The sequence below is a fragment of the Heloderma suspectum genome, chromosome 1, assembly GCF_057233095.1.
Source record: "Heloderma suspectum isolate Gila_16-S chromosome 1, 16-S_ref, whole genome shotgun sequence".
NCBI classification, from domain to species: domain Eukaryota; kingdom Metazoa; phylum Chordata; class Lepidosauria; order Squamata; family Helodermatidae; genus Heloderma; species Heloderma suspectum.
In genome coordinates this window covers 438,936,271-439,057,770 of record NC_139458.1, presented here as the reverse complement: position 1 = coordinate 439,057,770, position 121,500 = coordinate 438,936,271, and the positions used below count along the sequence as shown (strand labels likewise).

The following is a 121,500-nucleotide window of genomic DNA, read 5'->3' as shown; positions in this document are numbered from 1 at the left end:
GTTTTTGTTTTGCTCTCTTAGATTTTTGAAAGGGATTTTATATTTCTGCAAACCTCAGGTTTTCCCAGTCATACATATACTTCCCTGTAGTTTCTTGGTGGCCCCATTTTGACTGTAATCATGTTGGCACTCAACCAGTAGAGTTAGCTATTGGAGGGAGTGATAGTAGTCAAATGGTGAATGAACCGTTACTATGGGAAATGCATCTCCTACCCAATACTTGTGACTCCCCTGGACTCCAACAGAATATTTTGTTCACCCCACTTGTCCTGCCTGCCTTCATGCTCCCATGAGAAGGGAAAAGAAGAGTCAAGGGGAGAAAGATCTAGAGAGAAGCGCCTTGACACTGCTAATTCCTCCCTGAACTCCAGCAAAGTGACCTGCATAGCTTGGTATTGCTGCACGTCTGATATAATGCCTTTCTTCAGTTGCTGAGTCTGCCACAGGTTTTAATAATCAAATATATATATTTTCCTGTGGAAAGTCAATGAAACATCAAACCATGTGTTATGCTTAAGTAAATGCCTCGATGGATCATAACTGCTCTATGCTCCTGCTAGTCTGGCTTGCTGTTCTGCATTAGAAATTTTAATAAAAATATAAATTAAAGAGGTGTATTTCATTGACAATGACCTTGTACTGCATACAGGGGAGAGTTATAATATATATAATATATAATATAATATAATATAATATAATATAATATAATATAATAGTATTATATAATTACCATTATAATAAGTTATAATGACCTGGCTTCACAGCTCGACTTCCTTATTGTTAAATTGAGGTTTCATAGAATAGTAGTAGAATCATAGAATAGTAGGGTTGGAAGGGGCCTACAAGGCCATCGAGTCCCACCGCCTGCTCAGTGCAGGAATCCAAGTCAGAGCATCCCTGACAGATGGCTGTCCAGCCTCGTCTTGAACGCCTCCAGTGTGGGAGAGCCCACCACCTCCCTAGGGAATGGGTTCCATTGTCGTATTGCTCTAACAGGCAGGACGTTTTCCCTGATATTCAGCCAGAATCTGTCTTCCCATAACTTGAGCCCATTCTTCTGTATCCTACACTCTGGGATGATCGAGAAGAGATCCTGGCCTTCCTGTCTGTGACAACCTTTCAAGGACTTGAAGAGCGCTATCATATCTCTCCTCAGTCTTCTCTTCTCAAGGCTAAACTTGCCCAGTTCTTTCAGTCTCTCCTCATAGGGCATCCTTCTTAAAGTGTGGTGCCCAGAACTGGACACAGTACTCCAGATGAGGCCTAACTAGTGCTGAGTGGAGGGGAACTAGTACTTCCTGGGATTTGGAAGCTATGCTTCTAATAATGCAGCCCAAAAGAGCATTTGCCTTTTTTGCAGCCACATCATGTTGGCTCATATTCAGCTTGTGATTGACAACAATTCCAAGATCCTTCTCGCTTGTAGTGTTGTTGAGCCACGTATCCCCCATCTTGGAACTGTGCATTTGGTTTATTTTTCCTAGGTGCAGAACTTGGCATTTCTCCCTATTCAATGTCATTCTGTTGTTTTCTGCCCAGCGCTCCAGTCTATCAAGATCACCTTGAATTTTGTTTCTGTCTTCCAAAGTATTAGCTATCCTGCCCAATTTTGTGTCATCTGCAAATCTGATCAGCATTCCCTGCACCTCCTCCTCCAAGTCATTAATAAAAATGACTGAGCCCTGCAATACCCCACTCATTACCTCTCCCCAGTTGGAGAAGGTCCCATTGATAAGCACTCTTTGAGTTGATTCTGTAGCCAACTGTGGATCCACCGGATCGTTGTTTCATTTAGCCCACTTTGAGCTAGTTTGCTCATCAGGATATCATGGGGCACTTTGTCGAAAGCTTTGCTGAAGGAGGTATATGATGTCTACAGCATTCCCACGGTCTACAAGGGAGGTGACTTGATCAAAAAATGAGATCACATTTGTCTGGCAGGATTTGTTCTTGACAAATCCATGTTGGCTTCGAGTAATCGCAGCATTGTTTTCAAGGTGCTTCCAGATGGATTGCTTTATCATCTGCTCCAGAATTTTCCCAGGGATTGATGCCAGACGGACTGGTCTGTACTTCCCAGTTTCCTCCTTTTGACCCTTTTTGAAGATAGGGACATTAGCCCTTCTCCAGTCATCTGGCACTTCCCCCGTCCTCCGTGATTTCTCAAAGAGAATAGACAGTGGTTCTGAGAGTTCTTCTGCCAGTTCCTTTATTACTCTAGGATGCAGTTCATCTGGCCCTGGAGATTTGAACTCATTCAAAGTAATAGGTGTTCCTTGACCATATGCCTATCGATCTCAAGCTGCAATCCTGCCCCTTCAGCCTGTACTTGGCCTTTGCCAGGGGGATCATAGACCCTCTTTTGGGAGAAGACTGAGCCAAAGTAGGAATTCAGCTCTTCTGCCTTTTCTTTGTCATCTGTTATCATTTTGCCATCCTTATTTAATAGCTGAACCACCATTTCTTTCCTCTGTCTTTTACTATGCACGTAGCTGAAGAAAGCGTTTCAAGTTGGTATTATTTCCTTACCTACTCAATCCCCTTTAATTTTAACACTTCAAACTAAAATAAATATACCTCCCTCCACTTCCCAGAGGAATGTACCCCCCCACCCAGCTAGATCCCAATTGCCCCTAATCCCACCCCTCTGAAAGCAAGTCCTTATTTAACCTCCCGAAGAAAACGAAGCCTTGCTTACCTGAACTCACATGTGTCCCTGCGTCACAAGGAACACACAAACAACCCCAGAGGGGTGCTGAGCACACAGCAGGTTCATGTACTGTGCTTCCGAAAAGTGGGAAAACAGCTACTTCTGAAGTGGGGGGAAATTAGGGATTTTAGAGAATTCCGCCATGGATCCCAGGGAGGCCGAATTCCAGTGAATTCGGCCCCCCGGAATCCGTGGCGGTACAGAGCAACCCGCCCCACCACCCCGCGAAAGCCCCGCAAAACAGAGCCTACCTGGCTGCGGGTCTGGCGGCGGTGGCTCCGGCGGCGGCAGCAGGTCCAGCGGCTCCAGCCACTGCCAGGCTGCGGCCACAAATGGCAGCTGCTACGCCGGCCGCCATTTGCATCCCTGGCAAGCCATGATAGGCTACGTAAGTATCTACATAAGAAAGATAGGCTACGTAAGAAAGTGGATATGCCGTTTCATGTCAAAACTGCATATTATTGCTATTGTGATACAAGTTTCATTGTGGTGTTTGTTCTGGTTTCAATTAGCTATCAAAGAAATGCCCTGCCCACAGAAAGCAACGGGGACAGAAAGAATTCCATTAGAATGTATTTATTCCTTTTTTGTGAGAACAATGGGAAAGTATTACGGCTTATTACGAGTGTGTAACACACTATCTTAATTTCTTGTAGCAATACCTTTATTGGAAGCCACGGGATGAGGATGATGATAGTGATAACAGATAGCCACAGTTGGCCCAATACTAGTTGAGAGAATCACCTATCAAACTTTTTTTGCAAGGGGGTGGGGGTGGGGAAATCCCACCTCTGATCCTCTGAGATGGGACTAAATCCTCCTCCTCACCTCTGTATAGATTCTCAGGACCCTGTACAGCAATTTCAGTTGAATAAGTTGGAGAAGGGTCATTTGGGGCTGGAACCAGTCCGTTGTTCCGTCATCATGCTTCATGCAGGAGTGCCCTAGTGCAGCCGTGACTGCTGCATCACAGCCCATTCCAGAGGGTCCGCTAACCCCGAGGAGCAGCTTTTCTGGGGTGTCAGTGGCTACAGCCGGGAGGGGATGCCCCGCTGAGTGAGGGCATTCTGCTCACAGGTCTTCAGATCCAAGTCAGTGACCAGCACCCATGGTAGAACCAGCCATGGGTCTCAGGGTGGTTTGTAAACCACCCCAGCCAGCCACTCTTGCCGAGTTTGGAAATTAAGACCATCCCGCCAGGCAAGGGTAATTATTTTATTTATTTATTTATTTATTTATTATTAAATTTATTAATCACCCATCTGGCTGGTCACCCAGCCACTCTGGGCGATGTACAACATACAATAAAAACAGTTTAAAACAATAAAATTCTACAATAAAAACATCTTCTAAAATACCCTAACCCACCCCAAATGCCTGCCTGAACAACCACGTTTTTAATGCACGACAGAAGCTCATTAAAGGGGGGTCATGACGGAGTTCCCTAAGGAGGGAGTTCCACAGAGTGGGGGCAGCTCACACTGGCATCATGTGTGGGATCGAAAATAAGCCCCCGTGGCTTTTTTCCCCTCCATGACCATGTGAACCTGCCCAGACTTTTTATCTGCAGGGCTGCGTTGCGAGTAGACTTGCTGGGGGGGGGGGGGGGTTAGATTTTGATTGCTCTTTCTGGAGCTGTTATTAATGGCTCAGTTCAGAAAGCTCAGAACAGCGTTCCAGGAAGTCAGACTGACAAAAGAAACGAAAGTTAAAACCGGGCTAGGCAGGAACAAGTCAACCACAGACCTGTGAACACAAGGAGACTGAAACCACAAACAAGCCTGAGCAGGAAGGTGGAACTGCAGGCATCTCAAAGAGGTGTTTAGGGTCAGTAATCCACTGGATGGGACGAACAAATAGAAGCTGCCCTTGGGTGTTGTTCCTTTGGCGGGGATCTGCCACCTGTGGAGACATTAGGGGGGAAAGAGGCGCCCTCCCCGCAGAAGTCTGCGGCCTAGCAGCGTGAGGCAGCCGAACGTCACGTTCCCAACGGGCAGGGCCTTTCCTCCCCTGCTGCTATATTAGCCCCAGCGGCTGTCCCTGGCACGCAAATCAACTGCATCTGGTCGTTCCAAGTTCTAGTATGATCAGGGAGGGATTGTAAAAGACGCCGTTTGGATCTCCCGGGACACTTCCTCATTATAAACCTGGCATCGTGTCTCCCCTTAGGGCTTTTAATGCTAAAAAGGCCTGAGTGCTTATCAGGTGCATCTTTGGGAACGATTCCTTGGCTGTAACATGGGACTAACGACGACCTACAGTTCAAGGTTACTGTTAGAATGAGACATGTGTCCTCCCAAACTCTGCATGTTTTAAAGACTCCAGGTACGACCTGTGCTTCTGTTGCCTTGCAGGAATCCTGAGTCCTCGTGCGTGTGCCTTTGGATTGCTGAGCAATCCTAGCCTGAGTGATATTTGATTTAGAGGGTTTCCCTCCCTGAGTCAGGTTTTTGGCTTGGACACCTTTGTATACATTATATTTTGATAACATTTGTAGCTTTCAATTGTATAAACACAAGATGCCTCCAGGACAATTTAGTAAAAGCAAACCTTGACCGGAGGCTTTTATTCCTGATAGGGTGCTTCATGCAGGAGTGCCCTAGTGCAGCCGTGACTGCTGCATCACAGCCCATTCCAGAGGGTCCCCAATCCCCGAGGAGCAGCTTTTCTGGGGTGTCAGTGGCTGCAGCCGGGAGGGGAAGCCCCGCTGAGTGAGGGCATTCTGCTCACAGGTCTTCAGATCCAAGTCAGTGACCAACATCCATGGTAGAACCGGCCATGGGTCTCGGGGTGGTTTGTAAACCACCCCAGCCAGCCACACTTCTGGGTTTGGCAGTATGACCATCCCACCTGGCAAGGGTAATTATGCTAGTTAGGCAGCTCACACTAGCATGTGCAGGATCGAAAATAAGCCACTGTGTCTTTTTCCCCCTCCGTGACCATATGATCCTGCCCAGAGACTTTTTATCCGCAGGGCTGGGTTACGAGTAGACTTGCTGGGGGGGTTAGATTTTGACTGCTCTTCCTGGAGTTGTTATTAATGATTCAGTTCAGAAAGCTCAGAACAGCGTTCCAGGAAGTCAGACTGACAAAAGAAACGAAAGTTAAAACTGGGCTAGGCAGGAACAAGTCAACCACGGACCTGTGAAGACGAAGAGACTCAAACCACAAACGAGCCTGAGCAGGAAGGTGTGGTGGTGGGTGGGATGATCTGGCTGGAGGGGGCGAGAGGAGCATCCACCTGTGTGCAAAACATGTAGACAAGGGGTGTCTACATTAGTACAAAACATCATGTTGGAACCAGCCCTTTATATGCCTTAGAAGGTGCTGGAGCTAAGTTAGTGGTTGAATTCATGGTGAAGTAATGATGACTCTCGCCTTAGGTCCTTCCACAAGCTTCTTTGGAAAATAAATGTAGATTAACTCCCCATGCAAAGATGTGACGGAGCAGATCCTTCAAGGCTCTCTTCCAGGTGTTTGTCTCGTAGAAATTACTGCACTTTGCGCATCTATTGCCCTCAGCCATAAATCCTTTAAGACCAGGAAATCGTCTCTTCTCCAATGAGTGTGATGCCTCAGCGAGTAGTATGGCTTGGGGGCCTCTTTCTCCATGTGTCTGTCCAAGCATGCGCCTGAACTAGGATAGTCATAGCTGTGGGAGAGGTCACCGGACTCCTCCAGCCCTCCCTGCAGCACCACATTTGGATCCCCTCACCCCCATGAGCAGAGTGCTCTGCTTAAAAACATCTAGGTCTCCTAGGACATCTCTAAGACAGACATTTTTCTCCCTTTCTTGCAATATTAGAATCCAATGGGGCATCCCATGAAGCTGGTTGGTGGAGGTTCGGGACAGATAAAAGGAAGGCCTCCACACAGCGCATGGACTATGAAATTGATGTCGTGATGGCTTCCAGCTTGGATGGCTTCAAAAGGGGGTTAGATAGATTCCTGGTGGAGATGCCTCTCAACAGCTACTAGTCCTGATGCCTCTATGCTGCCTCCGCTATCAGAAGCAGTTTGCCTATGCGCACCAGTTGCTGGGGAACATGGGCGGGAGGGTGCTGTTGCACTCAGGTCCTGCTTGTGGGTTTCCCGTGGGCAGCTGGTTGGCCACAGTGTGGACAGAATGCTGCGCTAGATGGACCTCTGGTCCGATCCAGCATGGCTCTTCTTATGTTCATATGCCATGATGCCCTGTTTTGGGACAATATATACAGAACCTGTGGCATAGGGATTTCTGTTTAAATCGCCATTGACAAATACATATTGTCACTTCAGGTCCCTTAAGGTGTCCGTTACTACCATGGACGCTTCTTCGCGACAAGAATTGCAATCCCCATTCTGTAGAATTTCTTGATGTACAGTATGGCTCTCCCAACCAAGAGCATTTTGAAGCATTGCTCTTTGAGGATGTGTTAAGAGTTTCCTAGGTCCCCCCGCTTACGATGATAAAGTCAAAGCCTGAACGCATGAGAGTTTCAGAGTTTTACACTGATGGAGAAGGACAGGCCCTTTCCCCAGAACATCCTTTTACCTCCATGAAAGCCAGGTTGATTTCTGTGCCAAGCAGTCCAACATGTGAGTGATAACAACCTTCAGGGTAGGCAAAATAACAAGGGTGCAATGCAATCCTATGAATGTTTAGACAGAGAAAAGTCCTGCAACGACCAGCATTTTTGTTTTCTGTCTAAACATGCATAGGATTGCACCCTAAACCAACGTCAGTTTCCAATTATTGACTACGTTTATTCAAGAACACAGCAGAGAGGAGTTCAGGAACAGTCAGTCGCTTTTGAAGTAAAATGAAGCACAGAAAACACTTGCTAGGACTTGACTTATCAGGAAGCCCAATCCATTACATCCTTTTTGAGGTGCAGTGACCAGAACTGTACATAGGGCTCCAAGTTAGGTTGCTTGGATAAATGAATTAGATTGCTGGCAGTTTTATTTGCGACTCCTTTCCCGACGACCTCCAACATGGAATTTGCCCTTTTCACAGCTGTCACACACTGGCTTGCATTTCCATTGAGCTGTCCACCACAACCCCAAGATCCCTTTCCTGGTCGGTCACAGCCAGCACAGTTCCCATCGGTGTACATGTGAAGTGAGGAATTTTTGCCCCAGTGTGCATCGCTTGGCACTAACGTACAGTGACCCGGTCGGTGTGTATAACAGAAATCTGGGTAGATGGGTTGGGGGAGTGGGTCTTTCCTGATTTAGCCCACCTGGGTATATGATACAGCACTAGCATTGGCTGCAGGGATGCTGCTATGATCTGCAAGGATTCTGTCTCCTTCCCCAGCAGACCAGCTGGGTCGAGTACTGGGTCTGAGTGTTTGGGGGGTCAGTACACCGGTATACCCCCCTGCCCATCGGTGTCCCTGGCTGAGGTGGTCTCGGGGCATGGTGTTGGAAGAACCAAGCTCACCTGTCCTGGAGGATTTCCGTCCCCACATTGGGGCCTATTCAGGAGTGCCTGGTCAGGTCTTCATGGGGCTGTCTCAGTATGTCACCACCCCAACACATCTAGCAGGACACACTCTAAGCACGAGGTTGGCGATCTGGAATTGGGGGGTGGGGTGGGGTCTCTGTAACCCTGTTGTCATGGCCAGACCATTTCCTGATGACGCTGGCACTGATGGAGGCTTTGCCCTCCTGCAGGGTGGCGGCCTGCTAAGCTGGTCCGCACCTAGAGATCTATGGAATACCATGATCTTGTGAATGCTCTGTGGGATTTTCTCTTTCCTTGAATCTATAGCTTCCAAAGTGAGCTGTGATGTTTTTCTGCTGCTGGTCAGTCTGCAGACGTTGCCCTGTAAACCCGTGCAGTCACCAACTGTCACTGCAACTCCAAGGTTCTGTATTGACGATATAGTTCCAGCTTTGCATAACCAGCACTTTCATCTGCCTTAGATTCTCGATAGGCCTGCAAACACAATTCTCTGTGGCAATGGTATGATTCTGTTTTCAGCATCTCAAGTTGGCATGAGATGACTGAGAAGGTTCAGTGCTATCAGAAAACGACGGAGGGAGCAGTTCTATGTCCCCTAGACATTGTCTTTGGGGGGAGGGAGCAACACCCCCTCGCACACGTGCGCACAAAGCAGAACACAGCACTAAAGGGGAAATACATGGGAAGAAATGGCGATTTCAATGGCAAGCACAGAAAATGCTTGGTTTTCCCCATTCTCAGATAACACGGAAAGGGGAGGGGGGAGTTGTGAGATAGCAGCAGGAGAGCAGCGGTGTTGTTCAAAGCTCCCACAAAAAAAACAGTGATTAAAGGAGAACGATCCTGCTAAAAACACAAGATGGGAAGAGAGCCCATATTGCTGTCTTGGAATAATGTTAATTTTCAGTGCAGAAATCTGGGGTTTGCAAATATCATCCCACTTGAAAGGTTCTGCATTTGATTTTAGGGGCACTAACACACAGAGTGGCGTGTTGAGGCCATCTCTGGCCCTATACATGTTAGGGTTACTAATTCCTGGTGTGGAATGAATCAGATCGGTGTAGAACGGTGCCCGACGATTTGCCCCGAGGAGACGAAGGCCCTGGCCCTGGGCAGTTTCTGGTTTCAGAAACGTTCAACTATCCGATTGCAATGTGCATGGTCAGTGCAGGCAGTTCACTTGTACATAGAATCATAGAATAGTAGGGTTGGAAGGGGCCTACAAGGCCATCGAGTCCAACCCCTGCTCAATGCAGGAATCCAAGTCAGAGCATCCCTGACAAATGGCTGTCCAGCCTCGTCTTGAAGGCCTCCAGTGTGGGAGAGCCCACCGCCTCCCCAGGTAATTGGTTCCATTGTCGTATTGCTCTTACAGTCAGGAAGTTTTTCCTGATGTTCAGCCGGAATCTGGCTTCCTGTAACTTGAGCCCATTATTCCGTGTCCTGCACTCTGGGATGATCAAGAAGAGATCCTGGCCTTCTTCTCTGTGACAACCTTTCAAGTACTTGAAGAGCGCTATCCTATCTCCCCTCAGTCTTCTCTTCTCAAGGCTAAACATGCCCAGTTCTTTCAGTCTCTCTTCATAGGGCTTTGTTTCCAGTCCCCTGATCATCTTTGTTGCCAAGATGGCAACATGGCACCAGAGACATTTTCAAACACGGGTGCTAGTCGCAGGAGCACAAGTGGACATGGCTGCCCTCCCCTCGAGTGTCGCGCCTTGCAAAATCAACATCAGTCTGAGACATACTTGTCATTTCCCATGGAAATGGAATACCAGAAGATTCGACCCAAGACTTTTTTGGATGAATGGAATCAGTGGCTCAACTGGGAAGACTTTTGGTCACACACATATACACAGACGGAAACCTGCTCACTGCTGCGCCGCCCTCAGCCCCCGGCCACAGGCAGGGCTGGACCGAGTTTCCCTCCAGCTCTGCAGCCAGAGGTGGAGCTGAGCGTTCCCTCCGGCAGTGGAGGGGGTCAGGACCTGCTGACCAGTGCGCCATGTGCTGAGTGCATGACTGCAGCCTGTCAGTGAAGAACCTTCCGGATCAACTCCAGGCTGATCACTGGACCCCTTGGGCAGGAAGGGGCCTAGGGCCTGGTCCAGATCGGAACTAGACTGCGTGGGGAGGAGGGGCTCCCTCCCTGGCTGCCGGTTGTCCCACTGCATGCAGCACATTAGGAGGCAAAGAGCAGGCCGAGGTGGGCAGTTCTTGGCTAGGAATCAGTGTAGGGTGGAAAGGGTTAAGCCCTCCTCTGCACATGGTGCACTTCTGATCTGGATCAGGACCCTACACAGCTCAAGGCAATGCAGCTCTCCCTCGATGGTGAGTTAGAATTCCCCCCAGGCACTTTGCATTGCTCATAACTGAGTCAGAGTTTTGGCTCCTCCCAGACATGTTGCAGGAGTCATTTGGAACTTTCCCCCCTTCATATGAAAAGCTGAGAATCTGGTTGGGACAGAAATCACTTGTGTGGCCCAGCGTCTAACTGGGTCCACGCCGTGAATGAAAGGAATGAACCAGACATGCAGAATTAAATGGACTTTTAATTGGCCACGGCTTTACTGATTTTGCCTGAATGGGATTGGTGCAGAGGCATAGGGCATGGATCCTCTCACGGGACAGCCCGCCTGCCGTCCAGTCCCCCTTCCTGGCCCACCTGCCAGGAGCACTGGTCGGGGGTGACAGAATCAGGGCCCACCACGTGAACCCCTTTCCTGCCACCCTGGATGTAACGGGCTCACAGCCACCGAGCTGGCCTGGTCACTGAGGTTCATCACATGGGGGCAGAGATCGCATCAGTCCCTGTGCTTCCCCCATCCGGTTCCATTGCAGGATTGCATCCTGCCAGTTGCAGAGCGGAAGGGAAACATGTTCCAGCCAGGGGGGTGAGGGCAGTGCTGCATTGTGCAGGTCTGTGTATACGGCTGGTCCCATCTTGTCATGTTCTGTTTGTTACCTTTTAAGGGCAGGGGGGAGCTGCTCGGCTTTTCTGTTTGGGGCATAGCGAAAGTTCCTCCCTGGTTCAGCTCGCCTGCTGCGGGGCTTGGCGTCCTCTTCTGGGACTTTCCAAGAACCATGTCACTTTAAGAAAGACAGGGAAACATCTCTGTTAAACTTGGATTCCTGCATTGAGCAGGGGGTTGGACTTGATGGCCTTGTAGGCCCCTTCCAACCCAACTATTCTATGATTGTATGAAACACCCCTTCCCTGTCACAACTTTCTACATTTTCCTCCAAGAAGCCGCGCCCTTTCCACCACACTACTTCTCCAGGACTCGCGATGTACTTTTTACGAGCCGCGCTGCTGCCGCCACCCAGACACCACGAGTGGCGGCGGGAGGGCTCACGCTGCCCCTCAAATAAGCTGTGGCCCAACAACCGAAAATAACCGCTCACCGCTGTCCACATGCAGTGGTTTCTTCACGCTGTGGGAGAATTTCATGGGGAGGTCATGGCACTCCTGTTCTGCAGGCTGGAAAAATACCAGGTTTTTTTTGCATTTGGGGATAGCACGGGATAAGCGGGGGAAATGTTGGGAAAATCACTGGGGGATGACTACGTCATGTAATGGACCCACAAACATCTGTGAGTGGCCCATCACTAATGTGTGATAAATTGCAGGTGTGGAGATGCCCTTAATGCCACATCCCCAGGATCCCTTAAGGGGATCCCTGCTGAGGGGGAGCAGGGAGCCCAAACCTGCTCCCCCCCCAAACTGATCCAGCCCAATGCCCACCACGCCCACGCAGTTGTGACGTAAAGCACACTGGAATTCCACAACTCTGCATGGTCTCCTAACTGCCCAGCTCAACTTATTTACAAGGAGGATAGTCTTGCAATGAGGAACGGGACCCCCCCCCTTTGCCAACTGGACAGCAGGCAAAATTCCTGCCCAGCCCTGATAACCAGGACTGTCATCTGTCCACTGCAAGGTCTGCTGCTCCCAGGTGTGAGTGGGTGGGGAAGTCGGCTGCAGCAATGGCCATGCTGCGGCGCAGGCCTCACTGCAGGAGGCCCCTTTCCCCCAACTGTGGCAGGTCTCATGCGGGTCCGCCCTTTTCTGGCCCCCACCCAGCTGAACCAGTCAGGGCTCTGATTGTCTTGGCAGGGGCGGAGGGTGGGGGGGGGGACATCCTGCTGCTGCTGCTGCTGTTATTGTTTTATGCAAAGCTTCCTCTCGAGTAGCATCCTGCCAGTTGCTTTGGTGCTGATTTTGGGTTCGCAGAGAAGAGCTCCGCCAGATCCTCAGGTAAGAGCCTCTTCTGCTGCTGGTCTCTAGTGTTTGGAATTCTGCTTTCCTCCAGTGCTGCCAGATGGCTCTCCCTGGTGAGCGCAGCAGTTTTGCACACGGCTGGCGCCCTCATCCAGTATACCGCGCACTGCAAACTTGCTGTTTCCCTGTGGTAGCACCTGACAAGAAGCAGAGTCTCCGGCTCAAATCCCCACTTAGCCATGAAACTTCTGTGGGTACCACAAACAAATTGTGAGCTGTTGATGTGAGAATTGATGTTGTCTCTGGGCAATTGATATGCAGTTCTTCAGGGCAGTGGATCTCACACCATGGTTCTGGAAAATTTTGATGGGTCCATTTGCACCCGTTCAACAGCTGGAAAGTCTATTGTTATGCAAACTGTTGCTTCTGAATACTTGCACCTGCACAGATGTTAAAAGTCTCTGCTTTCCTGACAGAGGTGCTGTCAGGCTGGAAACTGAGCCGATAGAACCCCAGAGCAGTTCTGATTCTGAGGAGGATCAGCAATCCGTGGGAGAGGAGCCAGCTCATCCCTCACAGGCACAGCAGCTGGCAGAGATTCCTCCTGCTGGCATTCCTGAGATAGATAGTGACCCTGGCAGTGAGAGAGCGCGGGAACGGGGCTTGCTGGATGCTCGACGCCGACGCAGGGAGCAGCGAGCAATGGAGGGTGCGGAAAGGAGGCGTAGCGCCCCTTTGGTGTGCAAACAACGGCCGCCTCCCGTGGACCCAAGGGAAAGAGGGAGGATCTCTCCCTAGCCCATAAGTTCAGGGTCTTCAAGTGATTCTCCTTCAAATGGGGATCAACTGCCTACCAGGAGCATAGGCCACTCTGCTGTTCCTTGCTTAGTCGCTGGTGATTAGCATCTGAAAGAGTCATTAAGTTCTAAAAGGATTAAAGCCTTGAAAAGAATCCTTTCATCTGTGTCTTGAGTTGGCTATTGGAGTGTACCGAAAGAGGCTGCTAGGGCGCTCCTGACAGGTGCCATCTTTTTCAATCAGGATCTTATTTCTTTTAATTGTCCACGTTTCCTTAAAGGTGACCAGGACTTGTGTTGAAACTTTTTCAGATTGTCAGAAGTAGTTGGTAGATTTTGGAGTTCCGTAAAAGGAATCACAGTATTTCAGTAACACAGTCCAAAAGTTCTTTGAGTTGGTGTCAATGCCATGAAATTCTGGATGTTCTCATCCCTGTTGTTATAATATTTTTGTTGCCTTCCTTGTTCAGTGTAACACAAGAATAGTCCACGAGAATCAGTCACATCTTTTCAAGTCTTCTTGCAACTGGCATGTGTGGGTCACTGTCAATGCCAGGGCGGGTCTGGCAGATGCTTGGTTCCTACATAGCGGTACTACACAGAAGTATAACAAATTGCATCGAATAATAACAAACAACTCTGCCCATCTCTGCCCCCTCCCCCAACACCCTTTGTCTGCACCACGAAAATAATAAACCAAAATAGCCCTATATTCAAAAGAACAAAATGCAATTATGGTAGAAAAAGAAACATTGTTACACACATGCCCTACATGAAATCTTATCAGTCAGGTCAAATGATGTACCATATAAGCTGTAAATGATATGGTTATGAAGTGTGCAATATATTTTGTGTTTTTTATTTCGTGTATAAAATCCCAAATGTTTCTAAGTTGGTGAAGAATAAAGGCAAGTAGGGAAAGCTGTAATGGTGTGTATACTTGATAAGATATGCAGGGCTGAATAGCAAATTTTTGCTTCTTCCTTCATCCATGCACATAGAATCATAGAATAGCAGGGTTGGAAGGGGCCTACAAAGCCATCGAGTCCAACCCCCTGCTCAGTGCAGGAATCCAGGTCAGAGCATCCCTGACGGATGGCTGCCAGTCTCGTCTTGAACGCCTCCAGTGTGGGGGAGCCCACCACCTCCCTAGGGAATTGATTCCATTGTCATATTGCTCTAACAGTCAGGAAGTTTTTCCTGATGTTCAGCCGGAATCTGGCTTCCTGTCACTTGAGCCCATGATTCCATGTCCTGCATTCTGGGCTGATGGAGAAGAGATCCTGGCCTTCCTCTCTGGGACAACCTTTCAAGTACTTGAAGAGCGCGATCATCTCTCCCCTCAGTCTTCTCTGCTCAAGGCTAAACAGGCCCAGTTCTTTCAGTCTCTCCTCATAGGGCTTTGTTTCCAGTCCCCTGATCATCTTTGTTGCCCTCCTCTGAACCCTCTCCAGCTTGTCTGCATCCTTCTTAAAGTGCGGTGCCCAGAACTGGACACAGGTCTCCAGATGAGGCCTAACCAGTGCTGAGTAGAGGGGAACTAGTACTTCCCGGGATTTGGAAGCTATGCTTCTATGAATGCAGCCCATATATTTGTCGATTATGAAAACTCAAAATAACCATTAAAAAAAATAATTGACCCAACATGTTGGTATTAAGGTATTGCTAGAAATATGTCTCTTTAGTAGGATCCTTAAAAAAACCCCTTTCATTAATATCAGTCATTTTAGTAAACAGCATACATGCAAAGAAGTTTAGTGAACGTTCTTAATGAGCTCAAAATAAAACGTTCCGATAAAACAATAAAAACAACAGGAAAAATGCTTCTTTTTCATTTGAAAAGAAAATATAAAAATAAAACAATGTTATGGTCTTATTAACATAACATACGAGACTCATATTACAAAACATAGCCAGACACACAAAACATGACACTCAGAATGTAGGTGGCTTATTTTGTTGGTCATGACTTTTCTGGACTGAACTCGTTTCATTAATCCTGAAACAGAAAAGAATGCACTCTAACCTTCCTTGACAGGGTTTACAAGTTAGCAAAGTACATCTTCACAGAAACCACAAGTTACACATCAGATAAGCTGTCTAAAGAGACGACTGTGGCTACTATTTATGCCATTGTTTCTTTAAAAAAGCAACAACCACCCAATATTTGGAAGGGGAAAGTAGGACGTGGTACTACCAGAGTCAAACACATTTAATGCCCAAGTTTTTCTTTCCTGACTTCCTACTGTCTGTCAAGATGAAACAGAGGATTTACCTCGTAACGGTCTTTGCTTTTTGTGCTTACAAAAATGAAACTCAGCTTTACAGAGCCATTAAACCCGAACAAACACATGAAATCCTTTCATAAAAATGGTTTTTCTAGTGATATATTTTCTAGTGTTTTTGATATTTGTTGTTGTTTTGTATGCTATCTGTTTTATGCTTCACGTGAATGGCTTTTATTCTTTATATAATGTACTTTAATAGTTTTTAATTTTTGTGAACTGCACAGAGAGCTTCAGCTATGGGGCAATATAGAAATATAATAAATGAAAATGAAATGAAATTATATCAATTCTAACATTATTTTAAAACATCAAAGTAGTTTTTTAAAATTGAAGACCAGTTTCTTTTTGTCTGTGCTCAGAGGCACTGTTTTGCTTACTTCTTCCCCCCCATCCCCCCTCCCTTCTCTGTTCAACTGCATCTCAGAAAAGAGGAAGAACAATCTGAAACAGGAAATTTCTCCTCAGATTAGTAACTCTTTTCTTTTGCCCAAGACAGAAATAATGCAATTAAATAAAATTCTTTTTGTGACAACATATTAAACCAAAGCTTCGCAGGTAAGCAAGTCCTTGTTTACTAACCCATCTCCCTTACTTCAGTGCTTATTTATCAAACTCTCCTGTTACCTTTTTGACTCCATTTCAATCATCCCCTCCTTGCATCTCAGACAATCACACCTACTGACTTTCCTTCAGGAGATGGGATTTTTACCAGTCTACCGATGCTCGCAAAGATTACTGCAGATGCTGACTGCAGCCAGGGAATCAGAAGACGTTGACTTCTTGGGAGGAGAGCAATGACAAATCTTGATAAACTAGTGAAGAGCAGAGACATCACACTGACAACAAAGGTCCGCATAGTTCAAGCAATGGTCTTCCCTGTAGTAACCTATGGCTGCGAGAGCTGGACCATAAGGAAGGCTGAGCGAAGGAAGATGGATGCTTTTGAACTGTGATGCTGGAGGAAAATTCTGAGAGTGCCTTGGACTGCAAGAAGATCAAACCAGTCCATACTCCAGGAAATAAAGCCAGACTGCTCACTTGAGGGAATGATATTAAAGGCAAAACTGAAGTACTTTGGCCACGTAATGAGAAGACAGGATACCCTGGAGAAGATGCTGATGCTAGGGAAAGTGGAAGGCAAAATAAGAGGGGCTGACCAAGGGCAAGGTGGATGGATGATATTCTGGAGGTGACGGGCTCGACCTTGGGGGAGCTGGGGGTGGTGACGGCCGACAGGAAGCTCTGGCATGGGCTGGTCCATGAAGTCACGAAGAGTCGGAAGCGACTGAACGAATAAACAACAATAAACAAACCGATGCACGACATATTTATGTATCATAATTTGATGAACAGCTGGCACCATTCCATGCAACACATACACACAGTAAACAATAACTTCCCTAGAATTCCTTTACTTTTAACAAATACTTGAGACATTTTTCTGCCTTTCTCATAATATTAGAACCTGGGGTCATCCCAAGAAGCTGACTGGTGGAAGATTCAGGACAGATGAAGGGAATCACTTCTTCACACAGCACAAAGTCAAACTATGGAATTCACTTCCATGAGATGTAGTGATGGCCACCAGTTTGGATGGCTTTAAAAGGGGGTTAGACAAATTCCTGGAGGAGAAGGCTATCGATGGCTACTAGTTCTGATGGCCATGTGCTCCCTCCAGAATCAGAGGCAGAATGTGTATGTACACCAGTTACTGGGGAACATGGGCAGGAGGGTGCTGTTGTGCTTGTGTCCTGCTTGTGGGTTTCCCGTGGGCAGCTGGTTGAACAGAATGTTGGACTAGAGGGACCCTGGATCTGATTCAGCAGGGCTCTTCTGATGTTCTTAGAAACCTATACATTTATTTCCTTGTATTTTAACTATTCTATTCAGTGGACATTAACGTACTTAGTCCAATGTAGTCCTGTGCTGCGTCTGTGTAAAGGGGTGGCTTCCTTTCTAGGCTAATGGAATGATATTCTGTATTAATATTTTGGACAGCTGTTTATCCATTCCCACGTTCATGCCCAGTGCCCAAGGCATGTTGCCCAATGGTATGCTTATTCTTTGTGTTCATGAGGATTATTTGGGCCTTTTCCACAATATGCTTAACCACCTGCCTGTGTTCTGGCATTATGATCCTTCCAAGAAAGGGGTGATGGGATCAGCATACTGGTTAAGGACATAAGAACAGCCATACTGAATCAGACAGCTGTCCATCTAGTACAGCGTTTTGTTCACGCAGCAGCCAACCAGTTGCACACAGGAAACCCACAAACAGGACATGAGGGCAACTGCACCCTCCCACCTATGTTCTCCAGCAACTGGGGGTGGCATATGGCCACCAGGACGAGTAGCCAGAGATAGCCTTATCCGCCATGAATTCATCCAGTCTATATCAAAACAATCCGGATTGATGGACATGACCACATCTTGTTAAGTGGAAACTGCTTCCCCAGGGGTTTTGTAGTGACAGTGGCAATTGCATCTGCTTTTCTTCTCAAGTAGATATCCGACCTTTTGTCTGTTTATCTATTTATATCTCGACTTAGAAGGTCTCAGCTTCTTAATTTTTTCTTAGGGCTTTTCTGTGAATATTTTCAAGTGACTAAGAATTTTGCCCTCACTTGAGCCTATTTTGAAGCAGTTCCTTTTAGTTTCAGAGGTTTAGACTCATATAGGGTCTTGGACTTTAGAAGTCCTCGGCTTTAAATAGCATGCAGTTTTTCAAGTTAAACAGACACTGAATTCACATTTAAATTGAACGCAGCCTCACTGTATGAAGCCCAGCTGTGAGACTTTTTGGCTGGGTTTGCACAACATGCCGACCAGCCATCGGCTTCTGAACCCGGACTGTTCTTATCGGGGTGGGTTGCTTCTCCCAAACCACCCATCCCGAGAACCCACAGGCTGCAGTAGGGTTGCTTTACCCACGGTGGGTCGGTGTGTCATGGGATCCCAGACAGGCCAGCCCACTGAGGGCGAAGTTCATTGGGCAGCGAGCCACTCGGCGAGAGTGCAGAGACCCCTGCTGCTTTGGCCAAGCGGGACCACAACCACCATTCGCCGAGCCGCTGCCCGGGCCCTTTCGCCCTTGCCTGTGACGGCCCCGCCAACGGTGCCCAAGCGGCACCTTGGCGGTCTGCCACCCACACCCTTCGCCCCCCCGATCCCCCTTCCCAGCTCTGATCGGGATCGGATCCCTTTTGAATGTTTTCCCCTGTCCTGTTTTGTGCCAAAACGGAACTAGGAATTTTTTTCACACTTCCTTGTGCCCAGGGAATGTGTGCAACTGGGGCTTTTCTTTGCATTATTTTTCCTTTGGTTTTGCACTGATGTGCACGTGCGCAGCCTCAAAACCGGAGGATACCAGCAGGCCCCCCGCATCCCTGCATGTTGCCCTTGCCAAACATACAGGGGTGCAGTCGCCTGCATCGAGTCCCCATAAAGACCACTCTGTCTGCTTTGCTTTTGACCGCTGTCAGCTGCCCAAGTCAAGGCAGCTTCAGAGATCTCTAAGGGGAGGTGGGAAAGTACCAGGTTTCCTGGGAAGAAGCAGGGAGCCTGACACCCCCCCCCCCATGCCAGCCTGCCCACTTCTTCAGAAGAAACGGGGTGCATTTTTTAAAAAAATTATTCGTGCCAACGTTGCACAAAGTGGGGGCAGGGGGAATGGGTGTCCAGGCGGGAGACCCCTTTAGGCCAGTGCTCCAGCCCAGGGCGAATGGGAAACCCGCAGGTGAGTGGGCGACTTCAACCCCTTTTCCACCACCCTAAGGGGAATTATTATTCTGGCAGGCCTTCCCTTTTTAGAACTCTTGTTCCTTCTTGCTGACTTTTGTATACTGTTTTTAAGCTGTGTTGCTTTTATTGTTGTATTTTTGTTAAATTGTTTTAACTTTGCATGCCGCCTAGAGTATTTGTATATAGATGGGTATAAACGGAATTAATAACAACAGCAACAACAAGCATTTACCTGCAGGTTTCCCATTGGTGCTGGGTGGAGGGATAAACAAACCCCACCGTGCAGGTTGTTTGCCAGTTTGTCTGGCGGTGGGCTAACCGTGCAGGGTGGATTGTTCGCAGAAAACCTCTCCTTGCCTGGCTAGCCACCCATCATGCACTACTGTGCTGTGTGCACAGCCCCACTGAGTACTTTGTTACGGCTGTTATTTCCTTTAGGCAAATAAGCGAACAAGGTGGTTTAGTGAAACGTTTGAGTTTTAAATAAACTCAAAACAGACCCCCCCCCCCGGGTCCTTAAACTGAATTATTGTTATTTATATCTTGGGCCAGACCTACATGGCAACAAATGTGAAATGCTTTCAAGATTAATGCAGATTTTCATGAAATCAGCTGTGATCCGTCAGGAGCAGATGAAGCAAAAAATGTGGAGTAACCACAGTCTTAAAATGCACTTTTCAGAGGTCAAAGGGCACTTAAATCCGCCTTACTTTGTGGTTGGATGGGTGGAGTCCCGCTCGTAGAAGTGGACGTTGGCCACCCCACAGACGCTGCTCCACCAAAGGGAGACCATGCGCCGCCGCTCAGGGAAGTTGAGTGGAAGAGACAAGACATGTTGGGTAGTTTATCCCGCACCTCTCCCCCTCGCACCAGCCAGCTGTGAACCAGCAATCCTGAAGCCCGGGGGCAGACCAAGGGCGGGCAGACAGGAGGCACCTCGGTCCTGCAGGGAGGGAAGGGCTGGAAGGGCCTCCCTCTGCCAGCGCCCTGGAGCCAGCAGCGGTGGCCACTGGCACTGCTGCCTCCACTTCCCCAACTGGCACTGAGCCTCCTCCTCCCCACAGACACACCGGAGACTCACACTCACAGGGGACCATTCTGAAGGGGAGACGTGAATGAATCCGAGGCTGCTGTTTGTGAACAGAAACAGCAAACTGTTGCGTTGCTCTGAAGGGATGACCCAGCGAGGTTCCGTGATTGCGGGGTCTTGTTCCCAGCCCTGTCCAGCCTGCCTTGCTGGGCGGGCCACCCTTCCCCTTCCTGTCTGTGTGTTCATGAGCTTCAGGGGTACCGCAACTGTGGAATAGCTGCTGGCTGCCCTTTCTCCTCTCCTCTCTGTGTATCCTTTATTGTGCACTACATATAAATGGGCTACTCCAATATTGTGAATGAAACAGGGCTACTGATAGTATGGATGGGGAAAGGGGGCTACTTATTGTGAAAGCAGCCCTACTGCAAATGGGGAAAAAGAGGGAGTGGTGGTGGGGCGCAGGAGCCCCACCCCTTAACCGCCTCACTGCCAGGTCACAGCCACGTCACAGAGGCATGCCCAGGATTTAATGTGGAGGGTTGGGGCAGGGGAACCACCTGGGAGCTGCTTTAAGTAAAAAAAATGAAGTAAAAGGTCTTTCAGGAAATACGGCTTTTCAAGACGGATGCAGCTGGTTGGCTGTGGGTTGGCCAAGATGTCATGTGTCCCTAATGACTTTAAGGATAAAAAGAGGAGGGGAGGCATGTGTGCAGGGAAAAGCAAGGAGAAAAGGAAATGGGAAATCCCAGGTGCCTATAGGAAAAGGTTTATTATGGTTCTTTTATGGGGCCAACATAAAAGAACCATGTGTGTGTGTGTTCAGTCGTTCAGTCGTGTCTGACTCTTCGTGACCCCATGGACCAGAGCACGCCAGGCCTTCCTGTCCTCCACTCTCTCCCAGAGCGTGCTCAGTTTCATATTCATTGCATCGGTGATGCTATCTAGCAATCTCATCCTCTCCCGTCCCCTTCTCCTTTTGCCTTCAATCTTTCCCAGCATCAGGGTCTTTTCCAGGGAGTGAGAAAGAACCATAAGAAACCTTTTTCTATAGGCACCTGGGATTTCTCCATTTCCTTTTCTCCTTGTTTTTTCCTAATGACTTTAAGCCACAGCAAAATTGGAGAAAACCTCCTATGTAGACGGGCCCTTGTTTTCTAGACGCTCCAGAGATTCCCCCCTGCCCATATTTGAACCGTTGATCTGGACCATTTTAGAAAGGGTCAGAAACAAGCATACATGCCCTTCGCTATACACCATTTACAGCATTGTTTACTTTAAAGCCAGCGCAGGGACCCTTCCCAGTCTAGTGTTTACATGCTGAACTCCATTAGGTCCCATATTGTTGTAAAAATTAACCTTCTGCCTCTGTCTGCGTAAGTCTGACCAAGTGCCAAACCACTTCCTAGGTTTACTGCCTAGAACAACAGAAAGAAGCCCACGCGCTGCATAGCAGAGAAGCAGGCAGGTTTCTCCTACAGCTTTACTATTCCTGTTTATCGTCATAACTACAGCTTGAACATCTAGAACGTAAACTTTAAATCCTGTGCAGTTTGGCTGTTTGTAGTATTTACAACGTCAGTTACAAATAACCACATTAACCATGAAACAGACAGGTCACTGATGGGGAGCTGACAGTCCAGTTCAGATTCCTGCCATCGGCTCTCTTCTGACCAATTTAGCAGCATTTTTGACTGAAAACGGCTACGGCACACCCTGAAAGATATTGTCATCTTTCCCGACCCAGGCACAAGCCTTAAGAACCATCGTGTGTCCTGTGGACCCAAATACTATTTTCCTCATGTCTACAGTCACTCCATCCTTACCTTCTAAGCGTACGGAAACCACGCCTTCTAAATACCAGAAACGCCCCCCGCCCAATGTAGGAGGAATAGCGTATGGATAATAAACGCAGTTAAGCAGACCTCTTGTCACCTTGACTGGCTCGTACTTCCTGCCTAGATCTGGGTCCGCAGAAATGTGGTTTTTCTGATGCTGAGACGGACTTGGTCATCGTCATGCCACGCTGTTACTGTATAAATGGATGCTCATAGACTTCATTTATTTATTTATTTATTTATTTATTTATTTATTGAATTTATTAATCGCCCATCTGGCTGGTCACCCAGCCACCCTGGGCGATGCACAACACACCATAAAACAATTTAAAACAATAAAATTCTACCATAATTTTTTTTTTTAAATACCCTAACCCACCCCAAATGCCTGCCTGAACAACCACGTTTTTAATGCACGAGGGAAGCTCATTAAAGAGGGGGCATGACGGAGTTCCCTAGGGAAGGAGTTCCACAGAGTGGAGGCCACCACAGAAAAGGCCCTCTCCCTCGTCCCCACCAGTCTAGCTGTCCTGGCTGATGGGACAGAGAGAAGGCCATCCGAGGCTGATCTTGTTAAGCGGCCTGTCTGGTGCTGCTGGAGGCGCTCCTTAAGATAGGTTGGGCCGGAACCATATAGGGTTTTAAAGGTCAAAACCAACACCTTGAATTTGGCCCGGAAAACAACTGGTAACCAGTGCAACTCCTTCAGCACTGGAGTGATGTGATCTCACCGGCGGCTGCCTTTAATCAGGCGAGCCGCCGCGTTCTGTACCAGCTGCAGCTTCCGAACCGTCTTCAAGGGTAACCCCACGTAGAGCGCATTACAGTAGTCTAAACGAGAGGAGACCAGGGCATGTACTACCGATGGGAGCAGATGGTCGGGAAGGAAGGGGCGCAGCCACCGTATCAGATGGAGTTGATACAGCGCTGTCCGGCTCACAGCTGACACCTGAGCCTCCATGGACAGCTGGGAGTCCAAAATGACCCCCAGGCTGCGGACCTGGTCTTTCAAGGGTAGCCGTACCCCATTCAACACCAGGTCAACATCCCCCAGCCTCCTCTTGTCTCCCACCAAAAGTACCTCGGTCTTGTCAGGGTTCAGCTTCAGCTTATTCCTCCCCATCCAGCCACTCACCGTCTCCAGACATTTGGACAGGGATTCTACGGCCAACCTTGGTGAAGATTTGAATGAGAGGTAGAGCTGCGTGTCATCCGCATACTGATGACACTGCACCCCAAACCTCCTGATGATAGCCCCCAGCGGCTTCACATAGATGTTAAATAGCATCGGGGAGAGGATGGAACCCTGTGGCACCCCACAAGTAAGTGGCCACGGGTCCGAATTCTCCCAGTGCTACCCTCTGGTACCTGCCGGAGAGGAAGGACCGGAACCACTGCAATACAGTGTCTCCAATGCCCAACCCCTCCAGGCGGTCCAGGAGGATACCGTGGTCAACGGTATCAAAAGCCGCTGAGAGGTCGAGGAGAACAAGGAAGGAGCATTCACCCCTATCCAGAGCCCTCCTCATATCATCCACCAAGGCAACCAAGGCCATTTCTGTCCCATGCCCAGGCCTGAAGCCCGACTGAACATTGATTAATAGCAAGCAAGTGCATTTAAGACAATTGTAGGAAGAAATTGTTACCATGGTATTTGCTGACAACGGTTACAATAGGAAAAGGGAACAAGACAAAGCACGGTGCACACGTTGCCCGTAGCGCAGAGCTTACTCGGGGGGGGGGGGGGCTCCCATTATCTTCCCTCTTATAGTTTTACACAGGAGCATGATATGTGACCCCACCTTTCAACCCCACCTCTTCATACCTGTTCATATTTAATGGCATAATGTTTTTACTTGTACAGTTCTGTAGAAATTTCCCAGCTTGCCCTTGGTAGGCTTGGCCTGTCTGGGACATGAACCATATTGAGCAAGAATTTTTTTTATTTATTTTTTATTTATTTATTTAAAATATTTCTTGGCCGCCTTTCAGGGCAGAAGCCCTCCCAAGGCAGCTTACAGCAATAAAATACATAAAAACAGTTCAAATATTAAAAGCTAGAAAAATGCCAGGATCTCTTCTCCATCATCCCAGAGTGCAGGACACAGAATAATAGGCTCAAGTGACAGGAAGCCAGATTCCGGCAGAACATCAGGAGAAACTTCCTGACTGTTAGAGCAATGCGACAATGGAACCCATGACCTCGGGAGGTGGTGGGCTCTCCCACGCTGGAGGCGTTCAGGACGAGGCTGGACAGCCATCTGTCAGGGATGCTCTGACTTGGATTCCTGCATTGAGCAGGGGGTTGGACTCGATGGCCTTGTAGGCCATCTTCCAGCCCTACTATTCTATGATTGTATGATTCTATGAATGTAAAAACAAAATAAAAGCCAACAATAAAACCAGCAACAACGACAATGGCAGTAAGAACAGCAATAGCAGTCATATCAAGAGAAGCCCACGGTAAAATAATATGTTTTCAAGGGCTTCTTAAAAGCCTGCAATGGATGGAGCATAGTGGACGTCTGATGGCAACTTGTTCCAAAGGCATGAGGCCACTGCAAAGAAGGCCCTCTCACATGCGATCACCCACATGACTGCTCTCACGGGTGGGCAAATGAGAAGGTCTCTCATACTGAGCATGTTTCTCATTCCCCTTTCCCCTGGGAAACTTCCTGCCAGTAACAAGTCAAAAACAAACATTGGTTCAGACAGCCAATTTAGCTATGCCTCTTTCATATGCCTGAAATCGCCATTAAAACTGTTCTTAAAATTGCCTACTCATCCCACCCAACCTGGAAGTATGTGAATTTCAGGCACTGTGTGAGCTATGAAAAGCAGGGCTTTAGGTATGATACAGTCCACTTTTCTTGCTTTGTGTGTCCCTGATGGACCAAAGCCAATTTCATGAAAATCCAGATATTTCCCGCACACGGTTCTCATTCTGTTTTCATGTAGATCCCGCCTGCCTAGTTCTTCTAGTGTGTCTCTAAGAAAGACATTTTCCTCCCTCTCTCATAATACTAGAACCCAGTGGGGTCATCCCATGAAGCTGATGGTGGGAGATTCAGGACAGATAAAAGGAAGGGCTTCTTCACACAGCAGTGACAGCACGTAGTTAAACTATGGAATTTGCTACCACAAGATGTTGTGACAGCCACTGTGATGTTCCTCCCTGGGGTTATGCCTTCTTCAGCTTCCATCTGTTGAAACTGGGAAGCCCCTCAGGACGTCTGCCTCCACTTTGGTCAGTCGTCCTCACTGACACACAGAGCTTCTGACCCTTTTACTCTCTGGCTTAAAGAGACACCCAATATGCCTAATTGGTTCCCTCTACCCAATACAGGAGAAGCAACAAGGAGACTTATGGCCTTAACGTATGTTTCAAGCAAAGAGCCACAATGAAATGATTGCCAAACAGAGCAGCAGGGAAGTAGTGGCGTCAGTTGTATATTCTGTTAAAGCCAACGTGAAATGCCTGTGCAAATTTCTGTTGTTTTTTTAAGTGTTGAAAAAGTGTTCAAACTGGAACAACTGTCTCGCTTACTGTACCAGTCTATCTCTAACGGTTTTAATACAAATTTAATACGAAGTTGTGAAAACTCAAGATTGGGTATAGCAGCTGATTAAGGAAGTTACTAAATCATAAGTCACACAGACATGGCTGCAAAATTCTTCACAATGGGTACAGCTAGTATTCTGTTAAGGGCAACGTGGGATGCCAGTGCAAATTTCGCAGCTAGTTAGTGAGAGACAGATCTGAGGTCCCTAATAATTGTGCATCTCCTCTTGAATTGGTACTTCCAGACGATGGCCACTTGGGATCCCAGTCAATCCACCATAGTAAGTGGGGCCGAAGATGAGGAGTTGGAGCTGTCGATGGAGGAGGCAAGAGGTAAGGCGTAAGGGGGCCTGGTGTGTTGTTCTCCCGCTAACTGATGGCTCCCTGCTGTTCTGCGCAACAGAGCTGGATCAGCCACTAGCTGCTGGACAGGCAGGGAGCTCTGTCTGTCCTTCCTCCAGGGGCAAGAGGGGATGAACGATGGCTAATGTTGCCCCGTCTTCAAAAAGGGTAAAAATGATGTCAGACTGACTGGTCTGTAGTTCCCAGGCCCCTCCTTTTTACCCTTTTTGCAGATAGGGACAACATTAGCCCTCCTCCAGTCATCTGGCTCTTCCCCCGTCCTCCATGATTTCTCAAAGATAATAGACAGTGGCTCTGAGAACTCTTCTGCCAGTTCCTTTATTACTCTGGGGTGCAGTTCATCTGGCCCTGGAGATGTGAACTCATTCAAAGGAATTCGGTGTTCCTTGACCATATGCCTATCGATCTCAATCTGCAATCCTGCCCCTTCAGCCTGTACTTCGCCTTTGCCGGGGGCTCATAGACCCTCTTTTGGGAGGAGACTGAGCCAAAGTAGGAATTGAGCACTTCTGCCTTTCCTTTGTCATCTATCATTTTGCCATCCTTATTTAATAGCTGAACAACCCTTTCTTTCCTCTGTCTTTTACTATGCACGTCTCTGAAGAAAGCTTTTTTGTTGCTCTTAGCATCCCTCGCTAACCTTAGCTCGTTTTCGGCTTTAGCCTTCCTGACGCCACCCCTGCAATTCTGTGCTACCTGCCTGTACTCTTCCTTTGTTGCTTGGCCTTCCTTCCACTTCCTGTATGTGTCCTTTTTTGTTTTCAAGTCATCTCTAAGCTTGTTGTGAAGCCACACTGGCTTCTTCTGTTGTCTTCCACCTTTTCTCCTTGTTGGAATTGTTTGTAATTATGCCTTGAGAATTTCCTTTTTTAAAAGCTCCCGCCCATCTTGGACTCCTTTCCTTGTTAGAGTTGCTTGCCATGGGACCTTACTTATCATTGTTCTGAGTGTATTAAAATCGGCTTTCCTAAAATACAGGGTACGCGTTTGGCTACACTCGGCTTTTCTTCTTCTTTTAGAACCAAGAACTCAAGTACAACATGGTCACTTTCCCCCAGAGTTCCTGTAACTGCTACTTTACCCACTAAGTCATCTCTGTTGGTTAGGATCAAGTCAAGGATAGCTGATCCTCTAGTTCCTTCCTTGCTGCGAGATGCCATTCAGTGCACCGGACTTAATAACTGGCAACTGAGATTTCTAGAACTGGGGAGCTATAGCTGTTGATTCTTATGTATTTACTACATTTATAGATGACCTTCCTGCCAGTGCACTCAGGGTGGTTTATAACAGCAGGCAAAAAAGAAGCAGAGGGAGAGGGAGGAGGAACAGAAGTAAATGAAGCTACCAATTTTTATCTAAGGCTACATGAGGTTTATAATGACCAGGTGGAAGGCCACTGAAGGAGATGGTTCTGGTCTGGGGGAAGAGAGAGCAAATGGTCCCAGCCAAGCCGATGAGGTCGGCCTTGCTGCCTCCCTTCACCTCTGCCTCTGATGTAGCCAGAACAATAGGGAGAAAACGGGAACCTCAGAAAGGGCCAAATGCAAATCAGGTTTATTTGGCAAGCAATTATGCCTTATAGCCAAAAGGAAATTTACAGCCACAGAGTAAATAAAACATTGTACAATACACAGAACATGCACAAGAGGCGCAGTCCTTAGACCAAACGATTAGCCTCATAGGCTTCCTGAGCTGGGGGTTTTCTCTGTGAACGTGGCTGTCATAAATGTCAAGGCTTGAACTGTGCCAGGAAGCATATATTTGATCATATCCATATCACCATGAGAGGCTACCGACGCTGAACGTTTCTTCAGGTATTTTTCCCTTGGAGTATCATACAATTTACACTGTAACATATAATGTATTGCATTCTCAACCATCTAGCATCCACAGACACAGTAGAGTTGTTTTCTGGGGATTCTCTTGTATGTATCTCCCTTCCAACACGTTGGATTCCATTGTCTGAAAATGCAAGGCAAGCCTCCATAGTTTGTAGGAAGGCCCCTCTCTGTCCTATGGAAGGCTGGAGGCAGATCGACAAAAGCTGCATCGACCTGTTTCTTTGGGGCGCCTGTGTGTTTCCCTCTTGGATGGCTTAAAACAAAGCAGAGATCCATGGCAGATCTCCCATGAGGGACGCCTGCTTGTTCGTCCCCAGTGACGCTGTTTTGATCTGCCCAGTCCTCTGCCTTATACAATAAAAACACGTGCAAAGGATGGAGGAGGCATCCAGCGGACTGATTGGACAGTAATTAACGGGGAGCGATTTGTCCCCCTTCTTAAAGATTGGGACCACAATATTTGTTCCCAGCCCCTGGGAATTCCACCAAAGGAATTCACATAAGTGAAGAGCTTCGCAAATATGGGTGGCCACCACTACAAATAGTTCAGAAACCTCTCTGGAGGGAGCTTGTCTGCTCCAGAGGCCTTTTACCTGTTTAGGGTCAGGCTAGATCTACACTACTGATTTAGGGCGATATTGAAGTGCCCTGATAACTCATGGAGTGCATTATAGAATCATAGAATAGTAGGGCTGGAAGGGGCCTACAAGGCCATCGAGCCCCCCCCCCCCAGTGCAGGAATCCAAGTCAGAGCATCCCTGACAGGTGGCTGTCCAGCCTCGTCTTGAATGCCTCCAGCATGGGAGAGCCCACCGCCTCCCTAGGTAATGGGTTCCATTGTCATATTGTTCTAACAGTCAGGAAGTTTTTCCTGATGTTCAGCCGGAATCTGGCTTCCCATAACTTGAGCCCATTCTTCCGTGTCCTGCACTCTGGGATGATGGAAAAGAGATCCTGGCCTTCCTCTCCGGGACAATCTTTCAAGGACTTGAAGAGCGCTACCATATCTCCCCTCAGTCTTCTCTTCTCAAGGCTAAACAGGCCCAGTTCTTTCAGTCTCTTCTCATAGGGCTTTGTTTCCAGTCCCTGATCATCTTTGTTGCCCTCCTCTGAACCCCCTCCAGCTTGTCTGCATCCTTCTTAAAGTGAGGTGCCCAGAACTGGACACAGTACTCCAGATGTGGCCTAACCAGTGTTGAGTAGAGGGGAACTAGTACTTCCCGGGATTTGGAAGCTATGCTTCTATTAATGCAGCCCAAAAGAGCATTTGCCTTTTTTGCAGCCACATCACATTGTTGGCTCATATTCAGCTTGTGATTGACAACAATCCCAAGATCCTTCTCGCTTGTAGTGTTGTTGAGCCACATATTCCCCATCTTGTAACTGTGCATTTGGTTTATTTTTCCTAGGTGCAGAACTTGGCATTTATCCCTATTAAATGTCATTCTGTTGTTTTCTGCCCAGCGCTCCAGTCTATCAATATCACTCTGAATTTTGTTTCTGCCTTCCAGGGTATTAGCTATCCTGCCCAATTCTGTGTCATCTGCAAATCTGATCAGCATTCCCTGCACCTCCTCCTCCAAGTCATTAATAATAATGTGGAAGAGCACTGGGCCCAGGACTGAGCCCTGCGATACTCCGCTCATTACCTCTCCCCAGCTTGAGAAGGTCCCATTGAGAAGCACTCTTGGAGTCCGATTCTGTAGCCAACTGTGGATCCACCGGATCGTTGTTTCATCTAGCCCACTTCGAGCTAGTTTGCATATCAGGAGATCACGGGGCACTTTGTCGAAAGCTTTGCTGAAGTCGAGGTATATGATGTCCACAGTATTCCCACAGTCCACAAGGGAGGTTACCTGATCAAAAACTGAGATCAGATTAGTCTAGCAGGATTTGTTCTTGACAAATCCATGTTGGCTTCGAGTAATCACGGCGTTGTTGCCAAGGTGCTTCCAGATGGATTGCTTTATGATTTGCTCCAGAATTTTCCCAGAGATTGATGTCAGACGGACTGGTCTGTAGTTCCCAAGTTCCTCCTTTTTACCCTTTTTGAAGATAGGAACAACATTAGCCCTCCTCCAGTCATCTGGCACTTCACCCGTCCTCCATGATTTCTCAAAGAGAATAGACAGCGGTTCTGAGAGTTCTTCTGCCAGTTTCTTTATTACTCTAGGGTGCAGTTCATCTGGCTCTGGAGATTTGAAGTCATTCAAAGGAATTAGGTGTTCCTCGACCATATGCCTATCCACCTCAAGCTGCAATCCTGCCCCTTCAGACTGTACTTTGCCTCTGCTGGTGGGGTCATAGACCCTCTTTGGGAGAAGACGGAGCCAAAGTGGACTCCTTTTCTCATTAGAGTCGCTTGCCATGGAACCTTACTTATCATTGTTCTGAGTTTATTAAAATCAGTGGGTTTGGCTACACTCTGCTTTTGGGTCCTTTAGAACCATGAACTCAAGTATAACACGGTCACTTTCCCCCAGAGTTCCTGTAACTGCTACTTTACCCACTAAGTCATCTCTGATGGTTAGGATCAAGTCAAGGATAGCTGATCCTCTAGTTCCTACCTCTACTTTCTGCAGGAGGAAGTTATCCGCCACACAAGTCAGGAATTTTCTGGAGGGGTGGTGTTTTGCAGAATTTGTCTCCCAACAAATATCAGGGAAATTGAAGTCCCCCATTACTACTACTACATTATGCTTCCTTGAAACATTGCCTATTTGCTTTTCAAAAGTTTCATCCTCGTCTTCTCCTTGATTGGGTGGCCGGTAGGAAACTTCAGCCACCAGGTTCCTTTTATTCTTTGCTCCATTTATTTTGATCCAGATGCTCTCGATGGGGCTACCAAGCTCATCCTCCTGTATTTCTGTGCAGAGATAAGTATTTTTAACATATAGTGCAACCCCACCTCCCTTTCTCTTCCTCCTGTTCTTTTTGAACAAGTTATATCCTTCAATTGCTGTATTCCAGTCCTAAAAGTCATCTCACCAAGTCTCAGTTATAGCTTTTGTTGTTGTTGTTGTTCAGTCATGTCCGACTCTTCGTGACCCCATGGACCATAGCACGCCAGGCCTTCCTGTCCTGCGCTCTCTCCCGGAGCGTGCTCAAGTTCATATTCATCAGTTATAGGTATCAAGTCATAATTTCCCTCTGGGAAAGAGGGGAGGACAGGAAGGCCTGGCGTGCTATGGTCCATGGCGTCACGAAGAGTCAGACACGACTTAACGACTGAACAACAACAACAACAGTTAAGAGTTCAAGTTCATTCTGTTTGTTCCCTATACTCTGGGTATTAGTATATATACATCGAAGACCATGTGCTTCATGGTCTGGCTTTCTTCCTACATGTTTGTGAAGACTATGATTGGACAGCGTACCTGGTGAGTCCACGGGTCTTCGCGACATACTTGGGTTTCGATCCCACGCAGCAAGGAGTCTCCCACTCCTCCTCCTCTTCTCTTCTTGTTGCTGTAGGCCTTGGTTTCATTGCCTCTGCTTGGCTGACCTTCAGCCTCTTGCTTGCTCTCATGCAGGTTCCCCTGTAATTCTTCCTCTGCAGCCTGTCCTCCGTTCTCATCCTCAAGTAGGAGTGGCAGAGAATTCCGCCACGGACTCCAATGAGGCCGGATTCTAAGAATCTGCCCCCCTGGAGTCCGTGGCGGAATGGACCACTCACCTCCACCACCCCGTGAAGTTCGCACCAGCCAGATCCTACCTGCCGCCGGCTGGGTCCGGGTCTGTCCACTGACTCCGCTGCCATCCGTTGCTGGTCTGTGGATGCAAATGGCATCTGGCGTAGCGGATGCCATTTGCATCCCTGCTCTTTGTCGTGATAGGCTATGTAAATCTTTACGTAGCTTATCACGGCAAAGAGGAGGGAAGCAAATGGCGACTGCTATGCCAGACGCCATTTGCGTCCGCAGACTGGCAGCGGACAGAAGTCCAGCAGTGGATGGACCCGGCTGGTGGCTCCGCGGACTCACCGCGGAGCTGAGCTGGCCGCGGAGGATTCCGTGGGGAGGAATGGATTGCCTCCCTCCCATGCACCCCCAGGCGGACTCAGGTGAGTGGGGTTCATACACCCCTATCCTCAAGTACCTGGAAACAGTTCCCTAGTTCCACTGCCTCCCCTGGTGCAGAGTGTCTTCTAGTTCTTCTGCTCCTAATTGTCACCCTTTTCCAAGGAGTATCCTCACCTTCATTTTTCCTCACCTCAGCCGTTTCCTCTTCTGCCTCATCTTGCTGTTGCTGTTCTAGGTTCTGGTCTTGCCTTTGCTGCTGTTGTTCCACCGTTCTGTCCAAGAACGCTTCATGTTCTCTTATTCCCCGGAGGGTTGACAGTCGCCGCTCCAGTCCTCTTACTTTTTCTTCCAGCAGCGTGATCAACTTGCACTCGTTGCAGGTGTAGGCCATGTTGTTCTCCGGCAAGAGAACAATCATGGCACCCACCTTGCAGGTCACCACCACTGGAGAGTCTTGTCCTTCCAGAGCCTCTTTTCCCTTTTTGTGTCTAGCTTCCTGGTTGTTCTAGAGTAGCCTGTGCCTGGTCCTCTACTCACTGCAGGTTAAAAACAGAGTCCCACTGGTATGGAAGTATGTGTAACAAGGTAATAATTTTTTTAAAAGTTACACATTCGATGTGCCACTTCTGTAGTGTTATTTCCTGCTTTGTATTCCACATTATACAAAATACCACCACAACTGTCCTTGTGTGTCCGACGAGGTATAAATGCACAAAATGGGTATAGCGTTACCATGATGGGATGCTAATGATACGACACAAGGTGAAAGGGCTTCGCTTCAGTGATGGGCACTGGAGGCCATGCATCTGTTTCCTTGATGCCAGGTAGCAGAATCAGGGGCAAAGTTCTCACCCGTAGACCCTTGGCCAGCATTGAAATTCAGCGGGTGTTTGACGTGTATTTCCCAGGTCTTGGTCATGATATCGGCCTCCAAGCCATGCTGAGTTTCCGTGAGCATGCAGGCCACCAGTTGCCAACATTTCATTGAGCCATAACTGGGTGCACCCTGTTCTAAATTGGTGCGCAGAGGATCAAACAGTCCTTGAGGTAACCTCATCCCAAGTTGGCTAGGGCTCTATATGCCAATAACAAGCCTTGAACGTGGCCTGGAGGCATATTGGCAGCCAGTGCAGTCCTTTCAACAGTGGGGCTCCATGCTGTTGAAAAAATGCTCCCCGTCTACAGCCTCAGAGCTGCATTCTGCGACAGCTGCAGCTTCCAGACCCACCCAAAGGGAAGCCCCACACAGAGTGCATTGCAGCAGTCCAGCCATGAGGTTACCGATGCTTGGACTACTCTGGTCAAGCTATCCCGGTCCAGGAAAGGCTGTAGCTGCTGTACCAGCTGATGTTGGTAAAAGGTGCTCCCAGCCACTGAGGTCACCTGGGCCCCAAGTGACAAGGATAGGCCATGCACCTGGTCCTTCAGAGGGAGTGCAACCCCATCCGGGAAACACAACTGACCTATATCCTATATCCTCTATTCCAGTGACTTGGGGCAGAAGGTGATATGGCAGGAGGAGGGGGTTGGGACGTCATAGTAGAATGGGTCACAGGTGTTTGTACACTGTTCCCCTTCTACCGCCCTCCTCTAGCTCTCATGTACTTGGTAGCGCTTCCACTGTGCCCTCTTGTCTTGCTGTGCTGCTATTTAATGCCAGATCGGTCTGCAATAAGACCGCACTCATTCATGATTTAATCATGGATGAGAGGGCTGACCTGGTGTGTATTGCTGAGACTTGGGTGGGTGAGCTGGGTGGAGTCAACCTGACTCAGCTCTGCCCACCTGGGTACTCAGTGCAGCACCAACATAGGTTGAGAGGGCTGGTGAGGGGTGTTGCTGTGGTTCATAGGACCTCCATCTCTATCTCCAGGAGACCACTCCACCTTGGAGCAGGCCTTCAGGGGCTGCACCTGGTGTTGGGCCATAGAGACAGATTGGGGATGCTGCTGGTGTACTGCCCACCCTGCTGCCCAGCATCCTCCCTGACTGAGCTGGTGGAGGCAGTCGCAAGTGTGGTATTGGAGGAACCCAAGATGGTGGTTCTGGGTGACTTCAGCTTCCCTGCTGAGGCTGTCCCCGCCTCCCGGAGTTCCAGCTCAGGACTTCATGGCCTCCATGACAACCATGGGGCTGTCTTAATATGTAATTGGCCCAACACATGAAGCAGGGCACACCCTTGATTTGGTTTTTGCTCCAACTTGTGAGATGGGTAGTCTTGAAGATTAGGGGGCTCCAAGTAACCCCATTGTCATGGTCAGACCATTTCCTGGTGAGATTTGAACTTATGGCATTACTCTCCTCCCACGAGGGTGGGGGACCTATTCGGATGGTCCGCCCCAGGAGACTGATGGAATCCAATGGATTTCTGAATGCCCTTGGGGATTTTCCAGTGGAGAGAGCTGGTGATTCAGCCAAGGCCCTAGACTCACTGTGGAACAGTGAGATGCGGAGGGCCATCGACTTGATTGCACCTGAGTGCCCTCTCCGGCACTGTGGGGCCTGTTCTGCTCCCTGGTATACTGGGGAGCTGCGGACAATGAAACAGGCTGAACATGGGCTAGAGCACAAATGGCGCAATACTTGAAGTGAAGATGACCAAGCATGCTCTAGAGTGCATAATCGTGTCTACTGCGTGGCAGCGTGGGCAGCAAGGAAGGTTTATTTTGCTGCCTCCGTTGTGTCAAGTAGCAGTCCAGCGGAGCTCTTCCAGGTGGTCCAGCAGTTGTTAACATCCTCCCCAGTAAATGGGGCCCTGGCCCTGTCGAGGACCCGCTGCGACCTTTTTGCATTGCACTTGGAGGGCAACATCGCTTGTCTCTGCAGCGACCTTGATGCTGTTGTTAGTGCAGTACCAGCCGAGGTGTCTGATGCCACCATCTGCCTGACTTTGTGGGATCAGTTCCAGTTGTTACAGCCTGATGATGTGGACAAGATGCTTGCAATAATGCGACCAACCACGTGCCCTCTTGATCCCTGTCCCTCCTGGCTAATAAAAGCTAGCCAAGGGAGTATGACTAGGTAGGTCCAGGGAGTGATAAATGCTTCCCTACGGGAAGGGGTGGTCCCTGCTGTCCTTAAGGAGGCAGTAGTGCGGCCACTCCTGAAGAAGCCCCCTCTGGACCCGATATTAGACAACTACTGCCCAGTGGCAAATACCTCTTTTCTAGGGAAGGTACTTGAGAGGGTCGTGGCGGACCAACTGCAGGCACTCTTGGAGGATACTGATTATCTAGACCCATTTCAATCTGGGTTTCGTCCTGGTTATGGGACTGAATCAGCCTTGGTTGCCCTGATGGATGACCTTTATTGAGAGAGGGACAGGGAGAGTGCAACCCTGTTAATTCTGCTCAATCTCTCATCGGCTTTTGATACCATCGACCATGGCATCCTCCTGGATCGACTCTGTGGGATGGGTAGGGATGTCAGAGAATTCCGCCACGGATCTCGGTGAGGCCGAATGCCAGTGCATTCAGCCCCCTGAACTCCGTGGCGGAATGGCTTGCCTCCCCGCCCCCCCGTGGATCCCCCCCGGGACGAGACTTACCTGAGGCGGATCTTCTGGGTGGCGGCAGCGGCGGCTTCGGTGGCGGCAGCTGCGGCGGCTGGTCTTCTGACTGGCTGCCATCGCCGCCGCCATTTGCAGTGTTGTAAAAAAAATAAAAAATAAAAATGACATGATAGGCTACGTAAAGATTTACGTAGCCTATCATGGCTGGGTTTAAAAAAAAAACAAAAACCGTGTACACAAATGGCGGCGGCTACGGCCACTGCCATTTGCGTTCCTTATTTTTGGCCGTCTTAATCTATGTAAATATTTACGTAGACTATGACGGCGAAAATAAAGGGGAACGCAAATAGCGTAGCGGGCGCTATTTGCGTTCCTTTTTGAATCACTGTTTTAGCCTACATAAATATTTACGTAGGACAGCCCCACATAGAGCGCATTGCAGTAATCCAGTCTTGAGGTTACTAATGCCTGTACCACCGTGGTCAAGCTATCCCTGTCCAGGAGAGGCCACAGCTGGCAGACCAGCCGAAGCTGGTAAAAGGCACTCTGAGCTGCCGTGACCACTTGGGCCTCCAGCGCGACTATACCTCGGCCCCTTGGCAATTGAGCTGTGGGGTGCCGCAGGGTACCATTTGTCCCCAATGTTGTTTAACATGACATCTATATGAAGCTGCTGGGAGCGGTCATTAGGGGATTTGGAGCTAAATGCCATCAGTATGCTGATGACACACAGCTCTCTCCTTGTGACATCTGAAACATGAGAGGCTGTGCAGATCCTGAATCAGTGCCTAGACTCAGTAATGGGCTGGATGAGGGCCAATAAACTGAAGCTGAATCCTGGCAAGACAGAAGCCCTGTGGGTGAGTGGTTCCCAGGTCCGGATGGGGTTGCACTGCCTCTGAAAGGTCAGGTCCGTAGTCTGGGGGTACTCCTAGATCCATCACTGTTGCTGGAGGCCCAAGTGGTCACGGCAGCTCAGAGTGCCTTTTACCATCTTCGGCTGGTCTGCCAGCTACGGCCTCTCCTGGACAGGAATAGCTTGACCACAGTGGTACAGGCATTAGTAACCACAAGACTGGATTACTGCAATGCGCTCTATGTGGGGCTGCCCTTAAGGCTGGTCCGGAAGCTGGAGCTAGTGCAGAACCCAGAAGCTTGGCTGTGGTCGGGAGCTGCCCCTTTTCAGCGTGCAACTCCTCTGCTGAGGGAACTGCACTGGCTGCCTGTTCGCTACCGAACACACAGACCCGTGGCCCTGAAACTTGCCATGATTCAGCCTCACTTTATTGGCCCTCATCCAGCCCACCACTGGGTCCCGGCACTGGTCCAGAGCCTGCACAGCCACAGCTGATTCGATGTTATAGTGAAAAAGAGCTGAGCAGCAGTGCTCCTAATGACAGCGTGGGGACAAATGTCCATTGTTGCTGAGATCGTGCTAATTGTTTATGAATCTGGCAAGGTGCTGAGGAAGACCGCACATCTGAAACACCAGCCAAGCGAAGGAGAAAGGAAGACAGGTACCAAGCTTTTGAATCTGAGGAGAAAGAGAAGCTGAAGACGTGTAAGTATGAAGGGGAAGGCAGCACCAGCCTCCCCTAGGCAGTAAGGATAAGAGGGAGGGGGGAGACCTATTCTCCCCCCCTCCACACTATATACAACTGTAGGGGTGTGGGATGTCTTATAAATAAATGCACAAAAGGAACAAATCATCTTTCTGCCAGAAATGGCCCCCCAAAGATGTTCAATTGATAACAATGAAAACCACATGAAAGTAGTTTGGGAGGGGCTCGAGAGACGGCTGGGAGCAGAAGGACGCCCTCCTTGCCACGTCCTGTGTTCCGCCTCAACATGTTAGGCTGCATGTCTATCCAGTCAGCTCCACTTGCATCCAGTCCGCGTGTGTAAGTCCGTCTCCAGCTTTATGGATGATACAAGTTCTCCGAGAGACGCCTCCCCCCGTGTAGGCTGCCCTGGCCCCTACGTGCTGAGGGGGAGGCCTCGCTTGCCACACCATGCCTATGACGTTCGTTCGGCCGTGGTGTGAGGAGGCCTTCCCAGCTGTGGCGCCCACCATGTGGGATCATCGCCCCATTGAGATCAGGCCGGCTCAGGGTGTGGAGTGTTTCTGCCGAGAAATCACGACACAGCGGTGTGCCCGGCCGTTTCCCCGGCTGCTAGCATTGCCAGCCACCCCGGTGGCTTTAATGAGATGTTATTGTTTTATCACTGTTCTAGTGTTTTACTGTATTCTATCATGATTTTATTTTGTAAACCACTTCGGGATTTTTAAAAAAATGAAAAGCAGTGTAAACTTTCTCTAGAATAAATGAATAATAAACCTGAATAAATTCAGGGGGTCAAGTACTTGGCTGTAAAAGGTTGAATGGCAGGTTGGACCAGATTGACTGAGGGAACAGAGATGCTACGGATAACATTAAAAGGCAACACAAGGGCGACCTGGTCAGTTCCTCACAGAGGGAGGACTGAAGCAGTTCTAAATGAGACTGGGGCGCAATATTACAAGCACTGATTGATTTGACTTGATTTGTACCCCGCCTTGCTGCCAAAACATGGCACTCAAGGCGGCTAGGAGCACAATGCCTAGTTGGGGCAGGGCCTCTTTCGGCACCCCCAGCCTTTGGGACTTGCTCCTGGACAGCTGGCGTGCAGCTGGTGCTGTGAAGAAAAAGCCACGGGCTGCCATGCGCGTTCTTCATGCACCAGGCGCACACTCTCACGCTTTCTTCCATAACCACTGGTGTGTTGGATTTCACTATGCTGAATCCTGCTGCAGCTACCAGATTTCATGACAACATAAACACTGCAGGTCCCTACAACCCCTCTTGCAATGACTTGAGCTTCCACAGTAATTGCTTCTCTCAGCTCAACATTGCCAAGACCGGGCTCTGCTTACATGCTCTGACCGATATCCTGTCCTGCTCCCAAGATATTTCAGTGGCAAATTCTGCCTGTCTGTGACTTTGTTCTTTAGATGAAAGGCTGGAATCCAAGGCAAGGAAGGTTCTCAACACAACGTATGGTAAATTGTTTAAAGTTTTGTCCCAGGGCACGATGCCAGACGGAATTACCTATCTCAGGTGAGTCTCCTACCTGATTTCTTCTCAAGTATGTCTTCATTTCCTCATCTTGCCCACAGAAGCTGAAAGCTATACATGTGCCCCGGTGGAATCCTCCTGCGTGGGAGAGGTTCCATATTGGTGCTTGGACTGTCACTACTCAGGAATGGAAGAATTGCCAAGTCCTGTTGGACTGGATCAGACTATAGTGGCCAATATCAGATACCTGAATGAGAGCTTGGGGAAATCTGGACAGAGGCAGGCATGGGACAGCCGAGCTTTAAGAAGGGTGGTTCTCATTTTAGTAGCTTGAACGCTGATATGCCGAAGCAGAAGGTCTGCAGAGCCTTCTAGGCCCAATCCACATGCAAACGGAATGAGAAGCGCTTTCTGGTTTTATCCAAACCATCATGGAAGCGCCATCAGCCGCACGCGAGGCAAGGGAAGCGCAGTATGCGCCACCTAAAAACCCGCTTTTGCCACTCGCACAAGAGCGCTCTAAGCCGCCCCGCTGCGGGGCTGGGCGGCGTCCCCCGGCCGGCGCAAGTGTCCCCCCCCGCAGAGACGCGGCTCAGCAGACGAGAGAGGCTTGTGCCCCGCCCCGCCCTCCCCTCGCCTTCCCCTCTGGGATGCAACTGCGCAGTCGAGTGCGATGGATGTGCAGGATTTACGTCTGAGGAGGCACCTTCAGTGAACGGCTCCCCTCGCGTGCTCCCTCCCTCGGGAGAAGTCGGGGTGAATCGAAGTACTTGGACTGAATCGCTGTGGACCCGCAGACAGACAGCCCCGCCCCGCCCCCGCGCTTCGTTAAGGCAATGGGCGGCATCAAGTTACTTCCGCCCCTGTTCTCCTTTCTGCGCTCAGTCCAGTGAACTGGATGGGACGGGGGGGGGGGTGTAGCTTCTGGAGCTCGTCTACGCGCACTTTCGAATCACTGGCTCTTAACAGCAGTGCAGCTCTGCGCCCCTGCGCATCTCCGTTTTTAGCCCTCTGCTCCCCCGCCCCCCGCTTTGAAGCAACAGCCTGTCTCCCCTCGCTTGCCTGCAGCGGAGGAGGCAGCCCCCAGTCGGCATGCACACAGCCTGAATTCTCCCGGCCCTCTGCTCCCGTACCTGGAAAAGGGCAATTCGAAGTTCCTTCCGGGTAGCTGTAACACTACCCTCCCCGCCCCCGCCCCGCCACTTCCCCTCCTGCCAACCCGTGCTGCTCCGGCAGCCCACGGCGAGGGCAGTTCAGCTCAGACAGGCCCCGAAAGCACCCTGACGGGATAATCCATCAGAAAAACACTCTCAGAAACGCTAGATTTTGGAGCTAGAAACAGCAGGCGTCATCGGACACTATCAACTTCGGGGCGCAGTAGTCTGCTGCGGAGTGTGATTCTTCTTTCTTTGCATTCCCCAGAACTGGAGGACTTGCTGTGCTACTTAGACACAGAGAGATCCGTGCTACTTAGACACAGAGAAAACAAGCCCGATATATGTCCGGGAACCTCGACTTCCCCTATTAAAGATTGTTTTGATTTAAGAAAATTGCCCCAGACTGCTTCTCCAACAAACACCTCTTGGTCACATCACTGAGGCAACAGCCAGATCATAGGTTTGTTTTCAGGGAGATGAAGGTGGTTGGACAGCAAGAATGCCGCTTTTTGTTGTGCACACGCAACCCATTTCTATTTCTGGATTCTAGTAAACAGGTTTGGCAGGTTTTGATATCATTCTAAAAACCTGCAGATTCTTTTTGATCCAACGCAACTGTGGGACAAAAATGTGCGTGTACATTAAGAATGATGTCATCCCTATCGTACCACCTTCCATCCTCTTAAACAGTTGCACAGTGCAACTCACCCTGACCTAATGCATGAGGCTTCTGAGATTGTTGTGAGAGATGAACAGCTTCTTCACAGGGAGCTTTTATCCTGCTATTGATTTGCTCACTCAGGGAAGTTTGCAGGCCCTTTAGATGATGTTGTTAACCTCCAGGGCGCCTCCTGCACTAAATGACCTTTATTCCATTTTTAAATAGATCAGAGATACCGAGTTCCCAAATTACGCCAATTGAATTCTGCTTGAATTCCCTCATGAAAAAGGAAAAGCTGCGATAAGAGGAGCTGGACCAGTGAAACATATGGAAGAGTCAGATAGGGGGGAAAGGAGGGGGAAAGAGGGGGGAGGGAAGCAGTGTAAAGGGTGATCCAGCATTGAAAATGGAAGCAGAAAGCCCCATTTCAAATGCGGGATTTTAGGCTGGTGTACAGATGCTCCAAATCGGCAGATTGCCTACTACTAGACCCTGATTTTGCTGCCTGCCTCATCTTGCTGTCCTTCTTCCATAGGGACCGACTGAATAACCTGAAAAAAAAGACTTCCTTTGACCCCGTTTGCATTGGTTTTATGGGTCGTACAGGGGCTGGGAAGACCTCCCTGCTCAATGCCATCCTAGGGAAGAAGCTGTTCATGCCAGTATCTGGGATGGAAGCTTGTACTTCATGCATCGTGCAGGTGAAGAGAAGTAGGAGTGAGTTCTACGAGGCTGTAATTCACCTTCTCACAGAAGAGGTGAGTACAATGTCTCTCCTTGAGGTAGAGGAACTGTTGTGTCATGTGATATTTATACCCTGCTTACTCTGAAAGATTGCCCAAAGCAGCTGAAAATAAATACAAAACAACCAATACAAACACAGCAGAATTACAATCATAGAATCATAGAATAGTAGGGTTGGAAGGGGCCTACAAGGCCATCGAGTCCGTGGGCTTCTCTTGATATGACTGCTATTGCTGTTCTTACTGCCATTGTCGTTGTTGCTGATTTTATTGTTGGCTTTTATTTTGTTTTTACATTCATAGAATCATACAATCATAGAATAGTAGGGCTGGAAGGGGCCTACAAGGCCATCGAGTCCAACCCCCTGCTCAATGCAGGAATCCAAGTCAGAGCATCCCTGACAAATGGCTGTCCAGCCTCGTCTTGAACGCCTCCAGTGTGGGAGAGCCCACCACCTCCCTAGGTCATAGGTTCCATTGTCGTATTGCTCTAACAGTCAGGAAGTTTTTCCTGATGTTCAGCCGGAATCTAGCTTCCTGTCACTTGAGCCCATTCTTCTGTGTCCTGCACTCTGGGATGATCGAGAAGAGATCCTGGCCTGCCTCTCTGTGACAGCATTTCAAATACTTGAAGAGCTCTATCCTATCTCCCCTCAGTCTTCTCTTCTCAAGGCTAAACATGCCCAGTTCTTTCAGTCTCTCTTCATAGGGCTTTGTTTCCAGTCCCATGATCATCTTCATTGCCCTCCTCTGAACCCTCTCCAGCTTGTCTGCATCCTTCTTAAAGTGCGGTGCCCAGAACTGGACACAGTGCTCCAGATGAGGCCTAACCAGTCTTGAGTAGAGGGGAACTAGTACTTCACCTGATTTCATAGAATCATAGAATAGTAGGGTTGGAAAGGGCCTACAAGGCCATCGAGTCCAACCCCCTGCTCAGTGCAGGAATCCAAGTCAAAACATCCCTGACAGGTGGCTGTCCAGCCTCGTCTTGAACACCTCCAGTGTGGGAGAACCCACCACCTCCCTAGGTATTTGTAAGCTATACTTCTATTAATGCCACCCAAAATAGCATTTGCCTTTTTTGCAGCCACATCCCATTGTTGGCTCTTTAGGCATTGGCAATAAGGCGTCTATGGCTCAGAAGGAGATTCCCACTCATACTCAGACAGTGTTTGAGAGGATAACACAACAATGGCACATTTATTGGGGTTCACAAAGATTCAAAATGCACAAGGTAGTTTGGGGAAATTAGCTAACAAATGGATTTAACACTTGGGACCAATTGGAGATGCTCCAACCTTCACCAAGTTATGCTTTGGTGGGAAAATTAGCTGCATTCTTGGTGAAGCTGAGCTCCAGGCCTAGAAGCAGTTTCCAGGACTGTGGGAAGCAGTCTTCCTGAGGCCTGAAGCACACACACAGAGAGAGAGAGAGAGAGAGAGAGAGACAGAGGGGAAAGAGGGGATGGGAGCTACAATTCCTACAAAGAACCCCCAGAAGCAATTTACCTTTCCTTGGGCTGAAGCGCTTTCCTGCAGACAGGAGCCAGTGCACGTTGCAATTCCTGGTCTCAGGTGAAGAGGAAGGACAGCAGAGAGCCTTCATGAGGGGAGGCAACACACCCACTGGTGGCACCTTGCTGTGGCAAGCAAGGAGCTGAGTGATGTCAGTGATTTCAGCCCAGTGATGGAGCCCTTCCTCAAGGACTGAGTGATTTCAGCAGCAGTGTGGCACCATGCCCCTGGAGGGGGGAGGCGCCCAGTGATTTCAGCAGCATGGCCCCCCACCTCTGGGAAGAGGGGGACTTGGGACTGCCCCAACCTGAGGTTTCTTATGCAGTTCAGAGAAAGGCAGCGGCATCACAACTCTGATGAGCCAGACACTGCTCACAGGCACTGGGAATGGTGCTGCTTGTTCTGGGAGAAAGACTGAGTTGGCCTCCCATTCCATACAAGAAAAGCGGGTGCTTGGGGATGATGGCTGTGTTGTTGTTTATTCGGTCAGTCACTTCCGACTCTTCATGACATCATGGAACAGCCCACGCCAGAGCTTCCTGTCGGCTGTTGCCACCCCCAGCTCCCCCAAGGTCGAGTCCGTCACCTCCAGAATATCATCCATCCACCTTGCCCTTGGTCGGCCCCTCTTCCTTTTGCCTTCCACTTTCCCTAGCATCAGCATCTTCTCCAGGGTATCCTGTCTTCTCCTTACGTGGCCAAAGTACTTCAGTTTTGCCTGTAATATCCTTCCCTCAAGTGAGCAGTCTGGCTTGATTTCCTGGAGTATGGACTGGTTTGATCTTCTTGCAGTCCAAGGAACTCTCAGAATTTTCCTCCGGCACCACAGTTCAAAAGCATCTATCTTCCTTCACTCAGCCTTCCTTATGGTCCAGCTTTCACAGCCATAGGTTACTACGGGGAATTAAAAAAAAGGTAAAGGTGTCCCCAGCCAGTTGTGTCTGACTCTAGGGTGTGGTGCTCATCTCCATTTCTAAGCTGAAGAGCCAGCGCTGTCCGAAGACGCTTCCATGGTCATGTGGCCGGCATGACTGAACACCGAGGTGCACGGAACGCTGTTACCTTTCCCGCCGAAGCGGTACCTATTTATCTACTTGCAATTTCTTGCTTTCAAACTGCTAGGTTGGCAGAAGCTGGGACTGAAGACGGGAGCTCACTCCGTCACGCGGCACTCGGGTCTCGAACTGCTGTCCTGCCGACCTTCCGCTCTGCAGTTCAGCGTCTTAACCACTAAGCCACTGCGGCCCCACTACGGGGAATACCATTGCTTTAACTATGTGGACCTTTGTTGTCAGTGTGACGTCTCTGCTCTTAACTATTTTATCAAGATTTGTCATTGCTCTCCTCCCAAGAAGTAAATGTCTTCTGATATCAGACTAAATACGATCCCTGGGGAAGGAAATGGCAACCCACCCCAGTATTCTTGCCATGAAAACTAAATGGATCAGTATGATGGCTGTACTTGCCAGAAACAAAACTACTTGCTGTCTCTTACTCTTTTAACAAAAGATGACTTTACATGTCAATGACTGTCTCAAAGACAGGTGTCAAGGCTGGAGGTCAACAATGGGAGCATATTGCAGGTGGCTGACTAGGTAACTTACCAGGTATCACTCTTGCTATCCAGCACATTCATGTTTTGCTTAATTTTTACCTCCCCCCCTTTGCCTTTGGGGAAGGCATTTTAAGCAGTCCATTCAAAACTGAATTGCTTGCTCTCATCTTGCGTGTTGCTCTCAGTCCCATTCCTGTGCCTGTCTCCCACCTTTGCTGATTCTGGGGATGAAGATGCCAGGCTTTGTGGCTGTGTCTCAAAATGGTCAGTACTGTTCACTCCAAAGAGAGCTACTTTGTAACATTCCCAAAGAGAAGCACTCTTGGAGTCCAATTCTGTAGCCAGCTGTGGATCCACCGGATCGTTGTTTCATCTAGCTCACTTTGAGCTAGTTTGCTCATCATGGGGCACTTTGTCGAAAGCTTTGCTGAAGTCGAGGTACTGTATATGATGTCCACAGCATTCCCACAGTCCACAAGGGAGGTTACCTGATCAAAACATGAGATCAGAGTTGTCTGGCAGGACTTGTTCTTGACAAATCCATGTTGGCTTCGAGGAATCACTGTATTGTTTTCAAGGTGCTTACAGATGGATTGCTTTATCATCTGCTCCAGAATTTTCCCAGGGATTGATGTCAGACTGACTGGTCTATAGTTCCCAGGTTCCTCCTTTTTGCCGTTTTTGAAGACAGGGTCATCATTAGCCCTCCTCCAGTCATCTGGCACTTCCCCCGTCCTCCATGATTTCTCAAAGAGAATAGACAGCGGTTCTGAGAGTTCTTCTGCCAGTTCCTTTATGACTCTAGGATGCAGTTCATCTGGCCCTGGAGATCTGAACTCTCAGTACACTCAGAAAGCTAGAAAAATAAAGAGAATAGAGACTATGGAAGGACAAGACTCTCCAGTGTTGGTGACCTGCAAGGTGTGTGCAATGATTGTTTTCTTGCCTGAAAACAACATGGCCTACACCTGCAACAACTGCAAGTTGATCACGCTGTTAGAATAAAAAGTAAAAGGCCTGGTGCGGTGAGTGTCAACCCTCTGGGGAATAAGAGACGATGAAGAGTTCTTAGACAGAATGGTGGAACTACAGCAGCAAAGTGAAGTGCAGAAGCCAGAAGAGCAACAGCAAGCTGAGGCAGAAGAGGAAACTGCTGAGGTGAGGAAAAATGAAGTAGAGGATACTCCTTGGAAAAGGGTGACAGTTAGGAGCTGGTGTATTGCTGTGGCCCTGTTCTCCTTTCCTGCCCTGGAATTGTGGGAGTGGATAGGATGGTGCCCCCTTCATGGATCACTGCCTTGTTGTGGCGAAGGGGCTTGCGTAACTCAGTGAAGCCATAAGCTATGCCGTGCAGGGCCACCCAAGACGGACAGGTCATGGCAGAGAGTTCTGACAAAATGTGGTCCACTGGAGAAGGCAATGGCAACCCACTCCAGTATTCTTGCCAAGAAAACCCCATGGAACATATCACAACGCTAAAAGATATGACACCGGAAGATGAGCCCCTCAGGTCAGAAGGTGTCCAATATACTACTGGGGAAGAGCAGAGGGTATTTCCAAGTAGCGCCAGAAAGAGTGAAGTGGCTGGGCCAATGCCGAAAGGACACTCAGCTGTGGATGTGTCTGGTGGTGAAAAGAAAGCCTGATGCTGTAAAGAACAATATTGTTTAGGAACCTGGAATGTCAGATCAATGAATCAAGGTAAGCTGGAGGTGGTCAAACATGAGATGGCAAGATTGAACATCGACATCTTGGGAATCAGCGAACTAAAATGGACAGGCATGGGCAAATTTAATTCAGGTGACCATCATATCTACTACTGTGGGCAAGAATCCCTTAGAAGAAATGGAGTAGCACTCATAGTCAACAAAAGGGTGGGAAAAGCAGTACTGGGGTACGATCTTAAAAACGATAGAATGATCTCAGTATGAATCCAAGGCAAACCATTCAACATCACAGTAATTCAAGTCTATGCCCCAACCACTGAGGCCGAAGAAGCTGAGGTTGATCGGTTCTATGAAGACCTACAGCACCTTCTAGAACTAACACCAAAAAAAGATGTCCTCTTCATCATAGGGGATTGGAATGCTAAAGTAGGAAGTCAAGAAATCACCGGGATAACAGGCAGGCATGGCCTTGGTGTACAAAATGAAGCCGGACAAAAGCTAATAGAGTTTTGCCAAGAGAACACGCTGATCATAGCAAACACTCTTTTCCACCAGCACAAGAGGCAACTCTACACATGGACATCACCAGATGGTCAATGTCGAAATCAGATTGATTATGTCCTTTGCAGCCAAAGATGGAGAAGCTCCATACAGTCAGTAAAAACAAGACCTGGAGCTGACTGTGGCTCAGATCATGAGCTTCTTATTGCAAAATTTCGGCTTAAATTGAAGAACGTAGGGAAAACCACTAAACCATTCAGGTATGACCTAGATCATATCCCTTATGAATATACAGTGGAGGTGAGGAATAGATTTAGGGGATTAGACCTGATAGACAGAGTGCCTGAGGAACTATGGATGGAGGTCCGTAACATTGTTCAGGAGGCAGCAACTCAATCCATCCCAAAGAAAAAGAAATGCAAGAAAGCCAAGTGGCTGTCTGATGAGGCTTTACAAGTAGCTGAGGAAAGAAGGGAAGCGAAAAGCAAGAGAGAATGGGGAAGATATAGCCAACTGAATGCAGAGTTCCAGAGAATAGCAAGGAGAGACAAGAAGGCCTTCTTAAATGAACAATGCAAAGAAATCGAGGAAAACAACAGAATGGGAAAGACTAGAGATCTCTTCAAGAAAATTGGAGATCTCAAGGGAAGGTTTTGTGCAAAGACGGACATGATAAAGCACAAAGAAGGCATGCACCTAACAGAAGCAGCTGAGATTAAGAAGCGGTGGAAAGAATACACAGAAGAACTATACAGGAAAGAACTTAATGTCCCTGATAGCCATGATAGTGCGGTCACTGAACTTGAGCCGGACAACTAAGAGAGTGAAGTCAAGTGGGCCTTAGGAAGCATTACTAACAACAAAGCTAGCAGAGATGACAGTATTCCAGCTGAGCTATTTAAGATCCTAAAAGATGATGCTGTTAAAGTGCTGCACTCAATATGCCAACAAATTTAGAACACTTAACAGTGGCCACAAGACTGGAAAAGGTCAGTTTACATTCCAATTCCAAAGAAGGGCAACGCCAAAGACTGTTCAAACTACCGCACAATTGCGCTCATTTCACATGCCAGCAAGGTGATGCTCAAAATCCTACAAGCTAGGCTTCAGCAGTATGCGAACCGAGAACTACCGGAAGTACAAGCTGGGTTTCGAAGAGGCAGAGGAACTAGAGATCAAATCGCCAACATTTGCTGGATCATGGAGAAAGCAAGAGAATTCCAGAAAAACGTCTATTTCTGCTTCATTGACTACGCTAAAGCCTTTGATTGTGTGGATCACAACAAACTCTGGCAAATTCTTAAAGAGATGGGAGTACCAGACCACCTTACCTGTCTCCTGAGAAACCTGTACGAGGGTCAAGAAGCAACAGTAAGAACCAGACATGGAACAACCGATTGGTTCAAAATTGGGAAAGGAGTACAACAAGGCTGCATATTGTCACCCTGCTTATTTAACTTATATGCAGAGTACATCATGAGAAACGCTGCGTTGGATGAATCACAGGTCGGAATTAAGATTGCTGGGAGAATTATCAACAACCTCCGATATGCAGATGATACCACCCTAATGGCAGAAAGCGAAGAGGATCTCAAGAGCCTCTTGTTGAGGGTGAAAGAGGAGAGTGCAAAAGCTGGTTTCAAACTCAACATTAAAAAAACAAAGATCATGGCATCTGGCCCCATCACTTCCTGGCATATAGAAGGGGAAGAAATGGAAGCAGTGACAGATTTTACTTTCTTGGGCTCCAAGATCACCGCAGATGGTGACTGTAGCCATGAAATTAAAAGACGCTTGCTCCTTGGGAGGAAAGCTATGGCAAACCTAGACAGCGTAGTAAGAAGCAGAGACATCACCTTGTCGACAAAGGTTCGCATAATCAAAGCTATGGTTTTCCCAGTAGTAATGTATGGCTGTGAGAGCTGAACTATAAGGAAGGCTGAGCGCCGAAGAATGGATGCTTTCGAACTATGGTGCTGGAGAAGACTCTTACGAGTCCCCTGGACTGCAAGGAGGTCAAATCAGTCCATCCTAAAGGAAATCAACCCTGAGTGCTCATTGGAAGGACAGATACTGAAGCTGAAGCTCAAATATTTTGGCCACCTAATGCGAAGAGAAAACTCTCTGGAAAAGACCCTGATGCTGGGAAAGACTGAAGGCAAAAGGAGAAGGGGACGTCAGAGGATGAGATGGCTAGATAGCATCACGGATGCAATGAATATGAACTTGAGCATGCTGCGAGAGAGAGCGCAGGACAGGAGGGCCTGGCGTGCTGTGGTCCATGGGGTCACGAAGAGTCGGACACGACTGAACGACTGAACAACAACAACAACAAATAGGATGGTGCTCTAGCTGGCTCTGGCTGCTGGTACTGGTTTATAGTTTGGAGAACTGCCAAGAACAAGTTTAAGCATCAGGAGTTTTAAGGGTGATGCAGTAATGAGCCCCCCCCCCCTAAACAAACCTCAGTTAAGGGTATGTAAATCAGCTTTATATGTGTTTTTCAATAAAAGGTACAAAACCATGGGAGCATATTTTCAAGAGGAGGACAAGGGTCTAGGCCATTCACATCTCCACACCCTTACTTCCTAAAGGCACATTATATCTAAATGGTGTGAGGAAAAAGAACATAACGATGATGATAATGATAATAATAACTTGTATAATCAAAAATTAAGTTTCAAACAGCTTTGTAACTTTAGATTACAAATCAAATTTAAATTTAGATTGTAAGCATCTAGGGGCAGAGACCTAACTTCTTTTTCTTTGCTTATGGTTCTCTGTAAAGTAGCGCATATATTGTAAAAACCAAAGTCTGTGCTTCTTCTGGAAGCTGCTGAAGAAATGTTTTACTCAAACTGTCTTTTGGTGGCCAGCAACAGGGAAAGATAAAGTAGATTGATTAGCATATTGTTACCAGCCCTGAGCCTTTGGGATGACGTAGATGATACATCCAATCAATTAAGGGTGCAATCCTCAGTGGCCTTGTAGGCCCCTTCCAACTAGGGATGTACGAAAGTGACTTACCTTTAATGAAATTTGATACGAGGTGGGGGGGAGGTGCTCCGTCCCTCCCCCCTGCAATTCTGGCAGGGGGGAGGCACTCCGTCCCCCCCCCCGTATCCTGGCTGGCCGGGTGCGCAAATGGCGGCAGCCGTAGCTGCCGCCGCTTGCGTCCCTGCAGTCAGCCGTGATAGGCTACGTAAATGTTTACGTAGCCTATCACGGCTGATTTAAAAGAAAAAAAAACGCGCGTATGCAAATGGCGGTGCCCATGGGCGCCGCCATTTGCGTTCCTTATTTTGACACGTCTTAGTCTACGTAAACATTTACGTAGACTACGGTGAAAATAAGGGGAATGCAAATAGTGTAGCATCTACGCTATTTGCGTTCCCCTTATTTTCGCCGTCTTAGTCTATGTAAATGTTTACGTAGACTAAGTCGTGTCAAAATAAGGAATGCAAATGGCGGCCCCCATGGGCGCCGCCATTTGCGTACGCGCGTTTTTTTTCCCTTTAAATCAGCCGTGATAGGCTATGTAAACATTTACGTAGCCTATCACGGTATTTTTTAAAAATCTAGCCGTGATAGGCTACGTAAATCTTTTACGGCCACCCAACAAACCGAGTGAGCTGACCTACCTGAGTCTGATGCCGGCCAGCATGTTCTGGGGCATGGGGCGCCGTGTCTTCCGCTGCAGCAGCCCATGCGTGCTGGGTGGCCACTGCTCTGCAACTGGCTGGGCTGGCTGGGGGCACCGGACTGACGATCGGGATCAGCGTCTCCAGCGAGCGACGTAGCCTGGCCCACGTGCTCCCGGCCACCCTCCCCCGAAGCCGGAGGGCGACGGCACAGTCTCGGGCGCTGTGAGCAGCTCCTCCCTCTCGGAGCAAGAGGAGGCGGGCTGCAAGAGCGGGTGAATCAGCCCTTTGCCGGGCAAGGCTGCCCCCCATGCTGCTGCCGTGGCCGTGGCCAGGAGCGGCAGCAGCAGCAGCCCTGCACGGGTGGCCGGTGCTGCGGGACGACGAGGGCAGTGCGGGGCGTGCAGGCACGGAGCGGGTATGGGCGGAGAAGCCGAGAGCTGAGGAGGGGCTGAGAGGAGGCGGCGGAGCTCCCTCAGGCTCCTCTCACCCCCTTTGTCTGGCTGGCTCTGCATGGTGGACAAGAGGCAGCCACCAGCTGCCCGCACTCCCTTCCTCCTCCCCTAGCAGACCACGACCCAGCTGGGGGCCGGCTTCAATACAAGTGCAGGAGCGAAGCCCTGGCCCGGCCTGGCGCCGCTACAGATGCACTTTGGCTAGAGTCAGACGTGGTTTTCAAGGGAGCCGAATAAGCACGTGAAGCCCCCTTGGTGCGCCAGGCCGCTGGCCCGCCTAGCCCAGTGCTGGCAGCCACTCGCCAGGGCCTCAGGCATGGGTCTTTCCCTGCCCTGGGAGCAGAGATCTGTTTATCCTGAGATGTCCTGGATTGCAGACTGCAAACCATGTGCTTCACGGAGAGCACAGCTCTTACCCCCAGAGAGTCATTGGACGGGTTTGCGGGCCATGAGAATAACGCACAGTTTTGCCCAGCCGGAAGACATCTCTCTCTTGGCTGTTTAACACATTAATCAGCCAGAGAAGCAAGACGCAGTTTTTTCTCCTACTGATATTGTAATCCGAGCAGGAGAAGAATTCTGGGGCTTGTGAAGCTCATCTCTCCTTCGAGGCAGGCTTTTATGAGCCCCTGAAGTTCTTTTCTGAGCTGGCATGGTAACCGTCTTCAGATACGATGGGCTGTCACGTGGAAGAGGGAGCCAGCGTGTTCTCTGCTACTCCAAAGGATTAGAACTCTTTAAAGGAGAAGGCAGAGGTGGGTTTTGCACCAAAACACAGAGCCACCCAGATAAAGATGGTGCTGGAGGGCAGCATGTCACTTTGCGGCAGGCCAGCCTTCCAGTTAAGAGGCATCTTAGGAAATAAAATAAATATCAGGAGGGGCAGAGAGCCTGGTGGGCGCCAAGCGAGGTGTCTGCGGGCACATGGGTGCTCATGGGCACCACGTTGGAGAACCCAGGACCAGATGACCTCCGAGGTGCCCTTCCAGCTCTATGAACCAGGTACATAAGAACCCAAGAAGAGCCCTGCTGGATCAAACGAAGGGTCCATCTAGTCCAGCATCCTGTTCGCACAGTGGCCAGCCAGCTGTCGACCAGGAACCCACAAGCAGGGCATGAGCACAACAGCACCCTCCTGCCCATGTTCCCCAGCAACTGGTGTACATAGGCTCACCACCTCTGGTACTGGAGGTAGCACAGAGCCATCAGGACTAGTAGCCATTGATAGCCTTCTCCTCCAGGAGTTTGTCCAACCCTCTTTTAAAGTCATCCAAACTGGTGGCCGTCACGACATCCTGCAGTAGCGAATTCCAGAGTTTGACCAGGCGCTGTGTGAAGGAGGACTTCCTCTTATCTGTCCCGAATCTCTCACCAATCAGCGTCATGGGATGACCCCTTTGGGTTCTAGTATTTTGAGAAAGGGAGAAAAATGTCTCCCTATCCACATTCTCCACACCAGGCATCATTTTGTAGACCTCTATCCTGTCTCCCCTTACCCTCCTTTTTCCAAGATAAACAATCCCAGCTGTTGCAACCTTCTCTCACAGGGGAGATGCTCCAGCCCCTTGATCATTTTAGTTGCCCTTTTCCATGCCTTTTCCATCTTTACAATATCTTTTTTAGGTGTGGTGACCAGAATTGTATGCAGTATTCCAAGTGTGCTCGCACCATAGATTTGTATAGGGGCAGTATGATGTTGGCAGTTTTATTCTCAATCCCTTTTCTAATTATGCCTAATATGGAGTTTGCCTTTTTTACAGCAAACGCACACTGGGTTGACTTCTTCATTGAGCTGTCCACCACAATCCCAAGATCTCTTCCTTGGTCAGTCACCACTAGCTCAGGTCCCATCAGGCTATACTTGAAGTTGGGATTTTTTGCCCCAATCTGCATCACTTTGCACTTGCTTACATTGAACTGCATTTGCCATTTACATGCCCATTCTCCCAGTTTGGAGAGATCCTTTTGGAGCTCTTCACAATCCCTTTTTGTTTTAACCACCCTAAATAATTTGGTGTCATTTGGGAAACTTGGCCAGCTCACTACTCACTCCTAATGCCAGATCATTTATGAACAGGTTGAAAAGCATTGGTCCTAATACAGATCCCTGTGGGACCCCACTATTTACTTCCCTCCACTGGGAGAATTTACCATTGATTCCTACTCTCTGCTTTCTGTTCTTTAACCAGGTACTGATCCATAAGAGGACCTGTCCTCTTATTCTATGACTGCTAAGTTTGCTCAAGAGTCTTTTGTCAAAAGCCTTTTGGAAGTCCAAGTAAACAGTGTCTACCGGATCACGCCTGTCTACACGTTTATTGACACTCTCAAAGAACTCTAAAAAGTTAGTGAGACAGGACTTACCTTTGCAGAAGCCGTGTTGATTCTTTTTCAGCAGGGCTTGTCCTTCTATATGCTTACTGATTTTATCTTTAATAATGCCTTCACCCAATTTACCCAGAAAAGACCCAGAACAGACGTTAAGGTAACTGGCCTGTAATTTCCCAGATCCGCCCTGGATTCCTTTTTGAAAATAGGTGTTACATTGACCATCTTCCAGTCCTCTGGTACAGAGGCTGATCTTAGGGACATGTTACATATCTTGGGTAGAAGATCAGCAATTTCATATTTGAGTTCTTTGAGAACTCTAGGATGGATACCATCTGGGCGCGGTGATTTATTTGCTTTCAATTTATCAATAAGTTTGAGAACTTCATCTTTTGTCCCTACTATTTGCCTCAGTTCCCCAGACTCCCTTCCTGAAAACATCAATTTAGGCACAGGTATCTGTCCTATATCTTCTGCAGTGAAGACGGATGAAAAGAATGTATTCAACTTCTCAACAATCTCCGGTCCTCCTTCAGTATTCCTTTAACTCCATTGTCATACAATGGTCCAAGGTAATAGTACATCATGAGAAATGCCGGGTTGGATGAATCAGAGGTCAGAATTAAGATTGCTGGGAGAATTATCAACAACCTCCGATATGCAGACGATACCACCCTAATGGCAGAAAGCGAAGAGGATCTCAAGAGCCTCTTGTTGAGGGTGAAAGAGGAGAGTGCAAAAGCTGGTTTGAAACTCAACATTAAAAAAACTAAGATCATGGCATCTGGCCCCATCACTTCCTGGCATATAGAAGGGGAAGAAATGGAAGCAGTGACAGATCTACTTTCTTGGGCTCCAAGATCACCGCAGACGGTGACTGTAGCCATGAAATTAAAAGACGCTTGCTCCTTGGGAGGAAAGCTATGGCCAACCTAGACAGCATAGTAAGAAGCAGAGACATCACCTTGCCGACAAAGGTCCATCTAATCAAAGCTATGGTTTTCCCAGTAGTAATGTATGGCTGTGAGAGCTGAACTATAAGGAAGGCTGAGCGCCGAAGAATTGATGCTTTCGAAGTGTGGTGCTGGAGAAGACTCTTACGAGTCCCCTGGACTGCAAGGAGGTCAAATCAGTCCATCCTAAAGGAAATCAACCCTGAGTGCTCATTGGAAGGACAGATAATGAAGCTGAAGCTCCAATATTTTGGCCACCTAATGCGAAGAGAAAACTCCCTGGAAAAGACCCTGATGCTGGGAAAGACTGAAGGCAAAAGGAGAAGGGGACGGCAGAGGATGAGATGGCTAGATAGCATCACGGATGCAATGAATATGAACTTGAGCACGCTCCGGGAGAGAGCGCAGGACAGGAAGGCCTGGCGTGCTATGGTCCATGGGGTCACGAAGAGTCGGACACGACTGAACGACTGAACAACAACAATGTGTAGTTGGTGAAGATGTCTGATTTAGCATCATTGTGTCCAGCATTCTCCACACTGCTGCGCTTCTGTTGCGCTTGCAGGGGTGTGTGTGTGCATGTGCACAAGTATAAATGCTGGATGTGATAATGCTGTATCTCACACCTTTGATCCCACATCTTCCCACATAACAGGGAAGACACAGGGGGAGATGTGGATTGAGGGGCAGTTACGTGACTCTTGTGAAATGCAGTTGGGCTGTAAGGGTGGAACTGGAGAATCTCCTGTAAGAAGGGCTGAGAACCCCCTGGATCGGAGTTCCTGTAGGGTGGCAGTTCAGTGAGTTTTGGTGGGAGAGAAATGGGGTCCTACTATGTCTCATCCCAATGATGTTGGCTTCCTTGTTGGTCCCAACCACAACCCTGCACTGCCCTGACTTTTCCCATTTCATGAGGGTTCTTGGGTGTGCAGAGCTGCCAGATGACCCATAGTGATGCAGTATCTCACACAGGATGCCACTGTTTATTCCTTGGCAAATCTTTCTGCTGTCTCCTTTGTCTTGGTTGTAGTTCTGGATGGTGAAGAAAGAGCCCAAGTTACTGTCTTATGATAACTTTACCCCCTCCCCCCACTCTACAACGTGTTTCCCTTTCAGCAAGCCATTAAACCTAACAGGCTTTATGTGGCTCTTCACTGACAGGAATGGAGGGGAGAGTTGAAGAACCTGGTGGAGGTCTTGAGCAAGAATGGGGATGATGACATAGATGTCTCTGACGAGAGTGTGAGCGATGCCATTGAAAAGCTCCGTGCACTTTACGGGGATGGAGCCGAAGAGAAAAGTTATGAAGAATTGTTGGTGGCGAAAAAGCAGGTGAATGTCCCTGCCAAAAGAGCTATTTCATTTAAGGAAAAAGAGGTGAGTGGAGTTTTACATCTGTGTTTGCTGTGACATTCTGGGTCACACTGTTTGGAAATGGCATATAGCAATTCACAGAGCTGCTTGACTTCATATACTCAGAGCTCTGGTAGCTCCCATGCCCTGTATTTTGTCACATTTGTAAAATGGAATTTCCTGTTGCAACCATGGCCCAGTCTACATGGAAGTGTCCTCCGACGCTAACGCAGTTCAAAAACACTTTTTCCTGAATTTGCATTTCCTCCTCCCGCCCATGGCACACGTAGCCAATTAATGCAGTGAGACAAAGGTATAAACCCGAGGCAAACGAAAACCACATTAATTTGGCTATATGAAAGCAGAGTCTCACGACACCAACAAGCTTTCTTCTTCTTAAAAAAAAAATCTGTTAAGCTTAGCGCAGGGACAGTGCAGCGAATGAGTGGAGATCTTTTAAAAAGTCATCCCAAAAGCAGTTCCCAATTCTCCACCCCTCTCTCCCATGCTGAGTAAGTGCAATTGAAGACAAAAGTTATTTACTTCTTTTTTAAAAAAATACTTTTAATTTAATTTTTTATCTTTATAAATGAAATAAACAATACCAACAACCTAATTGGTAGCTACAGTTTCCCAACAATACAATATTCTTAAGAGGACACAGCAATAACAAAAAGGAGCAATATATATATATATATATATATATATGGATTAAATTTAAACTCTAATACACACGGGCTTCAAATTCCATTCACTTAAAAATTATATCTATAACACTGACAAAATAACAATTCAATACAGCATGATTAATCTTATCATGTCACCTGTCTTATAACAAGGAAGCAGACCTACAATTCATTTGCAGTGGCCATATAGCCAGTCTCATAATAATGATAGTAATAATAATAAAAAGGAAGGAGATTAAAAAGGATAAATAATGATAACAAATCACTAATAAATTTTATAATGTTATATGATAATAAAGGTTAAAAACAATCTTACAACAATCAGTAATATATTCTATACTAGATATGTAAGTGAGTGTGCACATTTCTATATACCTTCAAACAGTATATTTAGGTACAATATGTCAAATCCATTTTAAAGAAAAAGGATTAAAAAAAAAGGAGAAAGAAAAATGAGAGAAAGCAGACGTATATATATATATATATATATATATATATATATACACACACACACACACACACACACACACATACATACATACATATATATGTATGTATGTATGTATGTAATTAACTCTGGCCTAACCTGAGTCATTCTGACTAAACATAGCCAGTTAACAAAACATGTTTGTGGATTCCAGGTCATGGGGCTGGAACAGAAATCTCACGTGTTTTTTCATTTAGCCACGCCTCCGCCATTTCATGATTTGGGAACTTCTTCATCTGACCTTCAGAAACAATGCACAATGTAGCAGGATATTTTAAGTGATATTGTAAGTTCCTTTGTTTTGCCAGATTTTTCGCCTTAATGAATTGTCTTCTTTTCTCAGCAACTTCTTTGGTGTAATCCGGAAATAACATAACTTTATCCTGTTTCCAAAAAAGATTTCCACCCCCTCTTGCCAAACACAGGATATAATTTTTTGTGGAGATTCTTGCAAATTGGACTGTAATTGTATAGCCAGTCCCTTTGGCATTTGGCACACGGAATGCCTGCTCAATATCAAGTAAATAATCAGATGGCACAGGGAGTATCTCATGCAAAAGCTTATCTACAAAAGTAGACAAATTTACATCACTAGGCACATCCCTAATTCCAATTATATGTACATTAGCCCTGCGGGTAAAAGCCTCCAGTCGAGAAATTCTAACAAGTGAGTTGTGAAAAACTTGTGACACAGTTTTGTTGGCTGCCACCCTATCTTCCAGCTCGTTAACCTTCGCCTCCATTTTTTGCCAAGAAATGTTAATTAAATCCACAGCCCCTTACAGAGTGGTGATGGAATTTTGAATTACATCCAGCCTTTTAGCCTGTTCAGCTAATTGCAAAGACAAAGTTTTTATCAGAGAAAACAACTCCCCTATAATTTCAGTTCTCTGCGCCTTTGCCAAAGGAGGTATGGGTGGAGTGGGTGGAGATGCATTTCCTTTTTTTCTCCTTGCTGTAGCCATGTTTCTCTTCAAACAGATCTTGCAGGTCCTCAAATATCCTCAAATACTGTTAATATTTCTTAAGCCATTCCTCCAATATTGTTGGTATTTCTTAATCCATAAATTAGAATGGAGCACATCAGCCCTAATTTCTCCTATTTAAATAGGAGTTTCAAAACAGCTTTTGGCGATGATTAAGCTCTGGGAGGGAAGTCTCGGAATCCAGCCCCCCGCCGCTTCGCCGAGAGGACTAATTTACCAAGACTTCATCCAGATGCTGCCTTGACTCCCCTTTTCATTCCAGGGGAGAGATGAAAAGGTTTTTGAACCTTTTAAAAAGCTGTTTGAGATAGCATCCTGCGGAGACTCCATGGAATGCTGCAAGGGCGACATTGGCTCTGCCGGAAGTCAGAAGTTATTTACTTCTGAGTAGATGTGTCTATCTGGCATTTTCAGCTCATTCCTTGGGGCAAGGAAAATAAAAAGGACAAAAGAGAGAATTGGGAAGCCTTGGATTTTTTTTCTCCAAAGGCAGGGGGAGGGGGAAGCAGCTTTACTTTCATGCTTTAGTACACCGTGCAAAGCTGCTGCTGTCTACAGAGGCTACCTATGCTGAGCAGAGACATGTGAAGTTGTTGTTGTTGTTGTTGTTGTTATTAATTACATTAATATACCACCCCAGAGCTGAAGCTCTCTGGGCAGTTTACAACAGTTAAAACATTAAAATACAATATACAAAGTTTAAAAACCATTTACCTAAAGCATATGGACAATATATACAAGCAACGTATAACTAAAACCAACTTTGAACTAAAACATTTTTTTAAAAATCCAACAATAAAGCACAGCTTAAAACAACACAGCTTAAAAACAGTGTACAAAAGTCAGCAAAAGGAACGAGAGTTCTCAAAAGGGAAGGCCTGCCAGAATAACAGTGTCTTTAAAGCCTGCTTAAGAACCTTCAAGGAGGTCAGCAGGCGCATTTCAACCGGCAGGTCGTTCCCCAATTGAGAGGCAGAAAAGGAAAAGTCCTCTTGCGTGTGGCTGCCAATCTCACATTAGGCAGCTGCAGCAGAGAGCCCTCAGAGGACCTTAGGTGGGGGACTGGGATGTAGGGGAGAAGGCGCTCCCTAAGGAACCTTGGACCAAGACCGCGCATTTGTTATCCACAGATTCACACCTCCGCAAGCGCACGTTAGGGAATACTCTTTAAAAAAACCCTGATCTTAGTCAGAGGAGCGTGGACCCGACGAGGAAGGGGTTAACCCCTCCCCTCCCTCCAAAGGTTCTGCCCCTCACTGAAGGCATCTTCCCATTCCTCCTTGCAGGGCCGCTCCTCTAGCCAGCGCTGAAGCTACTCCCCTTCCAGTACCACATGTAGGACACACTGAGTCCCCAAAAGCAGGGAAGCTGCCATAAAGAGAAAATCTGTCACAAAAGGACTTTGTGAATTTGTGAAAAGGCCATTGTAAATTTATTTTAAAAAATAAATTTAAAACATCATGGAAACACCCCCGGTCGAAGCACTGGCATCTTCTAGATTATGTAATTGTCCGTGCCAGAGATTGCTGCGATGTACTCCTCACTAGAGCCATGACGAGTGCTGACGAGTGCTGGACAGACCATCGATTAATTCGTTCCACGATGGCCATTAAGACTGTCCCTCAACATAGGTTCCAAGGAAGAAAATCAAGGCGTAAAATGAACACTCAAGCCCTTCAAGACCCTATTAAGTGAGCCTGCTTTCAAACAACCCTCAAGGAACATCTACCTATGGAAACCCCTGAAAATGTTGAGGAACACTGGAATAAGCTGAAGACTTCTATTATCACAGCCTGTGAACAAACTATCAGATAGCAAACTAAGAAACATCAGGTTTGATGAGAATGATAGGGAGATTGAACATATTATTGATAAGAAATGGAAAGCTTTCCAAATATGGCAAAAAGACATCAACTGCACCGCTAAGAAAAAAATCCACGCCAGTGCAAAGGCTGAGGTCCAAAGGAGAACCAGAGAACTTAAGAACACCTGGTGGATAAAGAAAGCTCAAGAAATCCAGCATTTTGCTGATGCCCATGACACACAGGGCTTTTTTTTAATGCCACAAAGGCCATCTACAGAACAAAAAACTATGGCACAACCCCCTTACGCTCAGTAGATGGTGTCGAACTTCTAAAGGACAAAGAGTCTATTGCACTGCGTTGGTAAGAGCATTACCACAACTTTCTTAACCGTAACTCTTTTGTGGCTGATGAGGTTTTCTCGCAAATCTCACAAAAACAAACCAGAGATGAGCTTGCAGTATCCCCTAGTTTGGAGGAAGTCAGTAAAGCCATTAACCAAATGAAAAATAATAACGCTAGTGGATCCGATGGGATCCCTGTTGAAGTCTTTAAAAAAGGTGGGCCTGAAGCTATACAACAGCTTCACAAGCTCATTGAAAAAATCTGGATGAGGGAGGAGATCACAGCAGACTTTAGGGATGCCATAATTATCACTCTCTTTAAAAAGGGTGATAGAACAGATTGTGGAAACTATCGAGGCATCTCCCTTCTAGCTACGGCAGGCAAAATCCTGGCAAGGGTCCTCGCAAACCACCTTCTACCTATCTCAGAAGACATCCTCCCTGAATCCCAAAATGGCTTCCGCCCTTCCAGGGGTACAGTGGATATGATCTTCACCGCACGACAGCTCCAAGAAAAATGCAGGGAGCAAAACCAACCCCTGTACATGGCATTTATTGATCTGACTAAGGCCTTCGACACTGTAAATCATACTGCTCTCTCTGGACCATCCTTCTGAAAACCAGATGCCCTAATAAATTTGTGAACATCTTGCGGCTCCTCCATGACGGCATGATGGCAACAATCTTGGATAACAATGGCTCTTGAAGTGATCCATTTAAAGTGGGATCAGGCGTTAAACAGGGATACATCATTGCTCCCACCTTATTCGCTATCTTCATCGCTATGATTCTACAGCTTGTTGAAGGGAAACTTCCCACTGGTGTAGAAATCATATATCGAACAGATGGAAAACTTTTTAATCTCAGTAGGCTGAAAGCAAAAAGGTAATTACAACCTCTGTCATAGAACTTCAGTATGCTGATGATAATGTAATTTGTGCACATTCAGAGGAAGATCTCCAAACTATCCTAAACATCTTCGCAGAAGCACATGAAAAGCTCAGCCTCTCGCTTAACATCAAAAAACCCAAAGTGCTTTACCAGCAAGCACAAATCAATCCCTCTGTAGCTCCATCAATCCAGCTTAACAGTGTGATGCTGGAAAATGTCGATCACTTCTCTTATCTTGGTAGCCATCTCTCCACAAAAGCCGACATCGACCCTGAAATTCAGCATCGCCTGAGCTCTGCGAGTGTAGCATTCTCCTGAATGAAGCGTAGAGTGTTCGAGGATCGGGACATCTGCAGGGAGACCAAAATGCTTGTCTACAAAGCCACTGTGCTACCAACCTTACTGTACGCTTGTGAAACATAGGCCATCTATAAGCACCACTCCCAACTCTCAAAAGATTCCACCAATGCTGCCTCCGAAAAATTCCGCAAATTACTTGGGAAGACAGATGGACTAATGTCAATGTACTGGAAGAAGCAAAGACCACCAGTGTTGAAACAATGATTCTCCAACATCAACTTCGCTGGATTGGCCATGTTGTTCAAATGCCCAAGTATCGTCTTCCAGAGCAGCTACTCTATTCCCAACTTATGAATGGAAAATGGAATATTGGTGGACAGCAAAAGAGATTTAAAGATGTTCTTAAAACTAATCTAAAAAAAAATGTAACATAAGCATTGAGAACTGGGAAGGTCTGACTCATGAGTGCTCCAACTGGAGGTCAGCCTATATTAAAGGCGCTATGGACTTTGAAGAAGCACGAGTACAGGGCGAAAAGCAGAAATGAGCTCAGCGGAAGGCGCATCAAGCAAACCCTCATCGTGACCACCTTCCATCTGGAAACCTATGTCCTCACTGTGGGAAGCTGTGTGGATCCAGAATTGGCCTTCATAGCCACCTGCAGACCCATTGTTAAGACTCTGTCTTTGGAAGACAATCTTACTTGGTCATGAGTGATCGCCATGAATACTCCTCTTCCAGTACCACAAATTTAGGACACACTGAGTCCCCAAGGGCAGGGAAGCGGCCATAAAGAGAAAATCTGTCACAAAAGGACTTTGCAAAAATGTGGGTTTTATGGCAAGAAAACCCAGGATTGATGTGGATTGCGGGTAATGTGTGTTGCGCCCATGCGTGAGGCACAGTGGCACTGCAGTGCATTTCCCGTGGAGACTGGGCCTGTGCATGTGCCCCTTCGGCCTTCCAGACTTTGTGCGTCTGGCAAATGGGCTCTAGAATTAGAAAGTGCATTCCACACTGGCCGTGTTTGGGCAATCATGTCTTGGCGTAACAAACTGAGAGGGGAATAAGCCCCTGCTTCTGCCTGCAGCGTCTTCGCGCTTCTTCCGCGTCTGAAGCCTGGGATTACAGCACATCGCTCATCTTGCCAAGTGTCATCACAATGCAGACATTGGCAGAGTCGCCAGCTTGCAAGTTTAAAAAATACCTGGTGGTCGCTGGGTGGAGCTGGGGTGGGGTTGGGTGGAGTTGGGGCGGAGCTTGATCAGCTTTTTTGTGACCCAGAATGTGCAGTCCGATGAATTTCGGTGGGCCAGGGAAGGGACTCTGGTGGATCAATACGAGAAAAACAATAATTAAAACTCTTTGGCTAAAGACACCTGGGCCCCATCTACATGTGCTATTCACTCCAGGGCGGCTGCGATTCGAGGTCCTTCAGGACATATGATACAGTTGCCACTTCATAGCCATCCATGGTTTTCACCCGGAAAATGTGGCTTTCCACAGAGGCGTTTTGCTGCAATGTTTTTGGTTTGCTGCGGGTTTCCTGTGGTTGTGAGATGTCTGTCCCTTCCCCAAACCGACTTTGCATTTGTGGTGGGCGTGTGGTAGGCGTGCCTAATGCTTGTGTCACTCTGTGATGCCCCTTCACTCCTCCCATTCCTTCACAGCTGTGCAGTTACAGAGGCACAGAGAGGCGTGCTCATTTTTTCAACCATGCCTTCGCACACCTTCGCAGCTTCGTATCTTCACAACAGCTGCTTTGGGGTCAGTTGCTGTGGATTGTCATCAGCTCAGTGTATGGCAGGCTGGGTTTGTCGTCAGCTCAGTGTATGGCAGGCTGGGTTTGTCGTCAGCTCAGTGTATGGCAGGCTGGGTTTGTCGTCAGCTCAGTGTATGGCAGGCTGGGTTTGTCATCAGCTCAGTGTATGGCAGGCTGGGTTTGTCGTCAGCTCAGTGTATGGCAGGCTGGGTTTGAACTACAACTTTGGGACTTCCCTCTGCCAGAACCCATGCAGTGTGGAGTTGCCAATGCGAAAGTGGTGGCCTGGAACTCCTTGCATGTGGGTATGGCCTTCCCTTGATCTTGGTGGGCCTTGACCATGTAGCCTGGAGTTATCAACAAAAGAGTCAAAGTTGGACTCTCTATGGGTGGGTGTGGGTTGTTTAGGCCTGTCAAGAAGTTATCCCTTGATTGCCTGATGGGTTCATTCCAGGAATCATTCCCTTTCCATGTCCGGGGTTGCAACCCTGTGAAAGGATTGTCTGGATTAGGTACCCAGGAATCCAGAGTCCATTCCTTTGTGTTCAGAACCATGGAGATGGCAATGGAGAAACCATGTTGATGAAGATCTCAATCACAGTAGTAATGTTTAGCTTTAGACTGTTCTGCAATTACATAGAGCCTATAGCTACTGACCATCAGCTATATGATTTCTGAAGAGTGTAACCACTAAGCTTTTGCCATGGGATTTCCTGCAATAAAGAACTCTTGCTGGTTTGGGTGTCCAGGGTCAGATTGCCAGAGGATGTGCCCTGGGGGGGGATCGGGAAACTTGACACCACTAAAACCCAAAATGTCGCACTCCCGCGCTCATGTGCCTGCGCAGCTGCACATTTAAATATAATGGTAAAGAAGGGGGCACAGCGTTTCCTGTTGGGGAAGTCTGCAGTAAATCACGCACGTACTGCAGCAGAAGCTAATTCGCAGCTGCAATGCTGTGCAGTTACGACAGAGTGAAGGGTGAAAGCGGTGCCGTGTAGATGGCCCCTGGGTTTTTTCAACAAAATAGCTGATGCCAAATCCAGTTGGGTCAAAATTCCTGACACTGGCAATCTAAGAGATTGGCAACAAGGAGAGCAGCAGGAAATTTAGATCAAAATACCTTTTGGAGAAACAGGTTTCTTTTATGTATCAATCAGGTGAAAGCATTCTCCCAAAAACTGAAACCTTACATTCGTGTGAGGAGAATAGACTCTGGTGAACCCTGGCCGCTGATCAAGTATGTGGAACTGGATATTCCAGCATCAGACTTGGTTCCTGAAGGCATCACATTTGTGGACATTCCTGGGACAGGAGACTTTAACGAGAAAAGGGATGAAATGTGGAAAGAGGTGAGTTTTGCCTTGAACTATAAGGAAGAGAAAATAACGTGATGGTCTAAATCAATTTCTTGGCATTGAAATTAAAGGGATACCAGAGTGCCCCTTCAGTTAAGGTGAGTAGCAAAAAAAAGAAAGAAAGAGGAGGGGTTCCACCATTCTGACCCTCAATATTCTATTGCATAACAAATGACACATGTTGAGCTAATAACTTGAGACTTGGTATCCATGATTTATGTGATATCCTTTACAATTGTGATCAGAAAAAACAGCTGTATGGCCGGAAATCAAAATCAAAGAAGGAACAGCTGCACCAATTGAATTCCCAGCATGTTTAGACATGGATCTTTATCAAGGGAAAAACTCCTAGAGACTTTTCTGGAAGATTCCCTATCCCTTACTTCTTCCTTTACAATTGTGCCAGCTTTCAAATGGATATAACTTAATGTGCTGAAAGTTCACACATGTACCCTTTTTATTCCAATGTTTTGTTGTTGTTATTGTTGTTCAGTCATTAAGTTGTGTCCGACTCTTCGTGACCCCATGGACCATAGCACACCAGGCCTTCCTGTCCTCCCCTCTCTCCCGGAGTGTGCTCAAGTTCATATTCATTGCATCGGTGATGCTATCTAGCCATCTCATCCTCTGCCGTCCCCTTCTCCTTTTGCCTTCAATGTTTCCCAGCATCAGGGTATTTTCCAGAGAGTTTTCTCTTCGCATTAGGTGGCCCAAATATTTGAGCTTCAGCTTCAGTATCTGTCCTTCCAATGAGCACTCAGGGTTGATTTCCTTTAGGATGGACTGATTTGACCTCCTTGCAGTCCAGGGGACTCGTAAGAGTCTTCTCCAGCACCACAGTTCGAAAGCATCAATTCTTCGGCACTCAGCCTTCCTTATAGTCCAGCTCTCACAGCCATACATTACTACTGGGAAAACTATAGCTTTGATTAGACGGACCTTTGTCAGCAAGGTGATGTCTCTGCTTCTGACTATGCTGTCTAGGTTGGCCATAGCTTTCCTCCCAAGGAGCAAGCGTCTTTGAATTTCATGGCTACAGTCACTGTCTGCGGTGATCTTGGAGCCCAAGAAAGTAAAATCTGTCACTGCTTCCATTTCTTCCCCTTCTATATGCCAGGAAGTGATGGGGCCAGATGCCATGATCTTAGTTTTTTTTAATGTTGAGTTTCAAACCAGCTTTTGCACTCTCCACTTTCACCCTCAACAAGAGGCTCTTTAGATCCTCTTCGCTTTCTGCCATTAGGGTGGTATCATCTGCGTATCTGAGGTTGTTCATAATTCTCCCAGCAATCTTAATTCCGACCTGTGAGTCATCCAACCCAGCATTTCTCATGATGTACTCTGCATATAAATTAAATTAGCAGGGCGACAATATGCAGCCTTGTCGTACTCCTTTCCCAATTTTGAACCAATCGGTTGTTCCATGTCCGGTTCTTACTACTGCTTCTTGACCCTTGTACAGGTTTCTCAGGAGACAGGTAAGGTGGTCTGGTACTCCCATCTCTTTAAGAATTTGCCAGAGTTTGTTGTGATCCACACAATCAAAGGCTTTAGCGTAGTCAATGAAGCAGAAATAGACGTTTTTCTGGAATTCTCTTGCTTTCTTCATGATCCAGCGAATGTTGGCAATTTGATCTCTAGTTCCTCTGCCTCTTTGAAACCCAGCTTGTACTTCCCGTAGTTCTCGGTTCACATACTGCTGAAGCCTAGCTTGTAAGATTTTGAGCATAACCTTGCTGGCATGTGAAATGAGTGCAATGGTACGGTAGTTTGAACACTACTTGGCATTGCCCTTCTTTGGAATTGGAATGTAAACTGACCTTTTCCAGTCTTGTGGCCACTGTTGAGTGTTCTAAATTTGTTGGCATATTGAGTGCAGCACTTTAACAGCATCATCTTTTAGGATTTTAAATAGCTCAGCTGGAATACTGTCATCTCTGCTAGCTTTGTTGTTAGTAATGCTTCCTAAGGCCCACTTGACTTCACTCTCTAGGATGTCCAGCTCAAGTTCAGTGACCGCACTATCATGGCTATCAGGGACATTAAGTTCTTTCCTGTATAGTTCTTCTGTGTATTCTTTCCACCGCTTCTTAATCTCAGCTGCTTCTGTTAGGTCCCTGCCTTCTTTGTCCTTTATCATGCCTGTCTTTGCACAAAACGTTCCCTTGAGATCTCCGATTTTCTTGAAAAGATCTCTAGTCTTTCCCATTCTATTGTTTTCCTCGATTTCTTTGCATTGTTCCTTTAAGAAGGCCTTCTTGTCTCTCCTTGCTATTCTCAGGAACTCTGCATTCAGTTGGATATATCTTCCCCTTTCTCTCTTGCTTTTCGCTTCCCTTTTTTCCTCAGCTACTCGTAAAGCCTCATCAGACAGCCACTTTGCTTCCTTGCATTTCTTTTTCTTTGGGATGGATTGAGTTGCTGCCTCCTGAACAATGTTATGGACCTCCGTCCATAGTTCCTCAGGCACTCTGTCTATCAGGTCTAATCCCTGAAATCTATTCCTTACCTCCACTGTATATTCATAAGGGATATGATTTAGGTCATACCTGAATGGTTTAGTGGCTTTCCCTACGTTCTTCAATTTAAGCCAAAATTTTGCAATAAGAAGCTCATGATCTGAGCCACAGTCAGCTCCAGGTCTTGTTTTTACTGACTGTATGGAGCTTCTCCATCTTTGGCTGCAAAGGACATAATCAATCAGATTTCGATATTGACCATCTGGTGACGTCCATGTGTAGAGTCACCTCTTGTGCTGTTGGAAAAGAGTGTTTGCTATGATCAGCGTGTTCTCTTGGCAAAACTCTATTAGCTTTTGTCCTGCTTCATTTTGTACACCAAGGCCATGCCTGCCTGTTATCCTGGTGATTTCTTGACTTCCTACTTTGGCATTCTAATCCCCTATGATGAAAATGACATCTTTTTTTGGTGTTAGTTTTATAAGGTGTTGAAGGTCTTCATAGTACCGATCAACCTCAGCTTCTTCGGCCTCAGTGGTTGGGGCATAGACTTGAATTACTGTGATGTTGAATGGTTTGCCTTGGATTCGTACTGAGATCATTCTATCGTTTTTGAGATTGTACCCCAGTACTGCTTTTCCCACCCTTTTGTTGACTATGAGTGCTACTCCATTTCTTCTAAGGGATTCTTGCCCATAGTAGTAGATATAATGGTCACCTGAATTAAATTTGCTCATGCTTGTCCATTTTAGTTTGCTGATTCCCAAGATGTCGATGTTCAATCTTGCCATCTCATGTTTGACCACCTCCAGCTTACCTTGATTCATTGATCTAACATTCCAGGTTCCTAAACAATATTGTTCTTTACAGCATCGGACTTTCTTTTCACCACCAGACACATCCACAGCTGAGTGTCCTTTCGGCTTTGGCCCAGCCACTTCACTCTTTCTGGCGCTACTTGGAAATTCCCTCTGTTCTTCCCCAGTAGTATATTGGTCGCCTTCCGACCTGAGGGGCTCATCTCCCGGCGTCATATCTTTTAGCCTTGTGATACATTCCATGGGGTTTTCTTGGCAAGTATACTGGAGTGGGTTGCCATTTCCTTCTCCAGTGGACCACATTTTGTCAGAACTCTCCGCCATGACCTGTCCATCTTGGGTGGCCCTGCACGGCATAGCTTATGGCTTCACTGAGTTATGCGAGCCCCTTTGCCACAACAAGGCAGTGATCCATGAAGGGGATTCCAATGTTTAGAACAGGCTTATCATATTTCTTTTATGTTTTGATGAAAACAAGTAATGTGCTTTAATTAGGCTTGTTGAGGAAGGCAATCCATTGGTCTGGTGAAATTCTGAGCAGCAGTTAAAATGTTATTAAAAATGTCCTGCCCTGTTAAAGCCTATGGCAGCAACTGCTGGCAAAGTTATGCAATGAGTGTTAGGTTTTGTTCTGAAGCTAGAATGCTTCCAGCATTCCAGTGCATGTGGAGGGATTTTATGTTGCAGAAGGATTCTACGGGATTCTATGTGCAATGCTTATTCCTTTAGCGGTGTGTCATGTACCAAGGCATAACCGGGCAGAGGCTCAGCAGGCAAAGTTCCATTCCTCCCAACCTTTAGACTCCTAACGGACTGGCTTATGTGATCTTATGATGTCAGTATTTCTCGATCTGCACTGGCTGTCAGTCTGTTTCACTGCCAAATTCAAAGTGCTGGTCTTAACCTTTAAAGCCCTAGATGGCTTGGGGCCAGGTGACCTGAAGGAATGTCTCCTCCCTTATTTACCTACAAGATATTAAGGTCATCATCTGAGGCCCTCCTCCAGGTGCCCCCACCCAATGAGGCGAGGCAGGTGGCTACAAGGGAGGGGGCCTTTTTAGTGGTGGCACCCATTTGCAGAATGCTCTCCCCAGAGAGGCTTGCCTGGTGCCTATGTTATGTTCATATAAAAAAGGTAAAGTCCTTTTTATTTGACCAGGCATTTCAAGAACTCTTTTTTAGTGCTCTTAGTACTTCTTCTGGTGCTGTTTTTAATTCGTTCTATGTGCTAAAATGGTTTTATTCTTTGCTACTGGTTTTATTTGGTTTCATTCTGTGCTGTTTTTATTCTTTGGTTTAATGTCTGTGTTTATGCTTTTAATGTATTGCACACTGCAGAGGGAACGTTGGTTACTGGGTGTTTTAAAAGTACAGAAAATCACACACACACACACACACACACACAAATAAATTAAGGAAAGGCATGGACACTAGAGATGCTGGCAAAGTTCTCTCAGGCCAAGCTTGGATATAAACTTGAGGAGCTTGAAAAACATGAGCTGAGCTTTTAAGGGCTCCCAGTTCTTCTCGCTTGAATCAAAATCCGAGAAGAATTCCAGTCTCCTCTGCCTGTCCCCAAAAGCCAAATACACCCCCTTCCCTCGTTTGCCATGCAAGCAGCCTCAGAAGAGGTCAGCGTGACAGGAGAGGACAGAGGTGTGTCCCTTTCCTGCCTCCTTGTCCATCAACTTGACATCAGGCCCCAAAGCCTAGAGGACAATGGGAGACTGGGGCTCAGAAGAATGGCTCAAGCCCCACCCGCGTACAAAAGGAACAGATAATTTCTGGGGGAGTTCTTCACGACAACGGAATGAGATGTGCTTTGGAGTATTATCCAGTTTTTCATGGAATTGGCTTTGGTCCATAAGGGACACACGAAGCAAGAAAAGCCGAGTGTACCGTACCTTCAAAATCCGGTTTTCAGGGGTCACACAGCACTTGAAAGCAACATACTTTCAGGTGGGGTGGGGGGAGTGGAGCTGAATGTCATGAACCAAGCAGGGGCTGCTCAGCCAATGAGAGAGGCTTGTTTCCTGGCCCGTGTTCATGCTCCCCCGTGCTACTACATAATTATGAAAGGAGAGTAACTAATTGTAGGAAGGAAGCCGGACTATGAAGCACATGGTCTTCGATGTCTATATACTAATGCCCAGAGTATGGGAAACAAACAGAACCAACTTGAACTCTTAATACAAGAGGGAAATTATGACTTGATAGGTGTAACTGAGACTTGGTGGGATGACATACATGACTGGAATACAGCAATTGAAGGATATAACTTGTTCAAAAAGAACAGGGGGAACAGAAAGGGAGGTGAGGTTGCACTGTATGCGAAAAATACATATCTCTGCACTGAAATACAGGAGGATGAGCTTGGTAGCCCCTTCAAGGGCCTCTGGATCAAAATAAATGGAGCAAAGAATAAAAGGAACCTGGTGGTCGGAGTCTACTACCGGCCACCCAATCAAGGAGAAGACGAGGTTGAAACTTTTGAAAAGCAAATAGCCAATGTTTCAAGGAAGCACGATGTAGTAGTAATGGGGGACTTCAATTTCCCTGATATTTGTTGGGAGACAAATTCTGCAAAACATGGCCCCTCCAGGAAATTCCTGACTTGTGTGGCGGATAACTTCCTCCTACAGAAAGTAGAGGAAGGAACTAGAGGATCGGCTATCCTTGACTTGATCCTAACCAACAGAGATGACTTAGTGGATTAAGTAGCAGTTACAGGAACTCTGGGGGAAAGCGACCATGTTGTACTTGAGTTCTTGGCTCTAAGGAAAGCAAAAGCCGAGTGTAGTCAAAAGCATACCCGGGATTTTAGGAAAGCTGACTTTAATAAACTCAGAACAATGATCAGCAAGGTCCCATGGCAAGCAACGCTAATGAGAAAAGGAGTCCGAGATGAGTGGGAGCTTTTAAAAAAGGAAATTCTCAAGGCACAATTACCAACAATTCCAACAAGAAGAAAAGGTGGAAGACAACAGAAGAAGCCAATGTGGCTTCACAAAAAGCTTAGGGATGACCTGAAAACAAAAAAGGACACATATAGGAAGTGGAAAGAAGGCCAAGTAACAAAGGAAGAGTACAGGCAGGTAGCACAGAATTGCAGGGATGGCGTCAGGAAGGCTAAAGCTAAGAACGAGCTGAGGTTAGCGAGGGATGCTAAAAGCCACAAAAGGCTTTCTTCAGCTACTTGCATAGTAAAAGACAGAGGAAAGAAAGGGTTGTTCAGCTATTAAATAAGGATGGCAAAATGATAACAGATGACAAAGAAAAGGCAGAGATGCTCAGTTCCTACTTTGGCTCAGTCTTCTCCCAAAAGAGGGTCTATGATCCCCCTGGCAAAGGCAAAGCACAAGCTGAAGGGGCAGGATTGCAGCTTGAGATCGATAGGCATATGGTCAAGGAACACCTAATGACTTTGAATGAGTTCAGATCTCCAGGGCCAGATGAACTGCATCCTAGAGTAATAAAGGAACTGGCAGAAGAACTCTCAGAACCGCTGTCTATTCTCTTTGAGAAATCATGGAGGACGGGGGAAGTGCCAGATGACTGGAGGAGGGCTAATGTGGTCCCTATCTTCAAAAAGGGTAAAAAGGAGGAACCTGGGAACTACAGACCAGTCAGTCTGACATCAATCCCTGGGGAAATTCTGGAGCAGATGATAAAATAATCCATCTGGAAGCACTTTGAAAACAATGCAGTGATTAGTCGAAGCCAACATGGATTTGTCAAGAACAAATCCCCCAGACAAATCTGATCTCATTTTTTGATCAAGTAACCTCCCTTGAGGACCATGGGAATGCTGTAGACATCATATACCTCGATTTCAGCAAAGCTTTCCACAAAGTGCCCCATGATATCCTGATGAGCAAACTAGCTCAAAGTGGGCTGGATGAAACAACGATCCGGTGGATCCACAGTTGGCTACAGAATCGGACTCAAAGAGTGCTTCTCAATGGGACCTTCTCAAACTGGGGAGAGGTAACGAGTGGGGTACCGCAGGGCTCAGTCCTGGGCCCAGTGCTCATCAGCATTTTTATGAATGACTTGGAGGAGGAGGTGCAGGGAATGCTGATCCAATTTGCAGATGACACAAAATTGGGCGGGATAGCTAATACCTTGGAAGACAGAAACAAAATTCAAAGTGATCTTGATAGACTGGAGCACTGGGCAGAAAACAACAGAATGACATTGAATAGGGATAAATGCCAAGTTCGGCACCTAGGAAAAAGTAACCAAAATGCACAGTTACAAGATGGGGGATACGTGGCTCAACCACACTACAAGCGAGAAGGATCTTGGAATTGTTGTCGATCACAAGTTGAATATGAGCCAACAATGTGATGTGGCTGCAAAAAAGGCAAATGCCATTTTGGGCTGCATTCATAGAAGCATAGCTTCCAAATCCCAGGAAGTACTAGTTCCCCTCTACTCAGCACTGGTTAGGCCTCATCTGGAGTACTGTGTCCAGTTCTGGGCAACACACTTTAAGAAGGATGCAGACAAACTGGAGAGGGTTCGGAGGAGGGCAACAAAGATGATCAGGGACTGGAAACAAAGCCCTATGACGAGAGACTGAAAGAACTGGGCATGTTTAGCCTTGATAAGAGAAGACTGAGGGGAGACATGATAGCGCTCTTCAAGTATTTGAAATGCTGTCACAGAGAGGAAGGCCAGGATCTCTTCTTGATCATCCCAGAGTGCAGGACACGGAATCATGGGCTCAAGTGACAGGAAGCCAGATTCCGGCTGAACATCAGGAAAAACTTCCTGACTGGTAGATCAATACGACAATGGAACCAATTCCCAAGGGAGGTGGCGGGCTCTCCCACACTGGAAGCGTTCAAGACGAGGCTGGACAGCCATCTGTCAGGGATGCTCTGACTTGGATTCCTGCATTGAGCCTTGTAGGCCCCTTCCAACCCTACAATTCTATGATTCTATGAATTCACAGTTCTGAAGGCTAGAAACAGCACTAAAAAGGCAGGCTAGATACTCACTCCCCATGAGAGCACCCCACTGGCACAAATGAGCCCCATTTCAACAAACAGTCAAGAAGTGATAGCTCCAACCCCACTTTCTCCTTCTCTGGCCACTTCTCCCGGCTCGCAGTGACAGGCTTCTCTGCTCCCATGATCCCAAGACCATGGTAGATTGCTACTGCGATAAAGCCCTTATGTGCGTTTGTTTAATACCAAAGGAAAGAGGAGAATAGGGGAAAAGGGGGAGGGGATAGGAGGAAAAATGCTCACTTTTCCATGCCACAGAACCCCCCTCCCAATTATCCAGTATAGCACCTGAAGGCTCCCTATGAGAGCATATGAGAGCATATTCAAGGTGTTGGTTTTGACCTTTAAAACCCTATATGGTTCCGGCCCAGCCTATCTTAAGGAGCGCCTCCAGGAACACCAGACAGGCCGCTTAACAAGATCAGCCTCGGATGGCCTTGTCTCTGTCCCATCAGCCAGGACAGCTAGACTGGTGGGGACGAGGGAGAGGGCCTTTTCTGTGGTGGCCCCCACTCTGTGGAACTCCCTCCCTAGGGAACTCCGTCATGCCCCCTCTTTAATGAGCTTCCGCCGTGCATTAAAAACGTGGTTGTTCAGGCAGGCATTTGGGGTGGGTTAGGGTATTTAAAAAAAAAAAAATGGTAAAATTTTATTGTTTTAAATTGTTTTATGGTGGGTTGTACATCGCCCAGAGTGGCTGGGTGACCAGTCAGATGGGCGATTAATAAATTTAATAAATAAATAAATGACCACCCTAATTTCGCTCCATTCGCACAAACTGTCACGGAGTTATTGCTCCCACACCCTTTCCCCCAATGTGTACACTTTTCCATGAAGAAGCCAAAATCCCAGATTATCCAGTGCAATATCTGATAGCTCCCCATGAGAGCACCCCACCACCCCAATTTTGCCCCATTCCAGCAAACTGTCATGGAGTTATTGCTCCCATCCCCACTTTCTCCTTCTCTGGACACTTCTCCCTGCACACAGTGGCAGACTCCTCTGCTCCTGTGATCCCGAGACTGTGGTAGATCGCTACTGTGATAAAGCCCCTATGTGCATCAGAGAAGTGAAGTAATGTGACATTAGAGAAATGACTAAACAAAACATCAGAGAAGCTCAGTAATGCAGACATCAGAGAAGTGTATAATCACGGAGGCTAGTTACTCCCACTGGCGAAAAGGAAGTGCAGGGCAATTCTGAAGGCTCAAAAGAGCACTCTAGCTCTTTGACATGTTCGAAAGGCAACCTAATTACTCTAGTTACATAGGTTACTGAGGTCATGGCCTGGTGAAAGATACAACCCTAGGAATGCCCCCCTCATGCCGAATTTAAAGTGGAAGGATGGGCACACAGCAGCTGAACTGCAGGGGAGCCAAATTAAAGAAAAATGGAGTACAAGTACTCTGCAAAAATGTGGCTTCCCCACAAGTAAACTCCAGGATGGCTGCAGACTGGCCATGATGTCATGTGCTGCAAAGGACCTCCAAACAGTCCCATTCTGAAGTAAATCATCCGTGAAGACAGGTCCCAGGTTAAATCCAAGGAGACATTCTAAATTGAGGCAGACGTGTCTTCGGAGAGAATTCCACCTGAAAGTTTCCCTGCAGAGAAGGCCACATTCTCTGCCTAGAGAGCTATTTACATATGAGAATTAAAATAAAGCATTTGACTCTGCCTTATACCATGACAGACCAGCGGTTTCTCTGGCTCTGTGCTATCTCTTCTGATTGGCAACAGTTTTCCAGAGTTCCACGGTATTGTGTTTCATCAGGGCTTGAAGCCTGGAAGGGAAGAAGCAAACTGAGTCAGGCAGATCTAGGTTGAAGTAAGACAGGTTCAGTCAAGTCCAAGGCAGGTCCAAGTCTGTCAGGTTGAGCTAATTTAGGTATGACAGCTCAGGCCAAGTTCAAATCGGTTTAGTCACAGCAGATTCTGGTGAGCAGTAATCAGGACCCTGAAATCAGAATTCTCCTTGAGGCTATGCTGAGACGCAGATGCAGAGGATATGACCAGTAGGGTCTCTCCCAGTCCTGCTGCCTTTTAACTGGATGCACCAGGGACTGACTTTGAGACCTTCTGCTTGCAAACCCTGTGCTCTGCTGCTGAGCAATGGGCCCCCTGTCATATAGCATCCCGAAGTTCTGTTCAGCCGTATGAAATCAGTGCTAGATGGGCCAGCTAGCACTGATTCAGCTTTTGTGTGTGCCTCACCGAATGAGTGAAGGAGTCAGCCTCTTTCAATCAAAACAGTAAACTCTTCTCTCCTTTGATTTTGGCCAAGGTGGACAGGCGTTCGAAAAAGATGCAGGGCTGGATTGCTATTCTCAGTCCTCACTGCCTAATGATGATTCTCTCTCTCTCTCTCTCTCTCTCTCTCTCTCTCTCTCTCTCTCTTTAAAACAAAACAAAACAGAATATTGATAAATGTTCAGTCATCTGGGTTATTGCTGACATTGAGCGCATTGATGGAGAGAAAGTCCAAGCGACGTTGCTGGATGAAAGCATCAAGGCATATATAGGCGGGATCTGCACGGACATTGCCATGGTGGTCACCAAATCGGATACTCTGAACCTTGAAGAATACAAGGAGTACTGCAGCCATTTTGTTACCCATGTTTGAGTAGCCTCTGTACCAAAATATAACAAAAGCCCCAAATTTGAATCCTTAAAATCTCAGAACTTAATTATTGGATCCATATTGTGTGGCTTTAATTTTCAATTCTGAGGAAAACCGTGGCCCTATTTCCTGGTTTAAGGTGATGACTCTCTGGTACAAATTCAATAACTGCAGTTCCATATCACCATGAACTGGTTCTGGGGAGGGGCCGTAGCAAAGTGGTAGAGCCCCTGCTTTGCATGCGGAAGGTCCCAGTTTCAATCCCCAGCTTCTCCAGGTAGGATTAGAAAAGAATCCTCCCTGAAAGCCCAGAGAGAAACTGCTGCCAGTCAGTGCCGACAATACTGGGCTGGAGGGACCAAGGGTCTGACTTGGTATGAGGCAGCTTCCTATGAAGTCAGGCTGAGGTCTATCACCTCCCATGCTCTAGTCCTGCATGAACTGGCAATTTTAGAAACTAGTTACTAGCCTACATTGGGGGAACCTGCTGAGCGGATGGTTCTTCCTAAGAGACTCTTTTGAAACTCATTGATTCTTCTTCTCTCTTTTCCAGGGAAAGAACAAATAAAAATGTAAGTAAAGATTCTGAAAATTTAGCCAGTACTATGGATTAGGAACTGTCTGTGCATGTGAGCAATTCCTGCTTCCACTTGTAAGGCATAAACTGCAGCTGTCGAGAGAGCTGATCTGATTTACAGTAGCCAGTCCTAAACACAATCGGTGCTACTCAGCAAGTCCCAGAGGCCTAGAGCAATCGTCTTGTCGAGAGGTGGGACCCCCCTGGAAACCCAATCTGCAACATGGGACCCACGTCCTAGAATCCATGTGCCCCGAGCGCAGGGCTGAGCTGAAGAGGGGTGGAGCCCACGCACCTCGGGTGGAGAGAAGGCATGTGAAAGGCTGGGCAAGAGGAATGTTAAGGAAACCGCTAGTGAAGGTCCTTGGAAGCCCCCTGCCACCAAACCATGCTTCCATTCCTGATAGAAACTGGGCCAGCACAGCTCGTCCTTACACCATCTAGGTTCCTGTTCTGTCACAAGCACAGCGGAAAATGTAAGGGCAGCATACGGCGGGGCTGTTGCGCAAGCGGTCCCCCCACCGATTCCACTGCGCAGGCGGGACCCACTGCGGAGATCTGGCACTTCCTATAGGAAGCCCTGAAGTGAGCGGAAGCGTTTGTTTCTGAATCAGGACAGCTTGGCGGAGCTCTCTCACGCGAGCTCCGCTGACCTGCCCTGTTCCAGAAATGCGCATTCCGCTCCTTTCTGGTTGCTTCCGGAAGCGCTAGGTCTCAGTTCGCCAGCGGTGGGTCTCGCTTGTGGAACGGGACTGGCAGGGGTGCAGAACCCGGGTGGGCACTGCCCCTAAAGTCCAAGACTCAGCTAGCTGAGTGCGGCTGCAGTTTACACATCTGTCTAGACAACACATACATGCAATTACGCATTGCATACGTACGCGCAATTACATACACCTGGGATAGTTACTCTTCCACCTTAAAATTACTTACAGTATTGGCAGCGCTTGTAACGGCTTGGTAATGCTGCCTTAAAGTAAAGCTGCGTTCCGATTTTCGTCCAAAGCTGATTTTTAGCTGGGATGAGCGACATCGAACTGGGCGGGGAAAAAGGAACACACTTCAAAGCTACTTGCTGAATGCTCGTTTGCGTAGCGAGCACCCAAAGAACCGGAAGAACTGTGAAGAAAAGGGCAAAGACGCTCACTGCTCTTTTCCGAGCTGGCTCACCGCAGCCTCTGCGCTCAGGGCACACGGAGTCGCCCAGCTCGGCTCAGCGCCCCTTCCGCTTGGCGGCCTGGCCAGCGCCCAGCTCGCCCATCCCTGAGGCAGGCCCTGCCCCCCAGGAGTGGGAGAGAGAGAACCGGGGGGCCCTTTCAGAGCGGTGGGCCGAGAGTGCCCAGAGCAGAGAGTGGAGGAGGGGCTCTCCACCAGCGTGGGGGGGGGGCAAGGATCAGGAGGTGGCCACAGTGCAATGGGGGAAACAGGAGAGGAACAGGCTGAGCACAGCTGGGGGCACAGTTTTGACAATGGGACGCGCCGGAGGGTGTGGGCAGTTCTCGGGCAGGCAGTGCCCAGAGAGGGGGCAGACACACCACAGGGAAGGTGGGAGGGACGCAGGCAGCCTCTTGCCCCGGCGCGCTCTTGGCTCTCCTTCCCACCCGCTCAGCGCCTTCCAGGCACCCAGGCAAGGGCAGAAGGAGGCTGAGGTGCATGACTAGGACACATGGCTAGGCTGGAGCACCCCGCAAAGGCCTGGGAATGCCGCCTGAGAACCATGCGAGGGGCCTCTGGGCATGTGCAGGGTGCTTCGTTGTGGCCTATGGCTCAGGCTCGTGCCTGGCACAGGAAGACAAGGCTGGGCAGCATACACAGTGCTCATCTGAGGGGGTCCGCGATAAGCAGCCGCTGCCTCCTGTGTGTGCTGTTCCACCCGCCCGCGCCCCTCCTTCCAGCCCCACGGAGAAGACGAGGCGTGGCCCAGCCACACAGGCTCCGGTGTAATGTCAGAAGGAAAGGGGGAGGCCACAAAGGGGTGGTGGCAGGCAGGGCCTTTGCTAGGGCTGGGCACATGGGGCCCTGGCCCCGAATCTACTTCCCAGTGGCCCGGGTCTCCTCTGAGTGGCCGCTGGTGCCAGCAGGAGGCTGTTTTCTCAGCCAAATTGCCATGCAGGGGCAATTGCCAAGGGCACCGCAGCGGGCAGGGATAACTCTACCCTCCCCAAATGTGGCACTACCCCCCCCCCCGATCTTCCCCTGCGTGGCAATTAAGCTTAGGAAAAAGTTTTCCATTGTCTCGGGGGGGATGTGGGTTCAGGATGCAACTTAAGAGAAGAAGCTATTTTGTTATGAGAAATTAATTGGCTGGCTTTGCATCCCGTGGAATTTAAATAAATTATTTCTAAATGTGCACATATCGGCATAAAGCATTTGCAGATTTTAGGGAGGCTTGTGCCCTATGGGCCAGAGCCCCAACTCTTTGAAGTGCCTAGCAGTGCCCTGGGCAGCTCTGCTGTGACCCACTTGTTGAGGACCGATGGCCTATGAGACCGGGCTCGTGCATGCTCTCCGCCAGGGCTTCCTGCTGTTCCGATTTCCACGCCATCACTCTCCCCTTAGTTCATCACAGACCAGTGTGAGATGCTGGAGGGGAAAAATGAAGATGGACCCCCGGGGGCCCAAGCTTGGTGTGGTGTCAGGCTTCAGCGGTGCGTGCATTCTTCCAAGAAGCGGGTGGATGCTGTGGGTTGGGGTTTGTCATGTGGCTGGGCAGTATGTGAGATTCTGCTGCTGGCTCTTTCAGGCGCCCATCAAGAATGAACACGATGCCATTTTAGAGAGGAACCAAGATGTGAAGAAGGGAAAGGAGAGGAGCATTAGGGAGAAGCTGAAGGTAACACATCCCACACACCAGTTCTCTGTTGCGGCTTCATCTGCCTGGAACTCTCTTCCCAGGCACCCACTCGGTCCCCCACCCTCTGTCCAAGTCCCTGTGCAAAATTCCACCTCTTCTGTAAGGCTGTTGGCTTGAACCTCTCAGCCCCTGTCTCAACCCAAACAAAGTCGAAGAATGTGTAAATCCAGCCTTTATTCCCCTTGTGGCTCCTGTCCTGCCTCCCCTGTTCTTCATTAAGCTTGCCTCCCCCGCCATCGGCCCTGGTGATCTTTCCACGTTGTCCAGATTTAGACCATAATAAGCTCCTTGGAACATGGACTTGTGGCATATGTTACTCTGTGAAGTATCATGCTATGTTAGCAACTGTGGGCTTCTCCATACTGGGCTTTTATCCTGCTATTGAGATCGGTTACTCACGGAAGTTTGTGGTTCCTTTAGATGACGCCGTCAAGCTCCAGGGCATCTCCCGCACTAAAAGACCGTTATCCCATTTTTTAAAAGATCAGAGATAATGAGCTATCAAGCTACAGTGCATTGAGCTCCGGCATGAAAAGAGGAAGTCATGCAATAAGAGGAGCTAGACCACAGTGCCATCTAGCGGCTGCATGATGAAACATAGGACACGCAGAGAAGGGGGGAAAGGGCATGGAGAAAAGCATTTGTAAAGGGAGCCCGTTGTGATCCCGCACTTAAAACAGAAGTACCAGGCCCGGGTAAAATTGCGGGATTTTAGGCTGATGTAGAAATACTCCGTAGTTGCGCAGCAGTTCCATAAAGACTGGGTCTCTCCTACACAATTCACAAAATCAACCAAACCATTTAACTGGAGGACAAATACTTATTTCTTGTCCTATTAAGTGTTGTGATTGATTTTGTGGGCCTCCTCCTTGCAAGTGCTGGTGTTGAGGTTGTCACAAAGGGCTGGTGTTGCAGGGAGTAAATTCTTAATTGTTTGTGTTTTCTACAATATCCAGTATGGGTGTTTTCTTTAGCAGAAACACAGAGTGTTTTTTTGGTAGAACCTTCCCATCGCCTGTTTTTCAGAGAAGGGTACCGCCTGACTCAGAAGTCTTGAACAAGCCCGATCTGGTTTATACTGTCAGCGCTGAAGAATTCTGGAACAGAAAACATCTCTCTGAAGAAGAAACAGGTAATGGAGGCCAGAAGTAATTCTGGGGCTCATATGCATTGAGGCAGCATATCCTGGCTGAGTAGCCAGCCCCCTCCCCTTATTGACCTAGGATGTTAGGTCAACTGACAGAACAGTGACAGGTAGTGAATTCTGGGGCTGGTGGGGCTGCAGGAGGGTGCAAGTGCTCTATATTTTCTTGAACAGCGCAGTGCATTTTGATAGTAGAGTTGATGAACATGAGACTGAGTCCGGAGAAAAAAATACTTTTAACTGGAAGTTTACTTAAAACAACATAACTTATCACCATTGTAGCTTCTTCCCCTAGTTCCGGGAAGGAAGAAAAAGAATCGCCTCCTTCTAGGCAAAGAAAAGGAAGATGCCAATACAAAAAGGCAGCGTGGGTGGGTGGGGGGATTACTCTTTGGTCACTAGCCAATGCCTCCTATCTCCTCCGTAGCCACGGGTGGAGTGGTTCATTCTATGAACCCCTGACCCCCAGAAGGCTTAGAGTGCAGAGTCTGTTTAACCCTTGCATGCACATGCATCTCCTCCCCCAAACTCCTCCCTCTGGACTTTTTCTGTTCTTCCAACACATTTTTCTGGCATATGCTTTTGGATGTGCCATCCTCCACTGAGCAAATAACCACAGCCACTTCCATTCCATCTTTGGGATCATATTTGCCAGAATGGAATATTGGAGACCAGCCAGAAAGCAGCTTCCTACAGGAGGAAAGTGGCCTTGTCCTGTGGTTCTCGCTGCAAAAATTCCCCTCGCCACAGACCCTTCCTGAGAGAAGGAAGCAGCCGGAAGAACATATTTTGTTGGTGGGATTTTTAATCTCTTCCTTCTCTTCCTCCCTGCTGGAATCTGAAAGAAAAGCACACAACGCATGCAGTGACTGTTAATGAACGTGCATTTATTCACCTTTTCTTTGTTGTCAAGCCAGGTGCAGCCCATAATGGAGCAGTCTCCTCACCATAGAATCAACCCAGAACAAAACTGCATTTTTATATTACTTGAGCTTGTTACAATTTGAAGTATTAAGAAGTGTTCTAGAGGAAAGGATCTTGGAGCAGAAAGTTCTTTGGGAGAATACCTCTTCATGCCTTGTGTTTAACTGGTTTTATTTTACTTTTATTCATCTCAGAGATCCCAAAGGTGAGGGAATACATCAGGAGGCTCTATCTGAAGGAGAAGGAGAGGCTGGTGACAGATTACGTGAAGGAAATTTTTGGCATTCACCTGCTTGCTGAGAACATTGGTTCCAAACACCAATCTGTGGTATGAGCTAGGACAACTTCTACATCCCCCAAAAGGGTGCTCTGTGATCGTACTAAAGCAGCCGAGAGACCAGCAAAGTCCTGTACAGCAGGGGTGGGGAACTCCAGCTCGAGACAGCCCTAGCCAGCATGGTGAATGGTCAGGGACAATGGGAGTTGTAGTCTAACGACATCTGGAGAGCCACAGCGCCCCTTGCTGCTCTATGCACTTACCTGGGTGTAAGTTGCATTGAATTCAGTGGGCCTACTGGTTGACTCAAGCCAGTGCATAGATGTCAGCCCTCCCACCCATGCTGCTCCTTGGGGGTGTCTCCACAAGCGACGTACTGCAAGTTTGCTGCCTTTGGAGGTTGTTCAGGGCACATGACATCGCGGTCATCCCGCAGCCATCCGGAGCTGGTTTTTCCCACACTACTTTACGTCTGACTGTTTTCCCTGAGTCGGGTTCTCCGCACTTTTGTTGTTGTGTGCCCAACCCTCCGTATGTACTTTGGGTATGCTAGCCCTGCCCAGGGGTGTGTTTTTCACCATGCCCTTGATCACAGGGTGTTTCCTGTCCCTGTGTTTCCCAGCACAAACCTATGTGTGTCTACTCAGAAGTGAGTCCCCATTGTGGTCAATGAGGCTTATTCCTTACAGTGCATTTAGGAGGTATAAAGCCACGGCAAATCGTTCAAGCATCTAAAGGGTTAAAGGCCAACTGGAGTAACTCCCCTAAAGGCTGCTTCTTAGTGAAATGCTGTGTGGATGCTGTGTTTCTCTGATGTTTGTTCATTGTCATTAGGACACTGTTGTTAGTGCGCAGGCTCAGTCCTTCCCAGCTTTGAGCCTTTGACAACACGGGAGCTTCAGGGGGAAGGGGAAAGGGGGGTAGAAAGGGCTGGTTGGAAGCAGTAACTAGCAGAGGGGAGCCTGGATGGGGGTGGGGACAAGCCTCTCTCATTGGTTGAGCAGCCCCTGCCAGTCTGGTGACGTTCAGTTCCACTCCCCCCACCCCACCCAGAAGTACGTTCCTGTGAAGCAGACTATAAAGGTACAGTGCACTCGGCTTTTCTTGGTCTGTGTGTCCCTGCCGGACCAAAGCTGATTCCGTGAAAAATCCAGGTAATCCTGCATTTGCATCTCCTTCCGTTGTCGTGGAGATCCTGCCTTGGCCTCTTAGTCCCATCAGCACCCTGACCCATAGCACTCCTGCCTCCCAGCGCCTTTGTTTCTCCTGTCCATCTTTCTTGACAACTTTACACCGTCATTTGGGAGAAATGCACCCTTTCGAATTACCTGTCTTCTGTTCTGGTGCCTAGCTGATGTCCCGTTTGTTGTTCCCCAGGAGCAGCATTTTCAGGAGAGTGGTGTGGAAGAGTTTGTGAACAAGAAGATTGCTGCTTTGGGGGAGAACCTTGAAACATGTTTCGGTCAGATGGAACAGCCCCTCTGTGAAGGTGTGAAGGATGCCGGAAGGCGCTATGAGAAAATTGTTGAGGCGATGCTCACAGTAAGGAAATCCCTCAAGCACTTATATGCTAATATATTTCATCCCTCTCCAAATGTCCTTTTTGTGTACAGTATTCCCTAGGACAATTTGGTCTCAGCTGTCCTATCTTTCCTATTACCAAGTTGTATGCAGTCTCCATTTAAATGACCTGAGGCTGAAACATCTTATTCAATGATCCCCAAACCTGCCAGGTTAGACCAGAGTTAAGGTGGTGTCATGTTGGCTTAAACGCCAAAAAGGCTTGAAACGGGAAGCTAAGGCTGACGTTGTGCAGTGCCATCGATTGTGCGTGCTTCCCACTTCCCCTCCACGCACCCACACTTCCCCTTGGTCTCTCAGGGCCAAGTCAACAACGGCCTCACCATCACCTGCGTTAGGCCCAGTGGAACCACTCCCCCGCATAGAGAGGCAGTGACCACCCCCCGGGCACACTCGGCCAGCCCTCCTCTGGCAGTTTTATGAGCCAGTAAGGACAAAGGTCGACCCCACGTGCAGTAGGTCTCAGTCCTGCAAGGATCCTGCCCACATCACGGGGCTCCCGAAATGGAAAAACACTGGAAAAGGAGCCTCACATGTCCCTGCTCTGAAGTGGGGCCCTGCACCAATTCCCTGCCGATAATTATTGCCCCATCTGCTATATGCCCCTGAAGGTGCTGTCTGCACTGAAATAGCACCTCTGGGGGCAAGTAGCGGTGGGCGGGTGGGGGCTGGAATTGGCAGGAACTGCTGTGTGGCTCCAGTCTGGAGAGGGAGCGCGTTCTGGATCGGGGTCCCTGCTTTTAGGCTCCAGGTGAGGACCTGTTTATTCTCCCAGGCTTTTTACTCATTCCGTTTTAAAAACGGTATTACTGCATCTTTAGGGCTTTGCACCACTGCCTGCTTTTACTTTGGATTTAGTCTCATGTTTTAAACTGTGTAGGTTCTTGTATTACGTTTTTATTTAATTGCATTTCATTTATTATATTCCGATACTGCCCTGTAGCCGAAGCTCTCTGAGCGGTTCACAAATGTTTTATTATGTTTCCATATTTTATGGTTTTAAGTTTTTATTGTGAACCACGCAGAGAGCATCAGCCACTGAGCAGTATAGAAATGTAATGATGATGATGATGATGACGATGGAGCTGGATCACTGAGCACCCCCAGACCGTGAACCTGATCTTTTAGCGGGAGTGCAACCCCTTCCAGAAGAGGTTGAGCACCACCTCCCTGGACAGATGAGCCATCCGCCAACAGCTCCTCTGTCTTGTTGGGATTCAGTTTCAGTGTGGCCCTCATCCAGTCCATCACTGCATCCAGGCTGTCATGCCTCCTCTGGAATCATCCTCAGAGGAAGGGTTTGAACCTTTATAACCAGAAGGCCCCAGGAACAGGTTGCCTCAGAGGACTCTGGCACTACCCAAGATCGTCTGGGCCCTTCAGTGTTGCCTCTTTGAGAAGCAGAGAGCTCAGCTTCTGAGGCAGAGGGGGATGCCTACTTCAAGTATAACCTGATGGGAACTGAGCTAGCGGTGACCTACCAGGAAAGAGATCTTGGGGCTGTGGTGGGTGGACAGCTCAGTGAAAATGTCAACCCAGTGTGTTCTGAAAAAAGCAAACTCCATGTTAGGCATAATTAGAAAAGGAACCGAGGATAAAACTGCCAATGTCATATTGCCCTTATACAAATCTATGTGCAACCACACTCGGAATGCTGTGTACAGTTCTGGTCACCACACCTAAACAAAGATATTGTAGATCTGGAAAAGTGCAGAAAAGGGCAATGAAAATGATCAAGGGGCTGGAGCATCTCCCCTATGAGGGAAGGTTACAACTAGGGATGGCACAGGTGCCCAATTCTGGCCAGGAATCTGGCAGAACCGCCCCTTCCTCCACCCCCTGAGCCCGGCTCGCCAAGCACCTGCCTGCGCTCAGGGAGTGGCCCGCAGTCACCCTGGTGGCCTAGTCAAGATCTGCAGCCACCATTTTTGGGGAAAATAAAATGGCGATCGCAAAAATGTACATATTTGCATATGCGTGAAATGCGCATTTTCACGCATGCATATATTCACACATATGCAAATATCTGCATTTGCAAAAATTCACAGTTTTGCGCATACGCAATTGCCATTTTATTTTTTTAAAAATGGCGACCGCAGAGCTTGACGAGGCCATCGGGGCGAGTGTGGGAGACTTGCCAAGCACGGGAGGGGCTTGAGCGCACCAGCCAGTGGGGGCAGGGACTGAGCGGGATCCCAGAGAACCTGGATGGGGGTGGGTTCGCACTTCCCTAGTTACAACATCTGGGATTGTTTAGCTTGGAAGAAAGGAGGGTAAGGGAGACATGATAGAGGTGTACAAAATGATGCATGGTGTGGAGAATTTGGACAGGGAGACATTTTTCTCCCTCTCTCAAAATACTAGAACCTGGGGTCATCCCATGAAGATGATTGGTGGGAGATTCAGGACAGAGAAAAGGAAAGGCTTCTTCACACAGCACATAGTTAAACTATGGAATTCACTACCACAGGAAGTAGTGATGTCCACCAATTTGGATGTCTGTATAAGGGGGTTAGATAATTTCCTGGAGGAGAAGGCTGTCAATGGCTACTAGTCCTGATGGCTCTGTGCTAGCCCCAGTATTAGAGGCAGTATGCCCGTGTCCACCAGTTGCTGGGGAACATGGGTGGGAGGGTGCTGTTGCACTTGTGTCCTCCTTGTGGGTTTCCCATAGGCAGCTGTTTGGCCACTGTGTGAACAGAATGTTTGAGTAGATGGACCCTTGGTCTGATTCAGCATGGCTCTTCTTATGTTCTTATGCCAGCTACCACCCAGCTTCCAAAAACGCTGGCCCGTTAAGTTTCAGAATAGGACAGTGGCCAGGCAAAGGAGTGGACACTTACTAAAGAGGGCTCCTCATGAGTAGGGCCCTCCTTATGAGGAGGAGATTTCACACAAGCCTGCAATGTGATGCAGGTGAGCTCTGGATGGGCCTCTGGTAGCTCTGGCTATATCAGCTCTCAGTTGGAACTTGAAATAATTTCAGACTAACAGCTCCAGTATCCTGTATCTTTGCTTCCCTGCCTGAACCTCTGTGTTACTGAGCTGTGGACTCCTGCTTGTTTGTGCTTCTTGGACTGTGACTGTAACTGACTGCTTACCTGTATTTTGACCTTGGTGGCACTTCAGACCTTTCTTGGAACTCTCCCTCCTGCCTGGTCTTACTGTGCCTTTGACCTTTGCCTGTCTACTGATGACTCCTGCCTAGAACTGCTCTCTTGCTGGACTGATACTGATGTGCTTGACTTCTTGCCTGTTTACTGACTTGCCATTGGATTTGCCCCTTTACTTGCCTAAGCCCTGAGCATGACCCAGCTTGAGCAGGACCTGGCCTGAGTAGGATACAGGCAGCAACTCAGCACTCCCGTCACTTCATCAAAATCCAATGCAAAGGAGAGCTGCAGTTGAGTTTCATCTGCATATTGATGGGATCCAAATCCAAAATTCTTGGTGACCTCTCTGTGGTTTTATGTAGATTTTGAGAAGCATACGACAAGAGGTTATCCTGTAGGAACCATAGAATATGGATGATGGCATCAAGCAGACGTCACCCAGCACCACTTTTTGGAATCAGCTCTCCAGATAGGACCAGAACCGCCCAAACACTTTGTATCTGACTCCTGACCAAGATTGCTTTCCCACAGAAGGATATCATGGTCAGTGGTATTGAACGTCACTGAGAGATCTGGGAGAGTTGGCAGGGATGCGCTCCACCCGCCATTTGGTGGAGGTCCTCCACCTGTGTGATCAAGGTGGTTTCTGTGCAAAACCAGGCCTGAAACCAGATTAAAATGGATCCAGATAATTCATTTCATTTATTCTTTTCTATACTACCCCACAGCCAAAGCTCTCTGGGCGGTTCACAAAATAATCAGTTTCATTCAAGAGTCCCTGGAGCTGCACAGCAACTGTCAAGCACCTTGCATGAAAAAGGGGATATTTGTGATAGGCCAATTAGTATAGTCTTTGTGGTTCAAGGAGGGTTTCTTTAGGCGTGGTCTCACAACTGCCTCCTTCAAGGCAGAGAACCACCCCTTTGTGCCATGAGGCATTTATTACCCCCAGGACCTAGATGCGCAACCTCCTTGTGCGAGATGTAAGAAGACAAGAAGGACAAAGGTTGAGCAAGCACATGGTAAGCTGTTTTTGCCCATGTACTCAGGCTGAAATAATTGAAATTCATCCTTTGGTCTGTCTTAGCATGCATTTTCTTCTAGACCCGTCATCTCTCTTGTTGTTAATAAATGGCATTTAACTAAGCATGGAAAAGAAATTCATTCAGCTTACATTTTAATATGAATGTACCCAATTTGCCCTTCTTGAACCAATACACGAACTGAAACAGGTATCCTTTGGCATTCGCACTTCTCTGAATTTGGCAGTGCAGTTCTCCAGTCAAAAAATGCATACATCTGTATATTAGGGGAAAGTGCTTACAAAATGCATTATGTTAGGGAAAATACCATGAGAAACTGAGAGAAACGAAAATTGTCAGATTTGTCCATCCCTTAATAGAGGTCTTCTCTTAATGGATTCAGTAACACATTGTTTCTAATTATCCAGAGAAAGGGGTACCAAGGTTTCCACAATTTCCTAAAAGCTGTGTGCTTGAAGAATGGTGTGTATGCTTCAAAGACGTTTGCACGCATAGATTTCAATGATGAACTTTCCAGACCCATCTATGCTAAAACTGATTACACTTTTGGAAGCATATTCAGGTAAGAAAATATCATCATATTGATTTTTTTTACCCTTGGAGATTCCATCTGGGCTCACCCACCTTTGTCTAGCCTCGTCACACTTTGAACTCTGGCATGAGAGCAAAGCATATTCACAAAAGTTGCAGCAAGGAGAGCACCTTCTGTGAGCAAACTGCTGGGGATGGGGAAATCCCTGCTTACAGAAAATATTGCGGTGTCTTTGATGCTTGTGCTTCTCCAACTTTATTTTGCTCACACAAGTAACTCATACAAAACTCAAACAAACAGTTATTTCTGCATATTGGAGCCAATTCATAACATACAACTTGGCAATCAGGGACACTTTATCACAGGGGCTGCTCAGTTCTCTGATGTAGTTTAATTTTGTTTAACATGACATGCTCGATTTATTTGGAAATAATATTCCAAATAATACTCCCTTTGGAAAACTACTGTGTGATAAGCTATTAAAGATAGTACCTCTCACTTGGTTTAGTCTCTCTAAGCAGTTTGAGGAAGCTAAATATTTCCCACCTTTGCCTTAAAGTGTCATCTTCTCATAGAGGCTGACACTGTTCTCATATATATAGTCCCAGGGTGAACTTTTTGTTGTTGTTTATTCGGTCAGTCGCTTCCGACTCTCCGTGACTTCATGGACCAGCCCACGCCAGAGCTTCCTGTCGGCTGTCGCCACCCCCAGCTCCCCCAAGGTCGAGCCCGTCACCTCCAGAATATCATCCATCCATCTTGCCCTTGCTCAGCCCCTCTTCCTTTTGCCTTCCACTTTCCCTAGCATCAGCTTCTTCTCCAGGGTATCCTGTCTTCTCATGATGTGGCCAAAGTACTTCAGTTTTGCCTATAATATCCTTCCCTCAAGTGAGCAGTCTGGCTTTATTTCCTGGAGGATGGACTGGTTTGATCTTCTTGCAGTCCAAGGCACTCTCAGAATTTTCCTCCAGAACCACAGTTCAAAAGCATCGATCTTCCTTCGCTCAGCCTTCCTTATGGTCCAGCTCTCGCAGCCATAGGTTACTATGGGGAAGACCATTGCTTTAACTATGCGGACCTTTGTTGTCGGTGTGATGTCTCTGCTCTTCACTATTTTATCAAGATTTGTCATTGCTCTCCTCTCCTCCCAAGAAGTCAACGTCTTCTGATTTCCTGGCTGCAGTCAGCATCTGCAGTAATCTTTGCGCCTAGAAAGACAAAGTCTGTCACTGCCTCCACGTTTTCTCCCTCTTTTTGCCAGTTATCAATCAAGCTGGTTGCCATAATCTTGGTTTTTTTGAGGTTGAACTGTAACCCAGCTTTTGCACTTTCTTCTTTCACCTTCGTCATGAGGTTCCTCAGCTCCTCCTCGCTTTCAGCCATCAAAGTGGTATCATCTGCATATTGGAGATTGTTAATGTTTCTTCCAGCGATTTTAACTCCAGCCTTGGCTTCATCAAGCCCAGCACGTCACATGATGTGTTCTGCGTACAGGTTGAATAGGTAGGGTGAGAGTATACAACCCTGCCGTACTCCTTTCCGAATCTTAAACCAGTCCGTTGTTCCGTGGTCTGTTCTTACCGTTGCTACTTGGTCGTTATACAGATTCCTCAGGAGGCAGACAAGATGACTTGGTATCCCCATACCACCAAGAACTTGCCACAATTTGTGATGATCTACACAGTCAAAGGCTTTAGAATAGTCAATAAAACAGAAATAGATGTTTTTCTGAAACTCCCTGGCTTTCTCCATTATCCAGCGGATATTGGCAATTTGGTCTCTAGTTCCTCTGCCTTTTCGAAACCCAGCTTGTACATCTGGCAATTCTCGTTCCATGAATTGCTGGAGTCTACCTTGCAAGATCTTGAGCATTACCTTACTGGCATGTGAAATAAGTGCCACTGTTCGATAGTTTGAACATTCTTTGGTGCTTCCCTTTTTTGGTATGGGGATATAGGTTGATTTTTTCCAATCTGGTGGCCATTCTTGTGTTTTCCAAATTTGCTGGCATATGCCATGCATCACCTTGACAGCATCATCTTGCAAGATTTTAAACAGTTCAGCTGGGATACCGTCATCTCCTGCTGCCTTGTTATTAGCAATGCTTCTTAAGGCCCATTCAACCTCACTCTTCAGGATGTCTGGCTCTAACTCACTGACCACACCGTCAAATCTATCCCCGATATGATTATCCTTCCTATACAGATCTTCCGTATATTCTTGCCACCTCTTCTTGATCTCTTCTGCTTCTGTTAGGTCCTTGCCATCGTTGTTTTTGATCATACCCATTCTTGCCTGGAATTTACCTCCGATGATTCTAATTTTCTGGAAGAGGTCTCTTGTTCTTCCTATTCTATTATCTTCTTCCGCTTCCGCACATTGCTTGTTTAAAAATAATTCCTTATCTCTTCTGGCTAACGTCTTGAATTTTGCATTTAATTGGGCATATCTCCCCCTATCACTGTTGTCTTTTGCTTTCCTTCTTTCTTGAGCTGCTTCCAGTGTCTCAGCAGACAGCCATCTTGCCTTCTTGGTTTTCTTTTTCTTTGGGACGTTTTTTGTTGCCGCCTCCTGAACAATGTTGCAGACTTCTGTCCATAGTTCTTCCGGGACCCTATCTACTAAATCTAGTCCCTTAAATCTATTCTTCACTTCCACTGCATATTCATGAGGAATATTCGTGAGCTCATATCTAACTGATCTGGGGGTCTTCCCTATTCTCTTTAGTCTGATTCTAAATTGTGCAATAAGAAGTTCGTGATCTGAACTACAATCAGCTCCAGGCCTTGTTTTTACCAACTGCACAGATGTCCGCCACCTTTGGCTACAAAGGATGTAGTCAATCTGATTTCGGTGTCGACCGTCTGGTGAAGTCCATGTATAAAGTCGTCTCTTAGGTTGTTGGAAGAGAGTGTTTGTTATGCACAGTGAGTTGTCTTGGCAAAATTCTATCAGCCTATGTCCTGCTTCATTTTGTTCTCCCAGACCATGCTTGCCTGTAATTCCAGGTGTCGTTTGACTACCCACCTTAGCATTCCAGTCTCCTGTAATGAAAATAACATCTTTTTTTGGTGTACTATCCAGTAGGTGCTGCAGATCCTCATAGAACTGATCTGCTTCTGCTTCTTCAGCATCTGTGGTTGGGGCGTATATTTGGATCACTGTGATGTTAAATGGCTTACCCTGAATTCAAATTGAGATCATTCTGTCATTTTTTGGATTGTATCCAACCACTGCTTTAGCCACTTTATTATTAATTGTGAAGGCTACTCCATTTCTTCTGTGGTCCTCTTGTCCACAGTAGTAGATCTGGTGGTCATCTGATGTGAAGTGGCCCATTCCAGTCCATTTCAGTTCACTGACACCCAAAATGTCTATATTTAATCTTGACATCTCCCCAATAACCACATCCAATTTGCCCTGGCTCATAGATCTTACATTCCAGGTTCCTATGGTGTGTTGATCTTTAGAACATCGGATTCGTTGTTCACCACCAGCACCATCGGCTGCTAGCCGTCCTTTCGGCTTTGAGCTAGCTGCGTCATCACATCTGGGGCTAGTTGAACTTATCCTCTGTTCCTCCCCAGTAGCATTTTGACCATCTTCCGACCTGGGAGTCCCATCTTCCGATGGTATACCGACATATTTCTGGTTGTACTGATCCATTTAGTTTTCATGGCAAGAATACTGGGGTGGGTTGCCGTTTCCTTCCCCAGGGATCGTATTTAGTCTGACCTCTCTGCCATGACCTTCCCGTCTTGGGTGTCCCTTCACGGTTTAGCTCATGATGTCATTGAGGTGCTCAAGCTCCAGCACCACGACAAGGTAACCATCTCCTTTGCTGAAGCAGGGTGAACTAGTCCGTCTCTAATTCTAAACACTTCCTACAGTCCTTCAAAACAAAACTTGTCTGTCTGTTCTGTGGCTTCACACACAGGACCGCCCCCTTCTGTCTCTTGTCCATTTGTATTTTTCCCTTTGTGGCTTGGGCTCATTACCTGCATGTGACAGCCACCTCCTCCCTCCCTCCAGAATGCCACAGTTACTTTCAGGTGGAGCAGTGAGGCTGGCCAGATCTCCACCCAGGCACAGCCTTTCATGTGCAAATATGTCCACATCCACTCAAGTTCTTACGTCATTCATTCGTAAAAGTCATACAGCTTGCGAACACAGTCAGACCAGCACTACCTGCCAGAAAACGTGGGGGGCTGTGGATGAGGATTTAGCATTAATTGGCACTCCCCAATATTTCCCCCTTGCTGCTGCCAGCCTCCTCTAGAGGAGAGAGGAAGGAGCCAGCTGTGACCCATCTAGCCTGGTAAGAAGACCCTCACCCAGTATCTCTGAACTGTAGTTAAGCTGGGCTGCTGTAGCCCCTTGGAGGGCAGCAAGCCCAGCAGTTGAAGCTAGGACTGGCCTGGGTTAGGGCTTTTTTGCCTTACCCTGTTGTAATCTTGCTCTGTACTTGTTATGTATTAAGTCTAGATTGTTTCATTGTAATATTGAACTCATGCTATATTTATTCAGTCGTTTATTTGTCTTATTTAAATTTATGTTCTGTAAGAAACTGTGTTGTTTTTTTTCAAATAGGATGTTGTATTTTGCCAATAGATTGATAGTCTACTGTTGAATACTAAAGCACACGCATTTCATACCTGAGATGGATGTCCAGACTGGGCCACAGGTGCCCCTTCCACAGTCGCCACTCTGATTTGGCGCCTCCTCACCTGCTGTTCAGAGCATGACTAGGGATGAAGCTCATTGCTATGTTCTCAGCACTTTCCTTCTTATTCAAACAGAACCCAAAAAAATACCAGATCCAATCTCTGGTTCCATTTGGAGACATTTATAAATGAGGTGCAGGAGAAGATTCATCAGATTGCAAGAGGCAACAAAATACCTGATGACAATGGCAAGATTAAAGTTCTCATCCATGAAGTAAGTTCATACCGAGACAGAAGCAGAAGTATTTACCAGGGGAAGCAAAGCCAAAGTACAAGGTTTCTTGGCAAAGCCAAGGTTTCTTCCCCATCCCACCCACACAAAGTGCTTAAATGGGGATTTTATGATCTTGGTTTTATTTATAACACTTCCAGGAGATGTTTCGGCTTCTCTAGCTGGCTGGTGGTGGTGGTGGTGATTCCATAGTTGTGGGACAGCAATGAATAATCCCTCCCTGCGTGCCTTTGTCAGATGGGCACAGAGGAGCAGGGGATCCGGGGCTTGAGGTGTCATTGGGGTTTCCTCAGCACCAATCCAGCACGTTGATTTGCACATGGAAGGCAATGGAGAGCAGAGGCAGACGTGGTAGAGCACTTGTGCTGTTTGTTCATCAGGAGACAAGCTCGTTTCAGAAGAACATTTCTGGGAGTGAGAGACTGTTGGGAGAAGTTCCTGAACTTTTCATTGATCCCCACAGACAAACATCATCCTGAAGAAACTCAAGGCAGAGATTCTTCAGAGGAAGATAATTATCTACCAGAGTCTTCCAGCATCCATCCAAAGTGATCTGAGGCCCTATTATAAAGGTAGGAGATTTTCCTGTGAGGCAGTTAGGGATGGGTTTCATGTTTTATTTTATGTATTATTTTTATGTATTAAATTTATTAATTGCCCATCTGGCTGGTCACCCAGCCACTCTGGGCGATGTACAGCATATAATAAAACAGTTTAAAACAATAAAATTCTACAATAAAAACATTTTCTAAAATACCCTAACCCACCCCAAATGCCTGCCTGAACAACCATGTTTTTAATGCACAGCAGAAGCTCATTAAAGAGGGGGCATGATGGAGTTCCCTAGGGAGGGAGTTCCACAGAGTGGGGGCCACCACAGAAAAGGCCCTCTCCCTCATCCCCACCAGTCTAGCTGTCTTGGCTGATGGGACAGAGAGAAGGCCATCCAAGGCTGATCTTGTTAAGCAGCCTGTCTGGTGTTGCTGGAGGCCCTCCTTAAGATAGGCTGGGCCGGAACCATATAGGGTTTAAAAGGTCAAAACCAACCCCTTGAATTTGGCCCGGAAAACAACTGGTAACCAGTGCAACTCCTTCAGCACTGGAGTGATGTGATCTCGCCGGCGGCTGCTTGTAATCAGGCAAGCCGCTGCGTTCTGTACCAGCTGCAGCTTCCAAACCGTCTTCAAGGGTAACCCCACGTAGAGCGCATTACAGTAGTCTAAACGAGAGGAGACCAGGGCATGTACTACCGATGGGAGCAGATGGTCGGGAAGGAAGAGGCGCAGCCACCGTATCAGATGGAGTTGGTACAGCACTGCCCCAGAGAATCCCCAAGCACGTTCAGGAATCCATTCGGATCCATAAGACGCCTGGGGCGGACCATTTTGATGGGTCCTCCACCCCTGCGGAGGGGTTGTGGAACCGAGAAGTCTAACGTCACCAGATAGTGATCTGACCATGACAAGGGGGTGGTGGATATACCCCCGACTTCCCGATCACTCCCCGCTTCTCCAGAAACAAACACAAGGTCTAGCGCATGACCGGCTACATGGGTGGGCCCAGTTAGAATATGGTGCAGCTCCCAGGAAGCCATGGTCTCCATGAAGTCCTGAGGTGCTCCTGTGAGGATGGCCTCTGAATGTACGTTGAAGTCCCCCAACACCAATACGTTAGGGGACTGTGCACGCACATCAGAGACCACCTCAAGCACCTCAGCCAGGGAGTCAGTTGTGCAGCGGGGTGGACGGTACACGAGCAGAATCCCCAGACTGCCCTTCAGGCCCAACCTCCAGTACATGCACTCAGCAACCTTGGTCTCCCGGAGAGGGGGTCTGGTGAAGACCAAGGACTCTCGGTAGATAACAGCCACTCCCCCTCCCCGATCCCCAGCCCTCGGCTGCTGTGCATACGAAAATCCAGCTGGACACATGGCTGCAAGGGTTGGAGCAGCAGCCTCGGCCAGCCAGGTCTCCGTAATACATGCCAGGTCTGCACCCTCGTCCAGGATCATGTCGTGGATGAGGGATGTTTTCTGGGTAACAGACCTGGCATTGCAGAGCAGCAAATGAAGGCCCAAAGATGGAGTCATGTCTTCCCCAGCCATCCTTTGGCTCTGGACAGGCCCGGAACAGTGAACATATTAGACATCTCCCCTTTGTTCCCCTTACCTGGCACAGCCTGCCCCACGCGCTCCGCCAGCGCCTGCCGCCCAGCCTCGATATCTTCTGGCCCCCAACACTCCCCCCACTGCCTCCATCAGGTGGACACATGCCCCCTCGCTCCCGCCTATCAGGCAGGCTACCGACCCCTAAAAACACAGCAGAATCCCCCAGAACTTAATTAAAAAAAAAAAAAAAATCCCCTTAAAAATACTGCCCGGCAGGAGTCCACGGTAGTGATAGTTTTGGAGGGGTTCAGCTTAGGGATGTCAGAGAATTCTGCCATGGACTCCAGTGAGGATTCTTTAGAATCCGGCCTCCTGGAATCCGTGGCGGAATGGCCTCCCCCCCGCCACCCCACGGAATTCCCCCGGGACTGAGCTTACCTGGCGGTGGATGCGGCGGCTCCGGGTGGTCTCGCCACTACACCATTTGCGCCCCTGCTCTTCGCTGTGATAGGCTATGTAAATACTTACGTAGCCTATCACGGCTGACTGCAAGGACGCAAATGGCGGCCGCTATGACGGCCGCCATTTGCAGCTGCAGCAGCCCGGTTGCAGCTCCGCAGAGCTGGCCGGGGAGGATTCCGGGGGGAGGGTCGGAGCGCCTCCCCACTACCGTGGATTACCCAGCACAGAGCCAGGTAAGACTTTCATACATCCCTAGTTCAGCTAAGCAATGCTAAGAGAAGCATTCTGGAGGTTCTGGGACCAGGGGTTCTAGGACCAGGCTTAGTATGAGGGATTTTACCCTCTATGATGTGGGCATAAGCTTCACAAAGAATTTACGTACTTCCAGCATCTGTGCACTGTTGCCATGTCAAGACACATACTGCTTTGATCAGATATCAAGGTTTTGACATCCTTATGGGCCACGCTTCTCTTTCAGCAGACAGTAACGGCTTCCCTCATTGCCCTTCCTCTACTTCTATATCTGCTCAAACTAAGGTTATCAAACAATTCTAGATTTTATAGTTGAGTTTTCATTGAATAAGCCATTAGGATCTTATGAGACAGCAGCGGTTTCCCCCATTGCCCTAACCCTATTGTTCAGAGTAAGGCATTATTTTATTCATTTATGTACAGCATTTATATACTGCTCCATATCTACCAGATTCTGGAGCGGTGAACATAACAAGCTACCAGGTTCCTTTTATTCTTTGCTCCATTTATTTTGATCCAGATGCTCTCGATGGGGCTACCAAGCTCATCCTCCTGTATTCCTGTGCAGAGATACGTATTTTTCAATACAGTGCACCTCCACCTCCCTTTCTGTTCCTCCTGTTCTTTTTGAACAAGTTATATCCTTTAATTGCTGTATTCCAGTCATGAGAGTCATCCCAACCAAGTCTCAGTTATACCTGTCAAGTCATAATTTCCCTCCTGTATTAAGAGTTCAAGTTTGTTCTGTTTGTTTCCCATACTCTGGGCATTAGTATATAGACATCGAAGACCATGTGCTTCATAGTCTGGCTTTCTTCCTACATGTGTCTGAAGACTATTATTGGGCTCTGTCAGAGCTGTTCTCTCCGTTGCAGTGCATGCGCCTTCGTCCATTGTTAAAGTAAAAGGTAAACATTTCCCTTCCCTGTAGGATTCAGTTTAAAGCCCTCCTGATGAAGTTCTTCATGCTGTGGCCAAACACATTCTTCCCATCCTTTGTGAGGTGCAACCCGTCCCTTGCCAGAAGCCCATCTTCCAGGAAGTATAGCCCATGGTCCCAGAATCCAAATCTCTCTCCTCGGCACCACCTTCGTAGCCAGTCGTTCACCCAGAGTATTTTTCGTTCCCTTTCTATCCCTCTTCTAACTACTGGAAGGATGGATGAGAAAACGATCTGGGCCCCAAAGTTCTTGAGTTTCCTTCCCAGAGCTTCAAAGTCTGACATGATTTCCTCATAGCTCCGCTTGGCGGTATCATTTGTTCCCACATGGATGAGAAGAAAGGGATACCTGTCAGTGGGCTTTATGAGTGCAGGCAACCTCCCAGGAGACAACATACCTGGCGAGTCCATGGGTCTTCGCGACATACTTGGGTCTTGATCCCACACCCCAAGGAGTCTCCCACTACTACCACTCTTCTCTTCTTCTTGTTGTAGGCCTGGGTTTCATCGCCTCTGTTTGACTGACCCTCAGCCTCTTGCTCACTCTCATGTAGGTTCCCCTGTGATTCCTCCTCTGCAGGCTGTCCTCCAGTCTCATTCGCAAGTGCCTGGAATCGGTTCCACAGCTCCACTGCTTCCACTGGTGCAGAGTAGCGTCTTGTTCCTCTTCTCCTGTCACCCTTTTCCGAGGAGCATCCTCTACTCCATTTTTCTTCACCTCAGCATTTCCCACTTCTGCGTCATCTTGCTGTTGCTCTTCAAGCTTCTGGTCTTCCCTTTGCTGCTGTAGTTCCCCGATTCTGTCCAAGAACTCTTCGTGTTCTCTTATTCCCTGGAGGGTCGACAGTCGCCGCTCCAGTCCGCTTACTTTTTCTTCCAGCAGCGTGATCAACTTGCACTTGTTGCAGGTGTAGGCCAAGTTGTTTTCAGGCAAAAAAGCAAACATTGCACACACCTTACAGGTCACCACCACTGGAGAGTCCTGTCCTTCCATTGCCTCTTTTCCCTTTCTGTTTCTAGCTTTGTGATGGTTGTAGACTAGCCTGTGCCTGCTCCTCTACTCAGTAGAGTTTAAAAGCAGAGTCCCACTCTTAGCCTCTGTCTCCTTTGTCTCCTTTGTCTCTTCTACCACTGCAACTCTCCTGGCCAACTCCTGTTTGCTCCCCCTGTTCGCTCCCCCTGTTTGCTCGCTCTCTGGGAGCTTGCTTGCTTCTGTAGTCCCTGGACTAGCTGGAGCAGCTTGCTCTGCTCTGCTCAGCTGGGAGGCGGGAAACAGACTGAAGCTTCCCACCCACTCAGCTGCTGCGAATACTCAGGCCACCCCCCCCCCCAATTCAGTTGGAGCTCTCAGAAGCACCTGGTGAGCTCACAGCCACTCAGAAAGGGCAGCTCCCTGGGCTTCCTGCAGCCCACTTACCTCTTAGCCTCTGTCTCCTTTGTCTCTTCTACCACCGCAACTTCCCTGGCCAACTCCTGTTTGCTCCCCCTGTCCACTCGCTCTGGTCGCTCGCTCTCTGGGAGCTTGCTTGCTTCTGTAGTCCCTGGACCAGCTGGAGCAGCTTGCTCTGCTCTGCTCTGCTCAACTGGGAGGCAGGAAACAGACGGTATGGGACAGTTTCTGTATGGGACAGTTTGTGTACCTGCTGGGGGGGGGGGGTTTGGAGGGCAGGCTCACATACACAGCCCAACCCAAAGCAAGTTTACTTAGACGTCTACCCTGTTGCATTCAGTGGAGTTTTCTCCTCAGGAAGCTGTAGTAAGGATCTTCTAGTCCAATACTAAGAATATGTTCACTCCAATTCATCCCCACTGAATTCACAAGGGCTTACTTTTGCCCCTAGGGAAGTGTGCACTGGTCTGCAGCCTTTGAAGCTTCCATGGGGCTGGCAGAATGGGGACAGGTTTTAAATGTAGATGTTGAGCTTGCAATGTGCATTTACATGAATATGCAGATTTTTCCCCATAGCATTTTTAAAAAATTCACATTTACTGCCAAATGTTTTTAATCTTTGTAAACCGCCCAGAGAGCCTTGGCTATGTGGCAGTATAGAAATGTAATTAATGATGATGATGATGATAATAATAATAATAATAATAGTGCATGTGATTACTTCCTTAAGCTTGATCCTGCGAGTCTTTTCTCAGAAGTAATTCCTTGGGAATTACTTGAGATTCCATCACAAGGGAAGATGCACTCCTTATGTACACTGCCTTTGTGTGCCCCCCCACCCAACATATATATGGTTGGGTATGTGAAATTTCCCAGTTGTAATGTATGGCTGTGAGAGCTAGACTATAAAGAAGGCTGAGCGCCGAAGAATCGATGCTTTCGAACTGTGGTGCTGGAGAAGACTCTTACGCGTCCCTTGGACTGCAAGGAGGTCAAATCAGTCAGTCCTAAAGGAAATCAACCCTGACTGCTCATTGGAAGGACAGATACTGAAGCTGAAGTTCAAATATTTGGGCCACCTAATGCGAAGAGAAAACTCCCTGGAAAAGACCCTGATGCTGGGAAAGACTGAAGGTAAAAGGAGAAGGGGATGACAGAGGATGAGATGGCTAGATAGCATCACCGAGGCAATGAATATGGATTTGAGCACGCTCTGGGAGAGAGCGCAGGACAGGAAGGCCTGACGTGCTGTGGTCCATGGGGTCACGAAGAGTCGGACACGACTGAACGAGTGAACGAGATCATTAACGAGATCATTCTGTCGTTTTTGAGATTGTACCCCAGTACTGCTTTTCCCACCCTTTTGTTGACTATGAGTGCTACTCCATTTCTTCTAAGGGATTCTTGCCCACAGTAGTAGATATGATGGTCACCTGAATTAAATTTGCTCATGCTTGTCCATTTTAGTTTGCTGATTCCCAAGATGTCGATGTTCAATCTTGCCATCTCATGTTTGACCACCTCCAGCTTACCTTGATTCATTGATCTTGCATTCCAGGTTCCTAAACAATATTGTTCTTTACAGCATCGGACTTTCTTTTCACCACCAGACACATCCACAGCTGAGTGTCCTTTCAGCTTTGGCCCAGCCACTTCACTCTTTCTGGCGCTACTTGGAAATTCCCTCTGCTCTTCGCCAGTAGTATATTGGACACCTTCTGACCTGAGGGGCTCATCTTCCGGCGTCATCTCTTTTCACCTTGTGATACGTTCCATGGGGTTTTCTTGGCAGGAATACTGGAGTGGGTTGCCATTGCCTTCTCCAGTGGACCACATTTTGTCAGAACTCTCCACCATGACCTGGCCGTCTTGGGTGGCCCTGCACGGCACAGCTGAGTGTCCTTTCGGCTTTGGCCCAGCCACTTCACTCTTTCTGGCACTACTTGGAAATACCCACCATTTAGTGTGTTTAGCCAATGAATGAAATCACAGCAATGGTTCACACATCCTTCTGGGTGTGTTAAGTGTTTTGGGGGTCTTCCCTGTTAGGAAGTAATTGGAGCCTCAAAAGAAACAATTTAGAAATCCAGGGCTTTCCTGTAGCTGGGTTTGGGTAGTAGTATGTCTACCCCTCCGCCCCCCCACCCCCAGTAGCGCAAAGACAGTTCATGATATAACTTGTTGTTGTTCAGTCGTTCAGTCGTGTCCGACTCTTCGTGACCCCATGGACCATAGCACGCCAGGCCTTCCTGTCCTGCGCTCTCTCCCGGAGTGTGCTCAAGTTCATATTCATTGCATTGGTGATGCTATCTAGCCATCTCATCCTCTGTCGTCCCCTTCTCCTTTTGCCTTCAGTCTTTCCCAGCATCAGGGTCTTTTCCAGAGAGTTTTCTCTTCGCATTAGGTGGCCAAAATATTGGAGCTTCAGCTTCAGTATCTGTCCTTCCAATGAGCACTCAGGGTTGATTTCCTTTAGGATGGACTGATTTGACCTCCTTGCAGTCCAGTGGACTCGTAAGAGTCTTCTCCACCACCACAGTTCGAAAGCATCTTCGGTGCTCAGCCTTCCTTATAGTCCAGCTCTCACAGCCATACATTAACTACTGGGAAAACCATAGCTTTGATTAGACGGACCTTTGTCGGCAAGTTGATGTCTCTGCTTCTGACTATGCTGTCTAGGTTTGCCATAGCTTTGGTACTCCCATCACTTTAAGAATTTGCCACAGTTTGTTGTGATCCACACAATCAAAGGCTTTAGCGTAGTCAATGAAGCAGAAATAGACGTTTTTCTAGAATTCTCTTGCTTTCTCCATGATCCAGCGAAAGTTGGCGATTTGATCTCTAGTTCCTCTGCCTCTTTGAAACCCAGCTTGTACTTCCGGTAGTTCTCGGTTCGCATACTGCTGAAGCCTAGCTTGTAGGATTTTGAGCATCACCTTGCTGGCATGTGAAATAAGCGCAATTGTGCGGTAGTTTGAACACTCTTTGGCATTGCCCTTCTTTGGAATTGGAACGTAAACTGACCTTTTCCAGTGTTGTGGCCACTGTTGAGTGTTCCAGATTTGTTGGCATATTGAATGCAGCACTTTAACAGCATCATCTTTTAGGATTTTAAATAGCTCAGCTGGAAGACTGTCATCTCCGCTAGCTATGTTGTTAGTAATGCTTCCTAAGGCCCACTTGACTTCATTCTCGAGGATGTCCGGCTCAAGTTCAGTGGCCGCACTATCATGGCTATCAGGGACATTCAGATCTTTCCTGTATAGTTCTTCTGTGTATTCTTGCCACCTCTTCTTAATCTCATCTGCTTCTGTTAGGTCCCTGCCTTCTTTGTCCTTTATCATGCCCGTCTTTGCACAAAACGTTCCCTTGAGATCTCCAATTTTCTTGAAGAGATCTCTAGTCTTTCCCATTCTGTTGTTTTCCTCGATTTCTTTGCATTGTTCATTTAAGAAGGCCTTCTTGTCTCTCCTTGCTATTCTCTGGAACTCTGCATTCAGTTGGCTATATCTTCCCCTTTCTCCCTTGCTTTTCGCTTCCCTTCTTTCCTCAGCTACTTGTAAAGCCTCATCAGACAGCCACTTGGCTTTCTTGCATTTCTTTTTCTTTGGGATGAATTGAGTTGCTGCCTCCTGAACAATGTTACGGACCTCCATCCATAGTTCCTCAGGCACTCTGTCTATCAGGTCTAATCCCTTAAATCTATTCCTCACCTCCACTGTGTATTCATAAGGGATATGATTTAGGTCATACCTGAATGGTTTAGTGGTTTTCCCTACGTTCTTCAATTTAAGCCGAAATTTTGCAAGAAGCAGCTCATGATCTGAGCCACAGTCAGCTCCAGGTCTTTTTTTGACTGACTGTATAGAGCTTCTCCATCTTTGGCTGCAAAGGACATAATCAATCTGATTTCGATATTGACCATCTGGTGATGTCCACGTGTAGAGTCACCTCTTGTGCTGTTGGAAAAGAGTGTTTGCTATGATCAGCGTGTTCTCTTGGCAAAACTCTATAAGCCTTTGTCCTGCTTCATTTTGTACACCAAGGCCATGCTTGCCTGTTATCCCGGTGATTTCTTGACTTCCTACTTTAGCATTCCAATCCCCTATGATGAAGAGGACATCTTTTTTTGGTGTTAGTTCTAGAAGGTGCTGTAGGTCTTCATAGAACCCATCAACCTCAGCTTCTTCGGCATCAGTGGTTGGGGCATAGACCTGAATTACTGTGATGTTGAATGGTTTGCCTTGGATTCGTACTGAGATCATTCTATCGTTTTTGAGATTGTACCCCAGTACTGCTTTTCCCACCCTTTTGTTGACTATGAGTGCTACTCCATTTCGTCTAAGGGATTCTTGCCCTCAGTAGTAGATATGATGGTCACCTGAATTAAATTCGCCCATGCCTGTCCATTTTAGTTCTCTGATTCCCAAGATGTCGATGTTCAATCTTGCCATCTCATGTTTGACCACCTCCAGCTTACCTTGATTCATTGATCTGACATTCCAGGTTCCTAAACAATATTGTTCTTTACAGCATCGGACTTTCTTTTCACCACCAGACTCATCCACAGCTGAGTGTCCTTTCGGCATTGGCCCAGCCACTTCACTCTTTCTGGCGCTACTTGGAAATTCCCTCTGCTCTTCCCCAGTAGCATATTGGACACCTTCCAACCTGAGGGGCTCATCTTCCGGCGTCATCTCTTTTAGCTTTGTGCTACGTTCCGTGGGGCTTTCTTGGCAGGAATACTGGAGTGGGTTGCCATTTCCTTCTCCAGTGGACCACATTTTGTCAGAACTCTCCGCCATGACCTGTCCGTCTTGGGTGGCCCTGCACGGCATAGCTTATGGCTTCACTGAGTTGCGCAAGCCCCTTCGCCACAACAAGGCAGTGATCCATGAAGGGGATGCTATAACTTAGGTCTTGTTAATACTTTTTGCTGAGTTTATAAATATTTTAAAAATTACCTTGACAATATGTGCAGATAAAGTTCATCACTATTATACCCATATTGCAGGGGCAGGGCTGCCTCGGCTGACAAATGCATGAGTCTTGCAGAGTAGCCCAGTGTTGTTCTCATTTTGCAGAGGGGTGTCAGAGTGGTGGATGACCACTGTGCAGCACAGTCCAGCATTCTTTGTGTTTTAGGGAACTGCAGACAGGGCTGTGAAATTGATTGTAGCAGCAGTGCAATTTCTTAAGGGGCAGAAAGGGTTGTTGTGATACGTATCTTTAAGAGAACCTGCAATTTTTAGCTTTTGCAGGAGGCCCAAGTGGGACCTCTCCCCATCTCTCTCCTAGTTAGAGTTTTCTTATGCATTGTAGAAAGAAAGAAAGAACACTCCTGTGAAGGTACCTGAATCTATTGTGCGTTGCCTGTAGAGGAGGGCCTAGGAGTGCACTGTAAGCTCAGCAGGCCAGTGTCCCGCCCCCCCAATATTAAGCATGCCCCCATGGCCTTCAAGCCTGTCATGGCCTCTAGCTTCCTGTCACTTGAGCCGTGTCCTGCACTCTGGGATGATCGAGAAGAGATCCTGCCTTCCTCTCTGGGACAGCCTTTCAAGTACTTGAATAGCGCTATTACATCTCCCCTCAGTCTTCTCTTCTCAAGGCTAAACAGGCCCAGTTCTTTCAGTCTCTCTTCATAGGGCTTTGTTTCCAGTCCCCATATCATCTTTGTTGCCCTCCTCTGAACCCTCTCCAGCTTGTCTGCATCCTTCGTAAAGTGTGTTGCCCAGAACTGGACACAGTACTCCAGATGAGGCCTAACCAGTGCTGAGTAGAGGGGAACTAGTACTTCCTGGGATTTGGAAGCTATGCTTCTATGAATGCAGCCCAAAATGGCATTTACCTTTTTTGCAGCCACATCACATTGTTAGCTCATATTCAGCTTGTGATCAACAACAATTCCAAGATCCTTCTCGCTTATAGTGTTGTTGAGCCATGTATCCTCCATCTTGTAACTGTGCATTTGGGTTCTTTTTCCTAGGTGCAGAACTTGGCATTTATCCCTATTCAATGTCATTCTGTTGTTTTCTGCCCAACGCTCCAGTCTATCCAGATCACTTTGAATTTTGTTTCTGTCTTCCAAAGTATTAGCTATCCCACCCAATTTTGTGTCATCTGCAAATTTGATCAGCATTCCCTGCACCTTCTCCTCCAAGTCATTAATAATAATGTGGAAGAGCACTGGGCCCAGGACTGAGCCCTGCAGTACCCCACTTGTTACCTCTCCCCAGTTTGAGAAGGTCCCATTGAGAAGCACTCTTTGAGTCCGATTCTGTAGCCAACTGTGGATCCAACGGATCATTGTTTCATCTAGCCCACTTTTAGCTAGTTTGCTCATCAGCATATCATGGGGCACTTTGTCGAAAGCTTTGCTGAAGTCAAGGTATATGACGTCTACAGCATTCCCACGGTCTACAAGGGAGGTGACTTGATCAAAGAATGAGATCAGATTTGTCTGGCAGGACTTGTTTTTGACAAATTGATGTTGGCTTCGAGTAATCATGGCATTGTTGTCAAGGTGCTTCCAGATGGATCCCTTTATCATCTGCTCCAGAATTTTCCCAGGGATTGATGCCAGATGGACTGGTCTGTAGTTCCCAGGTTCCTCCTTTTTACCCTTTTTGAAGATAGGGACAACGTTAGCCCTCCTCCAGTCATCTGGCACTTCCCCCGTCCTCCATGATTTCTCAAAGAGAATAGAAAGCGGTTCTGAGAGTTCTTCTGCCAGTTCCTTTATTACCCTAGGGTGCAGTTCATCTGGCCCTGGAGATTTGAACTCATTCAAAGTCATTAGGTGTTCCTTGACCATATGCCTCAAGCTGCAATCCTGCCCCTTCAGCCTGCACTTTGCCTTTTCCAGGGGGGTCATAGACCCTCTTTTGGGAGAAGACTGAGCTGAAGTAGGAATTGAGCACCTCTGCCTTTTCTTTGTCATCTGTTATCGTTTTGCCATCCTTATTTAATAGCTGAACCACCATTTCTTTCCTCTGCCTTTTACAGTGCACGTATCTGAAGAAAGCCTTTTTGTTGCTCTTAGCATCCCTCGCTAACCACAGCTCGTTCTCAGCTGTAGCCTTCCTGACGCCATCCCTGCCATTCTGTGCTACCTGCCTGCACTCTTCCTTTGTTGCTTGGCTTTCTTTCCACTTCCTATATGTGTCCTTGAATATAACAATCTTCTGCATCAGCTCTGCTTAATTCCCGGGAACTTCTACTGGTCTGCGTAGGCTTCCAAATGTCATGAAATGTGACTCTGAGCAACAAACAGCACACACAAGCAAGTGTACAGGTGTGTTGTGGCGGTGCGCTGTATGCACATGCATTACCGCCGCAAACTGCTGTGCAGCTTTGCCCACCCCCGAGGGGGGAAATTCCCATGGACACCCATGTCCCCTACTGCTGCTATCTCTGCTTTCCAAGGCTGCTCCTACCGCCCCCCCGCCCGAGTTCTGCTGCAATGACTCCGACTTCTGTGCGCACCCGGGTGCACTGTTTCAGCCAGCTGCTTCTTATGCACGTGGTAGCGCATGGTGCTGCAAAGCACAGCAGTGCACTGTGACATGGTTCCGTTGCCTGCTTGAGCCCTCTCATGCCTTTTGAAAATGGAAACAAGGGGGGAAAGTTTCAGCTCAGCCTTAAACCACAGATAATAAGAGCCAGTGTGGCGTAGTGGTTAGAGGGTTGGCCTGGGACTTGGGAGATCCAGGTTCTAGTCTCCCCCTTGGCCATGAAGCACACCGGGTGAGTTCAGGCCACTCACCAGCTCTCAGCCTAGCCTACCTCACTGGGTTGTTGTAAGAATAAAATAGAGAGGATGATCACCATGTAAGCAACCTTGGGCTCCTTGCAAAAGGAGAAAAGGCAGGATATGAATGAAATAAATGAGTAAGACCATTTGGATGTGTATCTTGTATCCATGTAGTCCAGTACTTTGACTCCAGCACTTGCCAGTCAGGTGCCTCTTGAAAGCTCAGAAGCGGGGCCCAAAGGAGATGCCAGCCTAGGCTGAAATTAATTCTGTTGGATTAATATGTTGTTTCTTGTACATGTACATGTTGTTTCCTGCCGTTGGGCCTTAACCTACTGCATCGATTCCGTTAGACTGAGAGGAGAAAGTCCATGAAGTGGGATCTTCTCCATCCTTGACACAGGAACACTGGTTATCCAAACGTAAGCCCCTCCTCCCTTGCTCACTAGTGACGTTTTGACCATTCTTGCTTCCATAGAGGCTTCAACCATTAGGGGCCCCCGATCCTGTGAACAGATGAAGACCATCCTCAGGGAAAACATTGAGAGAGAGGTGACGAACATGATGTTTGACAAGGCCAAAGATAAGATGAAGCGCCATTTCCTGGAACTGAAGGTACAGTGGGGAACCCCTTGTCTTTGACTCTCAGCACAATCTGTGGTGAGCATCTATTGCACATAGATAACATAGTCAGACCCTCTGTGCTATTTTTTATTTTATTTATTTATTGCATTTCTATACCGCCCCATAGCCGAAGCTCTCTGGGTCGTTTACAGAAGTTAAAACATTAAATACAATATAAAAAGTTTTAAAGCCATTTACAAAAACACACATAAAAGCACACAGACAATATACACAAACAACATATAACTAAAAACAACATTGAACTATCAGTCATAACTAAAGACACATCCAGGATGATTAAAACTCATCATGTTTTCTCTGTGTTGTTAGGCAATTGGTAGAAAGGGCCACCACCTGTTCCTTCTCCCCCCTGCCCACCTTAGCTGGGAAGAGCAGGGTTTCCTCCAGCTGTCGGGGTGCACTGCCTGAGAGTAGGTGGACAGACAGCCAAGCCCCCAGTCCACTATGTGACCAAACAGCCTAAGCAGTGTGAGGAGAAAAAGCACACGCCCTCTCTGGAGTTTGGTCAATAATCAAACCAACAATTTCCAGATTAAGAGAAAAGCCTTATTACAAGAATACAATAAGAGACAGGAAGGGAAAACAAAAAGACAAAAAAAATGCAAAGTAAAAAGCTTGCTGAACTATGCTAACCTAGTTGCCGTAAATTACTCACTCATGGGAGTCGCACACAACATCTGGAGTTAGTCAGGAGAGGCAGGGAAGGTTCTGCGAAGGCCAAGCAGAAGTTCTGATCCCACATTTATTCAGCTTGGAGGAAGAGGCGGTGGCGTATCTGCCCAATTAATTCAGGCACAAAGCGCATGGGCAAAAAGACACTAGTGACCACCTTTCAGATAAAGCTGGGAAAATGCCATGTAATGTGCACCTTCAGACATGTGCGGTCTCTATTAATGCGATCCTTTAGACGGGGGCGCTGGGGAGCGAACTGCGGACCTCCTGCGTGTCAAGCAGGCGCTCCGTCACCGAGTTACGTCCCCTCCCTCCCCCCCCCCTCCCCAGTGGATGCTTGTTGTTTCATGGGGTCGTGCTTTGCGTCGTGCAGGAGGAAATCATGAGGACGCTGAAAAAGGAAACTTCCATTGTGCTCAAACTGCTCTTGCTGCAGCAGGACCAGCTGGCCGTGAAGTTGCCAGGTAAGCATACAGATGTACGAAAGTCACTTACCTTTTCAAAGGATGACATTTGCGGTGGGGGGGAGGCGCTCCATCCCTCCCACCCAAATCCTGGCCGGCTGGCTCTGCTCCGCAGGGATTCTGCGGAGCTGCCAGCCGGCTCCTCCAGCGGCCGGACATCCGGCCGCTGGCTAGCAGGGACGCAAATGGTGGCGGTCGTAGCCGCCGCCATTTGCGTCCCTGCAGTCAGCCGTGATAGGCTACCTAAATGTTTACGTAGCCTATCACGGCTGAGTAAAACAAAACAAAACAAAACGCACGTATACAAATGGCGGCGCCCATGGCCGCTGCCATTTGTGTCCCTTATTTTGGCACGTCTTAGTCTACGTAAACATTTACGTAGACGAAGATGGCGAAAATAAGGGGAACGCAAATAGTGTAGACGCTATTTGCGCTCCCCTTATTTTCGCCATCTTAGTCTACGTAAATGTTTACGTAGACTAAGACGTGCCAAAATAAAATGTTTACATAGACTAAGACATGCCAAAATAAGGAACGCAAACGGTGGTGCCCATGGGCTCCGCCATTTGTGTACGCGTGTTTTTTTGTTTTTTGTTTTACTCAGCTGTGATAGGCTACGTAAACATTTACGTAGCCTATCATGGTGTTTTTTAAAAATCTAGCCATGATAGGCTACGTAAATCTTTACGTAGCCTATCACATTTTTTTGTTTTGTTTTTTTTAAAACTGGAAATGGCGGCGGCGGCAGCCGGTCGGAAGACCGGCTGCCGCCGCTGCCGCCACCAGCAGGAAGTTCTGCCCAAGGTAAGTCCCATCCCGGGGGGGGGGGGGCAGACCGTTCTGCCACCGATTTTGGGGGGCCAAATGCGCTGGCATTCGGCCTCCCCGAGATCCATGGCGGAATTCTCTGACATCCCTAGGTAAGCATCCGACCCGTTGCGGAGGTGCCCGAGGCTCATGACCCGAACAAGGCGCATCGGATCGCCAAGCCGCGGCTGGGCTTCGTGAGCCAGCATTGCTCAGTGTTCTAGGGGTCAGTACAAGAGCACGAGGAGGCCCCTGAATGCATCCCTTTTGCTCAGCGCACAGTGCTCCTGTTCTCATGGTTGCACCTGGACATCTGCAGACAGAGGGCCCCATCCACTAGGGCCGCCTTCTGCACAATGAACGATGCACAAACACGCCTTCCCTCACTAACAAGGAAAGGAGGAACCAGGGCGAAACGTAAGCCCCGGGCCACAATCCTGGCGACGAATTCCACAGCCTCCAAAAAATCAGTGGAATTGCTCATACTTTTATTGCCCTTGAAATTGGAGGGCCACTTGGGTTCGCCCCTATCACTGACCTCTGGTCCCAGTCCTGTCCTGGAGTGAGCTGGGCACTGGAGGCACCTTGGCTCATGTGTTATAGGAGGGGATCTAGTCTTTTGCTGTGCGTCACGTTGCAACCATGCAAACGTCTGCCTCAAGGACATCGGAAGTCGTCTGATACCAGCTCAGAGCACTTGTCCACCTCGATCAGAAGCTGCATGTGGCCCCGCTGCCCCCCAGTACAGCCCCCATTACTCGCCACTGCCCTTATTTTTTTCTTTTTACATGGAAAAAAGGGAGAAAAATCATGACAAGCCTGTGCAGAGGCTTAGAATGGAGAAAGTTATCCTGTTTTCAAGCTAGATGAATCAAATCTAAACCTCTGTAGCACCTTTCCCCACTTTTTTGTGGCACATGGGTGGCGGCGGGGGGAGTGTGGTCTGCAGTGGATCAGGGTGATGGTGGAACTTGGCCCCCGGACTGTCTGAAGTCATCCCCTGCCCCCCGCCCTCGCTAGAGGGCGTGTTGCCTGCTTCCCAGTCCTCTGCGTTTAACGTTGACCACACCCTGTGCGCACAGAACAAGGGTCCGTAGTCTTCTTGTGGGGCAACAGAGTTTGGTCTGCAAATATTAGATCACATGGCCGAATCATATCATTCCTCTCCCCCACCTTTTCTTTTCAAACAGATATTGAGCATGAGTGCAGAGATATCCAGAAGCTCCATGACGTGTTACAGAATAACAGACCATGAAGGAAGCATGACGAGGACAAGGCTTCTTACAGCGCCATTTCTGTGCTATATATGTTTGTGCCTTAAGTCGTGTGAAGGGCCCTGAAAGTTCTGGAGCATTTCCAGTCATGTGTGCAGCCCTTGTGGCAAACCTTAATGTGAAAGGGAATTCTTCAGGGTTCCCAGCACGTTTTGTTAAATTTTATACCAGTCCAGATTTTAACAAGGGCTCTTTCTCATTGTAGCATTCTTATTGAGATTTCCATATAGCAGTACCCACCCAAAACACACTTTAGTTACCGTAAAATACAGTCAGTTGTACAACTAACTGCAGTGTATTCTCAGCTCCTAATAGGAGTACCCTTATTCCGGCTTCCATCAGGCCAGCCAGGCCCTCCTCCAAAACATTCCATTCCATCCTCAGGGCTTTTCTACACAAGGCATTTATTGTGCACTCATGATTCCTCACTCACAGTAGTTTGCTGGTGCTTTACACATCTTAATTTTCCAGGGCCTCTCCTGCTTTTTGCAACCATTCCCATGGCTTTTTTGTAGATAGAGGAAACTCTGATATTTTCTGGAAATGGCAGCAGGAAACCCTAGTGTACTTGAGCAATTCTGGTATTCCACACCACCACCTAGCGGTTGTGTAATGGAACATGTAGAAAACATGTGTAAAGGATATAGTCTTAATTCTACAAAGAATCTGGAAGCAGAAGCCTCGGTAAAGTGGCGGGTTAAAAGCCTCATGTACAAAAGCCCTCAGTCTCTATTGGGCTGTTTTTGTTTTGCTCCCTTAAGTTTTTAAAAGGGATTTTGTACTTCTGCAAACCTCAGGGTTTCCCAGTCATACATATACTTCCCTCTGATTTCTTGGTGGCCCCATTTTGGCTGTAATCATGCTGGCACTCAACCAGTGAAGTTTGCTATTAGAGGGAGTGGGAGCGGTCAGATGGTGATTGAATGGTTACTATGGGAAATGCATCTCCTACCCAATACTTGTGACTCCCCTGGACTCGAACAGAATATTTTGTTCACCCCAGTCTGCTTTCGTGCTCCAATGAGAAGGGAAAAGAAGAGTCAAGGGGAGAAAGATACAGAGAGAAGCACCTTCACACTTCTAACTCCTCCCTGAACACTCCAGGAAAGGGACCTGCATAGTTTCGTATCGGTACACGTGTGATATACTTCCTTTCTTCAGTTGCTGAGTTGGCCACTCAGGTTTTAATAAGCATATATATATATATATATATATATATATATATATATACATACATATATATATATATATACATATATATATACATATACACACACACACACTCACACACACACTCGTGCAGGAAGTCAGTGAAACATCAAACCATGTGCTATGCTTAAGTAAATGCCTCAGTGGATCATAACTGCTCTATGCTCTTGCTAGTCTGGCTTGCTATTCTGCATTAGAAATTTGAATAAAAATACAAATTAAAGAGGTGTATTTCATTGACAGCGACCTTGTACTGCACAGAGGGGAGAGTTAGCTGTCTTGCCAGTCTGCCTGAAGAAGAGGCTTTTACTGGTTATGCACCTTCTGCTGGGCTGCCCCAGAGAATGATGTTCCTCCTTAAAGGATCCAGCAGGAAACAAAACAGCCCCTGGGAGAAAGTGCGATCTTCTGGGGGTGAGGTGGGGTGGAGGGTGGGGTGGCACAGAGCCTTTTCTCCCTTGCTATTTCCCCGGTGTAGCTTGTATTTAGAGGCTGCAAATGAGTGCTAAGGATAAGACTCACTGGATTTTACTGATAGCTAGGCTATCTCTGTCCAGATAAGGGCAAAGTTGGTATATCAGCCTAAGCTGATAAAATGTGCTCCTTGCCACCGACTCCACCTGTGCCTGCTGTGAGAGTTCTGGGTTCAAGAGCACCCCCAAACTATGAATCTGATCCTTTAGGGGGAGTGCAACCCCCTCCAGAACAGTTACCTAGCTGGGTTGATGAACCACCCACTAACATTACCTCCGTCTTGTTTGAATTGAGTCTCAGTTTATTGGCCCTCATCCAGTCCATTACCATGCCGAGGTATGGGCATTCAGAACAGCTACTGCCTCACCTGGCTTTGATGAAAAAGAGAGGTAGAGCTGGGTGCCAACTGCATATTGATGGCACCTCAGCCCACACCTTTGGATAACTTTCCCCAATGGTTTCATGTAGATATTGAACAGCATGGGGGATATAATAGACCCCTGTTGAACCCCATGGCATAATTGCCATGGCACAGAGCAATAATCCCCTAGCACCACCTTCTGGAGTCGGCCAGCCAAGTAGGAGTGGAACCACTGCAGCGCAGTGCCTCCAACTCCCAGCTCAGACAACCTGTCCAGAAGGATACGGTCAATGTTATCGAAAGCCAAGAGAATCAACAGGGTCGCAGTCCCCCTGTCCTTCTCCCAGCAAAGGTCATCCCACAGAGCAACCAAGGCAGTTTCTGTCCCAAAACCCGGCCTGAAGCCCAACTGAAATGGGTCTAGATAATCAGTTTCATTCAAGAGTGCCTGGAGCTGTCCTGCAACCAGCAGCTCAAGCACCTTGCCCAGGAAGGGGATGTTGGCCACCAGCCTGTACTTGTTAATATCCCCCAGATCCAGGTTAGGCTTCTTCACGAGTGGCCTAATTATTTTTTTCAGGGGTAGCCAGCACCACTCCCTCTCTCAAGGAGGCGTTTACAACCTCCTGGGCCCAGCCGGACATCCCCTCCTTGTTTGATGGGATAAGTCAAGACAAGCAAGGGTTGCACACACGGGTGGTCGACCAGACTTGGCCAAGCACCTTGTCCGCATCCTTGGGCTTCAACAACTGAAACTCATCCAATAAAACTGGGCCAGACGGTGCTCTGGACGCCTCTACTAATGGAACTACATTAATTGTGGTATCCAATTTGTGATGAATTTGAGCGGCCATGAGTGTCATCACACAATGCAGAAATCTCACGACTGTACCAGGACTTTCTGCCTCCGTTCCCTTCGCAGGATCATGATGTGCCCCATTTCCCTCCTCCTCCCTCCATTTCCTCCCTTTATCTGGGAGTTCTATAAGTTTCACTGATGCAGCCACAAGGTGGCGCTCTTCTCATTGCGTTTTTTTCCACCCATGGGAAAATTGGAAATGGATCTGTTTATTACAAATGTCTCTTTCAAATTAACCCGCAAAATTGCTTGGAAAGGATGAGAGAGGGGCTGGAGGTTGCCGACGTCATGTACAGGACCCACAAACTTCTGTGAGTGACCAATCTCAATCACAGGATAAAAGCCTCGTGTGATGACACCCTTTATCCTCAAAGTGCCGTGCAAACTCGTCACAGCATGCTACCGAGGGTTCCACCATTTCTCTGCCTGGCCCAGATTGTAACAGGCCACGAACCACTCGGAAAAGCTCCACTCTGCCTAGGCGCCACTATGTATTACGTTGTTCAGGAACCACCACTAGATGATATCTCCAATTATGATTGTGAAACAATAAGCACTCGTGATGTTGACGGGGAGACTGAATATAGGCTTGGCCCAGAGCACCATGACTGAGTCCAAAAACAGAACTAAAATGGAGAGCTTTAAAATGGGGTTTCCCTGACTACATCGAAGAAGGCAACAGACACAGAGAGGGGCGAGGAGAGTTGGGAAAAGAAGATAAGCATACCAGCGAAGAATGCTCAGAAAGGTTTGGCAAGGTGGTGAAACGGCCAGCTTTGGCAATGCTCTGGATTCCCTGCTCAGCTGCCACCATTGGTCTCAATCACATGAAGGTTGTAAGCCCCTGTGTGGCTCCAAGAATTAAGGAGCTCACAGGTCATGCTGCATCTCTTTGGGATAGGGAACCTGGGCCTGGACTCGGTGGGAACTCTTCCGGGGCTGAAAACTTTTCTCTCAGGGTGGACAAGGCAAAATGGATCTGCTTAGGCAAATTAGGGAACAAGGTGGTTCAATGAAAGGTATGGCGGACGCTGGTCCTGGGAACGTGGGCTTGGCAGCAGAGGACAACGCTAGCAAGAGATGATGAGGGATGGTCTTGGAGACCAAACCAGAGCTGAGCAAAAACCCACAGAGGTGCTGGTGGCCCAAGCTCACACACACGCAGCAGAGAAGACGACTGGTGCCCGAACCCAGTGGCAATCGCAGGCTTCAAAACAAGGCTTTCAGAGGACTCAGCAGCTCTCAGGCTGGACTCTGGATCAGGCAGAACAAAGGGAACCATCGCTGGACATTAGGGAATGAGAGGGAGCCTCAGGGAGGTCCCTGGCTGACGGACTGAGTCAAGGCTGTCTGGCTGTGCACTGCAGAGAGCCACGCCGTGGAAGCAAAGTAGCCACTGGCATGGAAAACGCAAGGTCTCCTGATCTGCTGACCTGTCTAGGGGACGGGAATGCTTCAGCACCGGGCCAGATTTCCCACTGAGGCTTAGGACTGGCCAATGTACAGGTACCCTCAGGGGTCAGCTGGCTGGGCAGTGGCTTGACAGTCGATCCAGCATTTGCATGTTTCTGTGGTTCCCAGGGAGCAATTCCATTTAATCCGTGGAGGAAGTGCATATACCGTTTCCCTGCCCTCTCTGCACCCATCCAGGGCTCTCTTCCCACTCCTGGCAGCCTCCCAGCATCTGGTTCCTCTGCCCTTTCTGGAACAAGATGGATGCCTGAGCCAAGGCGTCAGGGTAACGTCAATGAAAACAAAAAGTACAACTACATGTGTACAGAGCGCCAGGATGCCTGATCTCCTCTCTGTAGCCAGCGTCAGGGGTGCGCATACGTGCCGTGTTGCATGAAGATGTGGCATGTTGTCTGTTAAGGCCTCCTGCCAATATTTGGCTGTGGTGTGCTAAATACAAGAGACCAGAGCAGCCCTTGGGGTTTCTGATCACACGCCGTTTCGCACCGATGCATGGGGACTGATTGCACGATCACAGAGCAGGAAATAAGCCATAGTGACTGGTTGTGTGCTGTTTTTATTTTTATTTGCATAATTGCCCTTGCTGGCACTGCTTGCCATGTTGCGCAAACCCGGCGATGGTGACTTGTTGCTGTGGTTAACAAGCCACCCCAGAACCCTACAACAGCCCATGGGTTCTGGGTGGCTTGCTAACCATGGCAACAAGCCACCCTTGCCAGGTTCACATGACACAGCAAGCTGCAACCGTGAGGGTAATTACGCAAATCCCCACAGCACGTGCAGTGGAGGAAATGAGCCGCCGTGGCTTGTTTCCCCCTTTGTGATCATGCAAGCCTGGTCATGGAGTGCTGAGTCCTGTATCTGTCACACAACTAGCTTGCTGTGGGCTGAATTTCCCTTGTGGTTACTTATAACCCTATAACCCTAACTGGCTTAGTTTGACCGGCACCTACTCATGTGAGCTGGATGGTGACTTGAAGACTTTCAAAGGCAAACGAGCAAGACAAACAGTTAGCTACACACAGGCAACTGCTGTGGGCACAGGACAGAAGGCAGGTGCATGCGCCGGCCCTGAACTGGGGCCAAACTCACCAACCCCCAAAATACACAGTTCCCAAAGTGCTCTGATGCATGTAACCAGCAGGTGGCAGGGCTGCAGTGCAGCTGGGAGCTGTGCTGCTCTCTGCTCTGCTCTGCTGCGCCAGCTGGAGCACAGAGCTGGAGCATCCGGCTCTGGAAGCCCAATAAAGTCTGTCACCTTGTGTGCATCTCACCAGTGTTGTTCCTCCAGAAAGCAGGGTTAAAACGGTGCTGAGAAGGCTAAGAAAGCAAAATTGGACTGCATGTGCTAGAGAAGTCAAAATGGACATCATTACTTGGGGATTCTCTTGCCAGGTGAGGACCTGGAGACGGTGACCACAACTTTAAGAGTCTGAAGCGGAGTCAGGCATACCTGAAACCACTGCAATCACTGCAGTTAGGCTTAGGGCTAAAACCAAGGGTGCAATTCTTACTTAAGAAGAACATTGTCCCCTACAGATGAATTTCCCCCCTGCCATTAGACAACTTTGTATTTGTATGTACATATGCATATGGTGTTTATACGCCAGCCTATAACAAAAAATTTTCAGGGCAGCTCACACAATGAAACAGGTTAAAACTGACAGTAAGATAAATGATACTATACAAATGTAAAAGGTCTTGGAAATTTTAAAAAAATTAATAATACAAATCTAAAATGCCTGGGAGAAGAGAAATGTCTTTGTCCACTGCTGAAAAGATGGCAATGTGGGTGCCAGGTGAACCTCCCTGGGGAAGGCACTCCATGAAATGGGGTGCCTCAACTGAGAAGGCCCCGCTCTCTTGTAGCCACCCGCCTAACTTCCTTTGGCAGGGCCACCTGTGGCAGGGTCTTTGAAAATGACCTAAAGGTCCAGGTAGCAGGTCCATATGGAAGGAGACTTTCCTTCAGCTACTCTGGCCACAAGACATTTAGGGCACTAGAAGGTCAATGCCAACACTTTGAATCAGGCCCTGAAATGGATTGGAAGCCAGGGCAGCTGGCAAACCACTGGTGTCACAGGATTGTATTGCGCAGGCCCAGTTCGTACCCTAGCAGCTTTATTTTGGACTAGCTGACGTTTCCAAACCACTTTCAAGCCTACACAGAGGTTGCCAGAGCATGGATAATTGTTGCCAGCCTCTTTCTTTCCAGATAGGATCACAGCCGGTATGCTGGCATGAGCTGATAAAAGGCGCTCCTAGCCACCAAGGCCTCCTTCCTCCCCCAGCAACCCCAACGCATCCCAGATCGCTGCCCTGCCACTGCAGATAGAGGCAATAAAGCCGTGATTGGGTTGGTATGGCTGGAGCAGGGAGGGGGGTTTAAGGCTCCACCCTCCCCAGCAGCCCCAGTGCAGCCTGGGCTGCTGCATTACTACTGCTGATGGTGGTAAACGAGCAATTGGGTTGGGGTCACTGAGTGTGTGTGTATGTGTGTGTGTGTGCACGTGTGCTGTCCCCGGCACTTCAGCGGACACCCGATGTGGCCAGTGGAGGCTGGCGGCTTCACACCTTGGGTAGCTCCTTTAGAGTTCTGACTGGTTTTGACTGAAACCTGGAGTGGTTTCACCACCCCGCTGACGGGGGAGCCACCAGCCTCCACCAGATGTGGCCCTTGGAGCCAAAAGGGTGGGTGCCTCAGCCACAGAGTGACCCGGGCTTTGGCAGGAGCCCCGGACATTCCAACAGGAGCCCTCTGGAAACCGCGAGGATCCATTGGGTTGAGCCGTTGTAATAGGTCCCCCACCGTTACAGAGGGGGAAAGCTGCTGAGTGTCTAAACTTCCACAAAGTAGTGATTTGGCCAAGACAAAGAGGTAGACATCAAAATCCTCCTCTTCTGGATCACCATCCTCTTGCTCGAACAAGAAAACATAATTCAGCGTGCAACCTGCTATGTATGTTGGGCTGATGGCATGTTGGGACAACAGCAGGGCTGCCTACACTTCACCAAAGCGAATGGACCACCAATTCAGAGATGTCACCCAGCACATTGGCCTGGCTTGCATATCGCAGTAAACCAGATTTTTTTTAAAAAAATTCAGGGTTACTGTGAGCAAGGCAGCGTCTCCCACTTCTTCACCCAGTAACACTGCAGAACATTTTACCCATATTGGCAATACCATAAAGCAAGGGTGAGTCATAGCAGCACACCCTACAATTCCTTCCTTCAATAGCTGAGGCACAGCACCTTTGCCAACCGTTTCCTGGACTGCCCCTCCATTCCAACACTGTACAGCCGAGCATGTAAATGAGGTCCAACTGGGAATGCAGAATGCCCCAGCAGTGAATCCTGCAGGCAATTGCTGTTTTTCCAGCACCGGTCCAGGAGGCAACATTTTGAGCCTGTCTGCTTCATGACAATGGCGCTGCAGTGGAGCCGAGAGAGGACACCTTCCTGTCCCATCCCTCTGTCTACCTCTAGAGATGTTGGAGAAACCTGCAACGGATTCAAATGAGTTTCGATTCCTATGACTCTAACCTGCAGATTCCACAGTGGACCAGCTTTTTCCAAGTCATGTGGATTCCATGGACTTACGGTCCGGTTTTTCACCTGGGGGGGGGGGGGATGATTTGCATTAACAAATGTGGATCAGCGCATTTATGCTAATACGATTTAGTGCAAGTAGAATGAAATTCTGGTTAAAAAAATCTGATTCCGTTAATGAGCGGATGACGGAACAAAAGATGAATGACACTCTGCAAAACACAGATGGAACAGTTTTAACAAAATCAACCTCCTCCACTGCAGCTGACTCCCCAACCTGGCACCCTCTGATAGTGTTGGACTGGAGATGATGGGAGTCATATTCTGACACATCTGGAGGGCACCAGGTTGGGGAGGGCTGGGCTACTGTTTGCTTCTCTTGACATAGCCCCACTCCTGCCCAGAGCTGGTATAGAATCATAGGATCATAGAATAGCAGGGTTGGAAGGGGCCTGCAAGACCCTCGAGCCCAATCCCCTGCTCAGTGCAGGAATCCAAGTCAGAGCATCCCCGACAGGTAGCCATCCAGCCTCGTCTTGATTGCCTCCAGTGTGGGAGAGCCCACCACCTCCCTGGGGAATTGGCTCCATTGTCGTATTGCTCTGACAGTCGGGGAGTTTCTCCTGATGTTCTGCCGGAATCGGGCTTCCTGTCACTTGCGCCCATTCTTCCGTGTCCTGCACTGATGATGGGGAAGAGATCCTGGCCTTCCTCTCTGGGACCACCTTTCAAGGACTTGAAGAGCGCTATCCTATCTCCCCTCAGTCTTCTCTTCTCAAAGCTGAACACGGCCAGTTTAGTATATTCCCGAGAGCTCTGCCTAGTTGCTTTGCATCAGGCCCGTGAGGCCAGGCACAGCACGCAGGGGCTGCATGGGGCTTGCCAGTCATGCACAGCACCCACAGAAGGACCAGGAGGTGGATCAAGCCCTTGGAGGCCTCCGTCTGCAGTGCGCACAGTGCTGCATGCGGCCTGGGGGCCCGTGGCACTGGCAGGCCTGCCCCAGGCACTGGGGCCTCCCACCAGGGCCATCCTCACAGCCCTCCTGTTCACTTTCCCCCCCTGAGAACGGCTGCTGATCCATCAGCCATGTCAGCTGGCCGGCTGCCTCCCGGCTCTGTTCCTGGCCTGCCGCCAGAAGGACCCCCCGCCCGGAGCGATGGACCGAGCTCCGGGGACACATCCCGGCAGGGCGATGTGGCCGTTTTTGCACCTGGAGTGGAGGCCTCCTCCAGCCAAGCTGCACGAGGCTGCGGCTGACTTACACGCCCCCTCCCCCCCATGCTGGGCCCGGCCTGGAGATAAATGGTTTTTCCATCCAACGTCAGCCTCCCCAGGGCCGTGACCTGTGGGAGGCCAGGAGGGGAGGGAAAAAAGATGGAAAAACACTAAAAGGCCTTTGCCAAGGCTATTTTCAAACCTGCCTTCTACCAGCGGCCTGGGAGGCGAGGCCGGGATGCTGGCATTCAGGGGTCTGCATTAACCCTTTCCATTGCCAAGCAGAACATAGGGGCCCCGTTCATGGGAGACGCTTCTATATTAAATACGAGAAGCAAGGTAGTGCAAGGGCATGGCCACAGCGCTTGAACCCTGGAGTCTCCTTGAATGCCAGACTGTAGCCCAGGAACGTTAGAGGAGATGACACGAAGGAGACTGCCTCCAGTCATGAGCAGAGTGCATGACTCTCTTCACTGTGCAACCACAGCCTGCCCTCGCAACCCGGGGCTGGAGCTCGGGGCTCCGAGTGCTGGATGCAGACAATAGTTGCTCTCCTTGTTCGGGAGCAAAAGGTGGCACTATAAAGGCATAGTCTCCAGTGGCACACACATTTTCTCCTACAGTGTGTCTCGTCAAACAGGGTTTGCAGGTTTTTGAAGCACTGCAACACTGCAGCACTGTTTCACCAGAGACAACGGAGGGCAAAAAAATGAATGCACACAACCTGGGCAGCGATGGCTTTGCCATTCTACTGTCCACTCACTGGGGGAAAGGACGTTGCCTGTCTCCATCCGAGGTCAGAAAGAGAGGCCTCCAAGGCCAAGGTCAGGGCACAGGAGTTTGTGCTGAGTGCTGTTCAGGGCTTTGCTCCACCTTAGTCCTGGAAACGCAAGAAGAGCCTGACTAGATCAGGCCGAGGGGCCACTTGAATCCAGCATGCCGTCTGTTCCCAACCGTGTTCTTCAGCCAAATGCTTCTGAGAAGCAGGGCAGCAGGGCACGGTTCACTGCAAGTTGGATCACTACAGTGCGCTCTGTGTGGGGCTGCCCTCAAAAATGGTTTGGAAGCTGCAGCTTGTGCAAAATGCAGCAGCCAGATTGACAGAGGGGACCAGAAGGTCTGGGCGTATTACACTGATTCTGGCCCAATTGCACTGGCTGCTTGTATGTTTCCAAGCCCAATTCAAGGTGCTGGTCTTGACCTCTAAAGCCTTACATGGCTCAGGACTGCAATAACTGATGGCGTGCCCCTCCTGATGTGAACTTTCCCGGACACTACAGTCAACATCTGAGGCCCTCTTCCAAGTGCCTCCTCTCAGGGAGGCTGGGAGGGTGGCGACAAGGGAAAGGGCCTTCTTGGTGGTGTCCCCCCCCCCCGATTGTGGAATGCTCTCTCCAGTGAGGTCTGCCTGGTGCCAACATTGTCATCTTTTTGGCAGCAGGTTAAGACTTTCCTGTACTTCCAGGCATATGAGAAGCCTGACAGCATATGAGAAGGCGTTTTATTGGGTCCTGAGATTTTTTATTGTTGATGGTTTAAAATAGTTTTTGTATTTTTTATGTTAATGACTTTATACTATGTTAGCATACTGTATTCTTAGGGTTTTAGTCTTTGTAAGCTGTGCAGAGAAATTGGCTATTGTAATGAATGGATGAATGGAAGCCCAACCCTCCCTAGTTATTTGTCTGCAGTAGCTGATATTCTGTGGGATATTGCGTCTGCACATGGAGGTTTCATTTAGCCATCACTGATAATAGTCACTGATAGCTTCCGCTTCCTCCTCCTCCATTTATTTGTTTAATCCTCTTTTAAAGTAATTTAAGCCAGAAGCCATAATTGCATCTTGGGGCTGTGAATCCCATAAATTAATTCTGTGAAGAGCATTGTGTGAAGAGCATTCTTTTGAGTCTGTCCTGATTCTACCTCCAGTCAATTTAATTGGGTGACCCCAGGTCCCAGGGTTATGAGAAAAGGGAGAGAAATCTCCCTATCCTCTCTCTCTGTCCCATTCACTATTTTTAAAGCCTCCTTGTCACCTATGTTTAGAACTAAAAAGCCCCCAAATGCATTAGCCTGTCCTTGGAGGGCAAGTGCCCCACCTCCCCTCTCTTCTGTTAGTTACTTGCAGTCTTTTTAGAAATGGTGGCTGCTGGGTTTTGTTCGTTTCTAAAAGCAGCAGTTTTCATGCAGCCCTTGTTATGCACTGCAATTAAAAGTGTGATTTTGGTGGGTTGTGCATGGATGCACGACACTGATCATGCGAGGGCCTCAGCTGCTCATTATATCCTGAACAACTGTCAACAACCATTGACACAGCAGTGGAAATTGAAAGCGCACTGCAGTTGTTAAACTGCAAATTCTGTGCACACCACCAGCAGCAACTGGTATATTAAATGAGAAAAACAGGGAAAGCGAGATTTCCCATTCTAGCATTTGCTTGATGAACTTATATACATGTGTCATGCAAAACAGTTGCTTCTCATAGCAGTGGAGAGCAAGCAATTAAAACAAGGTGGTTGCAATGAACGCATTGCACTGGGTGCATTGAACTTACATTGAATAGCACTTGTGCCTGAGGAGACGTGGTATCATCAGCATTCTAGCTGCGGTGTTCAAACTGTGCTGGCCCATTTTCACAGGTAAGGCACACTCTTGATGCTGCCACTGGCATGGTGTGATGAGGACGCCTGTGTTTCTCTAGAAAAGCGCATATTTGCCCAGTAGATCCCACAGATCTCTCTCTTTTCTCTGTGCTGTAAAATGGGGCTCAAACCCCAGTGTTTGCATTATGCAGAGAGAGGCACTGGGGCTTAATGCCAGCCTGAAGCGACATAGCCTCTCTCCTGGAAGCTTTCTCCCCAATACCTGATGTTGTCCTTGGGACCAAAGGAGAAATGCTGGCATTTTATGCAGGCAGCCAGCTAAGTAGAACTGTGCAATCCTCACTGGGTCAAATAAGTAAATGCTGGGGCTTTAATCTTCTTGCAAGCCATACCTCTTGGGTAATGGGAATCTTGCCCCTAAATCCCAAGTGTGTCAGAGCTGGCTGTAGTAGCTCAGGGAAAATGCGCTTTGTGCATGCCCAGGGGTATTATCTGCATGATGATTACTTCACAGGTTCTAGTGGAGAGCCCTCGCTTGAAAACAGGTAGCATGGGCTGAGCTGGAGCTGAGGTCAAGCCCCCTGACTATGCCTATGGCAGCTTAGTGGGGTCCCGTGCTCCTGGCAGGAGGTGGGACATGGTGCCCCCAGGAGGGCCTTCTTCTTGCTGTGTTATTCTACGGTTCTGTGATAAATAGGTACAGTTGAAAGAAATGCAACTGGACGTGTCCCAATCTTCCCAGTGCCCCTGCCTCACCCGCCTTCCCAAGCTGCTCCTTCAGGCTTCATCACTTTTCCTTCTTTGGTGACATGGAGGATGTATTCATTTTTCATAATCCCTCATCCGAGATGCAAAGACAAACACACACAGACCAGAGATTTATAACCAGTGGAAAATAACAAGATGATAAGATCAGCTCCAGGCCCAGCCAGCAGGACACATCCGGGGGGAGAAGAGGGAGCATTTCACATCCATCCATCCACTGAGCAACCAAGAGGGAGAAGAAGGAGCCCACAATGGAAATGCTGTTGAGTTTGCCTAGGGGTGCATTGTGTGTTTGGTTGCACACGAGCCTCGCAAAAGCCTCTGCTTAATGAAAACGTGGCTAGCGAGGAATTAGAGAAATAGAATCATAGACTTTTGTGGACTTTTGTGCACTGTCTGCTGGACAGTTTGACAGATGCTTGAAAAAGGAAGGCCCCTTTGGCCTCAGCCTGTAGGCAGCAATTTGTTCCTTTCTAGTTCATCTGATAGCTGCAGTCCTGAGAGCGTGGGGTTGTGTTTTGATTGTGTTGCAAAGGGACAAGTCACACAGTACATTAGCAAGGGCCAAATCCACAGCAAAAGACCCAGTTGATGCTCATTTTGTGTGCTTTGTCACAAGAAGACAATGTGCATATTTGGTACACACTGCCGTGAAACCGTGTTGAAGTCTCAAGGAGGCAAGCTTAATATAACCATGGGTTGGAGACCCAGCAGTTCAGAGATGACTACAGACGCGTTG

General features: G+C 48.0%; 1 protein-coding gene across 3 annotated transcripts; it reads left to right on the top strand.

Moving 5' to 3' along the window:
- Nucleotides 1-4,948: 4,948 nt before the first annotated feature.
- On the top strand, nt 4,949-109,445 carry LOC146360387 (nuclear GTPase SLIP-GC-like). Of its 3 annotated transcripts, none has more exons than XM_084830478.1 (19): nt 4,949-5,035; nt 25,883-25,970; nt 36,834-36,935; nt 38,367-38,472; nt 40,784-41,006; nt 54,767-54,982; nt 63,377-63,568; nt 74,283-74,458; nt 75,040-75,058; nt 77,804-77,893; nt 78,941-79,046; nt 80,177-80,310; nt 81,637-81,801; nt 86,404-86,558; nt 91,328-91,466; nt 91,948-92,056; nt 104,867-105,003; nt 106,079-106,169; nt 108,167-109,445. In XM_084830478.1, the coding sequence occupies exons 2-19, from the start codon at nt 25,886-25,888 to the stop codon at nt 108,229-108,231; spliced, it is 2,310 nt and encodes a 769-aa protein (XP_084686604.1). In that variant the 5' UTR covers nt 4,949-5,035; nt 25,883-25,885; the 3' UTR covers nt 108,232-109,445. The 3 variants fall into 3 exon arrangements, with proteins under 3 accessions (XP_084686604.1, XP_084686526.1, XP_084686695.1); XM_084830400.1 differs by lacking the exon at nt 4,949-5,035 and adding an exon at nt 12,258-12,420; XM_084830569.1 differs by lacking the exons at nt 4,949-5,035; nt 25,883-25,970; nt 36,834-36,935; nt 38,367-38,472 and adding an exon at nt 39,671-40,047.
- Nucleotides 109,446-121,500: the final 12,055 nt, after the last annotated feature.

What these genes read in the sequence shown, in the direction of transcription:
- LOC146360387 (XM_084830400.1), top strand. Translation starts at nt 12,334, where the DNA reads ATGCAAAGCTTCCTCTCGAGTAGCATCCTGCCAGTTGCTTTGGTGCTG. An exon ending in GCATTAGGGAGAAGCTGAAG is followed by an intron (nt 77,894 to 78,940) that starts GTAACACATCCC and finishes CCTGTTTTTCAG; the next exon opens with AGAAGGGTACCGCCTGACTC. An exon ending in TTAAAGTTCTCATCCATGAA is followed by an intron (nt 91,467 to 91,947) that starts GTAAGTTCATAC and finishes TGATCCCCACAG; the next exon opens with ACAAACATCATCCTGAAGAA.